The 102,291-nt window shown below is 33.9% G+C and overlaps 2 protein-coding genes across 4 annotated transcripts; one reads left to right on the top strand and one right to left on the bottom strand.

Annotated features, from left to right (window-relative positions):
- Positions 1–320: 320 nt before the first annotated feature.
- Positions 321–25,421, bottom strand: LOC111054045 (WD repeat-containing protein 5). 3 transcript variants are annotated; one of them, XM_022341019.2, is made up of 9 exons: positions 25,109–25,421; positions 22,961–23,101; positions 19,855–19,951; positions 12,827–12,990; positions 9,395–9,484; positions 8,615–8,754; positions 7,545–7,776; positions 1,559–1,646; positions 321–594 (listed from the first exon to the last, which is right to left on the bottom strand). In XM_022341019.2, the coding sequence occupies exons 2-9, from the start codon at positions 23,054–23,056 to the stop codon at positions 494–496; spliced, it is 1,008 nt and encodes a 335-aa protein (XP_022196711.1). In that variant the 5' UTR covers positions 23,057–23,101; positions 25,109–25,421; the 3' UTR covers positions 321–493. The 3 variants fall into 3 exon arrangements, with proteins under 3 accessions (XP_022196711.1, XP_022196703.1, XP_039288458.1); XM_022341011.2 differs by having other exon boundaries at positions 24,813–25,144; XM_039432524.1 differs by having other exon boundaries at positions 25,090–25,141.
- Positions 25,345–95,932, top strand: LOC111054060 (homeotic protein female sterile). The gene is made up of 21 exons (XM_039432525.1): positions 25,345–25,570; positions 35,889–35,937; positions 41,233–41,544; positions 42,473–42,670; positions 43,218–43,916; positions 44,385–44,474; positions 45,423–45,524; positions 45,892–46,037; positions 47,007–47,154; positions 58,466–59,036; positions 61,882–62,175; positions 64,548–64,649; positions 72,683–72,735; positions 75,040–75,169; positions 76,606–76,902; positions 77,921–78,436; positions 86,250–86,395; positions 87,008–87,172; positions 89,800–89,927; positions 91,603–91,756; positions 94,150–95,932. The coding sequence occupies exons 1-21, from the start codon at positions 25,506–25,508 to the stop codon at positions 94,213–94,215; spliced, it is 4,431 nt and encodes a 1,476-aa protein (XP_039288459.1). The 5' UTR covers positions 25,345–25,505; the 3' UTR covers positions 94,216–95,932.
- The last annotated feature ends 6,359 nt before the right edge of the window (positions 95,933–102,291 follow it).

The following is a 102,291-nucleotide window of genomic DNA, read 5'->3' on the forward strand; positions in this document are numbered from 1 at the left end:
TTTATTGTCAATTTTTGTAAATGTTACCATAGGCAACAGCCTAGTAACAATTATCAATATATATATATATATATATATTATATATATATATATATATATATATATCTGTGGTGTTGATGAGGATCAGACTGAACATAAGAAAGTTATTGGCTTCACATGTTCTTGATTTGTTAAAAATAGTCATCATGTTAATGAATTTTGTTCTAAACAATTTGAATTAATGTAAACATGATCAATAGAATAATTTCAATTGTTCACAGGTCTCATCCTCAATCGAGCAAGGGAAGTCTCATTCCATATATTATATTATAAACATTGAATTATTTGATAAATGGTTTTTATTGGCACTATTAAATTGATACTTTCATTCACACAACATTTACATAAAAACTTAGAAGTATTATAGTTTGGACAAAAATACTTTTGTCAATCAACTTGCTCAATGGAAGAAATAAGATCATCATTGATAGCATAATATTATTTAGAGTTGGGCCTATGTGTCACTTTTCCACAGTTTAATTGTTTTGTCTGATTCTAGGGCTGCCGATGCAATTATATTTTCGGTAGGATGACAAGTAGTGCACAATACAACATCTGAAAACCACAAGAAAACAATGTTAGAACTAAACAAATTTAAAAATATAATACAGGCAAAAACTCCGATTTATATATAATAGTTAGAGAAAAGAAATGTAGTTTGGATTGAACACCACAAGCTAGTGTGCGCTTTCAAGTAAAGTTAGTACAATTCGTATTCTATGCATTTAGTATCCAAATTACAATATAGGTTCACTTTATAACGAAATCAACTACTGCAAAAAAAGATTGGCCAACTGCTACATAAATTGAATATTGAAACATATCTTTAAAGCTGTCTATACTAATTTACATAATTAGATATAATAGGAGAAATAATATAGTTTTTTTAATTTGTTTTTTATTTTGTTGTATTGCTGATGTAAACAATAAAACTTGAACTTGAAATTTTAATGAATAAAAACAGCATCAATTCAAATTAGAAAATTGAGTGTTGTATAAAAAATGATTATAGGCCTATATTAAGGCTAGATTTATTCAAGAGATAAGGGCCTTTGCTTAATCCAATAAATAAATGAAAAAATGTTTGATTTTTCGATTCACTAACTCAGGTTAGTGAGAAAGCGAGCAGCAATCAGCTTTCAGTGCTCTATGATTACATTGCTTTTTAACTTTAATTTATGGTTTTATGATGTTTGCTTTAGTTTTTACTTTGTAACTTAGAATTGTATGGAAGGTTAAGTGTAAGAGAGGGCTGGCTGCGCCATAACTTCGCCCTCCTAGGTTTTTAATAGAGGCAGCAAGTCAATCAATAAACCCAAAAATTAGTGTTATTGGTACCTGCTGGATGGTTCAGTCACTGGATAAAGGTTGAAATAGCAGCAGAGTAAGGGCAGACGACTCAACCATCTCAACCTAGGTCTCATTTTTATTTTAATGAGTAATTTATCATAATTGTATAATTTAATAAATTTTTCTTGAATCAAAGCATTGTATGTCTAGCGATTTTTGAGCCCAATACCTGTATGTCCATGCAATTTTTGTACTATTTCTTTTGTTTGGAGATTCCATATATACACAAGATGGTCTTCAGATCCAGAGACAATCCACTAGAAAACAAGGTTTTAAAATTAATGAAAGACTTTAAATATACAGTTAATAATAATTATTATAAATAACAAAATTGAGTCGAATTTCTAGAAAAAATTTGCATTATTTTAAAAATTCTTAATAACTACTATAATTATTGTTACAAATTCTGTAATAATGTAGAAGAAAATTCGAGATAGTTATAATGCTTAGAAATTACTCATAATTCCTAGATATAGTTGGAACATATTATTAAAATACCGGTCAACTTGAGTTACAAATATACAGAAAAAATATATAACTCAGAAGAAAATAGTAACTATATAAGTAAATATAGTAACTAACTATATAAATACTATATTTACTATAACTATAGTAAATATTATATAACTTATATAGTAAATATATAACTCAGAAAAGTTTGGACTTTTTAACATCAAAATGAAATTTTTTCCGAAGTGAAAAGTGTAAATTTAAAGTATTGTGCTCACTATAACCTTAGTGTCCGGTTTCCCATTGTGGAACTTTGGACTATCGAGGTGGAACTACCCTTGGGTCTCTCCACCATTTAAAGCCATACGCTAATAATAATAATGATGATAGGGTTCGATTGAGAGGAAGCATCAAGTATTGTCAAAAATATTGCCCTAGATTAAAATAAAACAAGAAAGTCTGTTTTGGAGATACCTGAAAAGACAATAAAATTGACTTTTTATTATTCCTTATGTTATTACTAAAAGGTAACCCGAGTTCTGCAAGGGTCTGTATAAAGCACAAATATTGGATTGCAAGAATAAGACGTTGATATTGTCAATACCACTTTAACAATATCAACGTCTTATTCTTTCAATTATGGACAAATACCACAACATATCTTACCATACAATCAAATACAAATATTGAATTTAGTTTTATAGTTGCATGCTGATATTTCAATTATCAACAACTATAATAATTTACAATAGAAAAACGATTTGATTGGGCTTTCGTCTTACGTTAACAAACAAATCACAAATTGAATAATTTCTTTCAATTATCAAAATAAAAACCATTCTCGTTAAATTAAGAATCTTTATGCTCTGAGTTGATTTTTGCCCACACCTTCTTCTACCAGAATTCCCAGTGTCGCTCTGGGCCGGCTAGACTCAGTCGGCGACTGGGGTGGGCCGCAGCAGGGGACGGGAGACTTGGTGGGGCGTCCGTCAACCACCCTCGTTCGAGTCGGGGGTTGAAACAGGGTCTTGAGCACCTTGGAGAAATGCTTCCCTCTTTTAGGTAAGAGGGGCCGTGCTTTCGCACTGCCTAACAGGGTTGGGCGTGGAGTGAGATGATCAGGAACGATCTGGTGTCTGCCGTGAAGGGGGTCTCTGTTACGGGAGTAACGTTCCCGATTGCCACTAGATGTCCTCCTGCTATTAGCAGGGTTTGAGAGCCTTGGAACTGGTTGCTGTAGTCGGTCACCGGGTCCCTAACCTCGGGCACCGGGTGTTTCCTGGGGTCAGGATCGTGTCACGGAGTCGAGAAAGGCCTTTCCAAGCCTTTCTCGAGGTCCTCCTGCTATTCGAAGGCGAATCAGCAAGCTATAGGACCCCTTGCACCGGGCTTCACCTCTGGTCACCGGGTCCCTAACCTCGGGCACCGGGTATTTCCTGCGGTCAGGTTCACGTCTCGGGGTCGAGAAAGACCTTCCCAAGCCTTACTCGAGGTCCTCTTGCTATTAGAAGACGAAATAGCAAGTTATAGGAGCCCGCGCACCGGGCTTCACCTCTGGTCACCGGGTCCCTAACCTCGGGCACCGGGTATTTCCTGCGGTCAGGTTCACGTCTCGGGGTCGAGAAAGACCTTCCCAAGCCTTACTCGAGGTCCTCTTGCTATTAGAAGACGAAATAGCAAGTTATAGGAGCCCGCGCACCGGGCTTCACCTCTGGTCACCGGGTCCCTAACCTCGGGCACCGGGTATTTCCTGCGGTCAGGATTACGTCTCGGGGTCGAGAAAGGCCTTCCCAAGCCTTACTCGAGGTCCTCTTGCTATTAGAAGACGAAATAGCAAGCTATAGGAGCCCGTGCACCGGGCCTCACCTCTGGTCACCGGGTCCCTAACCTCGGGCACCGGCTATTTCCTGGGGTCAGGATCGTGCGTCGGGGTCGAGAAAGGCCTTCCCAAGCCTTACTCGAGGTCCTCCTGCTTTTCCTATTGGAAATAGCAGGGTAGGAGAGTCCCTTACACTCGCCGTCGATGCTAGTCACCGGGTCCTTATCCTCGGGCACCGGCTGTTTCCTGGGGTCAGGATCTTGTCTCGGGGTCGAGAAGGCCTCCCTGAGCCTTATTCGAGGTCCTATTACCCTTCCTGGTTCCCGCGATGATGTACCAGGGTCCAGTCAGGTTTTAGCCAAAACCTGACTTGTCGCCACTGGTTGAAACAGGCAGGTTGCTGCCAAAAGTCGTCGAAATGGTCGAACAACACTCGCCCGATGTGAGTGCTGAATCTCGGAGCTTCCAGTGTCTTCGATTAACCCCCGTTAACCTCAGACACAACTCCTAGTAGTCAAAGGAGTCTGAGTACACTCAGGATACGAGCTGTACTATGTTGCTAGCTGCGCGCTGCTTCCTTCACTCTCTCTGCCGACCGCTCGCACTGGACACCCGCACTAGACTGAGCTCCTACTAGCCCTTCACGAGCCTCCCTCAGTGGCCGAGAGGGAGGGGAGTAAGAATGCGCGGCACTGCTGAGCGGTAGCCCAGCGGCTGGGCTGCTCGTTGGACTCCGAGATTTCATCAAGAGATAACCAAGCGTCTTTAGAACAAGCCCTAAACTCAATTCCCCTCACTAGTTACGATATACATCGTGACAATGCATAATCTCAAGTTAATCAGTTCAGTAGTTTAGATGCGATGATGCGACAAACTTGCATTTCATATCCAGTACATGTGGAAGCCAATTCCTTCCTTTCTCTTTCTAATATTATAGATAGATATAGAAGAAGAAAGAAGATAAAACTGTTTTATCTATGACCACTCTCAAGCAACGTATAACAAACTGGAAATTTGACGAACTGAAAGTAGCCCTATAACCATCCTCGGTAAATTAGGAAATGTACAACATTTCGAGTTAATCAGTTGAGTAGTTGAGACGTGATGATGCGTCATTTGTGTATCTCCTATTCCATACATGTACAGCCAGTTATTTTCTTTATACAGTTGCGTTGAGCTGCTTAAGTGAGCAGAGCTCCTGCAGCATGCAACACCTCATTGTATATTCTATGCTATTATATACCCCTATGCTATTTTTACTGTATGTATACTGTGCCATAGTATTGCAATATTGCAGCAATCATCTATTGTGTAGGGATACCATTCGATCAGCCTCTGAGTCATAGTTTCCGTGAGAGATGTTATGTTGTTGTAAAGTCACATTCCGGAGTAGTGAGGTCCTCTTTCATAATACGGTGTGCTGTGTCTAGGGTAATACATATTATGCATGTTGGGCTCTGTTCGGATCAAATTTATGGCTCTTTTTGACCAAAAACAAAACTGCTTCCTAATAATAGATAGCTGGAAACGATAGCAGCATCAGGTTCCTGAATATTGGTTTGCAGGAGTCACGGCCAAAAGGATCAAATTCTCCAAAAACATGAACTTTGAACTATGAAAATCTTATTAATATCTGTTCCACTGCCACCCCAGAAAAGAACACTGTATCGAATCAGTGACAGAAAACAGTCATTAAACACCTTGAGAGTCGTTCTATGATTAGCGATGGCTCTCAATGCAAAAAGAGGATGACATAACCTGCCAATCAATACTCTAACGTGATGATCCCATCTTGGACTATTTTGCAACTCAACTCGTAGAAACTTAGCTGAGGACACTACCACATATTTCTCTCTTGAGCTCATTATTGGTTCTTGAAAACCCTCTATGTGGCTATTTAAGAAGAATTTCATATTTGTGTTTGTGTTGGTTGAGTGGAACTTGAAGGCATTACTCGTGATCAGGTCAGTGCTGAGGCTGACGACAACATTGTTCATCAATCATCTGCCACACAATATAGGCCTACAGGCTGTTTACCAACTCCCTACCAATACTCTAGGTCATTAAAATATTATACTTAAATTGTCCACAAGTCTTCAGTTACTCAAACAGCGGCCATTTTGCTTTTTTCACTAATTATTTTTTCTGAATAATGGTTAAACATACGAAATTGAAACTTTGCACAATCATTATTTTATAACTAGACAAAGCTACAAAAAAATTATGATAATTTTTCAAATTCATAAAACAAAATGGCGGCCATTTAAAATGTTGTTTCTCTAATAACCCAGAAACTTATGATTTTATAAAAAAATTACAAGAATAACTTTTTTTAGTAAATTTAATTGCCTATCGATTGGTACCTGATTATTTAAGATTGAACCAATATTAACTGAGATATGGCAGCTTTAGTGGTTGGTGACCCACCTTTAGAGGGTTATGTAACATTATTTTATTGTTTGAAATGACCTAAGATGGCTTACTATTAACATGCAATGTAAATAGAGATTCTTGCATCATCGAGGCGACTCTATCCACATGCCTTGGTTTGCATTGCAACAAACTTTCAGTGGTCATCTATCACTAAGGCTGCCATATCTCAGTTAATATTAGTTCAATCTTAAAAAATTAGGCACCAATCGATAAGTAATTAAATTTGCTGAGAAAAGTTATTCTTGTAATTTTTTTGTAAAACCAACGGTTTCTGAGTTATTTAAGAAGCAAACTTTTAAATGGCCGCCATTTTGTTTTATGAATTTGTAAAATTATCATAATTTTTTTGTAGCTTTGTCTAGTTATAAAATAATGATTGTGCAAAGTTTCAATTTTGTATGTTTAACTATAATCTAGAAAGAAAATAAAAAGTGAAAAAAGCAAAATGGCCGCTGTGTGAGTAACTGAAGACTTGCGGACAATTTAAATATGATATTTATAAATGTTTTTTACCCAGGAACAATGCCCCAGAGTGTTGGTAGGGAGTTCGTAAACACCCTGTATATTGTGTGGCAGATGATTGATGAAGAGTTTGAACAATGTTGTCCTCAGCACTGACCTTGAGGAACACCACACCATTCCATACTCCAGGGGGACAGGATTTGGACGCAACCTGAGTTGATCTTAAATGCCGGAAATCTATTTTGAAGGTAAGACCTGAAAAGCCTTCCTGCACCACCTTGAAAACCATAAAAGTTCAACTTGTTGAGGAGCAAGTCATGATTCACCATATCAAATGCACATGTCAATCGCAGAACATACCTTCACCTATCCATGCAGCTGAGAAAATCAGTCTGAAAAATCGTTGACTTCGTTGAAATCCTCTATCTAAATCCATACTGTCTAGGTATTTGATCATTTGTTCATGTGTAAACTATTCAAATTTAATGTCTTTGCAAAAACTGAGATAAGCGATATTGTTCGATAACTCCTTACACTTGACCCACTCTTTGTGTATTTTGTGGAAATACACTCTTTATTAAGGACTGGTTTACATTGGAGGTCAGGGGTTTCAAAATAACAGAACACACTGCTTTGACCACGGAAAGAGGTAGGCCTATCTCATCCCAACCTGTTGACTCTTAGGTTTCAGTTCGCCAAACCTAATATTAATCTTTCCAAGTCCATCTCTGATATACTTTTGATTTTGAAGTACTGTAATTGAAATGCCTTTTAATATTACTTGTAAATTCAGAACTCTTATCTTTGCATTTTAGTGAGTTACAAAAATAAAGCTGAGAGTGAGCAGGGACAAAACTTTACATGAATTATAAAGAAATCAAATAGTTAACTTGACGAGAAAGATTTTAAACATTAACTTTAAACATATTGAAATCGATAAATGATGATTGAAGATTGATAGTCGAAATATGAAGATTGATATAATACATACTTTTCCTCCTGTCACTGAGAAATTGGCAAATATGCAGTATTTTTCATTTCGATGACCCGTGTACGTTTTCAAGCACTTTCCTTTACTGTAATCCCACAGTTTCAATGTGTTATCGAGTGTTGCGGCTAATATGTACTTTCCGTTCGGTGAGAATTTCACGAATGAGACAGGAGGATTGTCATCATCAATTAATGTTTTCAAACACTGGCCAGGTGTTGTGTCCCATATCCGGCTGAAATAAAAAATAAAAACTTTCAATTCTATCGCTCTGTACATTGGCAGGCAATACTCGCAAATGTTTCAAGTAAAATGAACATCCGCTTGAGGCCATCATTAGTTGATTCCCTAGTATTTAATTCTGATGTCTTTTTATAGTGGGACAATTGCAATTTAGTTTGAAAATTGCACCTAAGAATAGTTTCAAAGCTTGATTATCCATATAAGATGATCTATTCACTAAAACCATGTTGTATAGTTACTGTAGTTTTATAAATATCCAACTATTAGTATTTTTAATTTAATTCTTAATGTTCTATTCAGCTAATGTATGAACTCTATTCCATGATTTACTTTGGAGAATAACAGCAGTATCATCTGCAAACTATATTATAGTTGAGTTAATTATTAGTCTCGTAAAATTAATTAAATAATAGAAGGACGGAAGATAACTTGCTACAGTGACTTGAGGAAGACCATATGAAGACAGATTAGTCTTCCGTTCTTTTCAACAACTAGAATAAGTAACAACATATTTTCTACTTGATTTTTAGAGTGATTTAAAAGTAATATTTTAGAGAATTTTAAGTCTATTACCGAGAGCTGATTGTCAAGTACAGTACTCAAGTGATTGTCAGCGCAAGGCTTTGACAAATTTATGAATGCAGATATAAATTTATTGAAAAATAAATCTTCAATTGCATCAAGAATATTGAGTAAACTTGGAATAAATGTGGCGCTAACTCTCGACATTTTAATAAAGCTACAGTCCTAATAATAAATAGGACGGTCAATTTGAAGAAATAAACCACTGTAAAGAGTCAGTCTTACTATGCAAAACTTCGTCCACTAACCATAGACCATCGTAGCTGCTAGAAACAATGAGAGATCCGTCTCTATTGAAATGAACTGCGCTGACTGGATCCGAATGCGCCGGAAGTGTTTTGATGCACTTTCCTGTTCTTACGTCCCATATTCTCACGCTCTCATCAAACTGCAATTTGAAAAATATATTTTAACCTTTTTCATTTTACCTCTTAGTTTTTTAATTCAATTTAAAGCTCTAAAGGTTATATAGATAATTTGATGACTAAAAGGATAACAATATTCTATTACAGGATCAGAAAGGATTTATATGCATCGATACAATCTGCAAAAATATTCTGTTGCACAGTATACTAAAATGAGAGGTTAGGAAGTTCAACAAGAATTAATTTATGAGTTTAAAAGCCCTCGGTACGATTTGTTGGCTTGGTTCGATTAGCTTCTTAAATCTTCGATAGGTCTATTCTTTTTCAAGAAATTAAGAAGATTGGTAATTGCTGTTAACGGAAACATAACATCGATATTCCTGTATCAATACATCGATATTAACAGATGAAAATACATCTCCTGGCTACTAAAATAAATCAATATATACTAAATTAATAATAGGTTAAGTAAGATTTTCTATTAATTTGTACAAACCAGGAACATGAATATATTGATAAAAATCGTTTGATATTAATGAATGTACCAGTTGAATGAAAAAGTATTCAAGTAATCAAAACAATAATCATCAATCCTCATTCCTATTTTTTATTCAAAATAATAAATTAGAATATTTGAAATGAGCTACAAGATGCAATACTTACAGAGCCAGAAACAATCAAATTCGACTGAGGATTGAAGTTGCAGCAAAACACATAGTTGCTGTGTCCTTTCAACGTCTTCACACATTTTCCCTGTAAACAGCAACTATTTGAAACATCAATTATATTTTAAATGAACATACAAACTCAATTAGTTTGCAAGTAAATGATAATAAAGAATGGACTCACAAAATTTCATTTGTTTTCTTTCTAATTCCTCATTTCAATAAGATTAGGTAAGATTGCTCTTTGTAGCTTCAATATAAATCTATCACAAAATGAAGCCCTTTTGAGTAATACAAATAAGTCATTTTTAAATGTCTATTATCATTTTTTCAAGCACAATATTAAATTAACTATGTCCTGTTCTATAGAATGATAATATTACAGAATTCATTATTACAAACATTCAAATTCACAGTTGGAAGCATGGCAGGAATTAAGTTTTTCTCCATCTACGATTTCAAGTTGCAATTATCTTGCACTCTGGATCAGAGATACTCAAGTGCCAATTTCTCACCCCGGGGAATTAAGTAGTTACTTCACTCTCTGTGTTTAAAAGTAACGCCATATCTCTATGATCTTCAAGTATCTCACTTAAGACCTTTTTGAAGCAAACAATAATGACCAAGGAAGAGTTAGTTTATTTATTGGATGAAGCAAGCAAATACAACTTTCAGAAATGAAAAAATAGACTATTGTCAAAAAATTCTCCTATTTTTAAAGTTAGTTAGGCTAATCCGAATATTAAGGTTATTTGTTATGTCCATATTAATATTGAAATATCAAATCAGAATTAGACTGTCAGTTTCAAATTTGTATAAATCAATGATAAAACACTTGAAAAAAAAAACATTAAACAAACTTCAAATTCACAGAATATATAAAATAATATTAAAACACATAGATTTTAAGCACCGAAAATACAGTTTACTCCACAGCTACTACATCTGTATAAGATTATTATTATATTGTTTTGAATAAAGATGAAGGAAAGAAGGACGTATACTTCACGGAACTTGAGACTCCTCAGAATTTCCTGTTTAGAAATTGCCTATCAAGTTTTCAGACAATTGTTTTCCTATAGTGCGACCCACGTTATAATGACAGCATTTGATCAACTTTGGTTTTGCTATCCTAGTTTATCATTCGACAAAGCCGGTGGTACTTTCCTTTTCTATGTCCACAACGATGCCAATTATGTTTTTGACAGTGTAGAAATATAATTAATTAATGCAGAGAATCGGTATCGCTATTCTTCTATCTTCATCCACTGCCATTATAACGTGGACCTCACTATAGGAAGTTGAACCAGTCTAGTCTCAACTATTAAGGCCAGTTTCCGAGCTCGGAATCTATAAGTTCTGGACTTACAGAGTCCACGACTAAAATAAGCCCTCGGGTCTAAATAAACTTTCTGAGTCACTGGTTTATGTTCTAAACCCCGGGGTCTATTAAGTTCTCGACTTATTTGAGTCCAGGACTTACGCAGTAAAGATGAGGGAAATTCTCAATATTTTGCTGTTGTATTGTTGGCATTAGGCCTATAGCAAAAATCTGGTGTGGCGCACTCACACAACTTTCCTTGCCGTTATGAAAATTGATCACCTGACGCTAGTGTGCACGCGCATCTCAAGTCTACTTATAAACAAAGATCTGAGGCAGCTGGTGACAGGACAGTAACGCTGGAGACATACGAGGTCTGCTATCTCTTCATAGTGAATCATTTAATAGAATCAACAGTTGCCAACAGTTTGCAATTGAAATAATAACATTTTATCGAATTTCGTGCTTATTTTCAATTTTAAATGAAAATGTTACTGGACATTAATTGTAGAGATTTTCATGCTTAATCTTTTCCACTCAAAATTTTTTGTTTAAATTTTATCTGAAGCCTGATAATTGGGAATCTAAAATCGAACTTTGTATAGATGGGGCGGAGCTCCTGAAATTTTTACAGATATGAGACTTGTGGCAGTTGACAGAGCTTATCAATTACTATTTTTGATAAAAATTTAATCGAAATCGTTGGAGCAGTTTTTGAGAAAATCGGAAACCCCCTGTTTTTGACAACATTTTCGCCATTTCAGCCGCCATCTTGAATTGAATTTGATCGAAATTGTTCGTGTCGGATCCTTATAGTGAGAGGACCTTAAGTTCCAAATTTCCGTTATCTCATTCCGTTAATTGGGAGATGAGATATCATGTACACAGACGCACATACACTCATACACACACACATACAGACCAATACCCAAAAACCACTTTTTTGGACTCAGGGGACCTTGAAACGTATAGAAATTTAGAAATTGGGGTACCTTAATTTTTTTCGGAAAGCAATACTTTCCTTACCTATGGTAATAGGGCAAGGAAAGTAAAACAGTTGATTCCAGCGGGATAATTCAAATCAAGCTCTCCAAACTATTTTGTGAAAATATGTTTCGATTTCTTTGTATTGTGTAGGTCTATAAATTCAAAGCAAAACCTAACCTTTTGAAGCATAAATGAAAAAATAAACATTTCATTTTACGTTATGCTATTATTTATCATTGTCCTTGGCATTGATTTTGGAATAAAAATTTTAGTAGGCTATTGAGTTGGAAAACGTATTTGTTTTGGAAAAAAACTGGAATAATAATTTATTATTGTTATATTATTAATATGTTTAATATTGCATTGATTAACAACTTTCACATTGGGAGATAAAATTTCAAGTCAATCCTTGTTTTATTTCTTGAACATTTTTAGGTTATGCACAGTCGTAAAATAAGTTTAGTTTTTTACGCATAATATTCTGATAGAACTTTATTCCAAAATAAACTTACAAACTATAAATTATGACTTATGGATGCACTAATTCAAATAATTTAGGCATTCTATGACATTTATTTGGCTATTCATCTACTCCAAAACAATAACTGAATTGAGTTAGCTCAGTTACGGTAAGTCTAGTACTTAAATTTAAACCCTACCCCAGTCGAGGGTTTAAAATCACGCCGTTTCAAGTTCTGAACCTAACAATTTTTGATAAATCCTTGACTCGAAAAGAGGCGAGAATCTAATTCAAGTCCTGGACTTATAAGCCCTTCACTCAGAAAGCGAAATTATAAACTCCAGGGTCTAAAGTGATCTCTTTACTCCAGGGTCTATTTGAGTCCTCGACTACGTTAAACGGAAAGCCAATTTTCTGACAGTAAATCCCGAGCTCGGAAACCGGCCGGCCCTTAATGGTTGCTTATGACTAATGCCACTAACAGGCGAACTGTGTTCTGTAACAGCTGGCCGGCCTCAACAGCACACAAACTGCTGCATGCACACCTCTGCAGTCTGCACTACAGCGACAGCGACTGGCACAAAACCTATCGATATTGGTTGGCCTTACAAACAATATATGATAAGTATTAAAATTTCATCAATTGAATGAAGAATACTTACAGAACTCAATTCCCAAATTTTCAAAGTTTTGTCGTCTGAAGCACTGACCAGCAGTCGACTATCACTCGACCAAGCCACATCCGATATTCCTAATTTGTGTCCAGATATGGTCTTTTCAAACTTTCCATCATAAGCTCCCCAAATCTTTATCAGTTTATCAGCAGCTGATGGAGCAAGCATACAAATATTATATTACAAAATTATTAATAAATAGTACAAAGTAGTTGTAAGTTTTAAAAGGTATTTCTATTTATTGAAACTAGACAATCAATTTAGTTTTGTATATTATTTTTGTTAACAAGTATTATTTACATTGTCATTTCTATTTTCTCATTTCTTATCCACTTTTTATGTATTATGTGAAGTATTCACTTTGGGTATTTCAATTATACGTTAGATATTCGTCTGTAATATATTGAAAAATAAGAAATATATACAAAAAACTATGCTTCCGCTAGACTCTCGCCGAGTCACTCGTCGAATGTCCAACGCCTCCGATTGACACAAATTGGAGCGAAGGCGAGTAATGACATAGTAGACACCCACACTCTCGCCGAGTCACTCGTCGAATGTCCAAAGCCTCCGATTGACACAAATTGGAGCGAAGGCGAGTAGTGACATAGCAGACACCCACACTCTCGCGTTCGTCGTCATTCATACGAATTCGGCGAGAGTGAAGAGCCGGCTTCACAGGCAGGAAGTAATCAACAGGTCCAAAGCCAGATATCGTACATAGAGTGCCAACTGGATATATAGAGTACTCAGTACATCACATTTTGTAAACTGCTAAGTTTTACGATTGAATGTAATGTTTATTAATGCGGCGGAATCGCACAAATCAGAATCAGTGAACGTATCCGCGACAATATTATTCCTATAGTGAGGTCCACGTTATAATGTCAGTGGAAAAAGATAGGAGAGCATCGTTGCCGATTGTCTACCTTATCACTGCCTTCTATAGAAGATAGTTGTTACCGGTATTTCTGATGTAATATCATCTGTTCATTCTTGTTATAAATCAAAAATTATATTTTATTCGCAAGAAATTTTATTTTTCAATGATTTAATAATAATTGAGATTAAATATTACTTTGGTTATTGATTATATTTCTACATACTTTAGCTCAAGTGTAGCAAAGGCAAAGTTTGCACTAAACTCATTCTCCAGGATCATCGCAAGTGAGGAGGTGAATTCCAGCAGCAATTGAATGTGTTCAATGCAGCCTGTATTGTTTGTTACGGTGCACAAGCGTGGCGCTATTAGTGGCAGGAGAAAGTTGAGATACTGCAATCATGTGAAAATCCCAGAAGAGAGGTGTTCAAGGATCCTCACAGATGAGGTGATGCGAAGGAGGCTGTCTTTCTTCAGTAAATGGCAACAGATGGCAGAAGAGTATCAGATTCCAATGGAGCATTTCACAGGTTTCGACACTGATGCTATCTTTAACAGAATTTATGCGAACCTCAGTGAGGGATGTGAGGTTCAATGGAGACACGTTCCTTGTATAGAGAGCTGAGTTTGGAGACGGATTACTTGAAGAGCAGCGAGAAGGCTCCGTGAATTAACTAGATGTTCAAAGCAAGAACGGAACTGATATACCTCAACAAGTATACCTTCACTGCCACACAAAAGTTGTGTTTCATGTGCAATCTAAGACAGGAAGAAGATGTTTACCACTTCATGACTGTTTGTCCTGTCTTGAAGGAGATCAGAGAGAACGTTTTCGGAAGTACCACCATAAGGCTAGGGCCACACGAGTGTACAAAGTGTGTCCGTTGCAACTTACTTTTGACGGCCGTCGCCATTGATACCACACGAGCGTTGAGTGTGGTGCGTCAACGTCAGTTGGCTTTACGCAATGGAACCAGACGTGCATTGCTTTGCTCGACGTGCGTTGTAGCATTTCTGCGCAGTTCAAAAATCACCGTCCATTACGACTTCCGTTACTTGGTACGCACGTACCTCGTGTGTTGTCACCAATTCACTTCTATGTATTTCTACAACGGACGTCAAAAAGTAAGTTGCAACGGACGCACTCTGTGCGCTCATGTGGCCCTAGCCTAAGCAGAGCCCAGCTGAGACGATTCCTCAATGGAGTGGATTGGCTGTCAGTGGCGTGGAGGTACAGGTACTAGTGTACAGTGTCATGGAGTTCAACTACTAGGATGAAAAGAAGGCCACCGACGTTCAACTGCCATAATTGAGCTGCCACCACTACTACGCAGAGTGATAAGAAGACCTTTCAGAAACGGCTACCAACCTCAAAGCACCTCAGATGGTCGACAGACCATGAGTAATTGTCTGCAAAAAAACCTTAAAGAAATGAACTTTCAAAACATGGGAGTTTTCAAAATATCAGAAATTTATATTAATCACTTTGTTTTTTTTCTCAATAAAGACACTATTCTATATTTCTACATTGTTAAATAACGATCTGGCAACGTAGCTTAGCTGGAAAAGGATATCGCTGTCTGCTTTGTCGAATGATGGACAAGAATTATAGCAACACCAATGTTAATCAAATACTGGCATTAAAACGTGGACCACACTATATGCGTTCTAATGGGACTATTCTAACTCGATGGCCGGGCTATAGTTTATGTAAAATAAGTTGAGACTTGGCCCTCCATCTGAAGAAATTACAAGGTTGCCAATTCGTGTAAAATTGCAACTTTCTCAAATTTCTAATTCAACGTCAGAATTCGATGTAGAATATCATCCCCGATATCCTAGTAGAGCTAAAAAATTTCAGGGTTGAAAAATTAAAAGACAATTTAACTTTTATGATAAAATTGGAAACATCGCGAAGATTTGTTTTTACTTTCCTTGCCATTATACCAGGTAAGGAAAGTATTGCTTTCCGAAAAAAATTAAGGTACCTCAATTTCTAAATTTCTATACGTTTCAAGGTCCCCTGAGTCCAATAAAGTGGTTTTGGGTATTGGAGTGTGTGTGTGTGTGTGTGTGTGTGTGTGTGTGTGTGTGTGTGTATGTGCGTCTGTGATACGATATCTCATCTCGCAATTAACGGAATGACTTGAAATTTGGAACTTAAGGTCCTTCCAATATAAGGATCCGACACGAACAATTTCGATCAAATGCAATACAAGATGGCGGCCAAAATGGAGAAAATGTTGTCAAAAAACAGGGTTTTTCGCGATTTTCTCGAAAACGGCTCCAACGATTTTTATTAAATTTATACGTAAAATAGTCATTGATAAGCTCTATCGACTGACACAAGTTCCATATCTGTAAAAATTTCAGAACCTCCGCCCCATCTATGCAAAGTTTGATTTTAGATTCCCAACTATCAGGCTTCAGATACAATTTAAACAGAAAAATTTGAGTGGAAAAGATTGAGCATGAAAATCTCTACAATTAATGTTCAGTAACATTTTCACCTAAAATTGAAAATAAGCTCGAAATTCGAGAAAATGTGATTATCCAATTGCAAACTGTTGGCAACTGTTGATTCTATTAAATGATTCACTATGAAGAGATAGCAGACCTCGTATGTCTCCAGCGTTATTGTCCTGCCACTAGCTGGCTCAGATCTTTGTTTATAAGTAGACTTGAGATGCGCGTGAACACTAGCGTCAGGTGATCAATTCTCATAACGGCAAGGAAAGTGTGTGAGTGAGCCACACCAGATTTTTCTTTTTAATATCACTCCTCTCAGAGTCATTGGGTGTCGTAATGCGTAAAACTTTTATATCAAATTAACGGGGGAAATGTCCCCTTTCTATTGGTTATTTTTATTCGACCTATAGTTATTTTTTAATTAATTATTATGTTCTTCAATGTCGAGACATTTTGAGCAGAAAACATTAAATCTTCGACATGCTGGAAACTTTTTTGTTTCGAAAGATAAGTGGGTGGTGAAAGCGAGAAAGTTTCTCATAAATGATTGAAATTGTTTTTTCAATTGCCAAAAGTAGTCGGATGGCCTTATTTTGGTCTCCAAGAAATTTTAAAGTTAGGAGAGCGGCTCCATGGTACGCATTGTGTACCAAATTGTGTGCTAAAGGCTGGCAATTTACAATATATTTGAATGAATTATTTCAAACGCAAGCAGCTGATTGCCTCTAGAAAGGCTGTAATGAAACACTGCTTGGATTATTCGAGGCGAGGTTGTCATTTTACTTTCCTTGCCCTACTACCATAGGTAAGGAAAGTATCGCTTTCCAAAAAAAATTAAGGTACCCCAATTTCAAGTTTTCTATACGTTTCAAGGTCCCCTGAGTCCAAAAACATGATTTTTGGGTATTGGCCTGTGTGTGTGTGTGTGTGTGTGTGTGTGTGTGTGTGTGTGTGTGTGTGTGTGTGTGTGTGTGTGTATGTCTGTGAACATGATAACTCCATTTCTAATTAACTGATTGACTTGAAATTTTAATCTTAAGGTCCTTATACCATGAGGACCCGACAATTATAAATTCAATAAAATTCAATTCAAGATGGCGGAAAAAATGGCTGATAATTACTAAAAACCCATGTTTTTCACGTTTTTCTCGAAAATGGCTCTAACGATTTTCTTCAAATTTATACCATGGATAGCGCTATAAGCTATCAACTAAAGGATATTTATAAGCCCTATCAACTAGCATAAGTCTCATTTCAGGGAAAATTTCAGGAGCTCCGTAATATTCTTGAGAAAAATGGCGGATAATGACTAAAAAGCCATGTTTTTCACGGTTTTCTCGAAAACGGCTCCAACGATTTTCTTCAAATTTATACCATGGATAGCTATTCATAAGCCCTATCAAGTGGCATGAGTCTCATTTCTGGGAAAATTTCAGGAGCTCCGTAATATTCTTGAGAAAAATGGCGGATAACGACTAAAAAGCCATGTTTTTCACGGTTTTCTCAAAAACGGCTCTAACGATTTTCTTCAAATTTATACCATGGATAGCTATTTATAAGCCCTATCAACTGGCATGAGTCTGATTTCTGAGAAAATTGCAGGAGCTCCGTAATATTCTTGAGAAAAATGGCGGATAACGACTAAAAAGCCATGTTTTTCACGGTTTTCTCGAAAACGGCTCCAACGATTTTCTTCAAATTTATACCATGGATAGCTATTCATAAGCCCTATCAAGTGGCATGAGTCTCATTTCTGGGAAAATTTCAGGAGCTCCGTAATATTCTTGAGAAAAATGGCGGATAACGACTAAAAAGCCATGTTTTTCACGGTTTTCTCGAAAATGGCTCTAACGATTTTCTTCAAATTTATACCATGGATAGCTATTTATAAGCCCTATCAACTGGCATGAGTCTGATTTCTGAGAAAATTGCAGGAGCTCCGTAATATTCTTGAGAAAAATGGCGGATAACGACTAAAAAGCCATGTTTTTCACGGTTTTCTCGAAAACGGCTCTAACGATTTTCTTCAAATTTATACCTTGGATAGCTATTTATAAGCCCTATCAACTGGCATGAGTCTGATTTCTGAGAAAATTGCAGGAGCTCCGTAATATTCTTGAGAAAAATGGCGGATAACGACTAAAAAGCCATGTTTTTCACGGTTTTCTCGAAAACGGCTCTAACGATTTTCTTCAAATTTATACCATGGATAGCTATCTATAAGCCCTATCAACTTACATGAGTCTGATTTCTGAGAAAATTGCAGGAGCTCCGTAATATTCTTGAGAAAAATGACAGTTGCTAAAAAATCATGTTTTTCACGATTTTCTCAAAAACGGCTCTAACGATTCTTTTCAAATCCATACCCTGTATAGTTATTTATTAGCTCTATAGACTGACATGAGTCTTTTTCCTGGGGTACTAATGGGGGGTCCACCCAATCCTTGAGAAATGGACTTTGTAACCTCCTTCTCGTGCATGAGGTAGGTAGGTACACGGTTTTTACTTTTTCTTCTTCCATATACCGTGAGTAGGTAGGTAGAGCAGTTTATAAAAAGAACACAGTCATAGTCATTATATTTCATCTGTAGAACAGCTGTTTTGACGAATTTAAAAAAAAAAAATCATCGAATTTCACAATAATTTACATAAAGGAAAAACTCTGAAAACAATAATTGTATATACACATATACAGTAGTCTGATCGTAGTTGCAAATATGTTGCCGTCAATTGTCATTATGTTATTCCCCTAAATTATTCTCGTTTGATAATGAGGCTTATAGTTCAATGAGCAAGGAAAGTTGTGTGAGTGTACCACACCAGATTTTTCATTATTAATTTATAGTCATGTGGCTTGCAATCGCTGAATTTTTCAAGCTTTCTATATTTTGTTTTTGTTGATCCCAGCTATTGATAGCATATGGTGGCACACGATTCAGCCGATATTCTTGACTTTGAAACTCCTGAGAGGCCAAAATACGTTCTTCCGAGTACGTTTGACAATTGAAAAAATAATTTCAATTATTTCTGAGAAACTTTCTCGCCTTCACCACCCACTTATCTTCCGAAACAAGAAAGTTTCCAGCATGTCGAAAATTTCATGTTTTCTGCTCAAAATGTCTCGACATTGAAGAACATAATCATTAATTAAAAATAACTATAGGTTGAATAAAAATGATCAAGACACCAATAGAAAGGAGACATTCTCCCCGTTAATTTGATATAAAACTTTTACGCATTACAACGCCCAATGATTCTGAGAGAACTTATATTAAAAAGAAAAACAAATCTTCGCGATGTTTCCAATTTCATCATAAAAGTTGAATTTCCTTTCAATCCTTCAACCCTGAAACTTTTCTAGCTCTACTAGGGTATCGGGGATGATATTCTACATTCAATTCTGACGTTGAATTGGAAATTTGAGTAAGTTGCAATTTTACACGAATTGGTAATCTTGTAATTTATTTCTTCGGATGGAGGGCCAAGTTTCAACTTATTTTCCACAGACTATAAGTGGAAATTTTCACGGTATTGGTCACTGACTCAGATACTGATATGAGGGAATTCGCCTTAATTCTGACCAATACAGCTCCAGTTTAAATTTGCGACAGTGGTTTCTGGTCTAGGATGTATGGTGCTATGGTGCGTTTTGATGTTTCGTACTCACAAGAGCTGGCCAGCCATTCTCCATTAGGACTGAACTTCACTGAAGATACTGCTTTTGTATGTCCAGCAAGGGTGAATTTCAAAGTGTAATTTGGTTTCTGAAAATTGAGACATCATTTTATATTATATTATTATAATGGACATCAGAGAGCTCCGATTGACAGATGCGAGTTAAATATATGATTTTATTTTAATAAATTTGATAACACACTTTGGTATAATATGCGTTTACATCAATATATTCTATTATATCGAAAAAAAACTATCCAACTAAACTGAACTTTTATAACTGAAAAATTAAACTTTATAATAAGCTACGCTAAAATTCGTAGTATGAAGTATTCTCAAAATTTAATGATCTGGTGTTATCAGTTAAGCACTAGAGTTGCACAATGTGATAACAAATCATTTCAAAAGGGATTGCGTTTACAGGAATTCTCCAATGATTCCATTTTTCAGTAGGTTCAATAAAAAAAGTGGTATTGTGGCGGCAATTTTTATCAATAATAATGATTTTCAATCATTTCAAGCTAGTGTTCAATATCTCAAACAAAATTTAGCATGCAATAGTGCTTTCAGTGTAGCAGCGATCGTGTGGCGTGAGAGAATTCAGTTGCGACTCTTCCCAAGTGTTCAATGATCCATTGAATTCCCAGATAAAATTAGCTTCTTATGTCCAATTCACACAGAACGGGCATGGATTTAAATTATAATCTTTGAAGAGCAAATAAATGATGTAATATTTGAATAGAATGATTATTGAATCCATCCCTAAACCACCTAAAAGTAGTGAGATGAACTGAATCAAGCTCAATCACTGGGTGCAAACGAGCAATTTTGAAATGGTGTAATTTCCACAAAAAATCATAAAACTAGTAGATTTCTAATGGAATGAAATGTACCTACATTATGCCATTTATGCTACTACAGTCAACATGTCCAAAAGTAGCCTCTTTAGATGACATCGGAAAGATGTGTTCATTGGCTCAAATATTGGATAATGGCAGTTATTTCGTTTTAGATGTTTTCATTTAGTTATTGTTGTAAAATGTGCACTGTGCACCTTTCCTAAGATATACCCACGTTCATTAAGTTTGTTTCACCGCTTTCACACCGAGTTTGTGAAAATCATGGAAACAGCTTGATATCTCTTTTACAATAAAAAAACCAGTAGGTTCCATTTGGGATACTATACAAATTGAAAAACTACTTTTCTGTAGCTTCAAAATTTTGGCACGCCATCTTGAACTCATCTTCATTTTTTTAAATTGGAAGGTGGTCATTATGATGCATAATTTCCAACATAATTTCAAGAGAAAATGAATGGCGAAAACCGCACATTTATATCTCGAACCGTTTTGAAGTTATTGACATTCAAATATAACTCATACAAAAATAAAATCAACGAGCACATGAAAAATCCGACAGAACAAAATGTTCTGTTAAATATGTAAGTGTTAATTTTAAATCTGTGAGTAGAAGTTACAATAAGTGTATACTAACACTTGAAAAAACTAAAATTTGATAGTTTTTTTTCTATCTTCAATGTACTCATTCATTTCATTTTTGTATGATGTACTATTATTTTTAAATGTGAATCCCCTAAAAACGGTTTGAGATATTGATGTGCGGTTTTCGCTATTCATTTTCTCTTGAAATTATCTATCGATATCATGTATCATATGACTACCTTTCCATTATAAGAAAAGTTGGAATCAAAATGGTGGAACAAAGATGACGTACCTAAATTTTGAAGCGACAAAAAAGTATTCTTTTTTATTCTAATAGGATCCGCAATGGAATCCCCTTATTGTAAAATTATACTTGTTGAAATAGAATTACGTTTCAATAATTACACTATGTTCCAAACCAGTCCAATTTCAATAGTCCTTGATTACTAGATGGCTATGTCTTGGCATCAATGTGCTAAATTTGCAACATTAACAGACTCCACAGACCTGCAAAGCCATAATATTCAAAACTGCTCGGTTCCCTACTACACTATATATTAATATTATTCATATTATCCCACTGCCGTCAGTCTTTGTCGCAATATACGATGAAATTGAAGCCCCAACCTCAATTCCGTGGTTTTTGAAACCCGACTTTTCTATTAGTTTCTATCTATGATCTATGATCATCCAATACCGTCTTACCTATAAGCTTAGGTCCAACATGATTATGAAATTACATGACCTAGTGTTGAATATTAATTTTGAATAAATACTTGAAATATTGTCATAAGCCGTCATTTATTTAGAAAAAGTAAGTGGGTAAAAACTACTTTCGGACCCAGCTGGAGACAAACTATCTAAAATGTATGTATTTATTCATATACATATAAAATTTCGGTAAAAACAACAGGTAGCCTGCCTATTTGCCCAAAACTGTTTTAAAAATTAATTTAGAATACATACTTTAGATGATATGTAGAGATAATTTACATAATTCATATATAATGTTGATTCCAAAAGAAAATTTATTTTCAACTCTAGAATAGAAAAAAATCAACTATATAATAAGCTTAGATTGATAATTGTTTGGCAACTGAAACTAGAATCTTTATGATGCTGAAGTGTTTGTGAACTCAATTTGTCATATTGATGTCCAGTTGCGCGAATTTGGGGGGGCAAGGCACTTTCTGCCCCTCAAAAATCACTCTGGTTGTGGGGGGGGGGGAATAATGCGTGTATTCTGCCCCCCCCCCAATGATCATATATTACATGAGAAAATTACATCAATAAGTATTAAATTAATATTTTCCCCCATCTTAAATTCCGAAAATCTCAAATGGAACCAATTTAAAAAACAATGGACCTGTCTAGCTGTTTTTATTATATTCACATCTGGGAACTCAGGACTATTACAGTGTGAACTGGTATAATAGGCCTATTGCATTACCTTTAAAGACTACTTTCACAATGTACACAAACCATAAACATACGAAAATCAAATGCATAGAAGCAGTCTTATTGCTTGCGTATTTTTACAACCCACTCTCCCCAACTTCGGGTGACACGCCCCTATAGATCTCAAAGGTGGACTTTGCCCCCCACCCATTATTTAAATGAAGTCTAGAATAAAAAATTATAGTTTTAAAAAATTACCACATTAGAGCTCGAAGTTCTTTGTGCGGTTGCCATTCCGATTGGTTGATTACTTAATCCTTGCCCATGAGCTGATGTTGGTGCAAGAGGTACCATTTTGGGACTTTTGATCAATGTTTGTGATTATCTATTCCTTCTAATCTGAAACAAAAGCAGACGGCGTTTTTTTTTAAACAAACAATAAATAGTTGACCGGTAACTAGCTTATTTTAATATTAAAGCCTACTCGCCAAAATATTATATAAACTGTAACTCACTACTGAATTAAGTTAAGTCATTACAGCTATTCTAAGAAAACTGAACAGACCAAGGCTAAAAAGTTTATTTAAAAAGTTTCTGTTATCTATTCAACTATTAAAAAAAAAAGTCCTACCGTACTGGTTTGCTAATTCATTTATTGCGGATGATGTCCACGTGGGGATTTTGCTTGTTCGTGTGTAATGGAAAGTACGTTGGTGAATTGGTAAGATGATCCAACTTCCAATCAATCGGCGGGATTTAAAGCCACAAACCAGGTGGGGCTAGCAAATCAAAGTTTGTAACGCCTCTAACCACTATAGACTAACCTTGTTTCAAGAGGAAAAGCTGAATTACAAAGGAGAATTTAGCTGAACTTCAATAGAATTTAATTAAATTTAAAGTTAATTATAAAAATATTAAGTTTTAGTAAAATAAATAGAAGTTATTTTTAATAGGTACAGGTATAGCTATAATATTTTGTAAATTATTCCAAGCTACAATTTACATTTATGAGAATCATTCAAAGTTTAAGCTATAACTTACATTACTTGGAAAAGTAAGTAAAAGTAAATTCGTATGGCTTTTGTTGGTGGGGAGTCCCTTGTGGGAAGGTCTCACCTCGCCTGAATATATAGCCCAATTTAAGCCCGATTATATAATTACGATTATACCTCAGCCAGGACCGACCATAACGTGCGTCCATTCAACGAAACGGAAGTGACATGGTTAAAAACCATTTGGTAATGAGAAGGGTTTGATTCCGGGATCTCTAGGCTGCTACGCATTACTTGGAAAAGTGATGAGTTCCTAGTCGGAGATTTCATGTGGTTAAAAAAGCTAAACTTCGTTGAAGAACAGCGAATCAGGCCTTCAAAAAGTTACATAAAATAAAAATCTTTCCATAACCCACAAACAAGCTAAAAGCTCATGTGGGCATTAACCGCAATAAAAACGAAGACTAATACTACTGCATAAAAATGCTCTCAGTGAATGATCCAACTGGTCAACTCTGAGATTATAGGCTACACTTTAAATTACTGAATCCAAAAACAAATTGTAACTAAAAAATATTGAGTAGCAAGTGAGTGCATCTATTAACTGAAAATTAAGACATCAAATAAAATTTATTGATAGACCTGATAATCTATGTTGAGGTTGAGACCAAGAAAATAAACATAACCTATACACACCCCACCTACAACGTATTTAGTTCCATGCACTTACAAAATAAAAAACTATGGAATAATACTAGACTAAAATTACAACAATCAATCTTATTTTGTAATCTTAAGTATGTAATAGCCTATGTTTCTTTAAAGTTTGACAAAAAGTAAAAAGAAATAACTTTGTAATAGTATTTGCACATGAGGTTAACCAACAAAATAACGTTCTATTAATTATAAACTGCATAAAAGTTCAAAAAGTAAATGGAAAAAAATTCTGAAACGTACGATAGGAATAAAAAGAATTAGGCCTAATTCAATCTCAAATTTTTAAATAATTTTACAATACTTATAAAATAACCCAGGACAATAATTTAATATTAAAAAGTTTGGAAGAAATGTAGCGTGAAGCAGTTAAGAAAGAGTAGATCTAGTATTTTTATACTTACTGGTAAATAAATTTTACTACTATATGATCATTATCGTAATAGTATAATAATTCTGAGATCACAACAAACATAATTTTTATAAGCCAGCGCCAGAATGAAGGCTGTCAAATGGCTATACAGCTCGTAAATGAAATGAAACAAGAAATAGAAAACTCTAAAGACTTGTACAAACACTATGAAAAAAATCAGTCGCTTCTTAAAATAAATCTTAAATAACTAAAAGAAATATAAAATAAAAGAAATAGTTGTACGATATTGGAATATAATAATTGAATACCAAAATGTGGATTATTTACCGCTAAACAGTTCATTCATAGATTACCCACAATGCGCCGGCTGAGTATGGTCACGTGACAAGAGACAGCTAAAATGTCCTGTCACATAGACGCTGCTAAGCTTTTCGTAAATAAATTCCATTTTACTCGTACTAATTACTAACTTCTATCACATTTATTTGCTATTTTGAAAAATATTTCTGAATATCTAGCCATTCTGAACCGAAATTGATTCTTATGCCAGAAAATCAATGAAAATGTACGTGCTGGCTGGTCATGTGACCGGTCTCCACCAATAGGATGCTCGCAAATTTCAAAGGATTTTTCACAACTCAAACAGCCCGTTGGTGGAGTTAGCTGCGTAGCCATTGCTGTGTATGTGATAGTTCGGTCAGTTAATTTATAATCCGAATTCATCATGGGTACAGATTATCATCCATTGCTAAAAAATTGTCAGAGACAACCATCTGTCATCAGTGAATGGTATTAAATTATAATAAACATGTATACGAACATAATATTTTGAAATGAGGATTTTTTGTGAGTGGGTTCCCCGATCCCTGGGAAGACAGCCGTAACATCAAGGGAAAGCAAGATAGAAAGTGTATAGTGTAGTGTTTTACATAAAAGTACGTTGAAAACTGTACTCCTGATTGAAGGTAGGTTTATAGTCATCTTCCAAATTCTGTTTTACACTGAATAAACTCTTTATTATTAGTTGTTTTTGTATAATGATATAGATTTTGTCGTTCGCTGTTATGAGCTTACCCTTTGGCTTCTTCCCCGAGCGGGGAGCCCGCCATGTTGATCAACTAAGCGCCAAAACACAATCTTTGAGTTAATTTTGTGGCTTTAATTCTTGATTATATTTTTGACTTGTAATAAATTCGATTTTAGATGCTTTCAAAAGAGGTTAGTGATAGAATGTTTTTGTTGTCCAATTCCAAATAATGCTTATATCACGTAGGCTTGGGCAACGATTTCTAGACTAGGGCAGTTCAAGGCTAGGCCAAAATTGTAGTTATCTAGTAGTTTGTATGGTATATTCCGTAATGAAAATTGAATCCCAAAAGTTAATTGACTTGTAAGTTACATTGTAATCATACGATAAGTAATTTTCGGTTTCCCGCGGTTCTTTATCTTGTGTTTGACACTGGCTATTTATCTTCTATTCTTCAAGGTACCCTATTCTACTATCGGCTTGGATTAACGGTCTGTTTTAGTATAAGAATATAAAAATACGGATCTATTTTTATTTGCAAGTATTTTATTATTTATTAAACGCAATTTACTACCTCAAATTGCTTGATCTATCTTGAAACATATTGGTTTGTATGCTATTATTACCCCTGAATAGGCGGGGGTAGGCATCATTATAAATTTTAATGTAATTATATTCAAGAATGTAAGCCTATTAAAGTAATATTCCTAACTCCATTAATTTTGTATCAAGTTCTTCAGTATCTTCTAGCATTTTTGAATTTGATTTTGAAATCTATTTAGCTATGTCAATTTAGTCTATTTACTTGATATTGTTGTGGAACTCTTTAAATCAAGTTGATTAATTGTAATTATTTTTATTTTTGTAAGCTCATTCACGATTGTTTACGTATGAAATCACCTATCAGCCTAGAGCTGTCAGGTTAGGTTTACACGTTATACATCTTGGTAGGCTAACTTATAGCTAGGTTATGAACATTGCACAATTTATGTAATAATTACAAATTGTGCTTGGCTAGTAGGCCTATTCATAAACAAGCAACTTTTTCATGTAAATTAGTAACAAAGCAAAGTTCTATTAATAATGATAATTATTGTGATCTATTATAATACCTACCTTGGATAGGTTAATTGAAGTTAAATTGACGTAGGCTATCAATTGTGATTTTCATTCAAAAACAAGCAAGTGAAATAATTTAAAAATAATATTTATAATTAGTGCACGTTATAGATATAACTATAAAAGTAAGCTTAGTAGAAATTACTAGTTTTGTTAGGTTAAGTTTGGCTTTGTTTAATTTACCATTGCTACGACAGCAATCTCCAAACTATTTTATGAGGTAATCCATCCCATTTTCTTTTAATTAAAAAAAAAAATATTAAAAATATATTTAATTTTAGTTTGTGATAGTTATGTTCATCTTGCAAAATGTAGTATAAGCTAAACAATCTTCGGTAACATTTCGTGATATTCCTACTTTAGAATTCAAACCTATAAGTTAGCTATTTCACAAATTTTGGTATTTTTAATTTTTAAAGTAATTTAAATAGTATATTCCTATTTTCTGGTAATAATTGTTTATGTTGGAACGGTGTCTTTAACTTGTAATTATTCAGCCTAAGCTCTACTTTTCCTGTTTCTGAGTTTAGCTAAAAGAAATATTTTCAGTTGAGACATTACATTGCTCATTAAATTCATTGTGAGTAACTTTTACTAGAGTCTATTAAAGAAATAGTACATAACATGAGTAAATAATTTTAAATTTAATTGCATTGACTTCCACTTTCTTTAATCTAGCTCACAGTTTATTAGATTAGACTCATAATCATCCATTGGCTTGTATTATTTTTCGTGTATAAATGTGTCATAAGTGAAAAACAAGGATTAATTGGAATATTTTTAGAATGAATAGTGTAATTTCTTCTTAGTCATCATTTTGTTTGCCTTAATTGGAAAAGTTGCTTTCGCATGAAATGGCCTACTAAAAATCTAGAGTTTGCTAAGGAATCGGTATTTTAAAAAAAAAAATTCACGATTTCATTCAACTCACTTGACATGGTTCAGCTTCTATTAGAAAAAACTTACTGTCATAGGCAGAAATAGAATACAGAATGAGAGAACAGATTCGAATGTAACTTTTTATATTTTGATCATAGGTTATTAAAACCTATTAAGTGCAAAAATAATATAATAAATATTTCATGTTTAGCCTACAATATTAAAAGTAAGCATTCTCTCTCTTGAAATTCTTGTACTCTTAAACTATTTTTCATTATAATTAATTTTCTGAGTTCAAAAAATTGTACAAACTTTCAGCCTACCGTACTGATGGCACTACTAACTATTTAGGGTTGACGAAAAAATAAGAGCACATTGTTGAATAAAATTGAATTCAAAACGATCTGGGTATATTTGAAGTTTGGTTAACTTGAAAACACCATGCTATACTCTAGGTTAAAAATTTTGATCCCATCTTTCTAAATTTGTGTGGTCGAAAAAATAACAATGTTCCTCATCACCTTTCATGGAAAATAATTTGTCTTGTGACAGTGATTGGTTATATGTATTGATATTTGAAACACATGAATGAAAACACAAAGAATCTTTATTTTATGGCCAAATATCAGGGATTTTTTTAGAGAAAAAATAAATATAATTAAAAAATATATTAGTGTTATTCTCCAAATAAATTTATAATATTCGACTATATATCTTTTTGGATTAATTGAATAACTGATAACGACTGTTGATGTTGGAGGGAGTCCCGCGCTCTAATTCCTACTTTACTGAGTCCTATCCAAATAAAAGTTGATTTCCCCAAAGCTCAACTAAGTTGCATGTAGAGTTACTGGTTAGAGCATGCTGAAGGTAGGCCTACGCGTAAGGGTTAGACTTGGAATAGGTGTGAAATGATCAAATGCTTCCTCTCATTCTTCACATTGGAAAGATGTCTGAGAAAGTTCCAAGAACACAGTCTGGTTCTATTATAGGATATTACTGCCTGGTTATTTGAGTATGTATCTTTTAAACAGCTATGTATTGATGGAAGCATTTCAATCTGAAATGGATGTCGACTAAAAGAATGTTTACTCCAGCGAATGAGTGACATAATTGTCTCTAGATTAGGTCTGTCAGCTAATAAATATTTTAGTTGGTTCAAAGGTTAGCTTTTCCAGGTACCTATTAGCAAAAAAGGCAAATGTCATTTTCAAGTCTCATACATAGACAGTCTCACTCTTCTCATTCTAGACCTTTTTATCCTCAATGTCTAGCTAGGTGATCTCATGTTCTGTCAAAAGTGAGAAGCACTATTGACAAATTAATGAGAAGTAGGTAAGCATTTTGGTTTAAAATTATAAATCAAATCTAGACGAGCTTGATTGAGAGAGCTCAATTTCTGTGTAGTCTACAATTTTGCCTTTTATTTAAAATCGTTTCAAAATCAACCAATATATTATTTATGGCCACTCACATTAGTATTTTATATTGGTTTTAACAGTGTTTGAAAAATAAAAAAATTATCTTTACAGTTGTGTTGTGAGTGATGTGGTACTTTTCCATAATGAAAACACAAATTTGAAATTGTCAACCACTTTTTATTATTATAAATTATTATAATATATACAGAACCAGAGGCTGGTAAAGCCACGAAACCTGGTTTTGTATATATTATAATAATTTATAATAATAAAAAGTGGTTGACAATTTCAAATTTGTTTTCAAAAAAATTATCATTATGTAATATTTTGTGACTTTTCGTTGACCTCTCATCTCGAATTATATTATAACCCATTCATTAATTTAAAAATAAATTCATGTATGGCAATAAATTGCTGTGCAAATCTAAATTCTATCATTTATGCATCCACTAAATATTGAATTTCCTTTAAGAAGATTGACTTATGCTTGAGTATTGTCTAGTATTAAGTAGTAATAAATGTTCTTCAGAACAGGCATATCTTCTTGATCATGATTCTCAATATCTAAGTAATACTTGACACAGTAATACAGCACTAGTAGCCCAATGATTGCATCAGCCATCTACTGTAATGGAATTGCGTGTTTTTTTTGCTAAAACTTGCCAACACCTACTTTGCATCTTTCGATTCTCATTCTGTACATATACAACATTCATTTATCCCTAGTCGGCTACCAATCTCCTGTTTGTTGTGTTGTCGAATGCTGTTCAATGTGTATGCTGTATCTTTAAAAATCTTATTCCAACTCAAACTTCAATTTGCACAACTTGCATTTGTTCCCTCCTTGGTATTTTAGGCTACCGATGACTCATTCGATGAATGTCCGCATTTCTGGCTGCCACAGATAATTCAAGATTTCCGATGACTCATTAGTAAATATGTTTCTCATGAATTGTCATAATATATGTTATGAATACTTTTGAACGTTGTCCAGGTATCTTATCTTATCTAACAGCATAATATTCTTGGAAATGGTGATTTGGAAAAATTGTGTTATGGGCCGTAGTAGATGTTGTCAAGGTGTAACAATATTATCTTCTGAGGCATGATGTATTGGAAGAATGTTGTAGACAAACAACGATTAGGCCTACATGTAGTCTGGTGTGAGTATTTTGACAATGAGTAATTTCAATTTTGGTTTGCGTAGGTCTAATTGATGATGATTTTAAGAAAATAGGCAGGGATCGGGTAGTTATGGAAAATGTACGTGTGCTTCAGATGATTTTGGCCGGCGTCGTCATGTGATAATGAAGCGTCTTGGCTGCGATTGGTGCGATCTCTGCTGAAGGCAACTACTCTCCACATTGCTTCTAATGAAAACATCTATTAATCTAGCAAATTTTTGGACAGGTAAGGAGGAGAGCGTTAGCTGTTCTCATTTTTATCTCTCAAATAAATTTAATGTAAAAACAATTGAAATCGAAAATGATTTTGGAATTCTAAGTCACTAACCTGAATCAATCACGTTTGGCATTAAATGCTTTACTCAGGTCTTGCGGGCGCAAATTTTATACTACAGCACTGGTACTATACAGTGTCCGTATTCAGATTTGTATCGATTTGAGGTACAATAGCAATCGTAGTTTTGCGAATTTGTATTACTTTATCAGAAAATCTTTACTAGTACAGTATTTGATAATTTAGATTTCTATCAGATCTCTCATGGATTGATGAGAGCATGCGCTAGTTTCGCCAGCTTCATTCATGTTCTCTCACTTACCTATTGTTCTGAACGCACATGGCAATCCAAATGCATCTGTATTCCTTCTTCAATTTTTAGTAAATTTATTCAACCAACTCAAAAACAACTTCTTAATGGATCAATCGGCGTGATGGAATCACCCGTTAATGTATAATGATCTTCAGATACCCTACCGATATATTTTGTGAAACGTTAGCCAAGTTACAATATTCGCCGGCCGGCATTTTAGTGTGTTTTGGCGCATCGCACGTTCAGTCTGTTATTGCTTTGCCTGGTCGTGTGCTCAAGACATGGTATCTTAATCGTCTCATCTCATTACCACGCACGAGCCTAAGCTTATGTGGAAATCAAATATAAAAAATATTAAGATGAAATTGTTTGATTTTTTGGTAATATATCATGTTTTTTTTTTGCACAGTGAAAAAACATTGCAATCATGTACACAGTAGTACGAGGGTCATGTTTTTCAACCTCCGCAATCCACAATCACATAATTATAACAAGTTGCGGTAGTGGGTCGATTTTTACTTAGCTGAACAGCTTGTTATCCCCACTAATTGCCCTGTGATATGTACAGCCAGATCGTCAATTTTCGTCGTAGAGTTATAGACCCAGAAACATGGTCTCCCGCCAAGTGGTAGTTGGGTAGCGGTATTAATTTTTTGAAAGCTAAAGGCAGCTGTTCTGCAGGAATCTACCAAAAAAGAGTCATGTTTACCTATGAGTGATGATGTGCGTGAATGGTGTCGGAAATTCAATGACAGTAGAAATGTATTTTGGAACCGTTGTTATGTACATGATAACTCGCTCGCCCTCTTAGTGCTGGTGCAACCAAACGGCGTCTTCAGCAAATCAAATTGGGATTATTTCAATCACCTGACTTGGCCACTAGTAACTCATACATTTCCCCGAACATGACTATGACAGGTTGAGGGCGGCAGAGCTTCGAGGAGCTCCAAAACAACGCCATAGTCCATTTAAACTTATTTGGCGGCAACATTCTATAAACAGGGGTCTTGATAGGCTGGGCAACTGTTATGACAAATGATTCAATCCTCACGGCAATTGAGTTGAACAATAATCATGAGATTACGTAACTTATAGTGAAAAAATGTTATGCACAGAGTGAGTCATATGGGAACCCCTCAATAAGTTGGAGACTGTTGTAGATATAATACTGTAACTTCCAGGATAAGTTATTGGTCGAATCATCGAATACTCCACCTTTCAACTTACAACTTAATTTCAACCCCTCATAAGGGGGTGAGGTGACTTAGGGGTTGTAACTCGAATATTTTAAATAAACACCCTTTGTGTGGTACATCATTTTTAAAGGCATTTAAAAAAAAGAAAGCTGACATCAATAAAAAAGTTCTATGATAAAGTTCTTGTATCCAAAATGGCGGCTGATTGAAGTTTTACCAATCATTTCTTAAAATATAAAACTTCAATCAGCCGCCATTTTGAATACATGTATCATAGAACATTTTTATTGATGTCATCTTTCTTCTTTCAAAAAGGCCTTAAAAATGATGTACAACACAATAGTTGTTTAAATTTAAAATATTGAGTTACAACCCCTCATTTCTTTAAAAACTAAAATTTCAATCAGCCGCCATTTTGGATACAAGTATCATAGAAAATGTTATTGATGCAATCTTTCTTGTTTTAAAAAGGCCTTCAAAATGATTTACAACACAACAGGTGTTCACATTAAAACAGTGTAGTTACAACCCCATAAGTCACCCCCTTATGAGGGGTTAAAATCCATTTGTACGTCAAAAGGTAGAGTATTTGACAATAACTCATCCTGAAAGTTACAGTATTATATCTACAACAGTCTCCAACTTATTGAAGGGTTCCCATTTATATTACTCACTCTGTAACTTATACATTCGTCTTTCATATTTAGGATCAATCAAAGATAGAAAAAAATTATGTTTTATGTTAGTTTGAAATCATGCACTCACATTTCGAAGACGATGCATGGTTTTATGCAATTTAATCAACTCATTGGTTTGGAATCCTCTCAACTTCGACTAAACTTCTTATCGATGGTTGCTACTAATGATGCAATTATGCTTATTGAATTCAGTTCATAATAATTGTCACAAGAACGAGAAGTAATTGCAGGGGATTATTGTCCAGCAATAATTATGTATTTTGTTGTTTAACATTTCTAAAAATTTGATGTTTCACCATTCAATTTATTTAAATACATTGTATTTTTCAGTTGTTTCACTTACATTTAGCATCTCATTTCTACCACAATATAATACACTGATATTATTATAAAATAAGAATCAATCTTACTTTAAATTGACAGGGCACCTTAAATCTATGTGTTTGGTACTGATATGGCATGATCCATTGGGAAATGCTTGCTTATATATTGTTTCAACAGATTCTATCATGTACGGTACTTTTTCAATTGATCAGGTTTTGTGGTGAATGAATTATCTTTATTGGTGAACTCATATTGCAGAAAATAGGCTACTTGCTCATGTTTTTCTCGTTCAAGTATTGAAATTTGATGTGATGTAATTTATATCTGCAAAAGATTACTCGATGTTCTGGTTTATCAGTGTTTGCTCTAGGTATTACAGTAGGTTTCGATAAGGTATGAGTCACGATAAGGTATGAGTCAAGATAAGCTGTCATTTTAATAAATTATCTTATCAAATCTATTTCTCCATTGAAGTGATTGGAATAATCCTGTTAATTTTAACTGATAACACTATTACTCATTCTATTTCAAGGTTTCTACTCACAGGAGGAACAGTATCTATAACTCCTAATGAGCTCAATGTGTCGTTAGGTGCATCTCTCGAATGTTTCTTGAGTCTTATGGGCTTCAATAAACTGTAAATATTTAATTTGTCATGTAAAAGGTTTATTACGTAAATTTAATATAGTTTTAGAGGTATTTATTTTAACTTGAAAGCGTCAAAACATTTCACGCCTATTATCTCATACTGTAATGTTAAACTGTCATTCCAACGAGAATACATTCTGCTTTACTTTTATATAAATGAATATCGAGGGTTAGCTCTTTATAATTTTTTTATGAAACTTACAGTTGAAAATGATTGGTCTTTCTCACAGTGGAAAAGCAATTGAAACAGTTTTGTTTGCTGACACTAGAGGTCATTTACGATACAATCTGCTAGAATTGGTTTTATGTGACATTAGTTGTGTCTTGGATGGTCGTAAGGACCCTTGCTACGCTTGGCCTCCAACTTCTCAAATACCGTCATGCAATTTTCACCTTTGGGGATTCATCAATATTATTGTCTTTACGTGTCTCCATTTCCAGCTGACATAGCTTCGCTGTCGAAGCAGGTTTTAAGTAGCTCATATTAAACTTGATTCAAGTGACAAGTTATAGTAATAGTTTTAAGTAGACTTGATTTGTGCCATGTGACAAATAATAGTTGTCACATTAGACGCTTATATAAATTGTTTGTTTTTGCGTTAGTACTCACATGTTTGTTGCGTGTGAAAGCAATGGTGCATTAGACCAATGTTTAGTGTACAAGGGAGTATGTTGATATTGAATTTGGTTGCGGTAAGAGTGTGTTGGACAGGAGGGAGAGTGGGTAGTAGGAATAGAGCAGAGCATTGGGAGGACAGGCAGTTCATTCAGTTGGTTTCTGTACAGGTCGAATTGGGTGTGGGTGCTTGTTATTAAGGATTTTGTTAGGGTTGTGTTTCTGTATTTATATATTTCAGTTTTTCCATTACGATATTCAGTATTGTATTCAATTTTCCAGTCTATGGCAATGCTGATGTGGATGCTGGTGAAGGTAGGCCTACCGTATGGTTGGCACTGCGATTGGCCAAATGAAGGGGTTAGTTTGATGCAACTCGTCTAGGCAGATTGATTTCATATAGACTAGATTAATCTATCCATTTACCCAATCATTATAAGATGCCTACCAGCTCCTCGGCGCCAACCATATTTCCATCAGCATTAGGAAAGAACATAGACTAGAAACCTTTGAAATAATACTTGAGAACACTCAATGCAACAAAACTGTGTTAATCATGTTCGCTGAAGAATGCATCCAGTATGTTGGAACGCGTCTGTATTTGACAATACAATACATGTAATAATACTATTTTAAAAGTTGAATGATACTTATCAGATGAGTGACTAAATGTTCAAGATAGATTGAGAGCTTTAGAAGATTTGTTTGTTATTGGGACTTATGCGCCACGAATATGCACATTTCACTTCTCTGATGCTATTTCATATGCTTATTATATCTGTATCTGTACAGGTGCAGTAAGATACAGATAAGTATAGCATCAGCTGATGAAAATCGAAATGCGCTTGTTCATCATCATCATTATTGGCACTACAGCCCATGTAGAGCCTTAGCCTTCACAACCACATCCTTCCACCCCTCTCGACATTCTGCTGTTCTTCTCCATCTTCTTACACCCAGTCTTCGCAAATCCTCTTCCACATCGTCAACCCACCGCTTTCTTGGTCTTCCTTGTAGTCTTCTTCCTCCGGGTTTGCCTTCCAGCACCATTCTTGGCACCCTCCCTTCCGGCATTCTGCACACATGACCAGCCCATCTCAGCCTCATACTTTTCACAACAGATAAAATACTGGTCTCTTCGAACAATCTTCCTAGTTCCTCGTGTGTTCTTATCCTCCTATTAAATGCGCTTGTTGGTGTCTGGTGTCTCTTAATATGTATACACCTTGAAATAAATTATAGTGGTTCAACTGTTTTGATGTCAACCAAAGCATCGTAAAGTGATGTCTATGTCAACTGCAATAGGGAAGGCAATATATTTTTCAACCATTTTTGTTGTTTACTTCCTTTTCAACTGATTTGGGAATCTAATTATCACAATTTTAACAAATTTATTCTCTTGTTTCAGGAGTGAAGCCAAAATGCAGCAGGTGGACTCAATACCCCAGAACAACACTGTGAGTGTGGTCAACTTTCTTTGAAATTATACACTTAGAGACCAAGTATCTAATTCATTGAAATAATAACAATAACAGAGTCTGCCACACTGTCAATTACTAGACTCTTGCAAGGAGAAAGGGGGGTTTATTGTTACCAATGCATCGCTTCATCTTCATCTCATGTTTTCTTGGAAAAATATCATTTAAAGTTTGTTGAAGAATGTTCTGTGAATACAAGGCAAAACTTATTCAACTGATTAGTGGGCAACTGGGCAATGTGTGTATGAAATATATTGAAATTCACCTTAATATTGAATAATGTGAATTGAAATCATGAAAGGCAGCAGATTATTATTACAGATAATAATAATAATATTCGTATGGCTTTTATTGGTGGGGAGTTCCTGACGGAAGTTCCACCTCGCCTGAATAACATCATTTAAGCTGTCAAAGGGTCTTACGACTGTCATTCTTCAGCCGGGACCGAAAAAATAACATTCTCATCCGATAACACTATTATTACAGATAGTTCACTTGCATAACATTATATTTTCCTCTACAGTTTTCTACAAGAGCATCTCATTAGCTTCACAGAGCTCTCTATCTCATTCATTGATAATGTTATGCTATATTTTTACATATTTAAAATTACGTTGTATATAGCTTTCAGAATACATTTTTCTTTGTATGAATACTGTGAAATTTGATGTTTTTTTTTAAATCGTCAAAACAGCTGTTCTGCAGATAAAATATCTCGACTGTAATCTTATAAATAAACTGCTCTACCTACGAACCTATCTCATGCACGAGAAGGAGGTAACAAAGACCATTTCTCAAGTATGGGGTGGACCCTCTGTTAGTTTCCCAGGAAGGGAAACTCTCCTTCCCTACCCTCTCCTTCCCAGGAAGGAGACTCATGCCAGTTGATAGAGCTGATAAATAACTATACATGGTATGAATTAAAAAAAAAACTTTAGAGCCGTTTTTGAGAAAACCGTGAAAAACATGGTTTTTTAGTCATTATTCGCCTTTTTTCCGCCATTTTGAATTGACTTTTATTGAATTTCTTATCGGATCCTCATAGTATAAGGACCTTTAGTTTAAAATTGCAATCGGTCGGTTAATTGGGAATGGAGTTATCGTGTTCACAGACATACACACAGATACAAACACCCAAAAATCATGTTTTTGGACTCAGGGGACCTTGAAACGTATAGAAAACTTGGAATTAGGGTACCTTTATTTTTCTTGAAAACCAATACTTTCTCACCCATAGTAATAGGGCAAGGAATGTAAAAATAATGTCTCAGACCCTTGTCTTAAAGACAGATCATTTAGCGCTGCAGAAACTCTTCAAAACTTCATTTAACAGGTATTATTATGACCTGTTGCTTCCATTGTGAATAATTAAAATAAATGACCATCGTTTATAAAATTGAAATATACACAAATGTACAAAGTGTTAGTGTGAAGTCTTATACAGTAATTCCTAAAAAATAGTGATTCTAATTGGGTTGAACAAATTAATAGCTGCACTTCAATGGAGGCTTCTTCCAGCTCTTTGAGGCTAGGCCTGTACAGTCTCTATGGGAAGTATTTGCATTGGAAACAATATTTCCTCTTTAATTATTATTAATAGTAATTATCAGGGCAATATCAAAGTGGAATCAGGCCTGGCAAGGGGACCATGGACCAAATCTTTGTAATACGGCAGATAATAAAGGTTCTATGAACATGGATTGGCTCTGCACAGGAGTGAGCTTCTGAGAGTTCTGTACAGCATTGGTCCCTAAAGTTGATTAACCTGGTAACTATTGCAATTTTATTGCAAAAGTTGAAATTGGGAGTAGAGTGAGTGAGCTCTCATTCGTATCAGGGAGATGGATTGTCCACTGTTCTTTTCAACTTGGCCCTCCATAATGATGTCAAGAAAATTGACCAGAAAGTACAATAATCAGGAAATCCAGTCAAATATGTTAGAGTCAGATGACATTGTTATCATAACTCGTAATCTGGAGACATTGAAAACTATGTATAAGTAGTTAAGATGGGACTCAAGATAAGTGAAGAAAAAACAAATGTATGATGATGTCTCCTGATGCAGTACAACAAGCAAGACTGGTGGGTCTGTTCATTGATGGAAAAACATTCCAACAGTCTGAAGGAATGTATAAGAGACCGAATATCCTACAGGCAGGTACCAGAACATATTTTGCAAATGCTATGTTCAAAAGGAGGCTTCTCTTCAAACATGCTAGCTCAGGCTCTTCCAGGCACTAGTGAGACCCTTCATCGTATATGGCTGTGAAACTTGGGAAGGATTGATGCAGATGAGAAAGCACTCAGAGTTGGTGAAAGATGAATGCTGTGAAGAATATATGTTCCAACATGTGAAAATTGTGTCTGGAGAACAGAATATAGGCTAATGCTGAGTTGGATGCACTCATACAGGGGCAGGACTTGGTGAGATTTGTGAAGTATCAGAGATTAGGATGGCTGGGACATGTTGAGCGAATGGAAGACGGCCAACTCTCTCTTAGAATACTGAAGAGCAATCTGGAAAACAGCAGGAGAAAGGGAAGGCCACGAAATCGCTGGATGGATTGTGTGATAAAGGACTTTGCAGGATTGGTGGTGAGAGGAAGGCAGTACAAGACTGTTGACAGGGACGAGTGGAGGAGAGTGGTAGACAATGTCAAAAAGGGATTTGAAACTAGTTAAGACAGCCATTCCAAGATAAATATATTGAAATATTTTTTGCTGAACGGCTTGTATTTGTTGGTGCTTTATTATGTGTTTCCGGTGGTTCCCATTTCTGCTTTTTAAATTTCCAAAACCTATCCACCGTAGGCCTATATTATTCCAGTATTCTATATTTTCGACTCTTCTCGAACTCTTTTTGTAGTTATTTGTATAGAAATTCTCAAAAATGGTTCCAACTATTTCCACTAGTATCCCTCATAATGCAGTCAAATATATATTTTCTTAAACATTCTAATCCCAGTTACAAATCTTTGATGCAGAAGGTCAATAATTTCTTGTGAAGCACAGGTGTGTGAATGCAGATTGCATGGTTGAGAGTATAAATACAGAGGTTCTTTCTCAAGAAAATCTTGTCTGCCATCACACACCACAAATCATGCTTTGCTCCCGGAGGCTGGGGTTTGCAGGCAGGCTATGATGTTCCAATCCACAGTAGCCAAGATATCCGCGTGCGCTGTTGAAATAATTGATGTTTCTAAGAAGTTTATTCCTAAAGCAGGAGGTTGCCATGAGCCACCATCCATTGAGAGCTTAATCATTCTGAAAATGTTAGTTTTCAATACATCAGGTGGATTCTCAAGAAAAAAAATGAATTGATTCCACTCATTGAATGGGAAAAAGCTCTATTCATTATGGAATAGGAAGGAGGAGGAGGAGGAGGAGGAGGAGGATGCCACACATCTCATTGCAGCATGTCTCATACTCGCCGAGTTCAGATGGCAACATTTTGGCAGGACGGCATTGTCACGGGAAGAACTGAAACACTACCTGAATGGAGATTACTGACTGAAGATAGGTGCAAACTGTGTTGGTGCATGGAAATGCAGACACTACTTAATTTTAGAGTTTAATGGATAAACTGTGTCTGTGCATGAAAATACAGACACTACTCAATCTCAGAGTTTCATGGGTTGTGAGTTGATTGAATGGTTGATAATTTTCATATTTAGAAGTTGATATCGAGCCGAATTAATATTTTAATCAATTGAAAACTTGCGTATTTAAAATACGTAAGAAGTGTATTTATATAAAATTAACTTGACACAAACCTCATTCTCATGGTGAAGGAATCCTCTCCTAACAAGCCTTATAGGTTTCAAAACGCTAAGTCACAATTTTTAGGATAAAAGATATGTCATCTGTAGATGTCTGTGCAAGTCCGACACATTGAGTTTTTAATAGTTTTTTAAATTAACCTTGAGATTGATAATAGTTGAATATTTCATCTATTGTTGTTTTCCATTTCATATTCCTACTTAATTCTCCCTAATCTCTTGACGTTATCTATCCTTCCTATGGGAATTTTTTTTTTTAATCTTCCTTCAATGAGTTATCATCATTTCACCCGACTCAAAGATCAATCTTTTATAAGCGTCCATGGCAATTTAATTCTCATATTGAACACATAATTTGTCAAACTAGATAGAAATTTATTATAATTTACAATTATAATTTGTAATTGAATTAAATTGTTTAATTTGAGCTGACATTGTCTGACATCGTCCAATATTCAAATAAATTGCCCTCCACAGCTAACCACAATTTTTAAATCCAAATAGTTCTTGTTACATTCTTTTCATTTTCCTTCAACATTTTTTTAACAATTAACCCTTTTCTTGGTACACATCAAGTTGGTATTTCTGTCGTTCTAAGGATCCCAGTCTCGTTTCTCAACGGAATCGAAGGGTTTGAGTTGATAGCTTCTTGCCACTCTTCAAAATTTTCAATTATGAAAAGCACCTATTTATATTTTGAAAACGAGTGACAAAAATTACTTCTTGTGAACGCTAGGAGATTGCCTTCTAGGAAAGTGCTTGTGAGCACTAGTGTTGAATTTCCACCCAATTATTTTATTTTTTCAAAATAAATTAGTCTTGCACATATAGGTATGGTCACCATCTTGGAGCAAACCAAACCAAGGTTAATGATTCTCTGGCTTTCATTAGTTTTGCAGCAAGTCTTAATACATAAGGATAGTAGCGTAGAGAAAGGAACGCTTTAGTGGATTTCTCATGGGATAGGGCAAGCCGTTTTGTCAATTGACACCAGACGTCCAAGTAGTTGGTTCAAGTTATGAGACGGTAGAGTCTCGCCGTTCAAACATGGACATTTTTCAAGCGTTAGTTCAAGTAGTATCACACAATCTTAACTGGTAGCGCTATCAACGGTTCCAAGTAGTATCACACAATCTTAACTGGTAGCGCTATCAACGGTTCCAAGTAGTATCACACAATCTTAACTGGTAGCGCTATCAACGGTTCCAAGTAGTATCATACAATTTTAACTGGTAGCGCTATCAACGGTTCCGTTCTCACTCGTTATCATGACTACAAACGTTCTTTTCTCATATACTATTGTATGGTACTACTATACTACTACTACTACTACTATATTATAATATAATAACTATCTACTATATTATCTAATATCTACTATACAAGCTTCGCTATGGTAACAAGGAATAAATCGTTTTATACAGTAGTTTCAATATTTTTTGCCAATGTATTTTGCTGTCTGGATCTGTAAAAGTGCTATATTTTGATGTTTCAGAACGCAATGGGGGGCCGTACGACGGAAGAAGGTGCGGCGGCAAGTAGCGGGGGCGGTGGAGGGGGCGGGGGTGCAGTGGAGGTGAGTGGAGGCGGTGGCTTGGGGATGGAGAAGTCGAAGGAGCGTCCGGCTGTCTACATTGAGCCGGTGAACGGGGTGGTGCAGCCGCCGACAATGCCGCACCCAGACTATCCCGGTCGCTGCACCAATCAGCTGCACTTTCTGCAGAAGCACGTGATGACTGCGCTGTGGAAGCACCAGCACTCGTGGCCCTTCCAGCAGCCTGTCGACGCCAACAAACTCAACCTTCCGGTCAGTGCATTTTTGGCCTCCCTACGTGTGAAGGAACCTCTAAACAAGTTTCAAACTATGATCACATCAGATGCACGTTTGCGCAAGTAATTAAGTGGCACACGCGTGACCACGCTTGCAGATAGAAACAAAATCTGTAAATAACTATAGAAACATGTCATACTGAACGCCTCCAGCAAGAGCACACTTGCTTGAGTGTGAGCAGCAACAGAGAAGTCACAATGGCTCTTTCCAGATTTTGTTTGTAGCGCCACCCAATTCCTTGCGCAAAAGTGTATCCAATGTGATCATAGCCTAAGGGTGGTTGTAATTCTTTATTGATTGATTTATTAATTATAGTTAAATAACTGGACCTTGTATTGAAGAAAGAATTGAATGGGTAAAAGGTAGGTTTGTAATGAGGGAACTAGATGATGACTCATTGATAATATTTGGAGAGCCTCTTCCAACTTGAAAATTTATTAAACACGAGTAATTGAGCATGATCAACAATATGTGTGGTTCACAATGATTCTCAATAGTAATTCTTTGAATTCCTATAAGAAACTACTACGTTGGGCGGGTATTAATGCTCAGAGTGTTATCTGGTTTATCCAATCCAAGCTGAAATCTCATTCGGTTTCAACCAAGCAAGATGCCTTTCAAAGCTCTGGAAACTAGAGAAAATACAAATCGTACTTTTTGTGTCAATGAACCAACCATTCTTACATTCTTATTTCACAATATCATAGCTGACAATCATTGAAGCAGATGACAATGATTAATTAATTTCCTGTTTTACGCCATTAATAATCAACTTATTTTAGTATATTCAAGCATATCACTTGAAAAATACAACATTAGTTAGGAAAACTTTATTAGTATCAGAATATGTATTATTTATTAGTATCAGAATAATTATCAATTTGTTTTTGTACTTTTGTTGCAGGATTACCATAAAGTAATAAGAACTCCAATGGATCTTGGTACTGTTAAAAAGCGACTAGAGAACAACTACTACAGGAGTGGTAAAGAATGTATTCATGACTTGAATACGATGTTCTCAAACTGCTATGTGTACAACAACAAGCCTGGCGAGCATGTAGTTGTTATGGCTCAAACACTCGAAAAACTCTTCCTCACAAAGGTACTGTATCTTTCTTTTGTAACTTTTCGATTCTAACTTTCTTTAACTGATCTGTCTAATTTATGTAATGAGATAGTTGCAAGTTTTTTGAGACCCAATTAATTCATCTTGAAGTGAAAGATGTGGGATTTTGCAAAAACTGTTTCCCACTTGATTTTTATTAAGTCTTACAAATTATAAAAAAGTATTTTGAAGATTCTCAAGTATACACTTGTTTTTTTCAGAGGATGATCAACCATTCACCAACATAAGCTCTAGGCATGTGCATAGTTAATTGAAGGTAGATGAGAGATGGAAGGACTTGGAAATTCAAACCTGTAGATCATGTGCTCTGTACCTCCAAGAAGCAGTTGTCTAAAGTATTTGTTTGCATCATACATTTTCAGTGCAAAACGCAATATTCCAAAATTTTCAAACAGCCAAAATGGCGAGAAAGGAGGAAACATTTTCATTGAAATAAACAAGATACTCTAGTATTGCAATGGACTGATTCAATACATCATATTATTATGTGTTGTGGGATTAATGAAGTTGCATTGTGTTGTAGGTGGCGCAAATGCCAAAAGAGGAGGTGGAACTGGAGCCACCACCTCCAAAGGGCCTGAAGCCGATGAAGAAGAACAAGCCAGGCTTGGGCGGAGTAGGGACTCCGGGAGCGGGAGGTGTCATGGGGGGCAGCGGGGCTGCAGGTAGACGCAGTGGAGTAGGGGGGCCAGGTTCGGGCATGCGCGGTCGGCCACCGCTCAACGCCAACATGTCACCCACTGTCAACTCGACCCCGCACACTCCCCACATGCCAGCCACGCCAATTTTGGGCTCAACGGCCACGCCCACTGTGCCCACGCCTACTGTGGCCACGCCCACCGCCCACCACAATTCGCTGCCGCAGCAGGTGGCCACGCCCACCACCCCCCACTACACTACCAATCCTCCACTAATGGGCGGCGGCAAGGGTGTGGCAGATCCACTTGCCAAACAGAAAAAAGGCGTCAAGAGAAAGGCCGACGCTCCCCCACCCGCCCTCGTCACGACCCCTATTGCCGTGCCACCACCCCCACTCCAGCTCACCCCCTCGCCCATCGCTGACCCCTACGGCCTCGACCCCAAGGCGGCCAAGGTGGGCACGCGGCGTGAGTCTGGCCGACAAATCAAAAAGCCCCAGCGACAGACCATCGATGGCCACCTGCCCTACACACCTACCACGCCTACCACCACCACCACCACCACCACCACCAATGCTACCCAGGTAAATGCCATTCAAATACTCCTATATCGGTCTAACAAACTAGTTTATAAATATTTTTAATATTTCAAGGAAGTAATTTATCAAATTAGTTCAACCAGTTGTGGCGATCTCATGTTTTTTCAGTGAGTACTTCAAACACCGTTCTTAGTTTGTGATTGGAGAAGCTTTTCTGTAGCGAATAGCGACGATATCTGGGTCGTTTTATCTCCACAAATTATAATTAAAGTAATGAAAATTTAGATACTTTAGATACCATTATAAACGTCTAAGCAAGATAACAGACTTGATTTTCTTATTGTAATCTTATCTAGTATCTGATAAAAATACCAACAGATTTATTAGAAATGTCTTGGCATAATAAAGGTATTGATGCACTTCTTATTAAATCTAGTGATGAGATAATCTATTGGTGAATCTTCATGCAGATATCAAGTAGTTTTGAATACAAATCCCGTTTTGTACCCACAGGCGCATGACGGCAAAATGAAAGAGAAGCTTTCCGAATCATTACAAGCGTGTAATGAAATTCTGAAGGAGCTCTTCTCTAAGAAACATTCGGTAAGTGCTTCAAAATAATTTTTGAATCCATAGATGGAGAGTAATTAATAACACTATTTTATGAAGAATCTTTTTTGTTTTTACAAGATTTGAGGCCAACAATAATATTATATTTAAAAGATTATCTTATTACTTTGAAGGATATTCAAATCATGTGCAAAATTTTAATTCCAGAAAGAAGAATTTTTGAATGTTTTTTAAACATGCAATTTTCATCCATGACTGAACTTGACAAAATCAACTCAAATTTCTAAGTTGTTTTCTTTTATCATTTGTTATATCTTCGATAGTGTTTCTTATCACTCTTACAATATTATCTCTTTGATAATATTCCTTATAATTTCATATAAATCGTTGGCATTCATACTTGATGTGCTTAACATATCACCATTACTATTAATGATAATATCACTTATTCTTATGTAATGCTCATTACATTTTTGAACGGGTGGCTCGTTGGAGTAAGTGATAACGCGCCGATCTGATAATCAAGAGAACCCGAGTTCGAATCTCGACCGGGGCCAAAAGTTTTTGATCACAGCACAATCACTCATGAATACGGCCACCCCGTCTTTCGGAGGAGACGATAAGCCGTCGGCCCCGACTACCTAAAAAGTAGTCGTCATCTCTCATCATCATCCCTCCACTCATTACCTACGCACAAGCCTAAGAGCTTATGTGGGCATCACCCTCAGTAAAAAAAAAAAAAAAAAAAAATATTCGTCAATAAAACAGCGACTTTCCATTTTCAAATAGATGAGTTAATGAATCGTCAATCTTATAGAATAATTTTTCAGGGGAAACTCCAGTGTCAGCTATTTTATCGTCTAATTAGTTGTACAAGAAATTAGCAACTCGTATGTGATGAGAATTAAATTGAAAATATTGTTGGATAATACGCTTACTCTACATTTTCAAGACAACAATCTGTTACTGCATATTTTTCAGAGTTATGCCTGGCCATTTTATAAACCAGTAGACGCTGAGTGGTTAGGACTCCACGATTACCATGACGTTATTAAAAAACCCATGGATCTTGGAACAGTCAAGGTGAGTTAAAAAATAAACTTTCCTATTTGCTTAAAAATTGGTGAAACTTCAGGTTGTAGGTAGTTTTTAATGTTTTTCCATATCAGCCTGTAAATAATCATGAATATTGCTTAGTCGATAGTTAGACTCTGTTGATAATTAAACGTAATGAAAGGTACCAAGAAACTTCCTTAACTAAGCAACCAAGTCCTACTTTCGATTAAGCAATGTTAATACAGCCATTGGCATTAATTACATGAAGAAAATTGTGGTAATAATTTATTCAAATTTTTGTACATATAAATTGAAAACTTTAATTAATCAGTGACATAAATAATGAATGAATCGCACTTATGACTGAATTTTGGTACTTGGTAATTGTTTGCAGCAAAAAATGGATAACCGCGAGTATAGAACGGCCTCAGAATTTGCGGCCGATGTGAGATTAATATTTACGAATTGTTACAAGTACAATCCACCTGATCACGATGTGGTCGGCATGGGTCACAAGCTACAGGATGTCTTCGAAACAAGGTGAGTCTAGCACACGTTTTCTTGTTGAAAAACGCATTATTTGTGTTGCTCTTACTTTTTCTTTTTGAGTAAAAGTACATTCCTCGTGGTCGGCATCTTACATTTTTCCAGTTCTTGACATTTATTGATAATTCAGTTTTCTGATCCTTCCTTAACAGTAAGGAGGTAAACTTTGTTTATTTGAATCAATAAGCAGGGGTTCATTACGTTGAAGATTTTCCAAAATATCGAAAAAATCACTAATTTTTTATTAAAATTATTTGTTTTCATAGCTGGTTAATTTTTAAAGAAGACACAAAGATACCTGGTTGCTATGAAACTGCAAACTTTCGTAACTATTAATATACTGTGTAACTTGAACATATCTAGGACAGTAATTATAATGCATGATATATCAATTTAACATAAGTAAAAAAATTTTGAATTTGATTGTAATGTACTGCGATGTCAACATGAAAAATTATTTGATTAGATATTTGACATGAGAAATAGTGTATAGCTTCGATATCCTATTTTAACTGTATATAATTGAATACCATGATATTTTGAAGAAAATTTTGGTGAATAAATTTTGAGTTTAGATAAAACATGCTTCAGTCTTAGTATCTTTTCTGTCTCATTTAGATATTCTATCTTATATTATACAAGAGCAGTTTATCTCAATGGAATTACGGTTTTGTGGTTTAAATCAACAGCTGTTCAATTTCAGTTTAAACCGAGATGGTGTTTATGGTCAATCGGTCATAATTTGTTGGTTTAACTCCAGAATGATACACATTATGACAAACTTAACCATACCTTTATGTAATCGTATACCGTATGTTAAACGTGTATGGTACTTGAAAGTGTCCCTTAGTTAAATAATAATTATGTTTCTCCATATTGTTTCTTACTACTTTTTTGTAGGTTTGTCAAGCTGAGGTTTTGTTGAGTTTTTTTTCAACAAAAGTTCAATGAATTGTTTGATAGGTTGGCGAAGGTGCCTGACGACCCGCCGGGGCCCGGTCCCATGGAAAGGTCTTCCTCTGGCACGTCCGGCACCAGCTCCAATTCCTCCAGCGAGTCAGAGGACTCGGACAATGAGCGCGCCAGAAAACTTCTTTCCTTACAAGAGCAGGTTAGTGTTCATCACTACCATTCCATGCATTCCATTCCATGATCATTTCAAAAGCTCAATTGTAACAAAGTCTCGTCTACAAATAATGTGTCAACTCTGTTCTTCACTTCACAATCAATTTCATTAATATAGGTAATATAATATTGTAACTAATTGTCTTGTATGTGTAATATTTTTCGAGTGAGAAGATTTTCAGAAATGTTGAGGAAAGTGAACTCGCAGCACCTTCGGCGTCTTCAATTTATTGACCAGGTAAAATTAAATTTATATCAAGAGTATTAAGAGTAAGACCCTTAACAAGCTTCACACATTTCACTATTTCTTCGCTTTGATTGAAGGCTTCAACTCCTGTTCTTTGAAAAATCAACTGATATAATGCTTTAGTTTGCTTTTGTTGTAGCTTAATTAGAAATAATTATTATTTTTTCGCTACAGAATTTGTAACAGAAATATAATGGAGGTTAAGCTACTAACTTACAAATGGAATGAAAGAACTACTTCCAAGTTTCTAAAATGAAATAATTTTGTAAGGAAAACATTTTCACTTTTTGAGATGTGGGCGCCTTAAGTAAAAATTTTGGGAGTGATCCATTTCAGGATTCGTAGCAATAAATTCATGTAAAATAAGTATAGATTTTCAAGGTATGTTTATCGAATGACATACGAGGGTAGGCTGATAAGTAATGAACACATGCTTGTAGAGCACAAACCAAATAACCCTCAGAAGCGAGCATGGTGGCATGTGGAAGATCTATTTATCCTCTACACGGCTGCATAGTTTGAATGCGGTGTGTTCATCCAGTTAGTGGAAGAATGGCGTCGTGCTCTGGTGTTATGTCAATCAATCAATCAAGAATATTCTTTATTCCAAAAATACAGTAAGTACAAAAATGATGAATAATATAAAATACGAATAATTATGTACTTAAATTAAGTTTCCATATTATAGGTTATGGAATGAGCCTACATGGGCACTGTGGCCTGTGCGTAGACTAGAGTTGAAATTTCAAGTAGGTATAGTGAATCTTTATGAAGGGGGAGAAGAAAGAGAGCCAAAATTAATTCAATTTATGAGGGTAATTTCATTCAAATGAATGTCATAGTTTTGTATTGTAGAAAGTCATTCTGTATTGTAAAGTCCGTCTGTATTGTATATAGCCAGTCTGTATCGTATAGAGTCAGTCAGTATTGGTATAGTCAGTAAAAGTCATGTTAATTTTGCAGTCAGGTGAGTCCGCCGCCCGCCAAGACCAGAGCCACAGCCTCCTCCTCACTTATTTCAAATAACCAATATTTCAATCTTTTTTTGAAAATTGGAAGACTTGAAGCTGAAAAAAATGTTATTTTGCGGAAATAATCTCTTATAATTACGATATATTACTTGGGATAAGAAGAAGCAATTTGTTGTTGAGAAGGGTCTCGGCTGCATATCTCGTGTTGTGAGAATGTAGAGATGGTATGAAAATTGAACCAAAATGTTTATAAACATAAGTGAATAAATCCTTTATGTATAATTTTTTCAAGGGTAAAACTCTAATTCCCTGAAATAATAAAAGATGAGGGATATCTTCGACATTTACGAAAGCCAGCTTTACGGATTTCTTTTTGAATAATTTCTAGTCTTCTTAGATGGGTGCGGTAGGCTGCTCCCCATGCTAAGATACCATATGAGAGGCGAGACTGTACAAAGGCGAAATAAGCTATTCTAAGTTCGTTAAAATTGAGAATTTCTCCAAGCTGCCTGAATGCAAATATATATTCACGTAAGGATTTCAATTGGAAATCAATATATTCTATTCACTTGAGTCTGGAATCAAAAATGACACCAGATACTATTATATGTAAAAACCCGTTCAATACTTTTACATGTGCACGATTTATTTAAAAGTCATTACAATTATAAATTTTAAGATCCTCTAGATTGCAATCCGTTGAATGAGTTAATGCAATTAGCAGAAACTTGGTTTTAGATATATTTAGTGATAATATATTTTGATCAAGCCATTTTTTAACAATATGTAGATCAGATAGAGCTCTGTTTTTGATTCCAAGCCAAGTGCTTCCCTGAACAAGTATTAAAGTATCATCAGCGAAAAGGAAGATTTCACCATTCAAAGTTAATCTTGAGATATTATTAATATAAATTGAAAAAAGTATTGGGCCCAGGGTACTTCCCTGAACCACTCCAAAATTTGTTGGTGACTTCCCTCCCTCTGCCCCACATATAGATACATATTGCTGTCTGTTCGTAAGGTAGATGGAAAACCAGTCAATTGCCTTACCCACAATTCCTATTGCTCTCAATTATATCAATCAACTTATTTCTGTCTACACTATCAAAGGCTTTTGAGTTGTAAACGCGAATTAAACAACGCGCTGTGATTGAATTTTTAACTGCTGAAAAAGTGAGATTTAATCCTAGTGAGATTTATCATCATTCAAAGGCTGTTTATTGTGACAATACTGTTGATATGTCTACCAAGGATCAATATGTTATAAAATTTAGAGATTGCCACCTGGGAAAGCCTACGTGTAGACGAAACAGATAGCGGACGTCCACTGCCACAGAAGATAATCATCGTAATCTTGTCGAAGACATGATTCAATGTTGACGAATCATCGTAATCTTGTCGACGACTTGATTCAAAATGACTGGCGAATCACTCAACAGCATATTGCAAACCAAGTTGGAATATCCAAGGAACGTGTCGGCTTTATTATTGAACAATTGGGATACCATAGAATCTGTGCACGATGGGTACCATGCCGCTGACAGACGAGATTAAACAACGTCGATTGGAATGCAGTGAACAATTTTTGATGCGCTAACGTGAGGAAGAAGACGACCTCATAGATAATTATTGAGAAAAATCAAGAATTGAACAGCCTTTAAACGACGATGAATCCACTAGGATTCACTTTCTCAGTTGTCAGATACCAATAGAAAGGAGACATTCTTCCCGTTAATTTGATATCAGAATATTGATATCAATTTCTTACTCATTACGTGATTCTGAGAGAAGTGGTTTTCAAAAGAAAAACAAATTCTCGATGTTTCCAATTTCATCAAAAAGTTTAATTTTTTTCAACCCTTGAACCGTGATTCGTGGATGGAGAAGGATGGTGAATGACCGGAACGAGTGGAGGCGAGTGACGGAGGAAGCCAAGGCCCACCCAGGGCTGTAGTGCTAAGAAACAACAACAACAACAACCCTTGAACCCTGGAACGTTTTTAGCACTAGTGGTTATATCGGGGATGTTTATGTTTTTGAAGTGACGAATTCAAAGATCCAAAGGTTCAAAGAACCTCACACGTAAGCCGACGCATATTGTGTGTCCCAAAGTATGTTAGATAGGAAAACCAACTCCCGTGTCCTTTACAAGGTCCAGGAGTTTCTTCCCCATACCAACATCGCATTCCTCACCTGGTTGCTTACAGCCAAACAGAGCCCTTCTTCTAGCTCCAAGACTTCTGCAATCCAGTATGATATGCTTAGCAGTCTCTTCAGACTGATTACAAAGCCTACACATCTGACTTTCATTTATGAGTCCAATTATGTGGAGATGTTTCCTGAAGTGGCCATGTCCAGCTATCAGGGCAATCACCTGCTTGACCTGACCTCTACTCAGACTCACCAGCCAGCTGGTGAAGCGAGGGCTTGCGTCTGCCAGCAGCCTTTTGCCAAGTGCTTGACCAGGGTGACCCTGCCATTGCTGGTGGTGTAAGTCCCTGGACCATTTACTTATTGTGTGGAAGGCAGTTGTTATACTTATGCCACAGCCTGGCTCTGGGCCAAAGAATGGCATACTAGAACCCCGCTTAGCAAGCTCATCTGCACGCTCATTACCTCCTATGCCTACATGGCCAGGTACCCAACCAAGATGCACAGAGTATATCGGGGATGATATTCTACATCCAATTCTGACGTTAAATTGGAAATTTACATGATTTGGCAACCTTGTAATTTCTTCGGATGGAGAGCCAAGTCTCAACTTATTTTACTAAAAGTTTTTTTTCAATTGAAATAGGATCCCCATGGAACCTACTGTCATATCATACTTGTAGGAGAAATATTTAGCTGCCTCCATAATAATTCTCACCAATCCTGTATAATAAATTACAAGTTGTGGATTTTAGAGATCAATACAACAGTTCATCAGCGAGTTCTTCAACCCAGGGGGTCACTAGCTATAACAAATTGAAAAAAATTGTTTTTGTTATTAAAATTAGAATTGATTGAAATAAGAATATAAATGAAGATTAGCCTATAACCATCCCCGATAAATTCAGAATCTTAATGCAAAACTTCTAGTTGATCAGTTCAGTAGTTCAGACGTGATAATGCGTCAGTCATATATCTCCTATCCCGTATTTGTTATCTCAAAAGCCTTTATTTATTATAATAAAGTATAGTATATCAATTATTAGGTTCAGTCAGCTCGTCTCTCGAGTTGAAAGCAGTGAAAAAAGAGTTCATCATATTTTATACTCATACTTGTTTGTCAATATTATAATACAACTATTACTAGCACAAAACAAGTTGTGGTCAACTGGACATTGCAACTCATATGTTCGACCGGCCTGCCGGCAGTAGGAAAAACGTCACATCATAAAACGGATTTTTGATGAGCCAGTTGTAGGCCTGCCTATACACGAAATGTGTAACAGCCGAAACCCATAGATTCTATATGAAATTTTCAACAAAAATGTCCACTAAACTTTTCTTATATCGACCTTAGTTTTCAAGATATAGATTTTTAGATTTTGAAAAACGTCAATAACTAGAAAACTATCAGCCAAAATCTAATTCTAAGGGTGGTCTAAGAGAAGAAATTCCTAATAAGATTCGTATAGTTAGTTTCTTTGTTTGACGTTTTTGTGATTGAGCGCTCAAAGTTGAAAAAAGTACATTCGTCGACTTCAAAGCCAAATTTTCAACAGTTTGATCGCTGCAACAGAACTAGTCAATTCAATTGAAATAAATTTAAATAACTGGAATAATTTTATTTTTATTTAATTTAATTGCAGATAAATTAAGCACTTGTCTCTAATGTAAAAGTAATACCATTCGCGAGGTATGATTTTTGAGAATTTCGAAACAACAATTTTGAGATAGCTACCATAGCCTATACCTTACAACATAAGGCTGGGCGTACACCGGTTAGTCAAGACAAGACTAGTCACGTTTAGTCACAATACTTCACTTAGTTGCTTATGAAGACATGTTTAATTGGAATGACTAATCAGTGTGAGTTGCGTCATAAGCAACACTGTGAAGTATTGTGACTAAACCTGTCTTTACTTGCCTTGACTAACTGGTGTGCGCCTGGCCTAAAACTTTTTTAAGGTAAAACATTGAAACATCAAGGTAAATCTACGGCCACGGACGGACCAAGATGATTTATACCACTATGAGGGATTACAATATTTAAGCTGGAGGGGACTGAGGGTTCACTAGTATCGAGGGAAAAACATGTAGTTGGGACCTAGAGGAAGAACGTCAACTCATGGTTTGAAATGTGTGAGACGGGGCATTTGTAGGCAAACTTAGCTGCAGTGCAGCTGGCTTTTCCATTCTCCGCTGCAATGTGGAGAAAAGAGGAGGAGGAGGAGGAGGTGGTTGAAATCACAATATTGGAAGATGAGCAAAACACGACAAACTGTTTTTACCAAATGGCTTTAAGCTTCAATACGCTTCTCCCGCTGCGTTTTGAATTAAATTTGAAATATTTCGAGCCGATAGTTGACAATATTGTTTTCAAATGGAGTTAGGTTACAGTATTACAACAGCAGATTCCGCATTCAGTACTACGTGTGACTCGTTTAACGTAAAGAAACTCGTTTAAAGTCATATATAGCTGCCTATGTCATTGTAACTCAAATATGTCTTTCCAATAAGTGTGGCTATTCACAGTATTCAATGAGACATCTTTTTCAGTGATAAATATATATGTAGCGTTTCGTTAAGTAAGGCGGTATTGAAATTCTAAATTTTACTGAAGAACTTTGTTTTGTTGAAATTCGTGTCATCCTTTAATTTATTTCAAATTATTTTTTTTTAATTTTTAAGGTTTTTATATATAGAATTTCAACTTTATTATTAAATCAGATTGCTTTGTTATACAAGTATATTCCATTTTATTAACTCAATCATATAAAATTATGGAAAAAAAATAAAATGATTTGTTTGGTGGAGTTAGGTCTGCTACTCAACTATCAACTACTCGAACTATCATACTTCAATGAATTATCTTACTTGAATGAAATTGGAAAATGCACTACAGGTTAATGGCCAAAATGGTCCCTTTTCAAATGAATACTGCAGTTCAAATAAAAATTTTATTTTGTCTATGTCACTATTGTTTTGTTTTTTTTTCGGATTGGTTTCTACGGTTTTGCGGATTTGACGCCTAGTGAGATCGGACTCGGGTTTGAATCTCGGTGAAGCTAGATATTTTTCTCTGACTACTCGTGTTTCGGATGGAAACTGCCTGAAAACAGTCGTTGAGTCATATCAAAGGCCCTAAAATTTATCAGGTGCGACTTGTAAACTCTGACACCAGACCTGAGCCAGCCAGATCACGGCATTTATTTTACACTGAGGTTCATACAGATATCTGTATCATGGTATTTAGGTATGACTCAAGCTCAAACTTTAAAGTATTTGCACTACCGGCACCTTAGTCAATATTGATTTTATAATGTTATTTGTGTGAAAGATAAACAATTTCATACGCGGTCCGTGGTTATTGCTGAATTATTTGAACAACCGTAAAAATGTACGCAGCTTAAATTGGATCCACTTTTTGTAATAATTTGTGAATGAGGTTGAAAAACAATAATGTGAAGTAGACGTGGACGAAATTGTACCGAGTTGATTGGTAAGCAAACTTATCAAAGTCTCAATGTACATACAAGGGATTGATACTTAGTCATTTTTATCTTCTACTTTCAGAGGGTGGCCGCTAACGACAGGAAAGTGTGTTGAACATGTATGTTGTGTCATCAGCAAGAATCTTCGAACAAAAAACAGCTGTGACGGTAGCTTCCAACAGAAAATAAACAACCAATTACAATAATATATATAATATAGTATAATATACTCTGTATATTATACAGAGTGAGTCATATGTATGGGACCCTTCAATAAGATAGAGACTGTTGTAGATATAATACTGTAACTTTCAGGATAAGTTATTGGTCAAATACTCTACCTTTTGACGTACAACTGGATTTCAACCCCTCTTGAGGGGGTGACTTAGGGGATGTAACTAGAATATTTCAAATTAACTCATCGTGTAGTACATAATTTTAAAGGCCTTTTTAAACAAGAAATATGGCATCGATAAAAATGTTCTATGATACTTGTATCCAAAATGGCGGCTGATTGAAGTTTTAGTTTTTAAGGAAATTATGGGTTGTAACTCAAATATTTTGAATGTAAACACCCATTGTCTGATACATAAATAAAAACGAGAATGATGACATCAATAAGAATGTTGTATGTTACTTTTATCCAAAATGGCGGTTGATTGAACTAAAATATCAATTATTTCTTGAAAAACTAAAACTTCAAACAGCTGTCATTTCGGATAAAAGTATCATAGAACATTTTTATTGATGTCATCTTTCTTGTTTCAGAAATGCCTTTAAAATAATGTACCACACAATGAGTGTTAAAATTGTTGAGTTACAACCCCTCATTTCCTTAGAAACTAGAACTTCAATCAGCCGCCATTTTGGATACAAGTATCATAGAACATTTTTATATATATCATATAATTTTTCTTGTTTTAAAAAGATCTTTAATATGATGTACCACACAATGGGTGTTTACATTTGAAATATTCGACTTACGACCCCTAAGTAGGGGGTGCTATGAGGGGTTAAAATTAAGTTGTAAGTCAAAAGGTAGAGTATTTGACCAATAACTTATCCTGGAAGTTACAGTATTATATCTACAACAGTCTCCAATTTATTGATTATTATTATTGATTATTATTTATTGTTATTATAACCACTGTCATTACAATTTATAATCATACAAAAAACATTTAACCTCAAATAGAGCAGGGAAGAAAGAATAAACAACTTGAAAAATAATCTTCGAAATCTTTTTCTGTGATGATACAACAGTGCATGACATGTGTGTACACACATGTTCAACGCACTTGTCCTCTCGTTAGTGACTATCCTAAAGCCTGGTTTTCATTAGTAGAGTTGGTTGTAGAGTTCCCTGGGCAAGTACTAACTATCTTGTGAATTCTCCTAATGGAAACGTTTATGGTAGAGTAAGAGTCATGGTAGAGTACTAGTTTTTAGTAGAGTAGAGTGGGATAGCACCGTGGGATAGTACTCTATCACTTGCCTTCCCTCACCACCGCTTCTCACTCTACTCTACCACTACTATGCTTATGAAAACAGTCTTGAGCTAGTAAAGTAGTCGTATCGTAGGCTATCAAGTTTAAGAAGTATTGTTATTCATTAAAAATTGAAATTTATTGCTAAATAGTTTTACATACATATCTACAATCACAAAATAATAACAGTAATAAAGTTAACTAAAGTACAGAATTTTGGAAGTATACAATACAATAAAATTAACAAGATTATGTGATAATATTAAAAAAGTAATAATAACATATTTTAATAGTCTTATTTATTATTTATTTATTTATTTGAGATACATATGAGAGCACAAGGATAATATCCCATAATTGCTGAATAAGTTCTGTTCACTAGACAACACACTTTATCTACTATTCTCAAATTGAAGTGAAAACAGTTACTCGACCACTAACTCTATCTAGTGAAAACCAGGCTTATGTCATATCTTAGGTTCGTTGCCAAGATTTTCATGTTGAATAAAATCAGTTACTTTTTAGAAGGCTTAAATGATATCGTTATAATCTTATAAACTGATAACTGAAACTCTTACTTTATATATCATGAAAATCCTTTCATGATAGATTTTTCAAAATCCATTTATCATGTTCCAGCATACTGAAAGTCTTGCCATATTAGCTCGAGATTATTAAATAATATATTATCAGCAATAATTACACCAAAAAAGTACTGTTTCGCGTTTTGTACTGTATCTCTCGCTAACTTGTATTGTGAGTGAAAATATTTTTACTTTCCTTGCCCTATTACCTAGGTAAGGAAAGTATTGCTTTCTGAAAAAAATTAAGGTACCCCAATTTCTAAATTTCTATACGTTTCAAGGTCCCCTGAGTCCAAAAAACTGGTTTTTGGGTATTGGTCTGTATGTGTGTGTGTATGTGTGTCTGTGTACATGATATCTCATCTCCCAATTAACGGAATGACTTGAAATTTGGAACTTAGGGTCCTTTCACCATAAGGATCCGACACGAACAATATCGATCAAATGCAATTCAAGATGGCGGCTGAAATGGCGAAAATGTTGTCAAAAACAGGGTTTTTCGTGATTTTCTCGGAAACTGCTCCAACGATTTTGATCAAATTCATACCTAGAATAGTCATCGATAAGTTCTATCAACTGCCACAAGTCCCATATCTGTAAAAATTTCAGGAGCTCCACCTCATCAATGCATATAGATTCCCAATTATCAGGCTTTAGATACAATTGAAACAAAAAAAAATCAAGTGGAGTAGATTGAGCATGAAAATCTCTACAATTAATGTTCAGTAACATTTTCACCTAAAATTGAAAATAAGCTTTAAATTCGAGAAAATGTGATTATTCAATTGCAAATTATTGTTGATTCTATTAAATCATTCACTATGAAGAGATAGCAGACCTCATGTGTCTCCAGCGCTATTGCCCTGTCACCAGCTGACTCAAATCTTTGAATAGTAGACTTGAGATGCGCGGTAACACTAGCGTCAGGTGATAAATTTTCATAACGGCAAGGAAAGTTGTGTGAGTGCGCCACACCAGATTTTTTGTAGGCTATTGCAATTATTGTTAGAAATTGAATTTATCTGAATATTTAAGATTTAATCTTTCTTTTCTAGTTTCAGGTGGTGCTAAGTGCAGTCAGTAATGATATTCTCTGATTTCCGCAGTTGTACTGTGTGGACTGTAAAAATTTTGCAAATATAATCTCATTAAATTATTTTTAGTGACTAAGTTATTGTTTAGCCAATTTTATCCGTAGCTTTGAAGTGTTTTATGTTCAATAATTTGTTTAATAATATTATTCTACTCTTGCTTTTTAATGTTGTATAATTTACTTACAATATTTCTGTACACTAATTTTCTTTTTGTACTTTCTATTTGTGTCCTCTTGTATTCTCATATTAGTAAATATAAATCATTCTATTGTTTTCAAATGATTATTTTGCAATAATATTTTCAAGAGACTTGAATATTTCAACCAAGTGTTGAAGATTGGTTACAATGATGAGCTTTTGAAATGATTATCATGCATGCTAGCTTTTAAATGTTTACTACTATTACAAGTCATAATTTATCCTGAGTATTCCTTCATTAACGAAAAGAAAATAAATACTTGTTTCTATAATAGAACATATCATTCCTCTGTAATTTTATTCATGCCTAGAATTCTAGTCATCACTATTTCGTATTAGAATTCATTACTCAGTTTATATATTCCTATTCGTTTATCATTCTATACAATAATCCACCAGTTTAGCATTCATTTTGTACATTTTTACTTTTTGTAATTTTGTATATTTTCAATATACAAATAAGACTGCTACATACAGAAACTCTAACCTTTGTTTGGTAACAGACCTCAGGTAAATTGAGCTAATATTACGGTATGGTAGCTGTCATTAGTATTCTTTATTCAATTTTCATTATTTCCATTTATACAAAATACAATTGAACAAAATGAACAATATGAATATTAATTAAAGAAAAACATTAAAATATTAGAAATATCAAAGATACAACTTGTTCAAAAAATATGTATTGTGAGCTGTGAACATTCCCCCCCCCCCATTCAACCAATGCTCAGTTTGGATACCTGTGCATAGACTTTAATTGCTGCTTTTTTATCAGACTAAATAGAATTTGAGAATAATTTTGAAATGCCTGTCAATATCTCTGCACGGTAGTTCGGAACCCTCATAGGTCCACTCTTAGTCTTATCACTCTTCCCATTACATATGCATAAGCCCAGAAATCATAAGAGCTTTACACTCAGAAAATGAATATATATATTCAGGAGAAAAACATAGTACTATTCTCACTAGGGGCCACACAGTCATAGAGGAAAACACTTATTTTTTTTATATTTAGTGAATGAATGGATGGTTAGTGAATGAATGGATGGGTTATGGGTTTTTGATTGGTTTTAGCTGAAAGCAATGCAGGAGCAGATGCGGAAGCTGGTCGAGGAGATCCATTCGAAGAAGAATAAGAAGGCGAAAAAGGAGAGTGCGGGCGGTGCGGGTGCGGGAGTACCGAACAAGAAGGGCAAGCGGTCGGCAGTGGGCAACGCCAAGGGGGGCACAGCGATGGGGGTGCCGCCGGCAGCGATGCCCATGCACAACGACATAGGGGGGATCCCGGTGGGCGCCAACATGCACCATGGTGTCGTGCCGGGAGACGCCAAGGTGCCATTGGACGGGGCGGCGGCACCCGGACAGATGGCGCCCGTGGCAGGAACACCGACGGCGCCCAAGGCCGGTGGCACCCGAGGTCCCAAGGCGGGCGCCGGTCGCAAGGCGGGTGCTGCCAATACGCAGACTCCTGCCAAGCGCGCCAAGGCCGCCAACTCCAGGTCGACCAACTCAAAGTCGAAGAAGAACGCGCATGCGCATGCCATGCCGGTCGCCCCTCCCTTCGACTCGGATGACGAGGACAGCTCCAAGCCCATGTCCTACGACGAGAAGCGACAGCTCAGTCTCGACATCAATAAGTTGCCTGGTCAGTCAAACACTAACATTCATTTCAAATTATTCATAATAATATTATAATAATTAGGTAACACGTGCTCCGTAAGTATCTAATACAACATTAGACTAATACAATATAAAGACTTGACCTACTGAAATCTTGGAGAATTTAAAATAGGCCTATAACCATCCTCGGTTAATTAAGAATCTATATGCTAAATTTCAAGTTAATCAATCCAGTAGTTCAGACGTGATGATGCGTATAACATAATTTTCTTATCCCGTACGTGTATAATCCAGTTCTTTCTTTTATTATAGTATAGATTATTGGAGAATCGCAAGACTGCATGACAAATATACAATAATCTACTTGAAATAGAAGTAATCTTCTATTTATAAGGAATTGATAAGTCTTTATTGGATATATTTTTAATACAAAACATTATTGTAATTCATTTGTCTTATATTGTTCACGTCTGTACACAGCGAAAAGCAATAGTTGAGTTGAAGGGTGAAACAATACTAAAGATTCAAGTATTTCGTGTTTGTACTGTATGTAAAATTCAAATCAAATCAATTTATTGCCATTCTTTTTTTACAAACAAGTGATACAAAAACATTCTTATAATGTTATAATTAATTATAATCTAAACTAATTTAAAAACATATTCAACGAATGTTTTCTTTTATTTTAATATTGAAATAATGGGCTCTCCCAGAAAAGCTAATGCTTGAGCTCTGGATATAACAATGTAAGCACTAGAACAAAAAGTCAATTAATCTTCTGAAATCTCAAGTCCGAAGTAAACTTTCCTACATACCACTCTCTTATTTCATAAATTAAACACTTGGTAATTCTATTTAGAATGAATTTTTCAGGTAGACAATTTATTATTCTATGGCAATAGAAGGACAATTGGTGTTTGCAAGACGTAAGTCTAGTGAATAGGTTATTGTAGGTATTGAAAACATTTGGACGTATTAGATATGGTGTATTACGAGTAGTGAATTTGTCTTTGTTTTTATTAATGTACAGAATTGCGTTAGTTACGTATGTTTGTCTCAATGTTGGTAAATCAATTTCTTTAAATAGTAGTCTACTAGGGTACATTCTCGGTCTTCCCAGGGCTGCTCTGATAAGATTTTTCTGTAGAACAAAAAGTTTATTGAAGTGAGTATCCTGAGCTGCCCCCCATGCCTCAATGCTATAATGAAATAAAGAGTGTGCATAAGCAAAATAAATGTTTCTAATAGTACTTGGATGTTTAATTTTATTGATTTTGTAGAAAATATAAGTCAGATATTTTAATTTTGAGCAAAAGTGAAGTATATGTGCATTCCATTTCAAGTTTTGATCTATAATTATACCTAAGTATTTAATTTTTTCAACTTTTTCTATAACTTTGTAAGAGCAGTCCACAGAGACTTCATTATGGTTATGCATTTTTAGCTGTAATCTATTGGGAGGTTGTCCGCTATTATTTGGTGAGAATGCAATAAATTTTGTTTTGTCTACATTCAAAGTGAGAATGTGAGTTTGTAACTAGTAGTTCGTGATTGACAGCCCTCTATTTGCATTATCATAAGCTTCGTTCCATGATTCCCCTGTGAAAATTAATGCTGTATCATCTGCAAATGATACTATATTGCAATTTGGTATATTTAGCTTATATAAATCATTTACATAAATCAAGAATAATAGAGGTGAAAGTACCGTTCCTTGTAGAAGTCCAAATTCTGAGGTGTGTCTACTGTCAGTTTTTTGTTAAGGGTGAGGATCTGCTTCCTGTTCGCGAGGTATGAAGCGAAAAGGTTTTTTGCTGCACCTCTAACACCACAATTTTCTAATTTATTTAACAATATTATGTGTGGAATGGTATCGAATGCTTTTTCAAGATCCAAAAACACTGATATTGTTTTTTTATTATCATTGAAATTACTGCTTATAATTCCTGTTAAGTGAAGAATTGCATTTTTTGTTGATTTTCCCGCCTGGAATCCATACTGATATTTTTCTATAAAATTATTTTTATTTAGAAAGTTTAAAAGCCTCATTTTTAGTATTTTTTCAATTATTTTTGAAATATTAGTAAGAAGACTAATAGGTCGGTAGTTCTCAGGTTTTGACAGATCACCAGATTTGGGAATTGGTTTAATCACAGCAATTTTGAAAATTTCGGGGAATACACCATTAATAAAGCATTTGTTAAATATGAATATCTAGAGGATGTACAATGAAGTTGGAGATTTTTTTAAGACAAGTACCTGTTATTTCGTCATATCCGGGTGAAGAGTTATTACCAAGAGTAGATATTATTTGTTCTGTTTCAATTATATTTGTTGGATGAATGAAAAAACTGTTTCTTGGGGGTTCTGATAGCGGAGGAGGGATGATTATAGCAGCATTTGGGCCATTTTCATTCAATATTTTATCTGCATATTTACGACCCACATTAGCGAAATGTGAATTCAGTACTTCTGGCTCTAAGTTTGGTTCCCTACGTTCGTTTTTAACACCAATTATTTCTCTAATGTAATGCCATGTTTTTTTATTATTATTTTCCTTGGCCTCATCAAACTTGCAATTTATTTAACCTGTTCCTATAATTCTTGTATTCTTCTTTCAGTCTGTTATTGAAAGGTTCTCTTATTAGTTTACAGTGCATCTTATCTCGTTTTCTTATACAACTCAAGATTCCATCAGTCATCCATGATTTCAAATGCGTTTTCCTATGACTTATATTAATTTTTTTGTGTTATTTGTAATGTGACCATTCAATGTTTTTTTTTTTTGAATTAAAACTGACTAAAATTAAATTTGTCATAATCATTTTTGTGTCAGTTGATAAGGTGTTAATTATTTGATTGATTGACAGGTGACAAGTTGGGTCGTGTTGTACATATAATCCAGTCACGAGAGCCTTCACTGAGGGACTCGAATCCGGACGAAATAGAAATCGACTTTGAAACCTTGAAGCCTTCAACTCTGAGAGAGTTGGAGTCGTACGTCGCTTCTTGCCTTAGGAAAAAGCCACGTAAGCCTTACTGTAAGTGCTCGTTACGGCTTGCTTGTGGGTGGAGTACGCACATTCACACACCATTATCCCCAACACGACAACCTAATTATGGTTTCCAACTTGGACCATCTAAAGTAGTCTTTTTACTTGGAAGTTTTTATTATACAGTCTCATGATACAGACCTGATTATTTTAATTTTTGTGTTTTTTTTTATTTTAATAAAAATAAAAAATTTAGTTATTTATTTATTCGTGCATTTAATACAATAGGAATACAAGAAACATACTCCAGAGTCCAAACCTCTGATAACATATCGATGTGATTTTGTTAGTCTCCACCAATAGAATGAGATGATTTATCTAGAAATATTCATCTATTTGCAATTTTTGCACAATAAACCAATATCTCATCCGTATTTGAGTTGAATGAGCTTGAGACAGCTTTATTGTTTTGTTCAGTCTTTCTTTTTGCAGTGAATTTATAGATTAGTTCTCAAAAGCACCATTTTCCTTCGCTACCAATAATTGCACTAGTATTTGTATTGTATTATCAAAATAAAAAACTATGTACCCGTTACTTTGATTCATCTGTATGAAATAATAAATAGTCCACAATGCATTATTGTTTATTCAAGTCCTCTTGAATAATGTTAAATCAGATCTCTTGATGTTGTTTAATTGTATTGAACTTTTATGAACGGTTTAATCCTACAACCTTATTGGAGGTAGGCTTAAACATTTTTCTAATTACACAGAACAGGTGTGTGCATGTGTGAATGTGTTGCGGCATGCCTTTCCGTTTTATTTTTCTATCTTAATTTTATTTCTAGCATGTTCACTTTATTTTATGTTATTTATTCTTTACAACTAATTAACATGATCCGAGGTAGAAATTTCATGACTGATATGCTTATCAATAATTTATATTTAATTAGATCAATATTCCTTTTTCAGTTCACTTTAAGCTTTTTTAGATAGTTTGCCAACAAAACTTTTATTATCAACCGCAACCAGTATATCTCTGATGAGCTACTTTCTTGTTTTCCCTTTACGAATTGTAAGGGTGGAAGATGACAATTGTATATGTCCCACTCCGAAGTGTCCACGTAATATGTTTGAGTTCTAAGTTCTCATGCTTTAAATGGTGAAAGTGACACATTTGTTGAAAGGTGAAGGCGTACTGACTGAATTTTATTTTATTTGTTTGCTTTATAAGGTGATGGTTACCCATTTACTGAATTGATAAAATGAAAAAATAATTTTTATACTCTCAAATCTTTTAATCTTACTTGAAGATATTGGTCATTGATAATTCACAGATGATATCGTATTCTACTACTGCAATGTTGATTACTTATTCATAATTATTGCCCTCAAAATCTTATCCTGTTATAAAATCGAATCTATCGAATCATTGATGAAAGTATTCTGTAGTAATGGCTTTTCATTTTAAATTCGACGATATTATTTTAGTTCTTGAAAAACACTCCTATCGACAATGATTATAAATTGTCTGCTTTTTTAAAGTTGGCTGCATTGTCATAATTTTTATCATGTCTTGTATGGTTTGGTATTGAGACATGAATTTAACCCAATCTAAAATAATTCAGTAGCAAGGAAATACACCCTCAATAAGAATATAATTAGCGTACTGCAGTTCCAAGCATCACTTCCCTTCTTCTTAAGTATACTTTCTTTTATAAACATTGCACTGTTGTGTTGCTTCACAATATTCATTTGAGTAGTTACTGGACAGCTGCATGGTTTTTTTGTGGTTGTGGATGAACTTTTTTACTGTGCAGAAATTCCAAAAAGAAACATTTTTACTACTTTTTTCGTGTCGTTAAATTATTGACTGTACTAGACTATTATTTGTATACAGCCTTACAGTAGAAAATTATTTTTACATGACCGATAATTTGGCTGTTTGCAGAGAAATAACTTTCTTGTTTGGGATTATCTTGTTACCTGTAAATTAATTTTTAGAGAATGATTTTTGCTAAAAGAGAAAGTAAAGAAGATTGACGATGTTGCAATTTAAGTTTTCTGTAGAATTTGAGATAAGTAAAGCAAAGTCCATTTATTGTTGAAAAAATGAAATTAAATTCAGTAGCGTGTTGCATAAAACTAATAATGCGTGTATGTAGGAATGAGATAATATACGGTATACTAGATGGATTCAATATACTTGGACTTTACTTTCTATGCACGTTTCTTAGTGTGTGGGAATCTTTTCGTGTATTGAAGGAAAGATGTCTGAAAATGTAGTGACTTGAATCTAAAGTAGATTGATATTTTATTGTGAATTCTGTATTTTGTATAATTCATCGTTATCTTGCAAATATATGAAATCCATTCCTATTAAATAGTGTGATTCTATAATTTTCAAGAACGAGTAGATAACTCATTTAAGATTTTATATTTATATCGTGGATCATCATCATCTGGTTAATATGAAATGGATTTCTATAATTTCGATTGGCTATTTTCAGACTCGAGTAGTAAAGGCGGCGACGTGGTTGGAGGTCCGTCAAGGCTTTCGGCATCCAGTTCGAGTAGTTCGGATAGCGATTCGAGCAGTTCGAGTCTATCTTCGAGCTCATCGGATTCGAGTGACTCGGAAACAGGTAGGTGACACTAACTTTACTGTATTGTTTATGCACGAGCCGCAGGTGAGTGCCGAATAGTTTCTTGAGTGCAGCAAAGGAACTTTGCGCACCTATTACAAATTCAATTTTTTCTACAGTTACCATTGAATGTGAAAATTTAGTAATTTAATTGGGGGGGGGGGTTAAAAAAACCCTGAAATTTATCAAATGTTTGTATAATTTTGTAGTTATTTTTTTCTGATGAATGTTGCAATCATTTCACAGTCATTTCATGGTCATTTTGGTTATGTGAATGACCAAAGATTGGCCTATTTCAAAGTCATATCAAACTCAATTATTTTGCCCCTTCTTTTTCATTTTTTTTTTTTTTTTGAAAAGTCAGTAATGTCATAAAGACCTACAATATTTCTTCTAGAAGCTTACTTATCAACTTATTCATTCATAAAACAGAATAATTATTTCTAGATTTTGACTATTAATTATTGTGAGTATTGAATTTATTTTTAAATTTTTATAAAATTTGAAACTGATTTATACCAAATAATTTTTAAATCAATTGAGTTAATTATAATAATAGATTGCTAATCATATATAGATATTTTTATTTATTATTTATATTTTTTAAAATATATGACTCAAGTATTTATCAATAATTAATTGATTTATAATCCATTTTTTCATATTAACCATTTAATTAATAATGTCAAATATTAATTATTTTCTCAAAATTACTTGAATAAGCAAGCTTCATTGAAGTTGAAAACTCCCAGCATAAAAAAATACTGTGGCTGGAACCGAGCCCCAACCACCTCAATCTTCCGTGTGTCCAGCACGCTCCCAACTGAGCCACAGAGAACGCTTTAAAACAGGTTGATTGATGGGCTTCTATCTTAATGTAGCCATTGAAATTATTCTTATGTAACCATAGTTAGTGTTGCCAATGTAATTTCAGTTTTCGCGTACCAAACTTTTATAAATAGCCTATCTACTATTATGTGTTATGTTGCAAATCTGAAGCGCGGAAAAGTACTTGATTCTTTGCGTTCTGTAATCAGTGCAGGAATGGTCACTTTTCAAGGTAACTGTAGGAAAATTATATTTTCCCAACATCATTCGAAAGAACATGACATTTCCTTTGGGTAGGGTCCCAAAACCTTGGCTGGAGTTATGTTACGGTCTCTTGTATTATCTGACTTGACAATTTAATTCCAGGTTTCAAATATTTATCCATTTGTTTCTAATAAACGATTTTCAATATTTTAAATTAGTAGTTCTTATTCGTTGAGGCAGTTTCACATTGAAATAGTTTCTTCTAATAGTATTCAACAAACTTATTCTTTCCATGAAAAATTCTTCTTTTGGGCAATAAATTCTCTTTCAAACAAATAAATTATAACATTCATTTGATAATCAGGTTAAAAACTCGTCAATTCCCATATAGGCCTAATTACGAATCTTGGTTTACTTACTATAATTAATTACTTTCATAGATATTTTGGATAGTTTGTTTGAAAAAAATAATTATTGAATTGAATCAATTCAGGGTAGAAACTAGTCGAATCCAATATAATCGAAAAATCCACTGGAAGTATTCGTATTCATTTTTCATCCTCCTAGTATTTATGAAGTTCATTTAAAAAAAGTATCTTATTCCATGCACCAATCTTTAACTATTTATACTTTATCATTTTCCAACTACTATCACTAGAGTTATGAAATCTTTTTATACTTTATCATTTTCCAACTACTATTACTAGAGTTATGAGTTTTCAAGAAATTTAAGCTGATTTCTATAGAGTTTGATGTAATACTTGATTTTCTTCTGCACTTGTTATTCTATTCTTTGTCCAGACTATTTCAATTATTCAAACGCCATGTTCACCGGTTTTCGTGTCAATTGCAACCCCTATAATTTCAAGTTGACAACAGCTAAGAACAGATCGCAGGATCGCCAACAAGTTGTTGTTCGTTTTCCAGAACGAACCACTCTCAAGATAGTTATTAAATGTCGAATGCATGGTGTTACAAATGTGTCTACGTTATTCCATAAATAGGCTAAACATGTCGATGATGTTTGATATCTTGTGTTACTAGTTAGCTTTGTGTCACCCTTTAAAAAAATTGTTAAAGCTTATTTTCGAGACAATTTCTACTTGTGGTTGGTCGAGCACACCTACTTTCTTCACTGTCTCTATTTTGTGTAATTCATTCTCTTACAATCCATGTAAACATGTTATTTTTGTTCTCTTGTAGGTCTGAATAATCACAAGATGCCGTAGTTAGTATTGTGCCCCCCAACATGCCACAGTTTCCGACACCGGTGACCGAGTTTCATAACATGTCATTGTCATTAAATTTTAATAATTTAGTCTGTATTTTTTAAGCAAGAGCAAGTGTTTTTATTATAGCCATGAGTGCAGAATGTGTGTAGGGGGTCAGCCAGCCTAAAGGTGGTCTCCATTGTTGTGTATAATTGCTTTTTATATATCTGACGTAATTTAATTTCGATATATATTTTTTATACGTTTTGTATTTGACAACGAATAGGCGATGAACGATGGGTGAGGTGTGGATGGGTGGGGGGGAGGTTTAGCAAAAAGCATGCATCTGAATGTTGAAAAATGCTGGATTAATGCTGGAGTCTCTGCCCACTTATCAAGAACTAGTAGGGAATTAGGTCTGCAGACAATGTGAATGGTGGCTGGGCTGGTTGTCACACATGTTCTAAATGCGGCCGCGATCCTACTCACTAATACTGTATTGTTTGTCTTGTGGTGGTCTGCTAGCCTAGCTGGCCTCCAAGCACATTGTTTGCACTCTGGCGACTGCGAGCCACAGGCAGCTTGGTTCTAAACCAAGCTCTTCTCGCCAGCTGTTTGTTTATATAAAATGATGTACCTAACTGTAAAAATACAATAAATTCATGTAAATTATTAATTAGACAAATGTTTAGTGTCAGAGTAACCCTCAGCAATATCAATCAATCAATCACCTATTGTAATACTCAGAAACAATTTTTCATCACTGCTAATTTATTATCGACACCGATAAAATGGTTTCACACTGTTAGTCATTAATGTAATGTTCAATTACATTATAAAATAGATTGTATTTCTTCAAGTTTCGGAATACGTTTCCAGACTCATTGATACTAAATGGAATCACTCCTGGTTGTTATACTCTTAATAGCATCAATGTAAAAAATCGAAAGTTGCCATATTTATTTATGAAAGAAGAATGTTTATATTCAATACAATTCAATCCATGCATAAGGTTTTCAATAACCTTTTGATATTGCCGCTGCACAATTTGATATTATTTCTTAGTAAATAATTTATTTGGCCTGATATTGATATATATATATATATCATTGTAAATGTATGTACTTCCCTATTAGTTTCTCTACTGTTGTAAAAATAGTTCAGATTTCTGTATATTTAAGTTTTAAGAACTTGCTGGTATTTTAAATTGAAGCACAATCTATCTTTGTAGTGATGGATATTAGTTATTTTAATATTTGATAACTTTTGTATCATAGTTTGAATCCCTCCAGACTTAACGGTAGTAAGGCCATATACTTACTGAGCTTCTCAGCAGCCACTTGATTGTTCAGAGTCAGAACAAATTGGTATTGCAGGCGTGGAATATATTAATAGTTGAATCAAACCTCTCACGAACGCCCTGCTACCCCCTCCCCTCATTTAGCCAAACAAGCCGTCATTTTTTGACCATCTTCCCGTACACTCTAGAAAACACTGTACACTCAACACTAGAATGGAATAATCGATTGAATATGGCTTGCAGTCTATTTCACACAAATTTAACATTTCAACAACTAAACATTTCGCACATTAGAGTGATTTTTAATTTCTGATGTTTTGTGATATTTTTTGAGAATGAATCTTCAACAATGGCAAAAAACTTGAATCTAATCTGCTATCACTGTACTAGTACTAATGGGTTGAATGGGTTGGGTTCAATTCCCATTCTGTCCATTCATTGATACTCACCCAGTCGGAGGTTTCTCATGTGGAAATTACCAATAGCAAAAATTGGATGATGAAAAATACACTATTCTAGCGTGCGTCATGTTGTGACTCGAAATATTTGGTAGTTTTCTAGCCATTCGTTACATTTTGATAGCTCAGTGAATATAGGGCCTTGCAGTCTTTAGTTAAAATACTTTCAATTTGTTACTATTTACTCATTAATTTATATTTTTTTATCTTTCCAAAAGCAACAAGTAAGTATTATTAAAATAGAAAATGTAAAATTGAAAAAATAATTGATTAAATATAAAGACATTGATGAATGATTCATTAGTAGATTATTATACTTGCGGCGGGTGTGATAGTGATTATATTTGTGTGTTTGTATATTGAAGTATGCGATGAAAGTATACTTGAAAGAGTATTAATTATTCGTAATTGAAGGCTTTTGTCTCTTATCGGCACATCTGTGTGTTGTTTTAACTATAGACTTCAGAGCTTACAGGCATCTTTTGTATCTCCATTAATTGGTAGACATTTTTAATGAAGATTTTATTTTTAAAATATTTTTTTAGCAATTTCTCATTCCCTACTTTCATAGAAGCGTGTTACGTTTTAAAGTCGTGTTATCTAGTCCATTTTCCACTTCCAATCTCATTGTCAGTTCTTCACGCTCTCATATTTTCACGTACAAGGTGAGACTGTAAGTTTATCTGAATTTATTATCGTTGAAAAGATCAAATTGAAATTGTTCAAGAACTTGACAGTCTAATTATTGAAGCTTTTGCCAAGCGAGACTCGTGATATTTTTAATAATTCTATTTTAAGTACTTGAGTTTGAATTCTAGTTCAACTATATCCTTAAATTCCCAAGATAGTTGTTTTTTTATAAATACCAAACAGGCTATTGATGTAGCTATGGGTTTTAAGAATTTTAATGATGAAACCAGTAAAGAGTACAATACAACTTACTCGAGTGCAATCTTTCTTTATATTGCCTATTTGTAGTTGATATTTATTTATGTGAAAAATAAATTCTAATTGTAAATTTTTATAAAATAGTTAAGTGAAGTGACTGTAAACAGTTATTATTAAAGTATGAAAGAAGTAATAAAAATGATTGAATTAATCAATTCATTTTCCTACTCGAGTTTGTTGGAATTTCTTCTTCCTTGATCCCGAACTCACACATTCTGCACTTGTGTTTGGTTATAATAAGATTTAGACATAGACTTGTTATGATTTATCAAATAATTACTGTTGAATATGTTACATTTATATCTAGTCATCATGTTATTTGCTGATTTGCAACACTTTATTTGAAATACCATTCCAAGTTGCGAATTGAGGTTTTGGAAAACTGGTGCATGTTTTAATTTAATAAGTGTTTTTGAAACTTTCAACCAAGATTTAAAAGTTTGTCCTCTATATAGTCTAGTAATTTATTGAATTTTTGTGGCACATAATGGCTTCAGCAGTTAGGCTAGCCGCATATTGAGACGCGACGCGACGTGACGTGAGTCTGATAGACGAGTTAATATAATGTATGATCATATAATAATGTCCACATTTAGACGAAGCTTGCATTTTTTGTGAGCATATTAATACCATCTTATGATATCAAATCATCTAGCAGACTTGCGTCGCGTCGCAATTCGCGACAAGCCTAAGTTCATTACGTACTCTACATTCAAATCTAAGGTCTCATTACTTCATCAATTATTTTCATTTGAACAAAATAAAAATCATCTTATTGAACCCTTTATATTTTTCCACAGTTCACTTCAACATATACAAAAATAGTATTCCAAAAGACTCGTAAAATTAAATCTCATAATATTTTGACAATACGTAGTATGTCTTTTAATGTAGAAGAGTAAACACAAACAAACAACAATGATAATAAAAAAATTAATAAAACAAAATAAATCTTATAGCACCCTTTATTCTTTAAAAGCAGCCCATGTCAATAAGTTTTATAATAATGATAAGGTAATACAACATCAACTTGAGGGAATATCTATTGGATTTCCAATGGTTTTTGTGATTGAGAAGAATGAGATTGCAGTATTGTGTGCCACTATCTTCAATTTATTAGTCTTGAACCCAGACAATAATTCCAAATTCAGTTTTTCCTGTATTAGTTTCATAAAACAGACCCCAGGTATATAAAATATACAAAATATAATATCCAGTATATTTACTTTCTCATAAATTGAAAAATGTGAACTGAAAAAGCATACGGAATTTTTAATTTGTCATTAAATGAAACTTGAATTATACACATTTTATATAATATAGTGCAGGCGACAATCAACTTAAACACCTCAGCATACCGACATGAACATTGGTGAACGCCTTCGCAAATGATTATTTCGATAACTTTGGTTTGGTTATGTATGATAAACGGAATAGCTCCAAAAAATTGGCATCCTCATCACTATCGGTGAAGATCTTCTTATTAGGTCAGTTTTTATTCAATCAGATATTGAATAATTATAAATAAATTAAATAGGAATTACAATACGGTTATCAAATAATATTATTCAACGCATCTTAGCTCTTTATGGTATCTATGATGTTTCGGTTATGAACACGGAAGTTTCAGCTTCTATTTTCGACATCATATCCTATACTAAAGTTGGGCGCACACCACTTAGTCAAGACAAGACATGATCAGACACGTTTAGTCACAATACTTCACATTGTTGCTTATGACGCAACTCATACTGATTAGACATTGCAATAAGACATGTCTTTATAATCAACTGTGTGAAGTATTGTAAACGTGTCTGATGATGTCTTGTCTTGACTAAGTGGTGTGCGCCTAGCCTAATCATTCATTACCAATAATATTATTTATAGATATGATGTTAGAAGGAGACCCAACCTTCACTTGAGTATTTGATTTGAATCCCTAAATATTCTGATCCAATATTCACAATAACAATATTTTTTTGAAGTATAGCTATACAATTTGCAACACTAACCGACTAGTTAAATCTTTGCTCTATTTTTTTATTACAAACATTGGCTTTACTATTTTTTCATCTAAATCTAAAAGAAAATCAGACTAATTTTGATCCTAAAAACAGATTTTAAAACGACATGTAGGCTTAACTAGTTTGATGATAGAGCCATTTAATGAATGAAGACATGTAACTCTTCTGATGGGTGTAGTTGTGTTGAAGCAAATACGTAAATTATGTCCATCAAAGTCAAATTAATGTCTGAACATATAACATTAGATATTGTTTCGGTAGATAAAATTTATTTGAAGTATTTTATAGTATCATTCAATGCTGTTGCCTAGAGAATTGCATGGAAATTCACCCATACATATTATGATACTTTGTGTGAGACATAAGATAATTATATATTTTTTGCAACAATGGATAAATAGAAAGCTGCAAATTTGCTAAGCAATGGGCTTGGGTGTGTCATTGACACCAGTTCAGGCACTTGATCAATGTGTATGTTATAACAGTGACCGCCGCCGCCAACTAACTTGTACTCGACACACAACATTTTCGAAACATGAGTTTAACGTTATTTGTATTGGATAGTAGTAAAATCAAGCATAGAGGAATTATGCAGATATATTTACCAAAATTTGTAGAACGTTTAATGAAAGTCGCCCCACGAATTTTACGTAGAATTTTGGCTTCTAGACCGACAAAGTTCACTGCTGGACATTGATGATCCACACAGGTGACTCTTAGCTGCTTCTCATTGTTTCGTCACTGAAAACACAGTGAATCCAAACAGTATTGAATAGAATACTAAAATGTTATAAAATTCAACATTAAATATTAAATTCAACATTAAATATCATTTCATAGAATAGCGACGAATATATACAATACTCCGGGTGTATCCCTCTACTCATCCCACTCTTGCTTGGTACTGCTAGACCCATTTTTTTTCTAATTTGAAATTTGGTTTTGGAATACGGACTATTGAACATAATATTTTTGGGAATTGGTACCTTGTATACATATTTGAAATATTATCTAGTATCATATGAGATTTTGAGATTATGAGTTTGATTGAAAATTTTAGGCAGATCCGGTCGCCCTCCCAGGAAGAAATCAAAGAAATCGTCAAATCATGTGGTAAGTTTTTAATATGGTTGTTTCTGATGAGATATCTAGGGAACTGATGATTAGATACAACGTTCAAGATGTTACAGTTACGGTTACAATATACGAGGCGTATTTTTCAGTAAGTACGGTTTTGTATAAAACTATTTTTTTACAAAAATAATTGATCAACATGAAAGGCCGTGTACTTTTCTACCTAATTACAATCAACATTGAGGCATTCATCGCATGGGTCCAACTTTTGTATGCCATTGTCAAAGAATGTTGCCGCCTGAACTACAGTCGGTCATCATCGGAATGGCGCTGCCCCGCCAAGTGCATAAACAAACTATAGTCGTTCGGTGCTAGATCGGGATCCAATATTGTTCCCAATGTTTCTACCACTAAATTTACTACACCGATTTGGCAATCAATGTCAACTGATTGGAAGCCTTGAGCAGGGAGCACAGAGATTACAACCGTATTACATACAGCACGCAGTCGACGGCATTCTTGATAGGTGGAGGCATTTAAAATTGACGCAAAAAATGTAGGCTCTATCTTATGGTTCTGTGAACGCGTATGTGGCTTATTAACAGATGTAGCTACTATATGTTGCCTACTAACAGATGCATGCGGCGGCGGCAGCGTTATTTCAAAACTGTACTCACTTTAAAAATACGCCTCGTTCTTGAAAACTTGAAATATTGTACAATGGTCTTGATTGTGTTGAGGTTTAGACCCCGTATGTATAGAACAGATGTAGATCCCAACTATACGGACATTGAGGACGAGCTGAATTTATTTCGCTCGTCTTCAGAATGTATGGCCTATTATACTATGGTGGATATAGGGGAGCGTTATTATGAGGAGCGTCTATTTCTCTCGTAAAGTTGACTCCATAAGAAGCAATGCATCCTGTTCACGAGCAAAAACAAAATCGCGTTTTAGACGCCTATATTGTTGGGACCCAAAGGTTTATCAAATTAGGCAAGATTGATTGTTCTTTATAAATAGAAAACATAATTCTATTCATCATTATTTATTTATACATTCATTATTATATTTTGTTCCAATGTCGTAAAATATTTATAGATATGTTCGCTAATCGAAAGTGTTTATTCCTATTCTATTATTTATGTTATCTTCCGTGTTATCCAAATTGAGGTTTTTTGAGAAATCAGTCTTGTTCATCACTTTTCTCTATTTTGCGTGTCAAACTTGAAAATATACAATTGTTCTATGGTGTTGCTAAATTTATTTTTCTTCAGAATGTAATGAAACACTCACAGCTGTACATGGTCAAATGAGAAACCATTCATTATGAGTGTAGTATGCACATTGTAGTAGGGCTCTTAGTTCTATACAAATATAAGTTATGATTTACGTTTATCTTTTCAAATCAAATAATACTTTATTTAAACATTGTTGTACAAAAAGTTGATCTTGTTGGTAAGATAGATATGTACAACATTTTCACATGAAAAAGGGCTTGTTCATTATTTAGAATTTATCCAAGATTGCAAACTTATGTTGCTATTATTGAGTGTTAGTTACAATGGATGCAGTTCAATTGGTTACCATAAGTATCTTCTTGAATGTAATCCTAGGTAATTTTTTTATGCAATAGTAATAAAGTCAGTTGCAATAATCTATCTCTATATTATCATCCGAAGAAGAATTATCGCGGGTTTTTACATGCAGAAGCCAAAATTATTGGTTCCAATTTTTTTTTCAACAGTGAGCACATAGCAATAGTTTGAACAATACTTGGTAGCTTTAACTATTTGGTTTAACACTAAATAAATATTCATCTTTATATCAAAACGCAAAAATTACAGAGAAATGTTTTGAGGCAGATGTCTTCCATTTTATTGTAAATGATGTTCATAAGATTTTCGCTTTTGCGTGGGTAATGTAATGAGATAATGAAACCCATGAACAAGCAGCGCTAGCATACGGAAGGTTGCAACGCCTCAGTTACGCCAACTCTGCTAACCACGCCTAGTCTGGTCGTTGTGTAAAGTTGATACTCTAGCAATAATAAATCTGCATAATTTTACTCCATTTAAACAATAATATATTTAATTAGCAAAAAAAAAAAAAACAATTAATAGGTCGTTTATTTTGATCAGTCGATCAATATTAGTTTCAATCAGCAGTCAAATACAATTTGCCAATATATTATCCAACTACCGTACTATTGCCCAGTCTCATTTTAATTGCATAATAGCCTAATACTCGAATAGCGAAAACTTGATTAACTTGTATTTATAGATTTTAATTATGATAGTATTTATTTGTGCAAAAAGCAATGAAATGTTTGTTTTGTGTTAGTGTGAGACAGTGACAGTGGGGAGCAACGGAGGCGTGAGTGTGGCGCCTGGCCCTGGCAACATAGTCAACAAGCAGCCGACAGTCGATCTCAAACCGTTACCACCCACCTTGACCACACCTACCGAGCCAGGTTGGTGCACTCAATAGTAGCTCATATTTTTATCGTCTGAATTTGGAATTTATGCCATCCTACATTATTTTATTTATTTTTATTTTCATTAATTTTATTTATTTATTGTATAAAATACTATAATCATAATACAATTATGACATGGAGGAAAAACTAGGTTAAGCCTGTACTATTTCTCTCCAAAAATTTTGATAAAATGTTAATGTTGTCCAAAAGATAAGGTTATATAATCACACACTGCTTCGTCACTTGATTTTAGTCGCTATGTTTTCTTACTGGACCACTGTGCTTTGTTACAATTCATTCTTTTATCCATGTATTTCATTATGCATTAAAAGAAAGAAGAAAGGTTATCTATTACAAGTAAATATTCTATTTGACATTTTCATCGGACCTGTCTTATTAAAATTTTGAATGCTTTGTAAAGGCAATTACTAGTAATAATGTATACACATATTATATTATAAACGTATTATGTCCCCCTTTCTATGCTTGTCTAGTGTGGGTATGTTCAATTGCCAGCTATTCTTGTTTAACAATTCTTCTTGAGTTTTGTGAAACCGGCATACGTATTTGAAAGACAAAAAATACATTATATATTATTTTACAGATCTTAATCGAGTTTTTACGTTTACTTTTTTATTTCCTAATATATATTTAGAAATTTTGTTTTCAGTTGTATCCTGTTATCTTATAGTTTCCTTCTGCTATCTCAAATACAGAGTGGCCCATAAGTCAGTTGACACTAGCAATTTTTAAGGTCAGCTGTTGTTACAATCAAAACCACATCTGTTTAGGTTTTTTATCTCAGTTTAGTTTGAGGTTATGTTTGATGGCTGTTGGTAATAGTGTGTTCATTGTTATTTGATGAACGATGAATATAAAGTTAACAACAGAGCAGCGTGTCAACTGACTTAAGGGTCACTCTGTAGAATGCTCCCAATATTGCCATCTCTTGTTGTTCCTAAAGTTTAATAGGGCCCTCTTCTCATCCTTCTGTCTCATCCATAGGCAACCATTAACAATTGATGAACAAAGTGTATCTATCCTCTCTTCCTCCATGTTAATTAACAAGTTTGTTTTTTCTTTACTTCTTCCTTTCACTTGTGGTGGCCATCTCCATCTTCCTTCTCCACAAAGTTTCACTTTGATAATGTCCTCAATATCTATTGAAAGAGTTTGCCTTTATCCACTGCGTTTATTAATTGCGCTCCATTTTTACCCCACTCCGCTAATCAATTGCTTCTTTCACTTGAATTCTTGTGTTAATCCAATAATGTCATCTCCATATACTTTCTGAATTTTGCTCCTCCTTCAATGTCCATTGATACGCTATCTATCTGTTCTTATTCTACTCCCCAAACCTTCTTTCAAAGCTTATTATTGTCAAGCACATGAAAATAAGAGGTTGATGGTTGATGGGTGTGTGTTTTCAGTAGTGAAAAAACCTCAACCAGTGATAAGTCACGTGCTGCCGCAACAGCCGGCCCGGCCCACGTCACTGGCGACGGCGGTTGCCGCCCCTGTCAGGAAGCCGCCCCCGCCCCAGCCTCCGCCCCAAGCGCCGGTTGCTGCTCCTCAGCCACCGCCTCCGGCGCCCTTAGTGCAGCAGTCGCCTCCTGAAACCACAATAGCCGCCGCCCCTCACGTGCTGCCGCCCCCTTCCATCATTCAGCAGCCACCTCTCTCCACCCCCAACACCAACGCCATCATGTCTCAACCACTCGACTCAAGTGAGTAAAAGTGTTTTTTCGTTTGCAAGTACTGTACATAATACCCCATTATATAGTGAGATTCACCGTGTGAAGTCAGCACCTGATTAGCATTGGTTTGCTATCATTGTCATTAGACAAAGCAGAATGATTTTTTTTCTTTTCCAACTCTTCTTTGTCAAATCATTTGTCGGCTATGTAGAAAAACAATGAACTACCACAATGTTTGAACCCTAAAGAGGGATGCTCTGTCGACATAGTTATTTATAATATGATAGCATAGATTTATATGTTATAATATGTTATTCAGGCTCACTCTCTCCAAAGTGAACCTAAGGGTCGATTTCTGAGATATGACGTAATTACTTCACAGCTACCTAATATAGAAGCTGTGTAAAAAGAAGTATGACAACTATGCTGTCATTTCAACTGACATTATAATATGAATCTCACTGTAGACGAAACAAAAGTGTGATAGAAATAATGAGATTTTACATTAATGCAGAAATTTATTCACATTCAAAAATATTATATAAAATTAAGTACCTAATCAAGTACATAGTAACTCTGAAAAAATCTAAACTATCAAATTTTACTTTTTCAAGTATTAGTAAACACTTATACAGTGAAATCAACTCACATATTAAACACTCAACAGAAAAGTTTCTTTCCTCAGATTTTTATTTTATTTTGGTATGATTTATTAGTATCTTTGAATGTGAATAACTTTTAAACAGTTTGAGATATAAATGAGTGGTTTCCGCCATTCATTTTTGCTTGAAATTTTTTATTGAAATCATAAAAATACGGTCACCCTCCCATTTAAACAAATGGGAAATTGGATTCAAAATGGCGGATCTAAATTTTGAGGCTACAAGAAAGTTGGTTTTTTTCAACTCGAATAGGATCCCCAATGAAACCTACTGTCAAATTTTCTTTGGAAGATGAATATTAAGCCGTTCCATAATCCTCACCAACTCTGTATAGCTATTATTTTTTATTCTATAAATTTGGGCAATGAATTTGATTTGATTTGTAGTTGACTCGTTGATTGACGTGAAGCCGGTGCTGATGCAGCCATTGCCGGACATGAAGCCGCAGCTGCCGCAGTCGCAGCCGCAGCCGCAGCCCATGCTCCAACAGTTGGCCGCCACCGATCCGGTCTCCATTCCCGTGGCGATGGTGGCGCCGTCACCGGTGCTCGGCCACACGATGCCACTAAGTGGCGGCCACACGGTGCCACTAAGTGGCGGTGATCACACAATGTCACTAAGTAGCGGCCACACGGTGCCATTAAGTAGCAGCCTTACGGTGCCCGTAAGTGGCGGTCACACGGTGCCACTAAGTGTCGGCCATACGATGCCACTTGGTGGCCACACGGCGCCACTAAGTGGCAGCCACCCGTTCGCAGACACACTGCTGCACCAGATCAAACAGGAGCCAATGGTGACTCCTTTGCCTTCTGTGTTCGATCCGCTGCCTGACGATGATGACCACAAGGACGTGAAGCCGCTGCTCCCCTCTCTGCCCCCGCAGCCCCCTCAGCATGCCGACGGTAAATACTTCCACGTCTAATCTAACTACTACTTACTTCAATAATTGGTGGCTCCCAACATTGTTGTATGCCTAGCGTATTCTTGCGCTTCTCTACATGAAAATATTATGTATTGTTTTTGTGTATTATTTTGAGGCAATAAATGAAAGCATTTGATTCCAATAGTAGGGAACCAACCCAGGAAACCGCTGGAAATCCCCCAAAATTGCAAATTCTCAGGTATTTACAATAAATTATTGTTGGAATAAAATTATTAGTAGATTTTCTTTCTACACATGGTACTTCAGACACATTTTCTTCCTGTAAATAGTCAACATATCAAAAATAATTCATGCATTGTGAATTTTGATTTTTCTCATATTTTTGTTCAGAATTTTATTATCTCTTTAGTTCAATTGCAAATCTTCTTTGCAAAGTTTAGTAGAGAAACTATTTTTGAGTTTTTCACATTCTATGCAAGTTAAGAATTTGTTAAAAAAAATGTCTTCAAGCAGTTTAATTGGAAAACTGTAAAAGGTTACAATTGCAAAACTGTGATCCTATAGTTTCATTTAATCTACATGGCTCTATGTTATTATACTTTCAAACAAAACTCAAAAATTGTAAATTTAAATAAATCAGCCCATCATCTTATTTTCAGAACTCTCTTTTTAGATTCTCCTCTTATGTAGTTTAATGAGATTTGCTAAATAGTTGCAAACAATGATCAACCAAAATTATAACTGTATTATTGAACTATTCCAACTATATGAGTTGTACATAAATTTGAATTCTCTAATCCTGATTTGCTAGGGAATTTGGTCTCTGTGTTATTGCCAGCATACTGATATGCATGAGTCATCCAATGTAGTGCATCATGTGAATGTCTAGTACGGTAGTTGGGGTTAATTGGTCAATAATTGGCAAGTCGGTCGACTTGCAAAATCTCTAACTGGCCACCTTTTCAGTCGTATTTCCTACAGAAGAAAACATCATCACACTAGTAGGTATGGCGAAGAAATTCCAACAAAATTATTCAATTCGATACTTTGATTGTAATCCCAAATCAATATGAATATCTACGAAAAGTTGATGAAATCATGACAATGTCAAACAATTATTGGCTTGGTATTTCCTGCAGGAACATAGGAGTTAGTCTGTAAAAGTAGAGAAAAAATGTAAAAATGAATTAACAATGTTATGTAATAATTGAAAATTGGAAGAAAGTATTATAAATGGATTTTTTATAACTAGGCTTTTGAATTTTAAATGGTCTGCTGAAAAAGATTGTGAGTTGAGCGAACAGTGAGTTAGGCCTAGTCCTTAATTTCGACTATCCTAAAAAATGTTGGACTCTTGCATTATCAAACATTGGACCTATTCTAATCTAATTCTTGTGTAGGGATTTAATTTATGGAAATTCTAAACTTGTTAGGTTATTAAATTTTCTTTCTTGATGAAACTATGTAATCGATAGCCTCTTGAAAAATGATCTCATTTGTTTGTAGATGATGAATAAGTAGGCCTACTGAGCGTATATGTCAAATCTTTGTGGCAATTTTCCAATCCTAGTTCTATTTCGTGTAGAGGATCTTAAGGTTTAGAATAATAATTGTAAAATTCAGATATCTTACTTCTCAATTTTAAGTAGTCTATCTATTTTCAAACAATAGTTCCGCTCGGTTTTGAATCATGATTGTGACTTTCTTCAAGTCAATAACGATAACGAAATTATGAATTGTACTACAATATTAATTTCAAATTTATCCTCAAGTGTCAGTAGCGTTCTGATGATTATTGTACAATGTTCAATCAGATAAAATCCTTCAATATGTTTGATTCATTATTCAGTAGTTTATAGAAGTCTATAATGTCCAGTTCGTAGTCAGTACAAGTGTATAAAGTTAGTGTTTTGTAAACAGTGTGATCTAACTGTCAATTAGTAACAAATCGTAGTATAGGTAGGATAGGCCTACTTTGCTAGCAGTGGATGTGAATGTATTCTAATAACGTTTTCTAACGTTCATCAAATAACGAGAAAAATATTCCAAAGAATAGATGTAGATTAAGTTGTGATGAATTACTATCAAAATTAATGTACGTGGAATATTCGTGGTTTTTATCTATGTACCTGAAATCTGATCAGTTGTAATTTTATGATTTCCAATTTTATACGGATATGTTTTGTCCATTAGAATGAATCTATTAACTCTTGAAAATTAGTATTAAGAAAATGGCAATTTGTTCAATCTGGATTCTCCTCTCGCAGTTGAAAATCAAATATAATTTGTGCTACTTAGTATGTATAAACATACAAAAGCTTGTTATTGTATTTCTTTTAAATATTCATTATCGTGCAATATTATCCTAATTCTCTAACATATTATTTCAACTTCAATACAAACTTGTTATCGTCTTGCGTTTTGTTAGCTTTTCATTTATTTCTATAATTTTCAAATCAAAGAATCTATATCTACTGTTATATGCCTTATTTTATGTAGTTTGAACGTGATGTAATTTTTTATTATACTGGTCATTGAAAAATCTCTAATTTGTGATTCTATTTCTAATATTTAAGAGGTTTCATAATTTTGTATGAATTTTGTAGAATTTAAATCAAATGGTGGTGGTAAATCTTTTGTAGTAATTCAACTCTTATTTGCATGTTATCAGGAATCTAATTAGCAGAGCAGCATGACATTTTCTATCTATCAATAATTATTTACAAAATCTGAAAAATCCAGTTGACAAGCCTGCAATTAAATATTATGTTAAAAAAACAATAAAATAGCCAGCCGCAAAAATATTCCTGTATTATCAATCATTATTACCATAACCCTTTTCTTTTTGGGTCTAATCTTTGTCATATATACCAAATTTAACCTGCAAATGGTTGGAGTACGTTTGTGGTTTACCGTATCTGGAAAAATATATCATGCACTTCATTTCAAGTCTTGTATTATCAAGCATGAACGGTTCTATCTAAAATTCATTTACTTCATATTGTACAATTATAACTTTGAAATTTATAATTGGTTCTATCTAAAATTTATTTATTTGATATTGTAATATGATAACTTAGAAATGGCCTGAAGGCTTATGCCCAAAACTTTTCCTACTTCAATTCATACAACATTCCAAATTTAGATTATGTATCATGTGTCACATTTTCAAAGATTTAAAAGATAATTACTGAATATGAATGCCCAGAATTGAAATTAACAAAAATAAACTATTCAAAATATTGAATTTGAATCAACTCAAATATTTCGAATAATTGAGATATTTTCAAAAATAGTCTCTCATAAATGTAATAGATTTATCGAGTATAAATTCTATAAAATAGATCCAACATTATGTTATACCTATTTTATCTCTATATCAAAGTTAAATATGCTGAAAATACGTGAGATTATTCAGTAACTAATAAATCCCGTTTCTATCATAAAACTGAGAAAATATCTTCATCGCTGAAACTAATCCTTATTTTCATTAACAAAAATAATCAAGAGAAATAATTCGATTGAAGGAAGCTCTTATATAAAAGAGTATTTTGTGGGATTATCAATAAATATTGATGAGTCAGTTTTATTCTAGGATTGGAAGAAATCTATAAATTGGGATGAAGAATCAAAACTTGAATAAAAATTTTCTGACTAAAATTTGCAGCTAAATTTATTCGTCTAGTAATAGAAGTTCATCAATAATATTCATGTTTGAGGGGCATTACTGCCCCTATAATGATTACTCATCAATTGACAATCAATAAGGCTGCACCTTTGTAAGTAGTGAGCTTAATACGTATTACAAACTATTTAACTATTAATTTATCACATTATTAATGTGATGTAATACTTTAGAACAACGTGTTCATGAATTGAACAAGAAAAGAAAAGCTTTGAAATTAATGAGTTGAAAAAAGAGATTTGAGTGACAATGATTTCAAAAAGAGGCACACATTCTGATTGCCGTACATATGTTAATTTTCTGACCTTACTGTATAACAAGTATATATATATATATATATATATATATATATATATATATATATATATATATATCTTGTTATTCTGTATAACAAATATGTTTCTTGTTATACTGGGTTACAAATATTTTATAATGCTGTACACTTTAGTTATACTATATAACAAGATGAAATGTCTTGTTTCCTATTTGGAAACTGGTTGCAGCCTCATGGAATGAGGCACTGATTGTAACCAGGAAGCCTCATGGAATGAATGTTATTTTCAAATGAGTAAGAGTATATAATTTTTGATAAATGAGGAATTCGAGTGAATTGAAGGTGAAAACATCAATTAAAAGCGGGTTGTAAGTTGATTTTTTATCAGGACATTTTCGTGTGACGAAAAATTGTGTTTATGACAAACCTTCTACACTGATGTCTAAACTGAATCGATTCTTGAAGCATAGTAATCTAATCCAGTCAACTGTCAAAAATGATATTTTATCTTTATTGAAAATGCTTAAAAGTGGGGGATGTGAATACACGGAAGATTATTACGGTAGAATGGAACATTAACTGAGAGAAAAATAATACTTCCATTCAAGAAAACTAAGATTCGTGAGAAGCTTGAGGGATGAAGAGATAGTATAATTTATGAATCGAACTATGCTAGTCACAGAGGAGGTTGAAAGAGATGATGAATTGATTTAAACTGAAGGCTGAGGATAGAAAGAAATTCATTGACAAATAAGTGAGAATCTTAATCCTAATCTTCAAATTCAAACCCGAATTTCACCTCATAGGTATTAAAAAAAAGCTATGTGAGTGTCCAACAAGGTTTCATGAGATTATTTCAAATTGAATTATTGTAATATTTCAAAACAGATTTATAAGCTTCACCCAATTGAGGAATGCATGTTTATTTATTTAGGTATGTTTCAATAAGATACATCGAATGATGTTTTTATAAAATTTTAAATTTTCATAAAAATTATCCTGAAAAATAAATTTACATAAAACTACTTTCCATGAGTCGAATCCGTGAATTTCAATTGAAGCTGTTCTCACGTATGAGATGAGGTACTTTATCCTGCAGTAAAAGTACAGCAAGGTGTTTGTAGGACTCCTTGGGAAAATACGCATGAATAAAAACAAATTTATGTAGGAAATTTGTTTATTATGTGAATAAATATGATTCACCAAAAAAAATGAGGTTTGGAAGTTGATGGAGTGTTGCCTAGAGTGGTGAACAGGGGTCTGAATGATATGAATAGTTACAACATATTCCGTATATCAGAGAACGGATGTTCAGGTGGTAGACCTGATGGTGGTGAGAACTGATGATTTATTGAACGAGCGTAGTGTTGATGTGAGGCTCGAGTCTCTGTCCGTCGTTCTTAGTATGTTGAATTTCGAATGCTCTCAATAAACTTGAGATCAATATATTCTTTGAACCATTATACAGATCGAGTTCAATATATTCTTTGAACCATTGTACAGATCGAGTTCAATATATTCTTTGAACCATTGTACAGATCAAGTTCAATATATTCTTTGAACCATTGTACAGATCGAGTTCAATATATTCTTTGAACCATTGTACAGATTGAGTTCAATATATTCTTTGAACCATTGTACAGATCGAGTTCAATATATTCTTTGAACCATTGTACAGATCGAATTCAATATATTATGTGAACCATTATACAGATCGAGTTCAATATATTCTTTGAACCATTGTACAGATCGAGTTCAATATATTCTTTGACCAATTGTACAGATCGAGTTCAATATATTCTTTGAATCATTGTACAGATCGAGTTCAATATATTCTTTGAACCATTGTACAGATCGAGTTCAATATATTCTTTGAACCATTGTACAGATTGAGTTCAATATATTCTTTGAACCATTGTACAGATCGAGTTCAATATATTCTTTGAATCATTGTACAGATCGAGTTCAATATATTCTTTGAACCATTGTACAGATCGAGTTCAATATATTCTTTGAACCATTGTACAGATCAAGTTCAATATATTCTTTGAACCATTGTACAGATCGAGTTCAATATATTCTTTGAACCATTGTACAGATTGAGTTAAATATATTCTTTGAACCATTGTACAGATCGAGTTCAATATATTCTTTGAACCATTGTACAGATCGAATTCAATATATTATGTGAACCATTATACAGATCGAGTTCAATATATTCTTTGAACCATTGTACAGATCGAGTTCAATATATTCTTTGAACCATTGTACAGATCGAGTTCAATATATTCTTTGAATCATTGTACAGATCGAGTTCAATATATTCTTTGAACCATTGTACAGATCGAGTTCAATATATTCTTTGAACCATTATACAGATTGAGTTCAATATATTCTTTGAACCATTGTACAGATCGAGTTCAATATATTCTTTGAATCATTGTACAGATCGAGTTCAATATATTCTTTGAACCATTGTACAGATCGAGTTCAATATATTCTTTGAACCATTGTACAGATCGAGTTCGTTAGGCTAAGATTGACTAGCTCCTTTTTCCTTTATAAGGCAAGAATAGATACGTGCTTAATATCATTATAATTATATACCACAGTATGTTATACATAGAATCAACTATCACTAAAGCAAATAATCTTGTTAGTCATTGTAATACCATGGGGGGGGGGAGCTCACACCAAATGGAAAGATGAAACTCAACATAGAAGGTAGAATGGTAGAATGATGAAGACTGATGATGAATGCAGTATGCAGCCGTTGAAGTCGCAATATGTGCTGGTGTAACATCCGAATTGAGTTTTCTTGGACAGAACGGAAGAAAATCATGGAAGAGGCAAAGACCCACTTTGAATTTTGAAACCACAGACGATGATATGAATATGAAAAGAAATTTCATTAAATCAAATGTATGATTGAAATCCATGGAAATTTTTCATGGCGTGATTCCCAAATTATTGTAGCCGATAGAAGAGAAAATGATTCAAATCTAATCATCTGGTAACTAGATCACAAACTGGTAGAGACTAGCAGAACATGCTACACAAAATATTCCAATCAGTGAATATAACAAAGCAAACTCTTGAGAAAGTTTGCTCTGCATTCTTCAATGAGTAATGATCAATCTAGATTTTAAAGACAAAGGTTTATATTTCAATACAGAGGACATAAGGATATAATTGACTAAACATCTGTATTCTGCAACTTCAATTGACTTATTCTATGATTGCTAGTTTAACAAATATTAAAAATTCTAATTCAATTGAAAATTTCATAGCTGTAGGCTCTGTATTTAACGTCTGTTATTAGCCTATATTTCCGAACACTCAGTTCTTTCTTTGAAACGAAGAATTTTAATAATTGAGAGCGTGCTTTTCCACAATTCATGTTATTCTACTTTGTATAAGAGATAGAATCAAGAGTTTATCTGCCACAATATTACAAAATACATCGACATCGTCAGGTTCCACAAAAATAATATTATTTTACATAATTTTAAATTGTATATTACAATTTATTTTTTTGTAGTTACTGATAATTCATTAAACCAGTAGAAGTCAAACAACATTTACTAATATTAATGATACTAATATTCACAACATTTACTAATATCAATGATGATACATGATTCAATTAATGAATGAAAGATGTCGCTAGTTTCAAAGTTATCAATTCCTCCAACTATCATATACTTGCTAAAAAACAATACAGGGTTTTGGTTGATTCTTATATCCTTTGTATAACACTAAAAATTAGACTCTATATGAATAAATGTCATGTTTGCTCTGCATAGGCTTTCTTATGGAATTTCTATGTTATGTGAACGTGATGATTGAACGGTTTTTGCTGTTGATATGTAGGTCTGTTGAGTACAACAATGCCGCTAAATCAGATGCCAATGTCAGCAGTGATACCAACATCCGGCACAATGGTACCAACTACCGATCTCAACAAGAACTCCACTGCTACCAATCCAAATTTCGGGCCTTCTTCCTTCAAGCCTAAGGTATGCATAACTTTGCAGCTTCATTTTCCATCAAACTTCTATGTTCTCGTCTCTTCACTACCTATAATGCAGATCAAAGAAAAGTTCTACAAGTATTACCTTGATCTACACATATCATTTATCGATTTCAAACAAGCCTTCGATAGTATAGTGAGGGGTGAGCTATAGAAAGCACTGAAGCAGTATGGCTTACCTAACAAGTTGATTAGGCTTGCCAAAATGTCAGTGAGCAAGACTTCGGTCATGGTAAAAGTGGTTTTAGAAAAAGTAGAACTTTTGAGTTCAATTTTAGAGTGCAGCAAGGTAATGGACTGTCTGCACTACTATTCAATATTGCATTACATAGTGTGATTGATAAGAGAGGCAACATTTTTCATAAAATGTATCGAGTATGTGCTTATGCCGATGACGTAGCCTTGATTGAGGAAGAGAACTAGCAACATCTTCACAGATCAATATTTCTCATTTCAATTTTTTTAATTTTATCCAACAAATTTTTTGTACACTCTTTTACTTTTGTATATTAGTATATAGTCTTTTGTAAACCAATTTTTGATAATCTGGATAAATTTCAAGTGAATATTAAAGAACTTGAATGATTTGTTTTTTCAGCCTGTAGAACAGAATGTGAAGAATGCAAGTTCGTGGTCTTCGTTGGCTCAATCTCCGCCCCCCGCAGCGGTGGTCACTGCCCCTCAACCCGCCGCTTCTTTGAAATCATCAATGGCCGACAGCTTTCTGGCATTCAAGAAGCAAGCTAAAGAAAATGCCAAGAAGGTTAGTGACTGAATTAACAAATCTCTAGATAAAGCCCAGTTTTCAATCCATCTGCAAATGATCTAGACTGTAAGTTGGTGAACATCGATAATTTAATATTTTTACTACTCAAATCCATTTTGAAGACTAGTCGTTTTCTATTTTTATTTTCAAATTCGACCAATAAAAAGAATAATACATTCTTCTGGGGTCAAAAATCTTTGTTCAAAAATAATTCAAATTACATAACCTGACAACACTTGCCAAATCGTCAGCTGAACTTGTGGCAGATGTTGCCGTGAATCCTGGTTCTGCAATTTAAATTATTTTTGAACAAATATGGTGGTATTGACTACATCAATGTCTTATTCTTTTCATTAGGCAGAAATACCACAACAGGTCTTCTACAATCGAACGTTGACTACATAAGAATTGAAATAGAGTCATTAAAACCAGAAAAAAACTAGAATTACTAGTTAGTCCTAGGAATGACGAGCAAGATTTATTGCTAATCTTACTTTGAATACTTGCTTAATATATGTGTATCTTATAGTCCAGGCAATGAATGCTCAAGAAAGGGTATAGAGGGAAAAGTTTGGAAGACAATTTTTGACCCCACAGTTCTGTTTAGGGTAGTGAGCAGGTAAACATATCAAAAGTCCCCACCCCTACCCTCTGTGCTAAGGGGGTGGAGGTGGTTCAAAGGTATCATTTTTTGGTTTCTCGCATATAACTAGAAAATTATGCATTTTACAGACATGACTATTCTATACGAAATTGAAGCTTACATAATTTCCTACAATATTGATCTCACAACTTTTTCTATATCTCTTTCACTTTTCGAGATATCCGCTCTAAAAGATGTGACATTTTTGAAAAGAAGACACTTTTCCCTTCAATTTTTTGCTATTTTTGCTCTTATAAATTTTCGAATATCGATGGGAAAAATCCATGCTGTTCTTGAACCTATAGAGCATCAAATTCTCTTCAATTCAGTTGAAGTAGTTTTCTCCCAACTAGTTTTCATTAAGCTACAAAGTCAAAAATTGTGTTCCAGATGTTCTAGGCTCAAATTTCATTGTCAAGTGATCAATTGTTACAAAATTAAAATTGCACCCCCACATTGAATCTGCTATAACAATAGAAGGAAAACATTAAGTAGTAAAATAATACATCAAATTGAAGAGAAAACAAAGCTCTACAAATCTACGGTGAGCACTCATTTTTACGATGCATTGTTGGAGAGTAACATAAAAAAAAGGATTGAAAGCTGTTATTCTAACAATTTTACACTTTTTAATGCGTATATCTCGAAAACTGTTGGAGATATCACAAATCACCACAGAACAAATATTGTAGAGAATTTATCAAGCTTCATTTCTGAATAGTGAGTCATGTCTATTAATAGCATTTTTCTCTAGATATGAGCGTGTAAGCAAAACATTGAAAAAAATTAACTTTTAAACCATCCTCATCCCTTTAGCACAAGGAGTAGTGATGGGAAATTTTGATATGTTCACCCCCTAACTGGTCCCAACAAAGCTGCGAAGTCAAAAATTGTGTTCAAAACATTCTCTCCAAATTCCATTGTCAATTGGTCTATTTTTTCATAACTGAAGATCTCACACTCAACACTGAAGCTGCTGCAACAGTCGTGGGGATGTGCGTAAACTTATGAAATTATACATCAAATTGAAGAGAATTTGATGCTCTATAGGTTCAAGATCAGCATGGATTTTTCCCATCGATATTCGAAAATTTATAAGAGCAAAAATAGCAAAAAATTGAAGGGAAAAGTGTTTTTTTTTTCAAAAATCTTTTACAGCGGATATCTCGAAAAGTGAAAGAGATATAGAAAAAGTTGAGATCAATATTGTAGGAAATTATGTAAGCTTTAATTTCGTATAGAATAGTCATGTCTGTAAAATGCATAATTTTCTAGTTATATGCGAGAAACCAAAAAATGGTACCTTTGAACCACCCCCACCCCCTTAGCACAGAGGGTAGGGGTGGGGACTTTTGATATGTTTACCTGCTCACTACCCTAAACAGAACTGTGGGGTCAAAAATTGTCTTCCAAACTTTTCCCTCTATAACACTTCGTTGACTGGGCTATTACTGTTTATGTACAAATACAGATATAGCAACACTAGCATCAACTGATGAAAAGTGAAATACGCGTGTTTGTTGCGCATAAGTCGTAATGTACTTGTCTTCATCTGATAATTACTTTCAACTTCTTTCCCTACGTATTAAATTTGTGTAGAATTATTGTAACCATAATTTTATTCATAACACATTCAGTTCATATAAATTGATACTTTTTAGAAACTTTCATTACAATCAAAAATCGAAATAGATTTGTTCATTAGTATTTTATTGTAGTGAATATAAAGTTAGTATCATAGTATTGCTGTGAGGTGTTAACACGATACTCTTTCTTTATGTAATATCAACATTAACTCCTTAATAAAAAGAAGTACATTCTAACTGTGAAGCAATTACAATATCCACTATAGCTTATAACTTTACTGCCTCATTAGTGTTTTTATTTAAGCTTTATCTTTATTTGGATTGAGATTTTCCAATTCTTCTTGATGCTGCTTGATACTCCTATAAGCGTTATTTAATTAATATTTCCTTTACAGCAACGGGCTTTAATAGAACAACAAGAAATGAGAAGAGTTCAAAAGGAGCAGGCAGAGAGAGAAAGGATGAGGATAGAAAACGAGAAGAGGCGAGAAAGAGAAGAAGAGGAGGCACTCGAAAAAGCTAGGTAATTGTTTGATATTTTATTGTTCATATTGTATGATTGCTTACCTTCTTATTAATGCAAAACCACACTTAGCTATCACTTGAAGTCATGCAATTTAAACAGAAATATATTTTCTAATTATTTATTGTTACATTATTAATCTATCATACAATAGGCCTAGTCGAATATTTTAAATGTAAACACACATTGTGTGGTACATCATTTTAGGCCTTTTTAAACCAAGGAAGATGACATCAATTAAAATGTTCTATGACACTTTTATCTAAAATGGCGGCTGATTACAGTTCTAGTTTTTAAAGAAATAATTGATAAAGTTCAATTAGGCGCCATTTTGGATACAAGTGTCATAGAACATTTTAATTGATGTCATCTTTCTTGGTTTAAAAAGGTCTCTAAAATGATGTACCACCCAATGTGTGTTTACATTTAAAATATTCGACTTACAACCCCTAAGTCACCCACCCCCTTATGAGGGATTGAAATTCAGTTGTACGTCAAAAGATAGAGTATTTGACCAATAACTTATCCTGAAAGTTGCAATATTATATCTACAACAGTCTCCAACTTATTGAAAAGTTGCCATACATATGACTCACTCTTTATACGTACATGCGATACATACAGAGTGGCTAATAAGTTCGAAAACGGCTTAATACTTGACGGTGGGTGTGATTGGGGATCCCACTAAAACTATAAATACTACTTTACTATAACTTCAAAAATCTGGTCCGCCATCTTGAATGCAACTTTGTTTTTTTAAATATGAAGTTCGTCATGCGATACATGATTTCGATATGGAATTTCAAGAAGAAATGAATGGCGAACACCGCATATCGATATCTCAAACCATTTCAAATATATTCACATTATTAATCAATACTATTCAAAGCAGAAAGGGAAGAAAAGGGCTTAGTATCTCATAAAAAATGTGATTTCAAGGTGGGTGTGATCAGGGACCCTTCTCATATTGAAAATACTACTTTACTATGACTCAAAAATCTGTTGCCTTTTCAAGGCAAAATGAATGACGAAAACCGCACATCGATATTTCGAACCGTTTGGAAGATATTTACATTACCATGCAAATCAGAAATGAATAGATAAGTGATTAATAATGTGAATATCTTCGAAACGGTTTGAGATATCGATATGCGGTTTTCGCCATTCATTTATTCTTGAAATTCCGTATCGAAATCATGTATCGCATGACGACCTTCCTATTTAAAAAACAAAGTTGCATTCAAGATGGCGGACCAGATTTTTGAAGTCATAGTAAAGAAGTATTTTCAGTTCTCTCTTTGTTTATGAGATATTAAGCCGTCCTTGAACTTTTCACCCACTCTGGATATGTCTATTAATATCAATCAACGTAAACAGAGTTGCAATAATAAAAGTGAGATCAGTTTCATTTTGCAGCCAGAGCGTTGGATTTTGGGGCAAGAAAAGAACTAATGGGGCAAGCGTTTTGTTCTATTGTGACTAATGACATGCGTTGACAGCTGTTATTGTTTTCCATTCCACTGGCATTGAAAGAAAGGTATTGTTCCTCCTTGACCGTTCCATGCCCCCATTGAGAAAGGTTTCACCCCAGTTGTTCTATTCTGATCATACCGTATTTAATTTTATAAATCAATGTAAATGAATTATTCTGATCATATTTAATTCTCTTGAACAGGAAAGCAGCCGCTGAATTATCGCGGATAGAGGATGTGAAGGCTTCATCAAACACAGAAGACAGTTCGAGCCCCGGACATTCGAATTCGGACAAGGCTGCGGCGGAAAGAGAGAGACAGAGGCTTAGAGAGCAGGAGAGGAGGAGAAGAGAGGCGGTGAGTGAAATTTTACAAATTTAAAAATGGATATATGACATGAGCCGACATTGCTGACATGAGCTCAGTCCGTATTGGGGGATGATGCCAGTCGATGGGTTCTGGGTTATAATTCTAAGAAACTTGATTAAATCTGTGAAGTTTTGGAGCTAGGGACGCATTTATTAAGACTTATCATGAGCTCAAATAGTTTTTTAAAGTATCTTGCTAGAAATATCGTGACGTTATCTAAAATGATTAAATCAGAAATTTATTGAGACGTATCAGTTCTAATTTCTTTTGAAATTATCTCGCTAAAAATATAACTATGTTGAGTGTTCGACTCCCTCCAACAATCCATAGATTTGATCTGTGCTGGTGTGTATATTCTCAAAGTTGGATTACAAGATTATTTATTCTATTCAACTAGTATTTTTTCTTTTGGAGTTTTCAATTTATGTTTTTTACATTTATTATTGAAAATGAAAATTGAAATCTACATGATAACCTGTTAGTTTGATATTTATTACGAGTTGATGATTTTTTTATAATAATAATATTTATTCGACCAATCAACATACATTGTACAAAATATTTCAGAAAAAAAAACACTCTTAACTGGTGTAGCAAACACCTTCGCATGCTATTTATTTTTTGGTGCTATTTATTATTCTGAATGTTCACGTACTAGTATTGAAATGAAAATTGAATAGTTAATAAATTACGAAGTATTAATAACCCAGTAACTACCTATGTACAGTCCCCGTCCTTCAGCTTTGCCTACCGGTGGAGGGCCTTACCCGTTAACTACATTGACCATTTAAAAAAGATTCTAGTAGGCCTATTGCTCCAAAAGAAACCAATAATTACATATATTTTTTGTCCTTTGTTCTTTTAATGTAAATCTACTGATTCGAAAGATAAAAAGAATTTAATGAGAATCAGATTTCATTTGTGTTCCCGTTTTGTTTCCAACACAATTACTCTCAAACTAACCATCAGAAATTGATGAAACTTTCATAATATGAGAGTTGTTAGAGTATGCCAATTGTGACAATTAGATTAAAAAAGTTATGAACAATTTCTTGTGAACGAGGTACTTAATTCAAGAAATTTTCGTGTCATGAAAAAGTTTTGGTTTGAGAGAAAATCTTTGGTTTGATAATTCGTGTATACATATTGCGTATGAAATGTTGAGAGTTGATTGAATTTATTAAGAAAATGTTTTCGCTGAAATTCTGCACAGCGTTAAACATATGCGCGTAACTATCACATCACGCTAAGCGGACGTTGAAAGAGTTTCAGTAAGATCATTAGCACTGTAGGAAGCCTCCCCCATATATAGGGCTCTGTAGGGAGCATCCTTCATCTATAGGGATAGTCGATCGTAGGGACAGTCATCTATAGGGAATGTCTGCCTATGGAAGCAAATAATTTAATGCTTATTCAGTTATAAACATTAAAATTTCTTCCAATTTTATTCCACATTATTGAAAATTAATAGATTTGATAAGACTTGCAAATATGATTTCTTCTTCCACAGCATATTGTTGTCTATTTGAACCAACGATATAGGCCTATAGGCCTAATAACACTAAGGCCCGGTTTCCGAAACGGGGCGTAGTCTCAGTAAAAGGACTAACGATATTTAAATTAAATTTCGAAAAACTAGGAAATTGAACACAAAATGAAATAAAGAGAAAATAGTGTAACGTTTCAGCTATTTTGAATTATTTAGGAATGTTTCATTTCGTCAAATAAAAACGTTTCCAATTATAGAAATGAGGAAATAAAGATTATCATAAAAACTGCGACTACGCCCCGTTTAGGAAAGTCAATTTTCTGACTCCATCTGTTCAAAGTCTAGAATCCCGAGCTCGGAAACCGGCCATTAATAGTTCAATTTACCAACAATGTAATTGATATTTTTCAACTTCCCTTGCAGAACAAATTATTTTCTCAAAAAACATTGATCTCAAAATCTATATTTATATTGTTTCTTATTTCAATGCGATTATTATTTTGGGATCTACACTGTACAGTGTTTATCAACGATTTCAACAACATTCTTAGTGAAGCACTTATTGGTTATCCAGCACCAATAACAAAAACCAATCAGAATAGTTCAAACAACTACTAGAATCATTCAGATTGGTTGACCAGTGATTGGCTAGGATTGGCTTTCAAAGTTGTTTATATAAATACGGTCCGTAGTTCATGCTTGGTTATTACTGAAGTAATAAGGCTCAGTATGAAATTAAATAAACAGTACGGCAAATTTCTTAAACTATTTAGTTTTGATGTGATCGTTTTTCTTAGTAGTGGTCAATTGATTTATATTGATATTTGTAAATGTTTTTCATTATTTTGATTGATTTGTATTTTATTTGACTGACTGATTTGGTGGTTTGCAGCTGGCTGGACAAATCGATATGAACATGCAAAGTGACGTGATGGCCGCATTTGAAGAGTCATTATAATGAATTTCATAGTTGAATTATTTGTTGATTGTAAATTATGGTTTGCTATTACTTATATAAATATTAAACCTCGAAAAGACTCGTGTAAAAAATTAAAAACAAACTTGAAAAGTGTGAGTGACTTATGAAATTGTGTATATTGTTTTGTGCTTGGAAGAACTACCGTAAAAACTATATTGAAGTCTCAGGTAAAGAACCTGTAAGTCATTGTAATATCTTTGTTATTAATATATTTATAAGGATAGCTAGTTAATTTAATACATTCAATTCGAATTTATTTTAAAATTTTTGATTTTTCCTGATGTAGAAATGTAGATTTAAAGTACAACATCGGCTTAGAATAATATTGTAATTATCGATAGTTGCGAAAAGTTGTTTATTTAATAGAAAATATCGAAAAAGCAATTAAATCTTCAAGTGTCTTCAGTTTTATCAGAACTGTTCGGTTTGTGACTTATCGAATTTCACTGCAAAACAATTTGAAGAAATATACTAAATCTCTGTGTCTTGTTCATTCGATATTTGCAGTGTTTGAATATATCTGACAAAAAAGTGTTCATTTTCTATTATCAATACATTTATGAATAAATCTTACATGTAACTATAACACTGATCATTGTAAATATTCGTGCCATATTCTTATGGCATAATCTGGTAGTTAATTATACCATGCTGTATACTCATATTGACATAAATTGAGCGCAATTTTTACCAGACAAACGAAACTGATTCACGGAAATCATTTTAACATCTTCAATCATTGTAGGTATTTTTATTTTCTAGTTGACATTTTCACTTAGTCACTGAAAATATATCTCCAATCCCAGTTTTGATTATATTTTTAAAATGTCCAGAACTTTGGATGTGAATTATTACTCATTTTTTTCTATCAAGACATGGGCATTAATTTATCGATTTCATAAATTGATTCATTAAATAATAACAGGGACATAAATCTCATTTTTGAGGTTAGATAGGTCTAGAAACAATATGTGACAATATTATTGTCTTCATTTTTTAAGATGTTACTATAATTATTATGAAAGAGAGTTCTCTAAAAACTTGAAAAAAGAATATTCATATTCTATTTTTTATTCAGATTAAATCTCTCAATTCATCACAAGGAGTTGGTTATTTATCATTAGAAATTCGATTTTGATCATTTGAACTATTTATTAAAGATTGGAGTTGGAAAATCCATTATTTTGCTTAGTTTAGCCTATAATTTATGCTATTACATAGGCCTATTTGGTAAAAAATTAATTTTATTAGATTATTATAAATCCTATTTATTAGTGACTTACCTAAAAAATTAAATTTTAAATTTCAGTTTTGGGCATAAGTAGCATTAATTAGGTTTTTTTTCAAAAAGTAAAAGTAATTCGTTTTAATTTCAAGTTTCATGGACTACTGCTTCACATTCTTAAAAAATTTAAATAAGTCTTCCTATTTGACTTGTTACCTTAAAAAATCTCCTTTATTCTTGTTATACAATGCATAGTTAATTCTAACAAAGCTTGAAACATGTAATCTACAATTGCAAAATTTATTCAATGGTAATTTTTGATAAATTAATATGATAACGAATTATTTCTAATTGTGATCCTTTTCAACCTTTTCTTCGTCCTTTTCAAGATGAATCTTGAATCAAGTGGACATTTTCAATTTTAACTGAGAATGAATTTCCCTAATGCGTTCTTTGTTAAAAAATTACCTTCCTATTAACTAGAAACACTTGAGGCTGTGCAAAGGCTAAACATAAACTTTCTTTCTACTCGTGATATTTTTCAAAGTTTTTCGATTTGTATATCATCAAGCTATCAAAATGAAAGAGTTTTTTCAGGAAAACATTTTTTCTGACCTTTAAATTTTGAGATATGAGCGCCTGAAGTTTGAATTTTTGGGACAGAACATTTCAAATTGATATTTTCATACAATTTTTGTTTTACTAGATCAACAATACCATGAAGAATCTATCATCTAAATCTCATGGATTTATCTTTTACCGAAATTGGAATGTTCTGTCACAAAAATTTAAACTTTAAGCGCTCATATCTCAAAAAGTAATGATCAGAAAAAAATGTTTTCCTGAGAAAACTTTTTCATTTTGATAGCTTGATGATATACAAATATAACGAATAGAAAGTTCATTTTAGCCTTCGCACAGCCTTAACGCTGTTCGGTACCCTTTTTTATTTTTATTTGAATTTGATAATCTTTTTCAATGTAAGATCATTATAAGAGTGAGAAAAAGTGGCAACTGACATTTTTAAGTGGTCTAATGAGCGAGTTATGGGGTTGTTGAAGTGCTAACTCCGTTTTCTTTCCAGACTCTCTTAAAAATTCAAAAAATGTATCTTTCCAAACTAAAACATTTTATTCGCCATATCGTTCATAAAAGTAACATTTTTTGTAAATTCGATAACTTGTTTATTTTAGCATTAATCGCGAAAAAACGCATATTAGAACAAAACCAATGGAAAATTCGAAACCGTTTATGATCTGGAAAGAAAACGGAATTAAGGTCTTCAACAACCCTTAACTCGCTAATTAGACCATTAAAAAATTTCAGTTGCCACTTTTTCTCACTGTTATAATGATCAACAATTATATTGAAAAAGATTATCCAATTCAAATAATAATAAAAAGGTGTACCGAACAGCCTTGAGTAAATGAAACAACTTGAAATGTTCTCTATTAATTAGAAAATTTATTATTTCAAGAATATATTTTTTCTATTTTTAATTGTTGCAAAAATTGAAAATATAACTTAGTTGGATTTAATTTTTCAAGATCGGTACCTACTTGATAAGAATTATTTTGTAATATTAATGAGTAGTTTTTATAGCTGCAAAGTATTCTTAATTTTGTTTCAACTATGTTATATTCCCAATATTTTAAATCAAGAACTTGGATTTAATTCCTAAAAATAACTATTTGGTTGTTTTTCTATTAAGCCTTAAAGATTCGTTATTATTATCTTGATTGAGTTTCAATCAAAAGAATTAATTCTCTGATAAAAAACATAGATAAAACTCTACGTACAATTATTGTTTTATTCTCTTATTTTACCCAAAAATACAAACATAGTATTAAGAATTAACATTTATTCCATTCAAATGAATTAATTAAATTCAACTGTAAATTATCAAGTCCCGTTGAATATGTTGAAACTAAAATATGATGCTGGATATGTTGGTAGTTTATTTTATGAAAATGACTTATAAATTGATGATTATCAACTGTAGCATTAAGTTTCAACCACTTAAGAAAACCCAAAAGAATTTCAAACCTTCTTTGCTCATTATCATTTGGGGGTTGAGTGAATTCATTATTCATATCCTACGTTTGTGCTTACTGTATTCAAATACTATGTAGTAAACTTGTAACATTTTTATAGTTTTTAAATAAAATGAACTGCCGTCAAATATAATATGTAAACTTCTTTTTATTAAATGGAGCAAATTTTTGCTAATTGTATGTATAGTATGTAAAATTGAATATTAAATACTATAAATGTGAGTGTTGAGTACTATTGTGAGAGTTGTAGAGATTATTACATGATGAACAAAATGCATACAATAGATTGTTTCATCTACAAGTTTTAGTTGTTTTCAAAGATTCTGCAAAATCACCAATTTGGAAGGCTCATACCATAGCCACCTCTAATACAGGTGGCTAATACTAGAGGTGTATTAGAGGTGGCTATGCTCATACTCATACTCACCAAAGTTATGATATAACTTCATCCATCAAACTAATATAATTTTAATTACTTCATTATATTATTGTCAATAATTGAGATAATATTTAGGTATTATTTTATATGAACGTACACAAATTGTTAGTAATGTACTTGTATACTATGATATAATTGTGTTTTATTATATTTTGTAATAATTTAAATAAATTGAATTTATTTTATTTTTTAATGCGTTTTTGCGAGAAGTGGAAACCATTTGATTGAAGTTCTAGGAAATTGCTAAAGACAACCTAAATCGAATTTTATTGGAATATTATTTTTTCTCGCTTGAAGATGAGTTGGATCTATTGTTCTAGCAGGACCTTAATGCAATTCACTTCAAGGAAAACTTAATTAGATCATTTATGTTGTAAAGAATAGTTTAGTTTCACTTTTATTTTAGTTTTAATGTCTTTGGTAATCTCCTAGGTTTTGGTGCTACTGAACAATGGAGGATTTTGTCTGTAGCAAGTGATATTCAATTAAAACGTTTTTAGCCATAGAATAGTTATTTAAGAATGTGAAATGTAGTCTCTTTTATCACAAGTTATGTAATATATTAATGAGAGTAATGTATTTCTGCAATAATAATAATAATAATAATATTACTCTTGTACATAAAGGCATGTATATAATTGAATCAATTAGTCGTATTAAGTTATTTATTATTATCATCATCATCAACTGGACACATGATTTGTAAAAAATTTTAACAATAGAATTATTATATTTAATATCTGATGAATTTGAGATTCATTCTTACTACTAGAACAGAATAGCTCTGTTACTTCAAACTGGAATATTATGAAACAGGCCATACTAGTATCAACAGACAATACTCACTAAACCACTTTTCAGTCTTCTCATAAAAATCATCGCTATTTATAATTCAAAAAAATACGCTGTGCGTTGCAACGCAACCTGCTCTTGAAGCAATTGTTTTTTAATTAATTTCATTCGCATTCTTCGCTCTTATTTATTTTAAATCAAAATGAAATTCCCGATTATTGAAAATCAGCAAGTACCGTACAGAAAAATTATTTTCTGTACTTTAAAGGTGAATCGTACCTTACATTTTTATATCGAATTATTTAATATTTTTTGAATGATTTTTCAGTAAATCAATGTGGTCATTCCATGCAAATGAGAATTTTCTATCCCTTACATAAAATTGTATCGTTTAATGAAGTTTGAAAAAAGAAAGACTTGATAGTTTTGGTTAAAATTATGATGGAAAAGTATAAAACTCTCGACCCTTTTTTTAATTATTTATAGTTCAAAACTTGTATTTGTTATGTGTTTCAATTCATGTATTGGACTTGATAAGTATTATAATTTTGTTATTCAGTGCTGCATTATTGAACGCAGCTCTGTAAATAAAAAAGATGTAAGAGAAAATTGTATTGCATGGATGGTCTCACCAATTGCGGTGTTGTTGAATCTAAGTGATATCATATTGAGTAAGGACTTGTAAAGTAAATGATATTGGAAAAATAATTAATATTATCATGAAGTGCACATCAAGTGTGAGAAGATTTAGAAAGTTAAAATCATTACATGAGTCCGAAATAATCTCTCAACCAAGAGAGATTATATTTTAGAACTTTTTTATAATTTGTGTGTATCATTTTATAGATAATTCCTCTGTGAGGAAAGTGAAACAATAAAATTATTGCAATTATTTGTTTTATCAAAATCATTTCATCTTATTTTATTTCTACTGAATAATTCCTAGAAAAGTGAGTTCCTGAATATCATGATTATCTTACTACTTGCAATTTATTTATTATTTTTACAAGAAATCACTGACCGGGAGAGAAAAACTAAGGATACTCCTTGTACTATTTCTTTCACAAATTTAGATAATATTTCAAAATTTCGATACAGGGTTATGATTTATTTAACTTTTCTGGAATTTGTCCATTTTCACTCAAATACTAAGAATGTAATGTAATTCTGAATGTAATGTAATGTAATTCTATCCTCAGTTGTTTAGATTTCACGTTGGAAAATTAACAGTAGACTACCGCACAAGGTATGCTAATTGTTGAAATTAGAAGAGTCAACAAGAATATGAAAAACTAAGATGCAAAAGAAACTATCTGAGTCAAGAGACTTTACGAAGCTTCATTTGAGTTTGATAGTTTAACATGAGTTATTGGTACGTCGTCCATCACAATTTTTTCTAGTAATGGTATTTCTTATTTTTTTGTATTGGTTTTTAATTGAGTGTATCTATACTCAACCATATTATCATAATCTACATTCTATCCGTATTAGGTCGTGAGCACAGCACATTTTAGTCCTCTGTTCAAAAAATCAAGTGCAAGTATCCGATGATAATGATATCCTATGATTACAATTTTCTATTGTGGAAATATTTTTATTTTTTGACAAATTCAAGTCATAAAGTAACTTCTACTCTTGAATTCCACTCTATTTCATTATACTCTTCATTCATAGAAAACATTTTCGAGAATGAGAACTTGTTATAGGCGCCTCGATCAAACTAGACTAAACGTTAGTTGTTGAAATCAACATTTCTTGTAAATATGGTGAGTGTTCATTATACTCAAGTCATGAATGTTTTAATTCACATACCTGAACAATAAATTTTTTATCATTAGATACTGTAGCTTGAAAGATTGGTATTTTCAACGTCGGATTAAAAATGAATTGTCGATTCAATTACACATGAATTTACATAAACTTATAAACTAGAGCTCATCATAAACCTAGAATAGGAAATTCAACAAATTGACACGTTGGTACTTTTCCAATGTAAAATCTGGAAAAATGTTTCATGAAAACATCTATTACAAAAAACAGATTTTAATATTATTCTTGTTCAGGATTTTGCAATGTTCAGATGCAATTTCGAAGTTTTGAAATTTTTTCAACTAAACACTTGAAGATGACTAGAAATTTTTATAAGATCCATCAATAATCTTTTTCACTCATGAGATCGTCATCGTGTACGGTATGATTTGAGACCCAAAGTTTTCCAAATACATAGATGGTACCTACTTGGAAGATTGGTTCTTTAATTTCAATAATTCATGAAACTATAACAGAAGCGTTTTATAAATAATTATTTATGATAAATTCTTAAAATAAAAAATGTTGGGGTACATATAATTGCTCCAAAATTTTTGGGCCTATCAACTATCAATCAGTTCTTTATCATCATAACGGTGAATAAAATTTTTTCCATTCAACAAGTAGTTATGCATTATCGTTAGAATTTTCGGATCGCTTTAAACGTGCGATTGTTGACAGTGTAATTCAAAATACACCTCAGTCTGTAACTAATATTGAATGAAAATGAATAAACACCATGCTTCTCCATCTACTCACCCCAGTATTAATTACTATCCGAGGGGCCTTTACTTATTGGTCATGTTACTTCTTGAGTAAAGCCAACTTGAACAATGATACTTGAATGAGATTTCCCTATGTAAACGCTTGATCAAGTAGTACTTGACCCTATGATTAAACCGTTCAAACAGGGAAAGCTGATCCAGGTATGCTTGATCTAGTAGTAACTTGAATCATGTTTGGCAAGTTCTGCAACGAAAATAAGCCGTAATTATTATTTTCAACAATTAGAATAATGTACTTAATTGAACAACATTGAAGTATAGGCACCTTGTTACTTTGGTAAGTAATTATTCACTCAATAGTTCCTTATTCTGAAAGTATCACCACTTAAGCTTAACGGAATAAATTTTTATACATTTTAGATTTAGCCTTCAGCTCACTATAGGCTATATCACCACACTGAATAAAACATTCAAATACGGTATTTAATTTGATTCAAATTTAAGAATATATATGACTTACCTTATATATAAAAACATTTTAGATTATGATTTTCTTCTAAAATTCTCGTTGCTTTTATTAAAAATATTTTCCAAGTATACATTTATTTAGCATTGCCATTTTAGTGTCCAGTTGATAGATCAACGATAGTGTCTAAATTTATCGTGAGATATTTTCGATAATTCATCTCTACAGAGCAATATATTATATACTAAAAATAGGTGAGTGGATTAATAACAATAATATTATAAGGAGAGTAGGATAAAAATAACTAGAATGTTGGAAATATGATTATTAGTTTTGACATCGTCTGAAGTCAAGTATAGTAATGTTTTGTAAGATGAAATGTGTGTATTATGTCACTAGTGACCAAGTACTAGCTGGCTCCTGCCTGCACAGCAAAATATTGCAATAATAGTACATTTTATGGCTAAAAAATGGATCTCTGGCCTGCTGGTAATAATTACAATAGCTGATGATGTTAATTTAATGTTGACCAGAGGTTCTTGAGA

The sequence above is a fragment of the Nilaparvata lugens genome, chromosome 7 (assembly GCF_014356525.2).
Source record: "Nilaparvata lugens isolate BPH chromosome 7, ASM1435652v1, whole genome shotgun sequence".
Lineage (NCBI taxonomy): Eukaryota > Metazoa > Arthropoda > Insecta > Hemiptera > Delphacidae > Nilaparvata > Nilaparvata lugens.

Excerpts from the sequence above, each read along its gene's own strand:
- LOC111054060 (XM_039432525.1), top strand. The coding sequence starts at position 25,506 with ATGGGTACAGATTATCATCCATTGCTAAAAAATTGTCAGAGACAACCA. Across the intron at positions 47,155-58,465 it reads TTCTTTCCTTACAAGAGCAG|CTGAAAGCAATGCAGGAGCA; the intron begins GTTAGTGTTCAT and ends GATTGGTTTTAG. Across the intron at positions 59,037-61,881 it reads CGACATCAATAAGTTGCCTG|GTGACAAGTTGGGTCGTGTT; the intron begins GTCAGTCAAACA and ends ATTGATTGACAG.
- LOC111054045 (XM_022341019.2), bottom strand. The coding sequence starts at position 23,056 with ATGGTACCTCTTGCACCAACATCAGCTCATGGGCAAGGATTAAGTAAT. Across the intron at positions 19,952-22,960 it reads GAACTTCGAGCTCTAATGTG|AAACCAAATTACACTTTGAA; the intron begins GTAATTTTTTAA and ends CTCAATTTTCAG. Across the intron at positions 595-1,558 it reads AAAATTGCATGGACATACAG|ATGTTGTATTGTGCACTACT; the intron begins GTATTGGGCTCA and ends TGTGGTTTTCAG.